The following is a 143,711-nucleotide window of genomic DNA, read 5'->3' as shown; positions in this document are numbered from 1 at the left end:
CATTACCACCGTCTACCGCAGGCGCTCCCTCTATCGGTTTTCACATTTTCAATCGCGATAAAAGACACCTCCACTAAAAGGCACATGTATAAGAAGACACATTAAGAAAACACATTCACAAAGACATTTCTATTGGACACAGTTATAAAAAAAAAACCATAGCCATAAAAAAGACACGACCCAATAAAAAAAACACTTCCATTAGAAATTTGGTGCAGCGGTGACCGTGACCTTCGGGAGCAGCCACAATGGTGGTACTAAGGACATTGGTAGTTAAAAAAATAGGAGGAAGTGGTAAAATATAATTTTGAATTATGATAAATTTGAGTAATTGAGGTGTATTTTTTTATTTGATGGGCTTTAGAGTCTAGCCTAACAAAAATTGACAGGAGTTGGTAGAATCCTTTTTAGTTACGTAGCAGGATTGAAAAGTTTACATAGGCTGCTACGCATAATTATTTTTTGGGTTTTGTTAGGTAAACAATAATTTTTGTGAACAATGTGAAAAATGGGTTTTAGAATTGGCCGAATAAAATAAAAAAAACACTCTACTTTCAAATTATCCCCTAAACTCTAATATTAAGATAACCATCCGCACACCTAATAAATTGAACATCCACACATTATTAACTGTGTATGAATAAACCAAATCAAAAGAAATAACCATCCAATTAAAAATAATAAACATAATCATCTGCATATTTATTAAATTAAATATGTAACATATCCATTATTCACATTGTTTAATATTTTCATTGTCTACCTATACTACTTTTCCTTATTTTTTATTACATAAAAACTCAATTAATTGTGTAAAACTACAGAAGAATTCAGTTCAACTATATACTCTCTTAGAGAACACTAATAAAAAAAATTGATTACGTTAGAAAGAGATTTATATTTTTTTAATTTAATAAGAGAATGATTTTTTTTTGACCAAATATATGTTGAAAGATAAAAATTTATCTGCAGTTGTTTTTATATAAAATTAATAATAAAAAAATATTAAATAATTTAATAGATTTAACTAAATTATTATTTAATAATTATCAACCATTAAATTCACATAAAAACTATTGTATTTGAGTTTTTCACTATGATAAAAACACTTTCCTAGAACGGGGGAAAATAATTTTAAAAAAATGAAGTCAGTTGACTTTGTGAGTAGTGAGTAATTGTCGAGAGGCTAAATTGATTAAGACTGATATTGATCGATAACGATGTGAAGTTTTTCACTCACTTTATGCTTGGATGGTTTTCAGTTTTCACTCAACACAACTTCTTAATTAATTTTGTTATATATATATATATATATATATATATATATATATATATATTCATTTTGCTCCTTTTCATTGAACTATACAAAAGATATTCTCACTATTTGGTCATGCCATATGCCCTGTTAATTTATCATTATTTTCCGAGCTTTCACAACAATTTTTTTTTTAAATATAATATTTTGTACCACAAGTTCTTATTATACTCATAATCAATAAAAAAAATGTCATTAAATAAAAATGTGAGTTATTAGTCATTCTTACTTTGACAGATATTTCTCTTATTAATTGTCTCTATACTTTATATTTTATGAACAACATTAACACCAAATAAAACCTATAATTGATCAAACCATATCATTGTAGAACCTTTTTTTTCCAATATTGGATTATTAGAATTTATTAGGAGTGAATTTTTCAAAAATGACCTAAATTATATGTTATATACTGTTGTAGGTTTTTACAATGACGTTTTATTTTTTCATAATAAAAAAATATTATTATTATAAAATATTAATAATATTTTATATTACTACTATGACAATGTAAAATATTAAAATAATTAAATATTATCGTATTTCACATCAAAATCACCTGTAGGGGTGGCAATGGGTAGAATATGGTAGGATTTGGATCCAACCCTAATCCTACCCACATGTTACAAAAAATATACAACATTATTATATAACTTGATGATAATTTAAAATAGAACTGATTTTTATGTAAAAAAAAATATTAAATTATCAATTAATAATTTTTTTTAGTAGCTAAGGATCTTTTGTATTTAGTAAGAGGTTTTTGATTTAACATCCACTTAAAAGATATTTTTATATAAGTATATAATATAAACATATATAAAGTATGGGTTGGTCGGGTAGAGTTGAAGCTCAACCCACACCCTACCCGACCCGCACGAGAACCCTACCCGCACCCTACCCTACCCGCTGCGGATCGGGTTAGATACTCGTGGGTATGGTACATATTGCCACCCCTAATCACCCGTGTCACAAAAAAATTATCCTATCATTGTGACTTAATATATATGAACAGTTTTTTTTTGTTTAATTAAAAAAATGATTTGAAACCTGCGCATGCAACCCTTTTTCTTGCATGTTGGATCATGATCAGTGGCAGTTTTCGTGGCTAGTTAAAGGGTACAATTTGGCAAATTTGTACATATGCACATTGATTGTTTCCTCCTATAGGAAAATTCCACAAATATAGTATATGCTATGCTATGTATCCTTCAACAAGTTACGATGATGTTGATCTATGTTTTGTACAAGAACACAACTGTAGGAAAATGACTAGTATATATAAGATAATAAGATCCAATTTAATCATGGCTTGAATTGGAAAATAACCTTCTTGGTAAAAACACTTCACCCCACATACGATTTACTATAAAGGAACCATTCTTTTCTTTGTCCAGGCAGATCAACAGACACAAGAAAGCACAATCTATCTTTGCATGCTCACAAGCTTATTTATTGTTATTCGTTGTGTAATTCAGTGTTACGGTTTTGGAATAATATAATTTTTTTATGAGAAATGTTAGGAATTAGTATTATTACTAATAGAAAATAAATACAAAATTGTTTAGTGTTAACTTAAATATAAAATAAATTCAAAAAAAATATTAATTACTTAATATTTATATATTTTTATATATTGATTAATTAAACTTGTACTACGAGTCTTGGACTACGGATAAGGTGATTGGTATGACTTTGTCCTTGAAAAAGGAGTTCCGAAATATTTTTGAGTTGTAACGAATGACTATCCTCTCCATCATTAGTGGCTCTTGGATTCTTCCTCGGTAGGTACTTTTAAGATTAATTGTGATGCTAGCTATCATAGCAATGATGTTCGGGTTAGTTTTTTGCAGAGATTAGAAGGGAATGTATCAATGAGGCTGTCTGGGAACAATTGAGAGTCATAGTATTATGCAAATAGAGTTGTTTGCTATTTGAAGAGACTTTCTTTTATCCTAAACTCGAGGCAAAGAGAGTTGTGTGAAAGCCTTTACTTTTGTTAATAATTTACAGGATTGCTCTAGTTTTATTGATCTTTTGGTATTAAAAATCCAAAATATCATGTCTTAGAAATGACGTGCTGATCTCCGGTTGATCTTGAAAGATACAAACGCAATAACAGACATCATGATAAAGACTGCAATGAGAACTCTTTCGCCTCAGGTGAAACTTCCGTTGCCTTAAAAGGAGTTTGAAAGTAGTATATATTCAACAAAACTGCCTTTCTTAAGTAGTTTTTTATTTGTTTTTTTTTTTTTTGTTATTGTTTGTTTTTTTTTCAATCACAAAAAAAAAAAAAACACTTAAACTTGTGACAAATTATCTTTTTTTTTTTTTACATAAGAAACACTCTTATTTAACGAAATAGTCAAATAATACTTACAAAATGTAGAAAACACATAAAATTTAAAACTAATAAAAAGAAAATAGATAAACTCTAATTCGATTACAAATTGTCTTGTTTAAAGTTAGAACAACAAAACATATTTTTTGAAAAATTAATTCCTAATAATTAGTAGTCACTTGTCAGTACCATATATTTTAGTTTGTTAGATGCTTTAACGTGTTTGTGTCTGCATGTCACTGTCTACATTGCATAGAATTAATTGTTCATTCCTACAGCAAATATATATATATAAAATAAATGAGAGAACAGTCACGGTAGAAGGCTCGTCATTTCAATCAAATTTAAAAGACGTGATGCATGCATATGCATGCTGTATTAGATCTCCAAGTTTTGATCTTTTAATTTTCAGTTTTTCATTCACACACGATGAAAAGAAAACCAGTTTTAAGAATATGAATAGAAATGATTAAATTATTCATGTAAAATAAAAGTATTATGATTTGCAAATTATTTTAAAATATTATTTAAATACATAAATTTGCATGAGTGACAACTGAAATATATTTATGACAAAATATAGTTATATGGTCTAAGAAAACTGACAATTCAACAATTTCTTTCAATATCAAAATTTTAATTTTAACGTTTTGGCCATATTTTTCATATAAGAATTGGGTAATTATTTTTCTTTGATTTAGTCACAACTCATAATAGATAATAAGTCAAAATAATAATAATACAAAGTTACAAACTAAAAAAGAAAAAGAAGAAGAAGAAAGGAGGCAAATACCCATATTTGTTAGAGAATACAGTTTCTGTACATTAGTCATTAACTTGATGACTATCTCACACGTGGTCGTTAAGTGTCTATGTATGCAAACTTGGACAAATCAGTCCTTGAAGAATTTAAAAAAATCTTAAAACATTCTTTGAAAAAATTTTAAAATTTTAAAATAATCTCTTCAAATGTTTTTAATCTTTTTTAAAAACTAACTAACATCTTATCATATATTTATTAATTAAAATAATAAAATATTATTAAAAATATATAATAAATAAAGGATATAAAAAATAATAAAATATATATTAAAAGATAATTTTATTTATTAATACTAAAATGTCGTAAGAAATAATATTATTTAATTATTAACTAACAATACCTACATGGAAGTAATATAGAAATCATAATAATAACAACTAATTTAAGATGTCATTATATTATGAAGACCATTATTATATACCTAAATTTTTAAGATATTGACACTAAATAAATTTAGAAATATATTTTTAATTATAAAAAATCTATTTTTTTGACATAATTGTTAACTATAGTAGTACACACATGTAAGTCTAATTTGTGCAACATTATAATTAGTGAATTTCAAAACTTTCTGAGACGTAAATGGAATACTTGGATTTCCCAAGACATTTATTCTTTAAGTGTTGCAAAGTATTCAGAGTTTTACATTATGATTTTGTAAATCATTCACATTGACTTGGTTTTCGCATTGTATGTAAGTTCTAGACTGATGCATTCATAAGCATTTGCACAAATATTCTCAATTGTTAATGTAAAAAATTTAATATTAATAAGAATTTTTCTATTTCTTGAAACAACACTAAACCCTAAACCCTAAACCCTAAACCCTAATATTAAAACAATGATCATAGAATAGGATATCTGCAAATTAAATTAAATTAATATTTTACTTGATAAAAAATAAATGAGTTTATTTATTTTAAATTATTCTTTTTTTTTAAATTAATGCTTTTCAAAATTAATTTATAATTTATTTTAAAAATACATAAAAAAATTTGTATATAAATAAATAAATTTAAGATAAATAGACTGAAAAGTTTTAGAAATTAAAATTTATTAATTTAAAAATAATTATATATAAATAATTCATGAGGAATATTCTAGAATTTTAAAAATCTTTTATAGACTATTTTGAGATTTTTTTTTAAATTTTTTAAAAACTATTTTATACTTCAATCTAGGAATTAATTTGTCTATATCAAACACGTAGAATTATCATTCTACCTCAATCACTTTTAGTTACTAATAAAGAGAGACTATCTAACGAAAATAAATATAAGAAGTGCATCTAAATAACCGTTTAATTAAATAATTAATATTGTCTAAATTAGGTTCCAAAATTTTAGAATGAGAATTAGAAAATATAAATATGATTTTTGGACTCAATAGATTTTTCTGAGTCAGAAAATATATTTTTCGCGAAAAATCGAGTAAAATCGCGAATTGACAGCCGAATCGATTGACATTGTTCACGAGTTTGGCCTATGCATCATACAAGGCAGTTTATTGGTATGACCCAACAAGCAGTGACATTGAGTCTGGATTGCACATTCTGAGAGGGGATGCAGGAATCAATGAGATGCGAGAGAACAAGTTGAGGAATTCAACCACTGATGAGTTTTACATTTTCTTCGACCACCCCATGGATGAGCCACAGATAGTAGAAGAAGATACTGCTGCAGAAACGGGGGCGGAAGAATTTGATGATCACATTGATGTTGATAGCATCATGAGGGAGTTTCAGTCATCACCATCTACAGAAGATGATGGAATGATAGTGGGGAGGACGAACTGTATAAACCTCCTCTGACTGTCTTTGAAACTATTTCTGATGATGATTATTCTAGCTGTGATGAGAAAAATGATGGTATGAAGAGAAAAAGAACTCTGAAAGGAAAGGAGAAGGTTCTGCCAAAGAGTAAAGTCAATGTCAAAGAAAGGAGAGGGGCAGAGTCAAGTAGAAGTAAAAAATGCGCTAGACCAAGGAATGTAAGTGGAGTGATGCCAAAGGAACCAGAACAACTGCGAAGTCCAAAGGAAGTGGGTCTACAGTAAAGCCCAGAAAGACCAGGCCTGTTGCCAAGCCCAAAGGAACTGGACCAAATGTAAATTTCCAAAGAACTAGGCTTACTGTACATGCTGAAGAAGCTGTGCCTACTGTGCAGCCCAATGATAGGCCTCCAATCAGCCTCTATGTTAATGAGGAGGATTCAGATGATGATGACCCCGTTTATGAGTATGAATCAGAGGATCTTCACACACCAGTGTCTTCAGAGGATGAGGGAGACAAGCATGAATTTTCAGTTTTTAATGATGAGTATGGGTTTGGAGAGGGTAGATTTGAGATTGAAACCAAGTTTGCAACCATTAATGGGTTCAAAGAAGTGTTAAGAGATATGTTCATTTTTGAAGGAAAGGAACTTGTCTGAATAAAAAATGATAAGAAAAGGGTGAGGGTTGGCTGCAGTGATAAAGACTGTCTATGACTGGCACATCTATCCTACAACAAGACACTGTTATACTTCCAGATAAAGACTTATAAGCCAGAGCATACATGTGTTAGAAATTTGGGTAGTAATGCTGCTGATCAACACTGGATCAGTAAGAAAGTGGAGAAGAGAATGGCAAGTCAACCTCATATGACAACTAATGAGACAATCGACTTCCTTAGAGAAGAGTTTCATTTGGTGGTGCATTCGAAGATGGTTTACAAGGCAATGAAAGAGGCTAAAGAGAGGATAATAGAAAACGAAAAAGAACAGTATGGCAAGCTCAGGGACTATGGCATGGAGATAATTAAGAGTAATCCCGAGTCGACAGCAAGAGTTGATGTGAAACCTATCCCTCAATCCCTCCCTGTCTTTGACAAAATATATATCTGCTTCGAGGAGTGTAAGTAGGGGTGGAAATAAGTCAGATCAGGCTTTACTCTTAACAGGTCTAGCCTATCATGTAGTTACTTGGCCTGAGGCTGGCCTGCAGCCTGTTATAGACTCTTTATAAAATATTATGTCTGGCCTGTTATTCAGCCTGATTTGGTCTGAAACCTATTAAAAATTTTGATAAATTTTTCTTTTATAAAAGTAAAAATATTATTTAAAAAAATTATTTATTAATAAAAATATTTATATGTAATATGTCATATTTAATATTTACAAAAATTTTTAATCTTTTAAAGTATTTAAAATATATAAAAATATTTATAATAAAATATAATAAATTTAAAATATCTCATAATTTTATTAATAATAAAAAATTATTTATATATTTAGTTATGTTTTAACAGATTTAGGTAGGCCTGACAGGCCAATAAAACTAATTAGTACCGTTCTTCAATCTGGAGCAAATTTTCGGAGAATCACCAAATTAGACACATTGCAGTTTCATCCAACTATTGACAAAATAGTATCTTACCTTGAAGAATGGACAACCGAAAAACATTCTATTAGGGTTAGTTACTGTTCTAGACTTGTAAAGAATGGCATATACGCCATAGAAGCACTTTGGTGCAATCCCATCTCGATCACATCCTCTTGGCATGGCGCATGAAGATCCTGCTCCAGGTCTTGTGCATGAAGAATCTCCTTCACTCGTCATGGACGATCGCACTATCAACGGTAATGGGTTCGAATAGGGCTCAGTGATGGCAACGACGTCGTTTTGGGGGCATAAGGACCAATTTGTCCATTAACAATTTATTCCCCATCCACATCAACAGCCAAAACGGATAGCTCAGTTTCCACCCTTCCAGATCAGCATTCTCCGTTGCCGTTTTGAGCCCCAACTTGACGGAGGGGTATAATTGTTACGCATTTTATAAAGTAAAAAATTTAAATGTATTTTTCAATCCTGAGGGACGAAAATGTCGGCTTCTAAAAATGTCAAAAACCTATTTGTCTTTTACTCTAAAATATTCTATATAGTATTCCCTGCTTTACTATCACATTACCTTTTGACATCTACTTCATTTAATAAGAGGTTAATATGAAAATGAGATTAAATAAAAGTTAAACACCAAGAATATTGTGATAATTTCACACTTGTTCTCCTTGAATAAAATTCTAATCTGATGATCCATTGATCATTTTTGCATTCCTCTGTTTAGTTATGAGTGTATGACTTGTGCCATTATACATGTACAAACTTTTGTGCAAAACAATTAAAATCAACCACAATATAGTTAGTTAACTATTTAAATTAGCTGTGGAAGCTCAATTTATGCGTAACTCCTATAAAAATAATGATAACTTCCATTACTCTATTCATCACAGCAAGGGGGAAGAGTAGAAGATGAACAAGAGAAAGAAAACCACACATGGAATTCAGTTCAACCATGCTCATAAGTACAGCCACTACAAGCTCTACATGCCACATTCAACTGTCACTAAAACAGAGATCATAACTCAGACAAAGATATACATTGACAGATAAAAAATATTAAATTTTCTACCACAATGGCAGCGACATTCAATCAGCTAAGAGTGCATCTGGTAACTTCAACATAATCCGCCACCATGTCTGAGATTTCTATTAGTATCTTCCCTGATGGTTTGACATTTGATTATCTTGGTGAGATATTAAAATTAAAATTTTTATCATATATAAATTGAGTTTAATTTTAATGTGTTGACAGTTTAAAAGTTTTTATAGAGTCATCTAATTACATCTATTTTTTGAATCACTATTCACGTGATCAATATTAAAAATAATTATTTTTACTAATGCGACATTACATAATTAAATACACGTATAAAATCGTTTTACATTAACAATATATTAAAACTAAATCCATAAAAATTTTAATATTTTGATTTAAAAGTAATTAAATTTTTATATTTTTTAACTTTAGAAAAGTTTAATAATCCCCAGGTGACCTACCTATTTGCTTTTAGTCTTGCTTGATTGGCCCATTTCAAAAGTTAAAGGCGCTATCCATCCACGTGGCATGTGGCATTAACATGAACCAAAAAACTTGTGGTTTGTGAACTTGTGTTGCACCCTTTTTCCCTCTCCCACAATGTTCTTTTAGCGGGTAATGTGGTCTTGCATCACAATGTGCACTATGTTGTTTGGCTTTGATCTAATTTGGTTTATTTGTATCTGACTCTTCTTCAACGAACACTAGGATGTACTATATTTTGCTTCTTTCTTCGAATTCCAAAGGGTTTGATTTGTTTTTTTTAACTGAATTTCATTCTGAGTGAACAATGTCATCCGCTTACATGTGACTCCGTTTGGGAAACTCCGAAAGTTACTTCTTTTAACTTTTGATTTATAAAAAATTATATTAATAGTGTTTGGTACAATTTTTTAGATAAACTTTTAATTTTTTAAAAAGTTATTTAAGAACTTTTGAAGAAATTAAAAAATATGACATGCACAACTTTAAAACAAAGACTTCTATAATAACTTTTTAAATACAAAATAACTTATTTAAAAGTTGTTATTAGTAAAAATCCTTATATTTTAAGCTCCTTTTTCAAAAGAACTTATTTAAAAAATTTAGCCAAACTGACCCTTAAGGGACTTGTTATTTATTAGGGCAAATTGTACAAACAAATAAAGTAAAGTTTAAAATTATCTAATTACAACATTTACATAATAATTATATTTTGATACTGAACTTATTTTATATAATTTATTATAAGATAGGATGTAGAAATTTTAAAATTTATACATAAACTGTTATAGAATATCGCGATTTAAACTTAAATTGAATTATGAATAAACCATTAAAAACTGAAAAAGATTTACATGAAAAAAAAAAGAAAAAACAGAAAACGTTGAAAGGTGTCACAGTTTATTCACATTCATTGTTTCATTCTATGAAGCATTGGAAATTGTTCTTGCCTGGTTATTCCGAGGTATAGCTCGTCCTCTGATAAGGTCGGCGGACTCCTAGAGTGAACCAAGATATATGTCGGCGGCGGATGAACAGCGAGGGTGAGTACCTGCAAAGGCACTCCGACGCTCAAGTTAGTGTCAAGTGGATAATAGATCTTAATTTGGAAAAGTGACGTACCTTTCTCGGCTTTTCCTGTCTGCTTTATATTAGTGTAAATGGTCGGCCGTTTTCCTTAGGTTGTAACGCCCAGGAAGAGGATTAATTGTAAATCCGACGTTATTGATTAATGGTTGTTTATGGCCATTATGAAATCATCGGTTATGATCGGATCTTAGGCGTTACCGAGCTATAACTTGTGACCGATGCTTACTGGTCATATCAGAAACTAAACTATAGACATAGATCATACTTATTTCCAACACCATAACACTACATAGTAATCCTCCTAATAATAACCCCATCTTCCTCCTATATATAGAAAATAATGAAATTGAAAATTCTACAGCAATAACAACAACAACATTCATTAATTCATATTAATTATGCATCTTATCTAAATATGCACATGCAACTGCTACAATGCTAAAAGGCACATCAAAACCTTATGTTTAGATAATGTGAGATAAAGGGGGTAACCTTCGAGTGAATTGAAGTATAAAAGTATAAAACTCACCGGTCAAAAAAGACCAACTCATCAAACAAATATCAAATTTTTCACATTTTAAAGGGTGAACTAATAATTGATTCTACTGTTCTAAAATGACATATATACACTTTTAATTTCAAATCACAACTTCAACCTATATAATGCTGTAATGAACCAAGAATGTCCATGAAAAAAAAAAAAAGCTACTCAGAAGCCAATTTTTGATTTGGGGCAGTCTTAGATGCAAGCAGAAATAAGCAAAAAATCAAACTTAAGTCAAAGAAGAGAACATTAGAATGTAGTCTTTTTACGCACCTTTTTGAAACCTTCACAACTACTTTTCGGATCAACGAAATTGCCTACCCCTCTCTTAGTATAATGCTTCTGAATAGCATTATACCTTGCAGCTGTCGGTCTCACCCCATTCATAATGGCCTTCTGGAAGATGATCTCTGCCTCCTCTATCTCTGCAAACTTGAGAAGGCCTATGAGCCTACACCAGATGTTCGGAGATATAAAGCCCTTACTGGCTAGCATTTCCAAAAAAGCATCTCTGCTTTTTTCCAACCTGTCTTGAGATGTATAGACATGAAACATCAATCCCATATTGTAGAAAGACCTCGTAAATGATTTAGGAAGAAGATCGAAAACTTTCTCTGCTTCATTCAATTTTTTTAACCTAACAAAACTCTTTAATGCAGCTTTGGACAGAGAAGGAGGTGAAGATGGAGAGATAGCTTTACAGGCCTCCCATATTCGCTTCACATAATTTCTGTTCCTCAATTTTGTATGACATCACAATAGTGAAGCGAATATGGAAGGCCTGTAAGGCTATCTCTCCATCTTCACCTCCTTCCCTGTCCAAAGCTGCATTAAAGAGTTTTGTTAGGTTAAAAAAATTGAATGAACCAAAGGAGGTTTGCGATCTTCTTCCTAAATCATTTACGAGGTCTTCCTACAGCATGAGATTGATGTTTCATGTCTATACATCTCAAGATAGGTTAGAAAAAAGCAGAGATGCTTTTTTGAAAATGCTAGCCAGTAAAGGCTTTATACCTCCGAACATCTGGTGTAGGCTCTAGACCTTCTTCTCAAGTTTGCAGAGATAGAGGAGACGGAGATCATCTTTTGTTTCACATCATTTCTGTTCCTCAATTTTGTATAACATCGCAGTAGTTGAAAGGCAATGGACCGAAATTGAATTAATTGGAGTAAGCTAATGCCAACATGAAAAGGAGTTACTTGTAGAAGAAAACCCTCCACCTCCCTCAATAGCTTTGTTGCTTCTACCCTAGTCCAAACATAATATGTTCCTGTATTTCCTCTAGACAAATACGGAAAAAGGTTTGTTGCTGTGAATGATTCTGTGACTCTTGACCATAGTTCTGTTAGGGTGGATAATTCTGTGACGCTTGACCATAGTTCCTTCCATCCCCTTGCATAGGCCCCCTATTATTGTAGGAGGGATTTCCCTGATGGTTTGACATTTGATTATCTTGGTGAGGACGTCTTCCTGTGTTTCTTCCATATTGTATCGGTGGAGGCCTAGGGATAATTGTTCCATTGATGTACTTATCTCCTATTTATCATGAAACCACACAACAAAAGTCACAGAAATCATGTTACAAACAGAAAGGCATCAATATATCGAAATGATTATAAAATGATGCTACTAAGTCAAAATGGTAAAAATCAGCTTATTTTGCCATAAGTAAAACCATCACTAGGTTGGTTCAAGTAGTTTGAAATTTATTTCCTAAAGCTTTGTGGAACTTAAAAAATTTTAATTCATCAGACAAAAAGAGCCTGAGTAAATTGTTGCTAAGAAGAAATGATACCTCCATATTCCTTGTTCACGGGATCAATATAGGCATCTGGGAGCACAGAGATGACTCCAGGAAGTTCTGTTACAACAAATACTTTCAAATTTCTTGGATTCTTCTTCAGACATAACAGCTTGAAAGCCAGTGTAGTAGGTAGTGGTACCGCAGGCGTAGATTTTCTGCTTTGCCTCCTCCACACTAAAGCCAAAAAGCACAAATTTAAGAACCACAGAAACGCAACAATCTCGCAGAGAGAGAGAGAGAGAGAGAGAGAGAGAGAGAGAACCTGATGCCGAGACCATTTCTTCGGGGGAGGGTTTGTTGTCTCCGGGGAAGTCCATGCCGAAGAGCCAGTGGTGGCAGTCGCAGCCCTCGAACAGTATATCGTCGGGGTCATTTCGTCGGGGATGTTGGACGCCGACGATGATATGTTCGACCAAAGCGATATGGACGACGACCTGAATGAACGGGACAGCCAAGGTGCTGGTGCTGGGGCTGGAGGAGCTGAGGGAAGGACGCGGCGAATGGCGAGGGAAATTGGTGGCGCAGAGGTGGCGGCTGAAGAGGAGAAGGAGCGGTGGAGGGAGGAGATAGCCCTGAGGGTGCGACGGAGGCGAATCGAATTGGAGGCGGCCATGGCGGTGATTGAGTGGTAGGGTTTTGGAAAATGGAACGAGAGTGAAATGAGAGAGAAAAGTGCGAGTGAGGATTTAACCAATTTGTGTGTGTACTGTTTAGTGAATTAGTGGTAAATACCTAGCTCGGCCTGGGGATTTTTTAATTTTGATATTAGGTTTATAGTAGTGTTTTTTAATTATATGTAAATTTTGGTGTGTTTCTTTTTTTTTAATAAAAGGATAGATAAGTTTTTTATTTTTTTTCACAAACAATTTGAAAATATATTTAATTTGGATGGATGAGTCCTTCCGTCTAAATATTTCCGTTAGACCCAATAAAAAAATTTGACATGAGTCCTGTTCTAATGACCTGGCATTATAGGTGCATACGTGGACAGATGAGTAAAATGATCGAAGATCGAATAAATAAATTCCTAATTATACATGTTGTATTAGACCTCCAAATTTTGATTTTTTAATTTTCAGTTTTTCACTCGCACGATGAAAAGAAAACCAGTTTCAAGAATAACTAAAGATGTGAATAGAAATGATTAAATTATTCATGTAAAATAAAAGTATTATGATTTGCAAATTATTTTAAAATATTATTTAAATACATAAATTTGCATGAGTGACAACATGAAATATATTTATGACAAAATATAGTTTTATGGTCTAAGAAAGCTGGCAGTTCAACAATTTCTTTCAATATCAAAATTTTAATTTTAACATTTTGGCCATATTTTTCATATAAGAATTGGGTAATTATTTTTTCTTTGATTTAGTCACAACTCATAATAGATAATAAGTCAAAATAATAATAATACAAAGTTACAAACTAAAAAAGAAGAAGAAGAAGAAAGGCCACAAATACCCATCTCTAATTTTGATTGTGTAAATGTACGTTTTCTAAATGAAATGTGTATTGTATTTGTTAGATGTGTTTATGGGGAGGCTCTGTCTCGGGGACTCGGAGTTGGGTTGGGTGGGAGGTTTTTTTTTTTTTTTTCGGTCTAGGCCAATTTGTTGGTTTAGGTCATGACAAAAAAAAAAGAATTTTTATAAAATTTTAAATTCGATTGAATGTTTTTTTTTTTCCAAATATAATCCATCCTGGAGTTTTTAAAATTGGATGTTTTAGTTCTTTAGATCTTAAAATACAAAAATATTGTATTTCTGTTAGAGAATACCGTCTCTATATATTAGTCACTAACGATGACTATCTCACATGTGGCCGTTAAGTGTCCATGTGTGCGAATTGGACAAATCAGTCCTTGAAGAATTTAAAAAAATCTTAAAACATTCTTTGAAAAAATTTTAAAATTTTAAAACAATCACTTCAAATGTTTTTAATCTTTTTCAAAAGCTAACTAACATCCTATCATATATTTATTAATCAAAATAATAAAATATTATTAAAAAAATATAATAAATAAATGATATAAAAAATAATAAAATATATATTAAAAGATAATTTTATTTATTAACACTAAAATGTCATAAAAAATAACATTATTTAATTATTAACTAACGATACCTACATGAAAGTAATATAGAAACCATAATAATAACAACTAATTTAAGAAGTCATTATATTATAAAGACCATTATTATATACCTAACTTTTTAAGATATTGACACTAAATAAATTTAGAAAAATATTTTTAATTAAAAAAAATCTATTTTTTTGGCATAATTGTTAACTATAGTAGTACAAACATTGTAAGTCTAATTTGTGCAACACTATAATTAGTGAATTCCAAAACTTTTTCGAGACGTAAACGGAATACTTGGATTTACCAAGATATTTATTTTTTAAGTGTTGCAAAGTATTCAGAGTTTTACATTAGAATTTTGTAAATCATTCACATTGACTTTGTAGTTGACCAAAACTTATAAATTTGACTTTATAAATGACTTGGTTTTCGCTAGGGGTGTGCATGGGCCGGGTGAAACCGGGTTTGATGTGACCCAGACCCGACCCGAAATATATATCGGGCCTATTTATTAGACCCGAACCCGACCCTAGATCCGATGAAACCTATACACTTTCGGGCCACGATTATACCGGGTAAAAACCGGGTGAAAACCGGGCCGTTAACATTATATTACCTTGATACATTCTTATAAGTTAGCATATGAAAATATCAAAATTTTCAAGACTCCAACCATTATTTGACATGGTAAAATTCACTTAGAAAAATATAACAAGAACCAACTCTTCTCTAAAATTAAAGCATAACCATAATCAATACTAATATTGTCTAATAACACCAAATATTTAAATCAATACAAATAACACAATATTATGCATTAGTCTAAAATCTTATGTATTTTAAACATAAAACATTAACTTATAGTCTTATAATAACTAATAACACAAAATATTAAAGTTTATAATACTTAAATTCCACATAAAAATAGCCATCATCCATCACTAATAATACAAAATATTAATTGTGTATGATGACCGGGCCACCGGGCCGATTTCGGGTGACCCGAGCCATGGCCCGGACCCGACCCGAAATAATGACCGGGTCTATTTTTAAGACCCTTACCCGGCCCTAGACCCGGTGAAATCACACCAAAATAGACCCTAAAGTGTTCGGGGCCGGGCCGGGTCTTCGAGCCGGGCCGGGCCATGCACACCCCTAGTTTTCGCATTGCATGCAAGTTCTAAACTGATGCATTCATAAGCATTTGCACAAATATTCTCAATTGTTAATGTAAAAAATTTAATGTTAATGAGATTTTTTCTATCTCTTGAAATAACACTAACTCATTATCTTCTTTATCATTATTTATTAAACAATGACCATAGAATATGATATTGCAAATTAAATTAAATTAATATTTTACTTGGTAAAAAATAAATGAGTTTATTTATTTTAAATTATTCTTTTTTTTAAATTAATGCTTTTCAAAATTAATTTATAATTTATTTTAAAAATACATAAAAAATTTGTATATAAATAAATAAATTTAAGATAAATAGACTGAAAATTTTAGAAATTAAAATTTATTAATTTAAAAATAATTATATATAAATAATTCATGAGGAATATTCTAGAATTTTTAAAATCTTTTATAGACTATTTTGAGATTTTTTTTAAAATTTTTTAAAAACTATTTTGTACTTCAATCTAGGAATTAATTTGTCTATATCAAATACGTAGAATTATCGTTCTACCTCAATCACTGTTAGTTACTAATAAAGAGAGACTATCTAACGAAAATAAATATAAGAAGCGCATCTAAATAACCGTTTAATTAAATAATTAATATTGCCCAAATTAGGTTCCAAAATTTTAGAATGAAAATTAAAAAATATAAATATAATTTTTGGACTCAATAGATTTTTCTGAGTCAGAAAATATATTTTCCGCAAAAAACGAGTAAAACCGTGAACTGGCAGCTAAACCGGTTGACATTGTTCACGGGTTTGGCCTATGCATCATACAAGGCAGTTTATTGGTATGACCCAACAAGCAGTGACATTGAGCCCGGACCGCACATTCTGAGAGGGGATGCAGGAATCAATGAGATGCGAGAGAACAAGCTGAGGAATTCAACCACTGATGAGTTTTACATTTTCTTCGACCACCTCGTGGATGAGCCACAGATAGTGGAAGAAGATACTGCTTTAGAAACGGGGGCAGAAGAATTTGATGATCACATTGTTGTTGATAGCATCATGAGGGAGTTTCAATCATCACCATCTACAGAAGATGATGGGAATGATAGTGGGGAAGACGGACTGTATAAACCTCCTCCGACTGTCTCTGAAACTATTTCTGATGATGATTATTCTAGCTGTGATGAGAAAAATGATGGTATGAAGAGAAAAAAAAACTCTGAAAGGAAATGAGAAGGTTCTGCCAAAGAGTAAAGTCAATGTCAAAGAAGGAAGAGGGGCAGAGTCAAGTAGAAGTAAAAAATGCGCTAGACCAAATAGTGTAAGTGGAGTGAAGCCAAAGGAACCAGAACAACTGCGAAGTCCAAAGGAAGTGGGCCTATAGTAAAGTCCAGAAAGACCAGGCCCATTGCCAAGTCCAAAGGAACTGGACCAAATGTAAATTTCCAAAGAACTAGACCTACTGTACATGCTGAAGAAGCTGTGTCTACTGTGCAGCCCAATGATAGGCCTCCAATCAGCCTCTATGTTAATGAGGAGGATTCAGATGATGATGACCCCGTTTATGAGTATGAATCAGAGGATCTTCACACACCAGTGTCTTTAGAGGATGAGGGAGAAAAGCATGAATTTTCAGTTTTTAATGATGAGTATGAGTTTGGAGAGGGTAGATTTGAGATTGAAACCAAGTTTGTAACCATTGATGGGTTCAAAGAAGTGTTAAGAGATATCATTTTTTAAGGAAAGGAACTTGTCTGAATAAAAAATTATAAGGAATGGGTGAGGGTTGGCTGCAGTGATAAAGACTGTCCATGACTGACACAAAGCATACATGTGTTAGAAATTTGGGTAGTAATGCTGCTGATCAACACTAGATCAGTAAGAAAGTGGAGAAGAGAATGGCAAGTCAACCTCATATGACAACTAATAAGACAATCGACTTTCTTAGAGAAGAGTTTCATTTGGTGGTGCATTCGAAGATGGTTTACAGGGCAATGAAAGAGACCAAAGAGAGGATAATAGAAAACGAAAAAGAATAGTATGGCAAGCTCAGGGACTATGGCATGGAGATAATTAAGAGTAATCCCGAGTCGACAGCAAGAGTTGATGTGAAACCTATCCCTCAATCCCTCCCTGTCTTTGACAAAATATATATCTGCTTCGAGGGGTGTAAGTAGGGGTGGAAACAGGCCATGTCAGTCTTTGCTCTTAACAGGTCTGGTCTGTCATGTAGTTACTTGGCTTGAGACTGGCCTGCAGCCTGTTATAAGCTCTTTATAAAATACTATGTCTGGCCTGTTATTCAGCCTGGCCTGGTCTGAAACCTATTAAAAGTTCTGATAAAAATTTTTTTATAAAAGTAAAAATATTATTTAAAAAAATTAATTTTTAATAAAAATATTTATATGTAATATGTCATATTTAATATTTACAAGAATTTTTAATCTTTTAAAGTATTTAAAATATATAAAAATATTTATAATAAAATATAATAAATTTAAAATATCTCATAATTTTATTAATAATAAAAAATTATTTATATATTTAATTATATTTTAACAGGTTCAGGCAGGTCTGACAGGCCAATAAAGCTAATTAGTACCGTTCTTCAACCTGGAACAAATTTTCGGAGAATCACCCAATTAGACACATTGCAGTCTCATTCAACTATTGACAAAATAGTATCTTACCTTGAAGAATGGACAACCGAGAAACATTCTATTAGGGTTAGTTGCTGTTCTAGACTTGTAAAGAATGACATATACGCCATAGAAGCACTTTGGTGCAATCCTATGATGCATAGACACTGACACGGACACGGGACACGACACGATACGGGACACGCTGACACGCGAATTTTAAAATCTTACATGACACGGGGACGCGCATACATATAAAATATAAAGTGTTTTTTAGATAAATCGTATGGATATTTTGATATTTTATTAATATTAAAATATAAATTAAAATTTTTAATTATTTTTAATGTCTTATTTTAATTATATCAAGTATTTAAAATATTTTTTATTTTAATAAATAATAATATATACTATATCTAAATTTATTTTAAAAATATATGTTAAGAATAAGACAAGACACGCTGACACGTGATGGTATTTAGGTGTGTCCAGGTGTGTCCGGAAATAAATTTTTTATTTTTTATCAAGACACGGTTGCACACAACAGACACGCGTGTCGGACGAGTGTCGGTGAGTGTCATGTCCGAAATATGTCCGACACGCGGACACGGTAACTCAACGAAGTGTCCGTGCTTCATAGGTGCAATCCCATCTCGATCACATCCTCTTGGCATGGCGCATGAAGATCCTGCTCCAGGTCTTGTGCATGAATAACCCCCTTCACTCGTCATGGACGATCGCACTATCAACGGTCATGGTTCGAATAGGGCTCAGTGATGGCAACGGCGTCGTTTTGGGGGCATAAAGACCAATTTGTCCATTAACAATTTATTCCCCATCCACCCCTCCAGGTTAGCATTCTCTTGAACCCCAACTTGATAGAGGGGTATAATTGTTACGCATTTTATAAAGTGAAAAATTTATATGTATTTTTCAATCCTGAGAGACGAAAATGTCGGCTTCTAAAAAGGTCAAAAACCTATTTGTCTTTTACTCTAAAATATTCTATATAGTATTCCCTGCTTTACTATCACATTACCTTTTGACATCTACTTCATTTAATAAGAGGTTAATATGAAACTGAGATTAAATAAAAGTTAAACACCAAGAATATTGTGATAATTTCACACTTGTTCTCCTTGAATAAAATTCTAATCTGATGATCCATTTTTGCATTCCTCTGTTTAGTTATGAGTGAATGACTTGTGCCATTATACATGTACAAACTTTTGTGCAAAACAATTAAAATCAACCACAATATAGTTAGTTAACTATTTAAATTAGCTGTGAAAGCTCAATTTATGCGTAACTCCTGTAAAAATAATGATAACTTCCATTACTCTATTCATCACAGCAAGGGGGAAGAGTAGAAGATGAACAAAAGAAAGAAAACCACACATGGAATTCAGTTCAACCATGCTCATAAGTACACAGCCACTACAAGCTCTACATGCCACATTCAACTGTCACTAAAACAGAGATCATAACTCAGACAAAGATATACATTGACAGATAAAAAATATTAAATTTTCTACCACAATGGTAATTAGGGATGGTAAAACTTCCCGAGACGCGGGCATCTCTGCGGGAACTGCCCCGAATAGGGATCCGATTGTGAGAAATTTCTTCCGTGGGGATGGGGATAGGGGATAAAATTCCTCCGAAGCAGGTGCGGGGACCCGAGCGGGGATCCCCGACCCGTCCCCGCTATTCCCCGAAATTTATGAATTTCCTGAATTATCCTTAATAGTTTATTTCTCATATATGTTTTTTAGTCATTTCTCATACACACATATATAGAAACCCAAAACTCCTAATCTTTATTTCCATGACCCTTCTTCAATTCAGAGATCCATAACGCTGTCCATACTCCATCCAACCTCTCTGCAGCCACCCCATCGCCATCCTTCTAACCGCTTCGTCACACCTCACCGTGCCATCACCCTTATCGCGTCGTAATTTCTATTTGTGGCGTTCCTTTTCGTAACTCTGTCGTCGTGTCCATTCTCCTCTCTGTTGCCGCGTCTCCCACCTCGTCCACTGCTTTGTCCTTTGGCTTGTTGTTGCATCCTCCCATTGCGTCATTTCGAAAGAAGTCACCATCGTGTCATTTAGACTTTTTGTATAAAATCTTGCAGTTTTTGTATAAGATATATACTTGTAACTCTATTCATATGGAAATTAATAATTAGTTAGAACTATTATATAGATGGAAAATGGGATCCCTGCGGGGAATGGAGCCCCATGGGAAATGAGGATGGGGAACAATATTCCCCCACGGCAAGGAATGGGGACAGGGATGGGGAGCAGGGAGACATCCCCTCTCCCGTCCTACCCCATTGACATCCCTAATGGCAGCGACATTCAATCAGCTAAGAGTGCATATGGTAACTTCAACATAATCCGCCATCATGTCTGAGATTTCTGTTAGTATCTTCGCTGCAAGGAGACAAAAAATAATAATAAATGTAATCTTTTCATGAATTGCTTGGCTCGCCAATCAAATTTTCAAAGACTAAAATATAAAACTAAATGTTCTAAAAAAAGGAAAAGCATTAGCTATTCTAAAACCGTTCTCTATAGTAACTAGTCCTATCCAGAAATAGGAACTTTAGTACTTTACTATATCCTTCTTTATTTTGTTCTACCATACCTCTCCAATAAAATTGCCATGGCCAGGGGTTTGACATTTGATTATCTTGGTGAGATATTAAAATTAAAATTTTTATCATATATAAATTGAGTTTAATTTTAATGTGTTAACAGTTTAAAAGTTTTTATAGAGTCATCTAATTACATCTATTTTTTGAATCACTATTCACGTGATCAATATTAAAAATAATTATTTTTACTAATGCGACATTACATAATTAAATACACGTATAAAATCGTTTTACATTAACAATATATTAAAACTAAATCCATAAAAATTTTAATATTTTGATTTAAAAGTAATTAAATTTTTATATTTTTTAATTTTAGAAAAGTTTAATAATCCCCAGGTGACCTACCTATTTGCTTTTAGTCTTGCTTGATTGGCCCATTTCAAAAGTTAAAGGCGCTATCCATCCACGTGGCATGTGGCATTAACATGAACCAAAAAACTTGTGGTTTGTGAACTTGTGTTGCACCCTTTTTCCCTCTCCCACAATGTTCTTTTAGCGGGTAATGTGGTCTTGCATCACAATGTGCACTATGTTGTTTGGCTTTGATCTAATTTGGTTTATTTGTATCTGACTCTTCTTCAACGAACACTAGGATGTACTATATTTTGCTTCTTTCTTCGAATTCCAAAGGGTTTGATTTGTTTTTTTTTACTGAATTTCATTCTGAGTGAACAATGTCATCCGCTTACATGTGACTCCGAAAGTTACTTCTTTTAACTTTTGACTTATAAAAAATTATATTAATAGTGTTTGGTACAATTTTTTAAATAAACTTTTAATTTTTTAAATAAACTTTTAATTTTTTAAAATATTATTTAAGAGTTTTTGAAGAAATTAAAAAATGTGACTTCTCCTATTTTCAAAAGTTATTTTATCACTCCTATTTAATGCACAACTTTAAAACAAAGACTTCTATAATAACTTTCTAAACACAAAATAACTTATTTAAAAGTTGTTATTAGTAAAAATTCTTATATTTTAAGCTCCTTTTTCAAAAAAACTTATTTAAAAAATTTAGCCAAACTAACCCTTAAAGAACTTGTTATTTATTAGGGCAAATTGTACAAACAAATAAAGTAAAGTTTAAAAGTATCTAATTACAACATTTACATAATAATTATATTTTGATACTGAACTTATTTTATATAACTTATTATAAGATAGGATGTAGAAATTTTAAAATTTATACATAAACTGTTATAGAATATCGCGATTTAAACTTAAATTGAATTATGAATAAACCATTAAAAACTGAAAAAGATTTACATGAAAAAAAAAAACAAAAAACAAAAAACAAAAAACGTTGAAAGGTGTCACAATTTATTCACATTCATTGTTTCATTCTATGAAGCATTGGAAACTAAACTATAGACATAGATCATACTTATTTCCAACACCATAACACTACATAGTAATCCTCCTAATAATAACCCCATCTTCCTCCTATATATAGAAAATAATGAAATTGAAAATTCTACAGCAATAACAACAACAACATTCATTAATTCATATTAATTATGCATCTTATCTAAATATACACATGCAACTGCTACAGTGCTAAAAGGCACATCAAAACCTTATGTTTAGATAATGTGAGATAAAGGGGGTAACCTTCGAGTGAATTGAAGTATAAAAGTATATAACTCACCGGTCAAAAAAGACCAACTCATCAAACAAATATCAAAATTTTCACATTTCAAAGGGTGAACTAATAATTGATTCTACTGTTCTAAAATGACATATATACACTTTTAATTTCAAATCACAACTTCAACCTATATAATGCTGTAATGAACCAAGAATGTCCATGAAAAAAAAGCTACTCAGAAGCCAATTTTTGATTTGGGGCAGTCTTAGATGCAAGCAGAAATAAGCAAAAAAATCAAACTTAAGTCAAAGAAGAAAACATTAGAATGTAGTCTTTTTACACAACTTTTTGGAACCTTCACAGAATGTAGTCTTTTTACACAACTTTTTGGAACCTTCACAACTACTTTTCGGATCAACGAAATTGCCTATCTCCTCTCTTAGTATAATGCTTCTGAATAGCATTATACCTTTCAGCTGTCGGTCTCACCCCATTCATAATGGCCTTCTGGAAGATGATCTCCGCCTCCTCTATCTCTTCAAACTTGAGAAGAAGGTCTATGAGCCTACACCAGATGTTCGGAGGTATAAAGCTCTTACTGGCTACCATTTCCAAAAAAGCATCTCTGCTTTTTTCCAACCTGTCTTGAGATGTATAGACATGAAACATCAATCTCATGCTGTAGGAAGATCTCGTAAATGATTTAGCGAATATGGGAGGCCTGTAAGGCTATCTCTCCATCTTCACCTCCTTCTCTGTCCAAAGCTGCATTAAAGAGTTTTGTTAGGAAGTTTGCGATCTTTTTCCTAAATCATTTACGAGATCTTCCTACAGCATGAGATTGATGTTTCATGTCTATACATCTCAAGACAGGTTGGAAAAAAGCAGAGATGCTTTTTTGGAAATGGTAGTCGGGCTTTATACCTCCGAACATCTGGTGTAGGCTCATAGACCTTCTTCTCAAGTTTGAAGAGATAGAGGAAGCAGAGATCATCTTCCAGAAGGCCATTATGAATGGGGTGAGACCGACAGCTGCAAGGTATAATGCTATTCAGAAGCACTATACTAAGAGAGGAGGTAGGCAATTTCGTTGATCCGAAAAATAGTTGTGAAGATTCCAAAAAGTTGTGTAAAAAGACTACATTCTGTAAAGGTTCCAAAAAGTTGTGTAAAAAGACTACATTCTAATATTCTCTTCTTTGACTTAAGTTTGATTTTTTTTTTCCTGCTTGCATCTAAGACTGCCCCAAATCAAAAATTGGTGAGGACGTCTTCCTGTGTTTCTTCCATATTGTATCGGTGGAGGCCTAGGGATAATTGTTCCATTGATGTACTTATCTCCTATTTATCATGAAACCACACAACAAAAGTCACAGAAATCATGTTACAAACAGAAAGGCATCAATATATCGAAATGATTATAAAATGATGCTACTAAGTCAAAATGGTAAAAATCAGCTTATTTTGCCATAAGTAAAACCATCACTAGGTTGGTTCAAGTAGTTTGAAATTTATTTCCTAAAGCTTTGTGGAACTTAAAAAATTTTAATTCATCAGACAAAAAGAGCCTGAGTAAATTGTTGCTAAGAAGAAATGATACCTCCATATTCCTTGTTCACGGGATCAATATAGGCATCTGGGAGCACAGAGATGACTCCAGGAAGTTCTGTTACAACAAATACTTTCAAATTTCTTGGATTCTTCTTCAGACATAACAGCTTGAAAGCCAGTGTAGTAGGTAGTGGTACCGCAGGCGTAGATTTTCTGCTTTGCCTCCTCCACACTAAAGCCAAAAAGCACAAATTTAAGAACCACAGAAACGCAACAATCTCGCAGAGAGAGAGAGAGAGAGAGAGAGAGAGAGAGAGAACCTGATGCCGAGACCATTTCTTCGGGGGAGGGTTTGTTGTCTCCGGGGAAGTCCATGCCGAAGAGCCAGTGGTGGCAGTCGCAGCCCTCGAACAGTATATCGTCGGGGTCATTTCGTCGGGGATGTTGGACGCCGACGATGATATGTTCGACCAAAGCGATATGGACGACGACCTGAATGAACGGGACAGCCAAGGTGCTGGTGCTGGGGCTGGAGGAGCTGAGGGAAGGACGCGGCGAATGGCGAGGGAAATTGGTGGCGCAGAGGTGGCGGCTGAAGAGGAGAAGGAGCGGTGGAGGGAGGAGATAGCCCTGAGGGTGCGACGGAGGCGAATCGAATTGGAGGCGGCCATGGCGGTGATTGAGTGGTAGGGTTTTGGAAAATGGAACGAGAGTGAAATGAGAGAGAAAAGTGCGAGTGAGGATTTAACCAATTTGTGTGTGTACTGTTTAGTGAATTAGTGGTAAATACCTAGCTCGGCCTGGGGATTTTTTAATTTTGATATTAGGTTTATAGTAGTGTTTTTTAATTATATGTAAATTTTGGTGTGTTTCTTTTTTTTTAATAAAAGGATAGATAAGTTTTTTATTTTTTTTCACAAACAATTTGAAAATATATTTAATTTGGATGGATGAGTCCTTCCGTCTAAATATTTCCGTTAGACCCAATAAAAAAATTTGACATGAGTCCTGTTCTAATGACCTGGCATTATAGGTGCATACGTGGACAGATGAGTAAAATGATCGAAGATCGAATAAATAAATTCCTAATTATACATGTTGTATTAGACCTCCAAATTTTGATTTTTTAATTTTCAGTTTTTCACTCGCACGATGAAAAGAAAACCAGTTTCAAGAATAACTAAAGATGTGAATAGAAATGATTAAATTATTCATGTAAAATAAAAGTATTATGATTTGCAAATTATTTTAAAATATTATTTAAATACATAAATTTGCATGAGTGACAACATGAAATATATTTATGACAAAATATAGTTTTATGGTCTAAGAAAGCTGGCAGTTCAACAATTTCTTTCAATATCAAAATTTTAATTTTAACATTTTGGCCATATTTTTCATATAAGAATTGGGTAATTATTTTTTCTTTGATTTAGTCACAACTCATAATAGATAATAAGTCAAAATAATAATAATACAAAGTTACAAACTAAAAAAGAAGAAGAAGAAGAAAGGCCACAAATACCCATCTCTAATTTTGATTGTGTAAATGTACGTTTTCTAAATGAAATGTGTATTGTATTTGTTAGACGTGTTTATGGGGAGGCTCTGTCTTGGGAAATCGGGGTTGGATTGGGTGAGAGGTTGTGTTTTTTTTTTTTTTCGGTCTAGGCCAATTTGTTGGTTTAGGTCATGACAAAAAAAAAAAAGAATTTTTATAAAATTTTAAATTCGATTGAATGTTTTTTTTTTTTCCAAATATAATCCATCCTGGAGTTTTTAAAATTGGATGTTTTAGTTCTTTAAATCTTAAAATACAAAAATATTGTATTTCTGTTAGAGAATACCGTCTCTATATATTAGTCACTAACGATGACTATCTCACATGTGGCCGTTAAGTGTCCATGTGTGCGAATTGGACAAATCAGTCCTTGAAGAATTTAAAAAAAATCTTAAAACATTCTTTGAAAAAATTTTAAAATTTTAAAACAATAGCTTCAAATGTTTTTAATCTTTTTCAAAAGCTAACCAACATCCTATCTTATATTTATTAATCAGAATAATAAAATATTATTAAAAAATATATAATAAATAAAAGATATAAAAAATAATAAAATATATATTAAAAGATAATTTTATTTATTAACACTAAAATGTCATAAAAATAATATTATTTAATTATTAACTAACGATACCTACATAAAAGTAATATAGAAACTGTTACGATGGGTAACCGGAGATTAATGGGTTGGATTAGTTTGGCTGGCCCAATCGTCAATAAGAGGAAACCTTCAAGTGGGTCTATGATCCCAGGCCTCTCCGTCTGACTTGTGCGTGAGAGAATGGGGGTGGTGAGCCAATAACCACCGTTGAAGTAGTTCCACCTTTTAAGGTGAATAACCGTCCCTTTATCTTAGGGAAGTTGGGACATGGCTCCTGGAAGTGGGTTGAGAGATCTTAGGGGCAGTTACTCACTTGAGTGAGTGTTTATCTGCCAGCTAATCTTCGTTCCCGACTTCCTTAGAGCAAGTCGTGATGAGAGCCGACTTCTTTAGGGGAAGGTCGGTGCGGGGTGAGGCCCAATCTTTTGGACTGGGTCTTTTTGTTTGGACTTGGGCCTCAATCTTTTTTAATTTAAGAAGTCATTATATTATAAAGACCATTATTATATACCTAAATTTTTAAGATATTGACACTAAATAAATTTAAAAAAATATTTTTAATTGAAAAAAATTTATTTTTTTTGGCATAATTACTAACTATAGTAGTACAAACATTGTAGTCTAATTTGTGCAACACTATAATTAGTGAATCCAAACTTTATGAGACATAAACAAAATACTTGAATTTACCAAGATATTTATTCTTTAAGTGTTGCAAAGTATTAAGAGTTTCATATTAGAATTTTGTAAATCATTCACATTGACTTTGTAGTTGGCCAAAACTTATAAATTTAACTTTATAAATGACTTGATTTTCGCATTGCATTGCATGCAAGTTCTAAACTGATGCCTTCATAAGTATTTGCATAAATATTCTCAATTATTAATGTAAAAAATTTAATGTTAAAGAGAGTTTTTCTATTTCTTGAAATAACACTAACTCATTATCTTCTTTATCATTATTTATTAAACAATAATTATAGAATATGATATCTGTGAATTAAATTAAATTAATATTTTACTTGGTAAAAAATAAATGAGTTCATTTATTTTAAATTATTCTTTTTTTTAAATTAATGCTTTTCAAAATTAATTTATAATTTATTTTAAAAATACAAAAAAAATTTGTATATAAACAAATAAATTTAAAATAAATAGACTAAAAATTTGAGAAATTAAAATTTATTAATTTAAAAATAATTATATAAATAATTCATGAGAAATATTCTTGAATTTTTAAATCTTTTATAAACTATTTTGAGATTTCTTTTAAATTTTTTGAAAACTATTTTGTACTTCAATTTAGGAATTAATTTGTTTATATCAAACACGTAGAATTATCGTTCTACGTCAATCACCATTAGTTACTAATAAAGAGAGTCTATCTAATGAAAATAAACACTAAAGACTATTTTATATATTTTAAAACCTAAAAAATTAAAATATCTAATTTAAAAGATTCGAGAACTAATTTGGATAATTATTTTAAAACCTAAAAGGCTATGTTTATTTGTTGAATTTCTATTGAATTTGCTGAATTAATTGCATGCCTCATGAACATGGTTCTGAAAATCGGATTAGACTGACTGATAAAACCGGTTCAACTGAGACCCAACAATAAAAGCAGTCTAATCTACTAAAGAAAAAATTATTTAAAAACCGTCGAACTAGTAAGTTAGACCAAACCGATAACCGACCGATTCGAATAAAACGACTGTCGTTTTGTTTATTTGGAAAAAAAAAAAAAACCAAAACAAGCAGAACCATTCATGAACCAACCTCCCCCCTCCCCCTCTTCTTCAGTTATGAGTAGAAAATTGCTTAGATGGATTAGATTTTATAACTTATTATATGTCTAATTTTTCTGCATTTTTTTTCGGCTATACATGTATTTTTTAGGTAATCCGCCATTTCCCGCGACATCATAAGCTATATTCTATGGCGGATTTTTGGCTCGCCACCATGAGCTGCCACCTGCAATAACCTCCAAGTTGATTCATAGTTATTTGTTTTCATTGTTATTCATTCAATTATCGTCTCACCAATGGTTTCTCTCTTTTGTTTTTGGGTCATATGACCAGCTGCACAGATGGATTTGGAGACTGAAAACAGATTAGCTGCTACTGTACGTGGGGTACAACAAGGTTGTTTCTTAGTCACAAATTTTAGATAGAACTTGGTTATTTTTGTTCTAGATTATCTTATGTTTAAGGTCTGTTCTTTCAAGGAAGTTATATTACTATGCATGAAAGAATGTCTGTATATCTGATCCAGTGGGACTTTTCCTGTTTGTAGTAGAAAGTTTATCTATTTATCTAGGTAAATGCAATTTGGCAAGCATGGATGAGATCTATGCCTACAAAAAGTTACAGCAACTTTTAGTTGGCAAAGTATTGACAAATGAAATTCATGTAGAGGTTTGTGGAAATTTCATCTCATGAAATCCAATCAGATTTAACATCATAATATCCATCCAAACTTCATTCTTTTCGTTGAAACTAGCAAGCTACTTTGCGTGGATCTCATTGAACTAAAAATATTTAACTCATTATAGAAATTTTCTTAGTTAAATTTAAAAAATCGTTAATTCCAAAAGCAAAACTAAAACAACATTAAAACGAAATAAATTGTTTTTGTGAAAGTGGGAAAATCAGATGTATTTTATTTGATTATGGTCAGAATTGTGTGAATTCTACGCATCTGTATCATTTTTTTTTCTTTTTTATTTATTTATTTCAGTTTTTAGTTTTTAATGACAATTTTATAAAGAGTTATTTGTATAGAAAAATAGTGACAATATTTATAGAACTAAAACTATATTTCTCACCCTTCTTTTTCCTGTGTTACTTTCAGAGTTAATCAATACCATTCTCCTAAAGAGCGATAAAAAGAAAAGAAAATAATAAAATAAAACACTACATAGGCAACCATTTTTAACTTCATTGGGAGATAGTTCTCAAAATACTATAATCAGTACATAATTCTCCAACCTACTTGCACCTCATGTTAATTACTAGCCATTTTTCCATTTTACAAAATCATAGTATTTCTAGAAAGAAATTTAAAAAATCCATTATCTTTAACAAAATCTTGAGAAACAGCCACTGTTGGGTTGCTACCTCCTAAAAAAGTATATGATCCAAGCTTCATGACCATGATGGAATCTCACTAATTAACCAAGCCATATGTGGTGTCTCATTTTCCCATTTCACTAACTGTTGACATGAAAATCAGATTGGTTTGCACATTGGCCTCCTCAGCGGACATTCTCTTGCAAGATTTTCTGATCAGATGCTTCTGAGTCCTCTGCAAGATTCACTGATCGACTAACTGAGAGTGTGGTGTATATCCCTTTGATAGTAGCCGGGGTTGTTCTGCAACAACCACCCACAAGGGAAGCCCCTGACTCAATCCAGTTGTTCACATATGAGACAAAATCTTCATCTGTAACCCCTGTATTTTTCTATAACAAAAACAACCTAACATCAGCGTTACATTATTCAAAAGGAATTCAGAATACAAATTTGAGTAGCAACATAGGAATCCTCTTCCTATAACTTGAAAAAACAATAATAAGAAACAAACCCAACGGATGAAATGAACTTACCACCCACTGCTTTTGGATACCATCGTAAGTTTCCCCGCTGTTTGGATATATAACAATTGGTTTTGTAGTCACCTAAAGAAATTATACACAAATCAAGGATAAGTGTTCCACAAAGATAGATGTCCCATAACAGTCATAAGTCAATGGCATCAATCATAGTTTCTTACATAGAAGTAACACATCAAGGGAAGGAAATAAACTGTTATTTTGAGAACAAATTGTTGTACATGAATATGAAAAGTGTGCCAGCATATGGGTTAAGTTCTATAGCTAAAGAAGTCTCCATGCATACAAGTGATCTTCATTTTTGTTTCCCGAAAAAAAAGCAGCAATTGAACATATTATGCAGCTACTGAATCTATACAGATAGTGCTTATTATCCATCCATATGGTTCATAAAATGGAAAAAAAACCAGGCAAGGTAGATGTTTACACTTAAAATAAGAAAAGTTTACGTCCATCAGGCATCGACCGAACCAGCCCACATCATAGTCAGTCGAAAAAGTGAGAACATGAGGTTCTACCTGCTTAACAGATACTATCAGGTCTTGTATAAATCTGGGCGGGGTACAGTTGATCCCAACAGCAACAACCTTGCTGCATGATTCAGCAATAGAAATGCACTCCTCCAAAGAATCACCACTAACAACATTAATTCCATCCTTGGAGTTAAAACAAAACCATGCTGGAATACTTATGTCCTCTTCTTTTAGAAGCTCTGAATAAGCCTGCTTGGTCAATGAATAATAATATAGTTAGGGAGACTCAAGAGTTAAGGGCTAAACTGAATACTCTATGTGTACTAGTGGAGTTTTGCAAATTTTAAAGGTTCAAGTGTATTATTTCCCATTAGCCATCAGTCCTTAGATACTTTCTGCTGTAGAAAATCAGTTGATTCAATATGTCCTAGTGTTTTCCTCATCATATGAAGTTACTTGACTAGCAATTTACTCATTCAAAAAGGGAATAGAAACACTAGGATAGAAATGTAATGCTTCCTTCTTCAAGAATGTAAGTTTTAAGGCCAAATTAAGTTGGGAACGATAGTTAAGGAACAGAAAGATCATATCAACTGAGAAAATAGAAATGGAAGAACAAAAGCCTTGATTATGAGGTAGCTGCACCTATATACTACTGGAAATATCACCAGCAGTTGATTTCTCCTTTCCCTTATCCTGATAAGTGATAACATTGTATGACAGCCTACTAGGTCTACTACTGGTTGCAGTTCAAAGAAAATATTTACTTATTTAGGCAAGTGATTGACAATGAGGCTTTATATCTATATGACTATATCTATATAATAGAGAAAGTATAACTCGAGTTGCAACAAGTCTCTACAGGACTTAGAGTGCTGATCTAAACATCTGAACATATAGCAGAAATTCTATACAAACAATTTCAATTCCTCTGTTCATATATCAATGGTTTTGGTAACTCAAGGTAACACTGAACTGAATAAAAGCAAATCAGCAAAGTTGAGTTAAACTATTGTAACAGAGACACTCTTTCACTTATCAAGAATAATAATAAGATTTTCGTAATAAGAATGACTAAACCATTTAAATACCTTAGCTTCAAGCTTATTTGGCACTGTTTCACATGCGAGGAGATCAGCACCAGAATCTGCTAAAATTTGAACTCTTCTCCGATGAAAATCTTTGAGACATTTCAAGGTTATAGCGTCACCATAATCCCCACTGTTAGGAACAAAATATGAAAATATTGCTGAGATTACCATGAAAATATAACAAACTTCAATATTTGTAATGTTTATATGCAGAAAAAGCTCAAAACTATATATGCATGCAAAATTGACATATAAACTCATTTCGCACAACCTCACAAACTTTCCCCTTTCAAAAACCAAGAGATTAAAATGGGACACCAAGATGAACAAGCAATGTTGGAATATCATCATATCTAGAATATCATTAACTATGTTGATCAATTAACTGGCTACACAAAAGAAAATATAACAAACACCACAAGTAAACAACAATTACAGCTGATTCTTAAATACTTGATATTAGTCCTTTGAAGATCTCACCTGTACTCTGACCCATCAGCCAAATAAGCTCCATAGCTCCCCACTGAACCTGCGATTAGAATAGGGCGTTTCTTGAAGATTCTACCATCAGCATCGATACCTGAAGAGCATGCAGCACATCTTTCATAGTACACATCTCTGGCCTCCCGAGCAATTTCAACACTTTTTCTGATCAAGTCTTCACTTTCTTTGTCAGAAAGGCCTTTTGCTTTAAAGCCTTGAATAGTGGCCTACGCCGCGCATGCACAAAAGAGAAAAAAACACACACACACACACACTCAACTTCAGCCATAGCAAGAAACAAAGAAATAAAAATCCATATCTCATCCTTAGCAAAATGGAATTCTGACCTGATAAGATGCTGTGATTATAATATCTGCACCATTTTCCAGGTAATCAAGGTGCACCTATTCAACCCAGCAAGCCAATCACGATATCAATTTTACAGTAATATAACGAAGCAACTCCAGGTTCATTCAATCCCAATATCACAATTTGTAAAATGCAACGTAAAATAATAAAATAAAATAAATAAAACTATACATAAATTTCACACACATGGATTAGTAATATTTTGATGATACACTTTATCAGAGAGACAATGAAGAAACCCTAAAGGATCCAAATTGAAATGAAGAGTACCTCGCGAATGAGGTGAGGGGAGGAAAGGAGGCATTTGGCGCTCCAAAGAGGATCGTTGAGGTCGGCGCCCTTACGCTCCAGCTCCGTCGCAAGTCCGCCGTCGATGACTGCCGTACCACCGGTGGTGCGGAGAAAATCCTTCATCAACGACGAAGACATTAATTTAGAAATGCAATGATGACACTCGTTGTCAGATACAGGTATCGAGATAGATAGATACTTAAGTCAAAATCAAAGAAAACGAAAGCTGAAGATTTGAAGAGGCTTTAAGCATCTTTTCTATTTGAAGTTGGAAAATGATGATCATTAGTCATTTATCGAGTAAATGTAGCAGTAGCTTCTATATTTTAGGGTGCAAATAACTATTTTCGTAAAAATATAAATTTGCGTAAAATATCGTTTTTGTCCCTAACGTTTGGGGTAAGTTTTATTTGTGTCCCTAATGTTTAAATCGTCCTATTTGTATTCTTAACGTTTATAAAAGTGATTCAATGTTATCCTACTATCAATTATATTAACAAATCAGATTATATTTTTCAATTATTTTCATTTGGATGTATTCATTCTCAATTAGGTTTCACTTGAATGTGTTCGATTTTAATATTATACTCACTATTTTGTGTTTAGATTCAATTATGTCCCTAGAAAAGTAAATTATGTAAATGTCGTAGGAATTAGTTTCAACATTTGATGAGTTATTTTTCGGAGTAGATCATCGATTTTATCACAAACATTTGTATTCTAACTTCAAGAAGAGATTTTTAAAACTCAAACTAAAGCGCTCATGATGTGTAATTGACGGAAGGATAATATTGAATCACTTTTACAAACGTTAGGGATACAAATAGGATTTACCCTAAACGTTGGGGACAAAAACGATACTTTACTCTATAAATTTTTAATATAAAGTGGTAAAACGAATTGAGAAGGTAGGGGTTGGTGTTGGTGTTGGATTAATTATATATATATTATCAATGGATTAGACAATTCCCAATCCTAGGTACTTCAAATAGATTGGATAACTTTAATACTAAGTACAATACACACTCACACACACCTCATATACTTACCAATTTTTTCCCCTTTCGGTTGGTAGGAGTAGAGTCCTAGACCTTTTGAGATGGGGAGGGGTGGAATGCAAACGTTATCCATTAAAAATGGGCCTCTAGTTTTTTGTTCGTATACTGATTTATGGGCCTCTAGTTTTTGTTCGTTTCTGATTTATGCCCATATACCTTGTGCGTGAAGTCTGTGGGCATAGTTTGGCAACGTTGACCAAAAACAGGAAAAAGAATTATGAAAAATAAATCAAGTCCATACATGATTACTACATATAACTCTTGTGTCGTATTCTTATCCGGTGGAATTCTTATATTCTACAAAATTTCATAATGTTATGCTTTAATTTTAGACAAATGTACGAAGAATAACAAATTAAAGCCACCATATATGGATGCATTTCATGGCTAGAATAATGTAAGAAATAATAATAATATATAGTTTGTATAATTTGATTACATGGTTGGTAGTTATTAATTAAACTGAAGGAGCAAAGCACATGGGATGTGGAAAAAAGAGGAGTAGGTGTTAATATGTGGTAAATAATGTTTCTTCTTTAACGTAACATACAGCATCATCATGATAGGGTGGTCCTTTTATCTTTTCGGCTTTTTGCTTCTTCGATGAGACGAGATTAATAATTATGTATGGCTTCATATATTCATATTTCTCATCTAGTACGACGTCGTAAAGTGATGCATTCTTCGCATGGAGTCAAAAGTTACTTTGCTTCAGTTTGTATTTAACTTCAACAATAATTGGTGTAGGAGAGAACAAAAAATAAAATATAGGTGCTACTATGTTAATTGTTACCCCACCATGAAGTTTCCTCCCATTTATTATTTCTCCTCCCTAATGAAGCTAAGATAAGGCTACACCATTCTATAATAAGGTTTTATTTATCTGATGATTATCTCTCTTATTATCACATGATAGCCTATTAATAATGAATGACTACGTGCCAAAATGGAAAAATATGTCACTTCGGTGTTAGGTCTAATTTGATAAACTTTTTGGTTTTTAAAAAATGATTTATTAAAGCTAAGTTTTTAAAAATATGTTTTTAAAATATATAACAACTATATTTAGCATATCAACTATTAAAACGACTGGTGCACCAATATTCTCCGGTGCACTTGAAATATTTTCTATATTTTATTATTTTTGGTCACTAATGGTAAGGTACAAAACTTTCCACAATATAGTTACTTAAATTTAATCTCATGAAGGCTCCATCAATCACGACATACATCACGTAATGAAGGGCCGAAATGAAATAATAAGGATAAGAGTCACGTACCAACGGCTAGTGCAAATAAAATTAGACTAAAAATTAAGATCAAACAATTAAGATTTGTATTTAGTAATTAGGTTTTACGTATTAGACCAACAAGTTGTCATTCAAACGGTATAGTCTTTCTATATTTATCTAGAGATTGCGGATTCAAATTTTTTAATTTTTGATAAAAAATAAAAGTATTAAAACCAAAATTTTAGTTTCAAAATATAAAATTTTAATTATTTTAGTATTTTTAAAGAGTAAGAATATAAGAAACTAAAATTTTTTAAATGAAAACTGAAATTTTGATAATATATATTTTATTATTTTATACTAAATATAATACAAAAATTTAATTTAATTTTTAATTTTAATTTTTTATCTTTTAATTTTTTAAATTTTCAATTTCAATCTATCAGTCTTCTTAATACGTAAAAGCATATGTTATTATATAAAAATGTTATTTGTACACTAAAATTAGTCATTAATATATTTATGTATAAATACATGTATAATTTAATTTATTTTTAATAAGTATTTTATATTAGTAACGGACTTTGGTGATTAATTTTAATATACACATAGCATAACTCGTTATTATTTTTAATGATTAGTGATTTGATTACAAAGCTGTCCTACAACTATACACTACTGCACTATATATAGCAATTGAACTAACTCCTATAACTCCGTCAACTCTATCCGTTGCTACTTCAGATATTATCTGATTCGTTGCAAGTTATGATGAGCCATTTGTTGTAATTATGTTGTCTAATTTTTAATTAAAACTTCTACGTTACCAATTAATTTCAAATGAATATATTTTGACTTAAATATATATTAAGAAAAAAATATTCAAAAATTATTAAAATTTATTATTTTTAGTTATTTTTTTAACCATTAATTTATTTTTTTGTTTAATAATTTAATAATATATTTTAAATTTATATTTTTAAATATTAATAATTAACTGATGCCGAAAATAATAAAAATGCTGGTTAATAAAAAGAGTATTGTCTCTCTAAGAAATAATAATGCAATGAAAGGAAGCTTTTGATGCAAAGCACAGTTTAATTTGCTTCTAAGTAATAACAGTTTCATTCTTCAATAAAAATTGGAAATGAAAAAGTAAGGTGTGTCGGCTTTGTATTTTCTTTTTTTTCTTTTTTATTTTTTTAACAATAAAAATAATCAAATTTTACTTTTATTTTTATTTCTATTTCTTGATTTACATCTTATTTTATAAATTTTTAAAAACTAAAAAAAATACAAAATACAAAATATAAAAACGAGAAGCAAAAGGACTCATTATTTGCCATTCATTTCCTAATGTTTTTTTTTTTAATTGTTATTTTGGTTTTGATTTTTGGTTTTGCTAGTATTTATTGTTTAATTACTATCCTTATATCCTATAATAAACGAAGAATGCGTTGGATCTGCTACTACTTTTGTAAAGTGAAGATATCCATCCTCATCATGCATCTGATGAAATGAAATGGTTCAATTATATTCCCGTCTTTCACTCCTTCAATCACTTTAAAATTTTTTCCACTATGATTAGTTTATTTTCTTAGGAAATGATCAAGCTCATCCTACACTAATATCCATGGCATCATATGAATACGAAAAAAGATACAACATGAAATATTTGAATTTTAAAATTTTTATAAAATATAATATAATATAAAATATCTATTTTTAGATAAATTATAATGATAATTTAATATTTTATTGATATTAAAATATAAATTTATTTTTAATTATTTTAAATATTTTTTAAATTATATAAAATATTTAAAATTTTTTTATTTTAATAAATAATAATATATACTATTTTTAAATTTATTTTAAAAAGCTAAAAATAAAACTAGATATGTTGACAGGTAATGATATTTAAATGTGTCTAAATATATTTAATTTTTTTTTTATTTTTTATTAAGACACAGTTAAACACAAAAAATATGTATATTAGACGAATATTATATCTAAAATGTATCTGATACACAAATACAACAACTCAATAAAATATTCATAATTCACACAACAAATAGTATATATGGCTAGGAAACGGCTTTTTTTAAGAAAATTAAATTAAATCCTATCGTTCATGATAAACAAACTTTAATGAATATGTATTGAGTTTCCCACGCTGTGTAGTATAATGTAGATGATATATTGTTTTAGAGCATGAAATATATTTTTTATTTTTAATATTTACAAAATTTTTAAAATTATTTTTAACGTTTAAATTTACTTAACTTTATCTCTAATATTTTGAAATAAGTTTTAAAATTAAATTAAATTAAATATTAAAAATAAATGTAAAAGATTTAAAACATTATAGACAAAATATATTATTTTTTATTTAGTTTTTGATGGCATGGCGCATGCAGAAATATCAAATTAGTAGACAATGGTGCAAACTTTGAAACGAAGTTAGAAGGCAATAATTATAGCCACAAGGTGGATGTAATACGCGTGCAATTGAGATCCATCACAGCCACACTTTATTATAATTATATTATATACTTAACACACTAAACATTGGATAACACTCTTTTTTTAAATTCGTCCTAAAAATATTAAATTAGTTATATATATATATATTAGTTATTAGCAGATAGAAGTTAAGTTAAATTAGTTTTTTTGTTAATTAAATGATAATATGTTACATTAAATATCACGTGATATAATAATATAATAAATTAATATTACGTATCATAAAATAATTAAATAATATATTAAATCAATATATTGCGTATTATTTGATATGTCATAAATTTATTTAAAATTAAATTAGTATCTAAACTACATATGTAAATTATTTTTGTCACTGAAATACACACGCAGGTCCTTATATTAAATTATTCTTTGTAAGCTGATCAATTTTTTAAGTTTTAAGAACGAAAATGATTTATATATGTACTCTTAAAGATTTATACGACTCTAAATAAATTTATGATATATCAAAATATATGACACATGTGACATGTTACGAATTTTTTATTTTTAATATTGGAGTGGTAGTAGTATTTTTTTAAAATGTGAATTGTTGGGGTGTTATCGGACCGTCCGATTTATTAAAGGTACAGAAATTGGACCGTCCGATTTCCGAGAGGTACACAAATCGGACCGTCCGATTTGTGTTAAAAAAAATAAAAAATTTGAGGTACAGAAATCGGCCCCTCCGATTTGTGTACTTTCGACAGTTTTAAAAAACACAAAAAATTACAATATCAAGATATATCACCACTTATACTTTCATAACAACAAAAATTAGCCACATGTTACATGTGACTAATTTAATATATCAAACCAATTATTTTGTGATATATGACATTAAATTACTATATTATTATGTCACGTAATATGTTATTATCTAACTAATAAAAAAATTAATTTAATTTATGATTTATTTTTTAGAAGCTAATATAACTAATTTAATTTTTTTAAAATTAATTAAAAAAATAAACAATCTTTTATATATATACAAATTTGACTATTGACCCCACTAAATATATAATAAGTAATACCTAAAAATACCTACTTATGTAGAGTGAGGACTTGTTTCATATAATAACCGGCATATTAGGTCAAGAACAATGCACTTGTAGCCATGCATGTGAATTGGTAAATAATAATAAGATACATAGATAAACAGCATTTATTCAATTTTAATTTCATGGGTTGAATTTGATGCACGAAAAGCACGTGTGAATAGGTTAATGGGAATAAAAGGAATTTGTTGGGGGCGGCGGTGGATGAGTGGTGGTGGCATCAATGGAGGATCACCGTCCTAAGCTTGCGCCCACCACTACTTTCATCTCTCTTTTGTCATTTGCCAATTAAATCAAAAATAAGTAGGGTACACATGTAATTTAGCTTGCTTTGTATGGTACACATATATAAGTAGGGTTGTTAAAGCAAGCAATCGATATTATTGCCTGAGAAAAAAAGGTGAAACAAAAAGAAAGAGTCATTACATATTTTTGGTAGATTCAGGTAGGAGCGTGTATGACATTTTCTCTTTTGTGTATACCATTATTTTGGCACAATTATTATTATTATTATTAGCATAGTGTTTTGCTTTTCTTTATCTTTTCAGTTTTCAGTATTCATCCAATGACTCACCATTGCAGCAACGGCAACAAGAACAAATTATTATTTTTTTTTGGTAAATATATTATTATTATTATTATTATTATTATTATTAAATAAATTTTGACGGAGAAGTCGTCACTGGTCAACGTATTAATTTGATAATTTGGTGGTAGATGGAGAATTGGATACTACGATTTGATTTCACATTGCATTAACTCCTTTAACCAAACGTAAAATTTATTTCCTCGTAAAATATACGCAACAACGTTTGGTACATTTAATTTGACTCTTAATTTTATACATATATATTAATATATTAATATATTAATAATAATAATACGATCTTGCCAAGAATATCACAAATAGATAATTTAAATAGATTAATAGAAACAATTTTCTAATATTTTTATTGCATTGATAATAAATTATAAAAATTAAAATTTTCTAATTTAATTTTTTTAACTAACATTCTTAATTCACTTTTTAGGTAAATCCTTAATAATTTATTTGTAATTATATGTTGTACATACATTTCGTGTTATTCAATATTGTATTTCGGATATGGAGTTTTCCTTTAAAAATATAAAAATAAATAAGTACAAAAAATGAAATATTTTGACTAACATAATTTAATTTAATTTATCTCCTAACTCGACAGGTCAAGGACTAATCTGCCACGCTATTAAACTCCATTACAAGGTGAGATTTGAATTCGATACTTACTTAAAGTAGATTAACGAGCTAATCACTAGACCCGACTTAGTTATCATTATTATGATTATTATTATTATTATTATTATTATTATTATTATTCAAGTAAAAATCGAATAAAAATTAAAAAGACTTAGCTTGAGAATCTAAAATCATATCCCAGAAATATTGCTTTCCATTTCCGCTACAATCTCTCATTTCCAAAATTGATGTACCAAATTAAGGCATTGAATGTGAGTATCAGATTCTAAATTACATATCAAAACATGATTATTCTGCATACCAATTGTATGATAAAATGTTTGTGTTAATGGTTTTATTCATACATCTATTTTTCTTTCATTCCTTTTTCTTTTTGGAGTCTCTGCCAACTTTGTTTTGTATTGTTTTTTGTTTGCTTTACACTTTAACAGTTATGAGAGATGCTTAGGACACTGCTACCAACCTATGCTCCATAAAAAGCAAACCAAAGAAGAAGCAAGAGAGAGAAACACAACATTCTAAACTGCAACAACAGAAAACACAGAGATCTAACCAACATGGGCTGAACTCATGCAATGGATTGAATAACAAAGAAATGTTTCTTTTGTGTTGTCTCTGGTAACTGGAAGCTGAAGTTTCCTTTTTCTGTTGGTGAGTTTCTTTGTTCTTTTTATCTGAATTATGGAGTTATATTGTTACAGTTCTTCATGGAGTGATTTCTTCTCTTGAATTATGAGCATTTTAGTTTTTAACTGATCTTAGTCTTTCATTGGTGTTTGATATATTGATCATGGGGTTTGAAGAAAAAAGAATAATCTGATGCATAGTAGTTTCACTAATTTATGTTCTTGTTTACTAGCCAAATTCTATAAACAATTTTTTTTGTTGGATGAATTTTAGTTATTCTTTTTCCTTCCTATTTTGTTGGGATCAGTTCAAGCTCTGACTTGTCAGACTTTTGTTTCATTCACATTTGGAATCAAAGGCTTCAACTACCAGGCTATGGTTTATCTGAAACTGAGGATTTTTCATTTCTTTTATGTCTGTATCGATGATTCTATGCAAATGCAAGTGGCCATGAGAGAATTTTGCTTCCCATAATTTGAGTAACTGTGCTTGCATTTGCTGTCAAATGCACATTTAGTTGCTTATGGTTTTACTTTGATTTTTCTTTCTTGATGTTTTTTCACTGATGTTGTTTCTTTCAACATCAGAACTCAGAAGACACAGTGCTGGGTTCCCTAAGTGATGGCTGCGGCTCTGTCACATTCTGATTCTGACTCTAAGAGGAAATATTCATGGTGGTGGGACAGTCACATAAGCCCCAAGAACTCCAAATGGCTCCAAGAAAATCTCACAGGTAATACTTTATCTCTTTCTGCTAAAGATGTTGACATTGTTATGATTCATCCTCTTGCACCCTTTGTTATTGTTCTTAATTCTTTCCTATCATACATAACTACTGATATTTGTATCGTGCTTTACAAAACATAATTTTGAAGTAATAGGTTGAGATTTTGTTATTAATAACCATATGGTGTTCTCAAACACATTTGAATTAAGCACATCATCTCTTGATGAACAGATATGGATGTCAAGGTGAAGCAAATGATTAAGCTTATTGAAGAGGATGCAGATTCCTTTGCTAGAAGGGCTGAAATGTATTATAAGAAACGGCCGGAGCTTATGAAATTGGTTGAAGAGTTTTACCGTGCATACCGGGCATTGGCAGAGAGATATGATCATGCAACCGGAGTAATTCGCCAGGCTCATCGTACCATGGCTGAAGCATTTCCTAATCAAGTGCCTCCAGTACCAGCAGATGATTTGCCTTTAGTTTCTTCCACAGAGACTGAGCCACACACACCGGTGACGCCTCACCATTCACATGGATTATTTGACCAACATGGAGCTCCTAATTATGAACCTGATACTGCTATAAGCAAAATGGGTCTAAAACAGCTCAATGATCTCTTCATGTTAGGAGAAGATGCAAGTCATGTGAAGCATTTGGAAGGGCGTGCTAAAAGGGGCCTCACTTTTCTTGATTCAGAGGAGACTAATGGGTTAAAGAATGGAAGCCATGACAATGGAAGTCAAGGCTTATCCGAGTCTGAACGAATGACTAAAGCCGAGACAGAAATTTTGGCCTTAAAGAAAGCTCTTGCTAAATTGGAAAGTGAAAAGGAAGCTGGATTGCTTCAGTATCAGCAGAGTTTGGAGAGATTGTCCAATCTGGAATCAGAAGTGTCTAATGCAAGGGAGAATTCTCAAGGACTTGACGAACGCGCGAGCAAAGCTGAAGCCGAAGTCCAGACCTTGAAGGAAGCCCTTGTTGTATTGCAGGCAGAAAGAGAAGCCAATCTTTTTCAGTACCAGCAGTGCTTGGAGAAAATATCTACTCTGGAGCTAAGCATCTCTTCTGCTCATGATGATGTAAGAGAACTTAATGATCGCGCTATTAAAGCTGAAACTGAAACCGAATCCCTTAAGCATGACCTTGCTAGAATAGAAACTGAAAAAGAAGCTGCAGTTGCCCGAAATAACCACTCCTTGGATTCATTGTCAAAACTGGAGGAGAGATTAGAAGAAGCTGAAGAGAATGCAAGGAGATTGAATGAGGAAGCTAATATAGCTAGAAGTGAAGTTGAGGCGTTGAAGTTGGATATTGCTAAACTTACTGAAGAGAAAGAAGATGCAGCCCTTCGATACGAGCAATGCTTGGAGATAATTTCCAGTTTGAAGCATAAACTCTCATGTGCTGAAAAGGAGGTGTATAAGCTAAAATCGAAGATAGCTGATGAGGCTGAGAAGTTAAAAAGTTCTGAACAGAAGTGTCTTCACCTGGAAACATCAAATCTGTCTCTGCAATCCGAATTGCAGTCATTAACACAGAAGATAAGTTCCCAAAGTGAAGAATTTAGTGAAAAGCAGAAGGAATTGAGTAGACTTTGGACTAGCATACAAGAGGAACGGTTGCGATTTATTGACGCTGAGACTGCTTTCCAAACTCTCCAGAATTTACATTCTAAATCACAGGATGATCTTAGATCTCTTGCAGCCGTGGTCCATAATATGGAGTCCCAAAATCAAGCTTTAGAGGATGAAGTTCACAGGGTCAAGGAGGAAAACAAAATTCTAGATGATGTCAAATTGTCTTCATCCTTGACCATAAAGAATTTGGAGAATGAGATATTGAACTTGAGGGCGACAATCAAGAAACTTGAACAGGAGGTTGGACTGCGAGTCGATGAAAGAAATGCTCTTCAACAGGAAATTTATTGTCTCAAAGAGGAGCTTAATGGTGTGAATAAAAGGCATGAATCCATGATGGAGGATGTAAGGTCAACTGGCTTAGACACACAAGACTTTGCCTCATCCGCAAAGAAATTGCAAGATGAGAACTCAAAGCTGAAGGAGGCATGCAAGGTAAATCAAGATGAGAAAGCATCTCTTCTGCAAAGACTGGAAATCATGGAACAGCTGTTGGAGAAAAATTCTGTTATGGAGATTTCTCTTTCAAATTTGAATGCTGAGCTGGAGGCTGTCAGAGAAAAGGTAAAGGTATTAGAAGAAACTTGCCAATCTTTGCTTGCTGAGAATTCCACTCTCGCTGCGGAGAAGGCAACCTTGTTTTCTCAGTTACAAACCACAGCTGAAAATCTGGAGAAACTCTCAGAGAAGAACAAGATTTTAGAAAGTTCACTATGTGATGTGAATGCTGAGCTAGAAGGATTAAGGGTAAAGTCAAAGATCTTAGAAGACTCTTGCCAGTCACTTGATCATGAGAAGTCCAGTCTCTCCTCTGAAAAAGAATACTTGATTTCACAATTGACAGTGGCTCATCAAACACTAGAAGATCTCGAGAAACAACGCACCGAACTTGAACTGAAGCATCTGGATCTAAAGTTGGAAAGGGAGTCCGCACTTCAAAAGGTTGAAGAGCTGCTGGTTTCCTTATATGCCGAAAGAGAAGAGAATTCTCGAGTTGTGCAGTTGAATGAAGATAATTTGGCTGAGAAGGAATTCATGATTCATATTCTCCAAGAAGATGCCAATCACTGGAAAGGGGAATATGACAAGGAAGTAGAAGGGGCTGTCCATGCTCAAATGGAAATTTTCATCTTGCAGAAAAGCATCATGGATCTGGAGCAAAAGAATTTTTCACTGCTAGTAGAGAGTCAGAGACTCTTGGAGGCATCCAAAATGTCTGATAGATTGATATCGAAAGTGGAGAATGACAATGTTCAAAAGCAGGTTGATGAGAACTCCATGTCAGAGAAAATTAAAATACTAAGGATCGGGCTGCTTCAGATATCGAAGACTCTTGACATTAACAGTGAGAACACGTGTGAAGATATTATTGAAAATCAGGAGCTTCTGAACCATATACATAGCAAACTTGAGGAGACACAAGATTGTTTCTTCACAGCTTGCAATGAAAGTGAGAAAATTGCCATTGAGAATTCAGTTCTTGTCACATTCCTCAGGCAATTGAAATCAAAAGCAGAAAATCTTGTGACAGAAAGGGATACCCTTGATGAGGAGTTGAGGACCCAGTCTAAGGAGTTCTTGGCACTGCAAACGGATGTCAAAAATATACTGGAGAAGAATGAGGACCTGAAGTTGACAATAAGAAGGGGAGAACAGAAAATGAAAGTGATGGCGACTGAAATCGAGAATCTATGCAAACAGCTGTCAGAATTGGAAGAGGCTCACAAGAACATACAAGAAGAAAGTTGCAAAACATCTGAGGAGAAAAGTACTCTGTTGAGAAGATTTCTAGATCTGGCGGAAGAGAAAAGTAACTTGGAAGAAGAAATCTGTGCAATGATTCATGAGACAGTAGCTCAATCTAATCTTTCTCTGATTTATCAGAACATCATCTTTGAAAAACTCCTAGCACTTAAGGAGCTGAGTGAAGATCTTGAAAGACTATGTTCGGTAAATACCAACCTTGAGGAGAGATTGAAAACAATGGCATCTGAAATGGAAGATCTGAAGATTGGAAATTCACATCTGAAAGAGTCATTTGTGGTGTCAAACATTGAACTACAACTAGTTGAATCTGTCAATGATCAACTAAATTCTCAGGTTAGAATTGGAAAGCAATTGTTGTCTCAGAAGGAAAAAGAGATTCTGAAAGCCGCAGAGATGTTTAGTGCTTTACGCGATGAGAAAACAGAATTGCAGAGAATGGTGGAACATCTTAAGATCAAGTATGATGAGGCCAGGCGATTACTTGAACACCAAGCTAGCCAAATTTTGGAATTGTCATCGGAGAAGGATCGCCAAGATCAAGAGCTTGGATGCCTTTGTGAAGTGAATCAGAAGTTGGAGGCTGAAATGAGGCATCTGCAGCAAGAACTTAGGAAAACTAAACTTAGGGAGCAGGAGCTCAGTTATGAACTACAAAAAGGAACAAGGGAGATACAGCAATGGGAAACTCATGCTGCCTCCCTTTTTTCCGGACTACAAATTTCTGCTGTCAACGAGGCGTTACTTGAAGGGAAGGTCCATGAGCTAGCTGAAGCATGTCAGAATCTTGAACGCAGAAGCAACTTCAAGGGTATGGAAAGTGAAAGGCTGAAAGAAAGAGTTAATGAGTTAGAAGGCGAAAATGGAAGACTACAGCGTCAGTTGGCTGCTTATGTTCCTGCTGTCAGTGCTTTGAATGATTGCATAACATCCCTGGAGATGCACACTCTCTTACCTGCAAAATCTATTGACTACAAACAATCAAAGGTATTAATCAGCATAAATCTCTCTATTTTATTTATTCTCATTTTTTTCAAGTTCCGAATATATTATTTAGTAAAATAAACCAATTGAGTCTCTAGACCATAATTTAGATATCCATTAAATCTCATTTTATCCTAATGGCTGGTTATTTGATTATTTGTGATAAGCTTGGCACCAGTTAATATTGAAATATTTTATCAATATATTGTTTAAATGATCATTTCCAGGTTCAGAATTTGGTAAATCAGAAGTGCACTAGTGGTCGGCAAACTGGTGTTTATCAGGATACTACTGCACCATCACTTCCAGATTTCCAAGACATGCAGAAAAGGATCAATGCAATTGAAGGGGCTGTTAAACAGATGAATGAAAGCTTCAATCCCAAGACTGAAATGAGAGAGATTCAAGAGTTAAAACCTGGAATCAGCAGGCGCCAAGTGAATATTCAACCAAATTGGCATGCTGTTCAGATGGATGAAGCAAAGGAGCGTCGGGGTGGATCCTTTCGCGAACATAAGACAGGGAAGTCAGTGCCAGATATCCCCATAACAGAGATTGAGTGTCTGCCGAAAGACATCATGCTTGATCAAATGGCTGAATGTTCATCTTTTGGTGTTAGTAGGAGAGGAACTCTTGAATCGGATGAACAGTTGCTGGAGTTGTGGGAAACTGCTAACAGGGATGGCACAATTGGCCTGAAAGTCAGCAACTCTCAGAGGATGGCCGCTGCACCTGCTGGCTACCGTCGCCAGGGATCAATCAAGGAACTGAAAAACAGATATCCTTCAGCACATTTCTTCACTGAGAAGGAATTGAGTGTGGACAAAGTAGAGGTCCCAAGAAGTTCAACACAGTCACGTGAAGAAGGCAACAGGAGAAAGGTTTTAGAAAAACTTGATTCTGATGCTCAGAAGTTGACAAATCTTGAAATTACTGTACAAGATTTGATCAAGAGGATTGAAATTAGTGAGAAGAGCACAAGAGGAAAAGATGTTGAGTATGACAATGTGAAAGAGCAGCTAGAAGCTGCTCAGGAGTCCATCACAAAGCTATTTGATGCCAACCACAAGTTGGTCAAGAGTGTCCAAGGTGGTGCCTTGTCCTCTGCTGGGAGGTCCTCAACAGATTCAGATGAGAGTGGTGGTGTCAGAAGGATGAGAATTTCGGCACGGGCTCGGAGAGGATCTGAAAAGATAGGACGGCTGCAGTTGGAGGTGCAAAGACTGCAATTTTTGCTGCTGAAGTTGAACGAAGAAAAACAAGCCAGGGGGAAGACAGTGGTTGATGATCCAAATTCGAGAGTCCTTTTGCGAGATTATCTCTATGGTCAGACAAGAATCAAGTACCAGTTGAGGAAGAAGAAGAAAGCGCACTTCTGTGCATGCATACAACCTCCTACTAAGGGAGATTGATTCAGCTTAATTTTAAGCACAGTTCAGTACATTAGTTACTTAAAAAGATTAACTTTCCTGTTTCTAAGTTTTTCTTTGTAGCCTAGAGATGACACTGAACCTTTCCCTGATGTACATGTTATGTCAAGTTCACTCTGAAGAAGAGTAGGATGAAACTTTCACCATTTCATTTTCCGAGTGATCTTCATCTTATATATTTTTTTTCTTGGTTAGAAGTGCGGTCCATATCATGGCCATCACTTTTGGGGTTTGCTAGTAGGTGACAATGACATTGACAAAAAAGACTTGCTAAGAATCAGAACAAGAAACTATCAAATGAACAATTGAACATTTATCTATTTAATCTCAAAATGTGCTATCTTTACTATTGAGAGTCACATGATTTTATTGCCCTTCTTTTTCTTCGTTTTGTTTGTGCTTTAAAGAATCTTTCCATCAGCATAAAATGCAACAAGAATGGAGAGGGTGTGCCTCTAAGCCTCTTGAATTATGATCAGAAATATTTCTTGCAATAAGTTATCCACAAAAGTAACAAACCTAAAATTACATTCACAAAATACAAGGAGATTAAGAAACTTATGCTAAACTCAACTCCGAAACAACTCAGTTCTAAGTTCTGCATCAGAATGCTGACACCAAAAGTCATTTTAGATCAGATTCACAAAACATCAGAACTACCATGGACATGTAACTGCTTAGCATGTTGTAAATGCTTGCACAAATTTTCTCTCATGGCCTTCCCTGCTGGATCAACTTGCTTGCAATGCTGTTCACGATATCCCGAATCATGATGACCCGACAAGGCAACATCTGGATGCAAGGTGTCTCCACAATCAATGATAATGTTATGAAGCAAACAACATGTCAAGATAATGCTTGGTAGTTTCCTTTTATCAGGTCTCCACATAACCTTACTGAGGATTCTCCAACCTCCCTTTAACAGTGATAATGCTCTCACTGCAAGAAACCTTACAGGCCCATGTTTATGATTAAAAATGGACTGTGCACTTGATATGCTATTCCCTTCATAAGGAGTCATAAGCCATGGAAGAAGAGGATAACTGTGGCCACCCACTATATACTCTCTTATCACATCCCCTCCACCTAAAGTCCTTACATTTCCATTCAAACGATCCCCATTCTCGGTGAGTTTGAAAATCGTCGAACACTTCAACAATCTGGAATATGTCATGCCCCCAGGCAAACCAGTGACCATATCAATGAACCTCATCTCGTGATCCACAATCCCCTGCAATAACATGCTGTAATTCTTCTCCTGATCGCACCAGTCATCCGAGGTCTGCACCGCCGGAAGGGTCATCATGACGTGTGTCGCGTCAACAGCTCCACAGCAATTAGGCAGCCCGTAGGACACTTCGAAACCACGCTTGATCTCTTGCATCCTGTCGAAATCAGGCCAATTGAGATGGTGCCTGGCACGTTCCTCCAGTGCCTCAATGAACCTCCAAGTGACCTGAGAGACAGTCGATTGGCCAACACCGAAGGCGGCTCCAACTAAAACCTGAGACTCGCCAGATGCCAGCCTTCTAAGGGCAATGGCAACCTGCTTCTCAACACTGAGAAGCCTTCCCTCAATGTTGATTAGGCCAGATGGAGGCCTAGATATGAGATCCTCCCTAACAAGAGAACATATGTACTCAAAAGTACTCTGTGACATCCTAAAGAAATACTTAAACCCTTCTGCCTCATCAGTAGGTACACTGTACCCTGCAAGTTAACAATTGCATTATTCATCAACCATATCCATAAGACAATCAAATCTAACACAAGGAACCAGAGAAGCTAATAATACCAGATACCCAATTTGAAAAATCCTTTCTTTTCCCCTTTTTACTTTACCAACTAGACATAAAATTTGAGAGATGTTAACAATTGACAACAGAAAGTGATAACAATACAGAAACACCTGCATTAAAAGGAAGAATGGATATAAAAGTTTGAAACTTTGAAAGAGGAGAATAATGGGGGTACCTGGAGCAGTGGAATTTTTGTGCCAGAAAGAGTCCCACCAATCGGTTTCGCCGGTTCGGGGCTCAACGGGGACAAGGGTGATCTCTTTACTGCTGCGCTTCTTGAATTTCTTAGTCTTCTTCTTCTTCCTTTTCGTCTTGCTCGATTTCTTCTGCAGCGGTGCCATTGATTCAAGTTTCAACAAAGCAAACACCAGCACCACGAGTAAAGTGAAGTCAAATTCAAGCTACCTCACACTATCTTTGGGGTTAGGCTTTTAATTTTTTTTTTTCTTTTTCAAAAAAGGAAAAGAATGTTTTCAAAATTTTTATTAATTTCAATGCATTTTCAACTTAATTGAGATGCCTTATTTGTACTTTGAAGTGGAATATCTATTGACTCTAATATTCATTTTAAGAGTAAAATAATAAAACAAAATATTAAAATATGAAGTGTGCCAAAATCCAAAGTTGACAAAGTGAAAATTAATATCGATTATACGTTTTAAGAACTATAGTATATATAATTACCAAAATATGTGGTTTTTCTAAATTTATAATAAAAAACTTATTAAAAAAGTTAACCAAATATGGTATTATTGTAGCTTGAAATTTCTAAATTATAACAACTTAAAATTAGAAAATACCTAAACACTAGATTAGAAGAAAGTCTATAATAAATTATTATTATTATTATTATTATTATTATTATTATTATTATTATTATTATTATTATTATTATTATTATTATTATCTTTTTTTTATGGAGTTCTCATTATTATAAGTACTTTGTTATTAAGAATTTAAATAATTGGATTTAGTGCTTGTTTGGGCACCATTATTTTGATAAAAAAAAGATCTTTTTTCAATGAAAAAGATCTTTTTTTATTTTTTAGCGTGTTTGACAAATTTCAAATAGTAAAAGTAAAAGTATTAAAAAAATCAAAAGAATTTTTTTTTGAGAAGCTATAATTTACATCTTTTTTCCTTAAAATAAGATGTTTTTTATGTAATAAATAAACAAAAAAATACTTTTATATTGTTATATCCAAATATAATTGATAAATAAAAAAATCTTTTTGCATGAGATGCTCAAATATAAAAAAAGATTTTTTTTAAAAACTCATCCAAACACGTCCTTAAGATACATATTATTGAACACTAGAGAAGAGGAGCTTGGTTATTTTGAATGGATTATAAACTTCTAACCACATCAATATAAAAATTATGAATATAAGGAGATAAATGTTTGACAACAAAACTCTTCTCATGTATAGTGTGTCAAATTCTTGACTAAATATTCAAGAAGAATAGCTGGGCTTCTTGGTTAAGATTTATTAACTATATACATTATTCATTTCATAGAGAATTTCATGTCAATTCCATTGATTATCAAACTCAGTACATAGACTATATACCCTCTGTTGGAAACTTCTTTAATTAACTTCCAACTGGGGCCTCACAAACTTAGACAAATTATTAGCATCTTCCTCTTTAGTCTTTACTATGATGCCCTCTAAGTATGATTTTCACTATCTCCATCATGTCACACACTGTTATGATAACTTGGCTGTGATTCAAAATTTTTGGCTTATACATGATCAAGATCAGTGTTTAATTACATTTGAATCAGACATTGTTCCATCCTCCTCCTGATTCATCTTTCTTGGGGTTTGGTTGATATGTATGGAGCATGAAGTTGCATGCTGCAACAGCCTCTTCAACTGTTAGGTACACCCACCTCTGCCCTATTTCATCAAGGAACTTTGCTTTATGCAGTTTCTTCATCACCTCACTCCCAGGATTCACCAGAACCAACTATTCACAAAGAAAAGGAGCAAAACAAAATGGTTAAGAATACTAGTTAAGAGGATAATAAATCATTTCTCTGTAAAACAAAATGTTGCAACATAACACAAGAGGAGAATAATTTACTTGTAGTCCTCTTCTCTCAACAATCTTTTTGACCTCTTCAAACATACTTATTCCACTTGTGTCAATGTTTGCAACAGCTGCAAATAAAATTAACACTACAAATTAGACTCAAAATCCTGATTAGTTGCTTCATATATAATAATTAACTTACCAGTCATATCCAATATCACATACTGCAAACTGTTCAGTCCTGAAGCTTTGATTCTGTCCTCCTCTTCATCAATCCACCTGGTGATCCTATGATCACAAATTAAATTCTTCAGTTAATTAGTTTCCAGTACTAAATTTGCATGTAGAATAAAATAGAAACAACTAGGACTGCCTTCTTAGTTCTTACCTCTCTCTTAAATAGCTTGCATTGGTAAAGTAAATTGGTGCATCAATTTCAAGAATTAGCATTCCAGGAATGTGTTTTGCATTGGGATATTGTTCCACATTTCTATATGCTCCAGTATTTGGAATGTTACCTAAAACAAATGTCCTTGGCCTTGCAACAAATAACAGTACACGAAGTACAGATATTGCTACCTGCAAAATCACATATTCATGTTATTAAACTTTATATTATACAAGTGACTATGATTAAACAATCATGAGAGTGATACTTACTGCTATTACTAAACCAATTTCGACACTGCCAAAGACGACACCGATATATGCACTAATGCAGACTAAGAAATCGAATTTGTCGATTTTCCAGAGGTGGATTGCTGCTTCATAATCTATGAGGCCGAGCATTGCAGATACTATGATGGCAGATAGTACCACAAGTGGAGTGTAATGGAACAATGGTGTTAGGAATAACAATGTCAACATCACTGCTATTGCCATTACTATGTTTGATGCTGCAGTCTTGCACCCAGCATTGTAGTTTACAGCCGAACGCGAAAATGGTCCTGAAACAACAAACATGCATTCATTTTTAAAGTCCTGTATCGTGTAAAATTGAAAGTCTGATAACCTTTATAAATGTGCGACAACCCTTATATCTAAAGTTAGCTTTTAGGATAAGTTAGGTCTCCTTAATTTTAATGACAGATATATGTTACTAACTATGATGTACGGTATATATAAAAATAAAGTATATTTTAGATTTTAGATAAATTATAATGATATTTTGATATTTTATTGATATTAAAATTTTTAATTATTTTTAATGTCTTATTTTAATTATATCAAGTATTTAAAATATTTTTTGTTTTAATAAATAATAATATATACTATATCTAAATTTATTTTAAGAATATGACTGGACACGTGGACATATGATGGTATTTAGGTGTGTCCAGGCGTGTCTGGAGAAGAATTTTTTATTTTTTATTAAGATACGGTTGGACACAGTAGACACACATATCGAACGAGTGTCGGTGAGTGTCGTGTCTAAAATGTGTCCGACACGCGAACATGATAACTCAACGAAGTGTCCGTGTTTCATAGATTACTAATGAAAGAAGCTAAGTACTAAGTAGTACCGGTTGCAAGGTAGCAAGAGGTGAAAGAACCAACAATGTTCATGGTGCCAATAGCTATCATCTCTTTGTTGCCATCAATATGGTAATTCTTAAACATTGCAAAGCTTCTTCCAACTGCTATTCCTTCCTGCACAAGTCAGTCCTCAAGAGTTAAGGACCTTGCATTGTTTATGTCATCTACATCACAAGCTAGATTAGTATAAATAAGAATCTCTATTGCACTCATTTTCTTATTTATTAGGTTAATAACTTTTAGCTTAACAAAATATTTAGGTCTGTTTGGAAAGTTTCAAAAGTTATTCTTTTTGAGTTTTTGACTTATAAAAAGTAGTAATATTAATCTCTGGTGCAATTTTTAAAACTAAATTGTAGCTCTCTAAGAAACTATTTAAGTGTTTATGGAAATGTCTCACAATAAATTTTTTTATCACATTTCTTTTAAAATAAACACTTTTAGAATTAAAAAACTAAATATAAAATAACTAACTTATTTATAAACTATTTTTTCAGAAAGAATTTAATTAAGTTGTTTAGTCAAACTGAAGTAATTAGCATTTCTGTTGGACCTCATTTTTTTGGTCATGGGCCTAATGGTGACTGTAATGTTTTTGGTTGAGAATGATTTTTTAACATCTTCATTAGGTACAATTACAAAGAACTCAGTCCAACAACTGCAAAGCCCATATCCAGTTAGTGTCGCCTTTTTCTTTTTCTTTTTTTTTTTTGTGGGTTTAATGGCGCTTAGGTATGATGTTAAATGTTAATTGTTAGATTAATTTACCTACTCATATGATATGTATTTAATTTCTTATTTGACAAAGGTTAGGCATTGATTACAGATGAGAAAATTATTTAGTGCGTTGAAATGTTTAGGTCAAGTGAGATTTAATGGACCAAACAAGTGTAAGATTTAACAAGGTTGCCAGGTTCCAAAGGAAAAATGAGATTGATTTTGATTTTGATTTTGATTTAGAGAGATACTTACCGCAAGGGCTATAATGCCGATGATAATGCCAGTTTTGATGGCAGTGTTCATATAAGGCGACACAAATATCAAATCTGTCACTGATGCTGGATTTAGCCCCTTCTTCAATTCTCCTATCTGATCCAATCACCGTTACAATTAAATTAACTCTTTATTTCATAAATTTATTTTTTTTATTAATAATACTTTGGATAAATATTTAAATAAATAAAACTTCACCTAAAGTTAATAGTCGAGAGTTGTTAAATGATAATTTAGTCAAACCTATCAAATTATTTAACGACTCTCAACTATTAATTTCAGATGAAAGTAGTTGTACCTAAATTTCTACCAATAAAAAAAAAGAAAAGTTTAAGGGGTCAGCAATTTTTGTGTTTTGTGTCTAGCACTTAACCATTAAAAGAAAAGTGAGTAATTTTCTACCATTTGATATAATCTCACACCAATAAAAAGACTATTAATGACGAATTGATGGTTACAAAATACAAAAGTTGCCGACTCCTAACACTTCTCAAAAAAACTTAAGAGGACAGAAAAATGGGAATAATGCTAACCACTTGAACGCCGTGCTTCTCGGCGTGGGTGAAATAGACAAGGAGACTTCCCAAAATTACAGATGTCAATGGCGCCATTGCTGACACCCAAAACAGCTTCGGTTTTTGTTTGCTCTGCATCAGTACTTTTAATATCAGTCATTAATTATGTTTTATATTAGTATGGTTAGATTTGATATGTACATACGAAGAGATTAAATATTATTTATTATTTATTATTTATTAATTTATATTTTTAACTATTAAAATGTTTAATCTAATGTCATATATTTTAAGTTTTGTTTATTTAATTCTAATAACAAATTATAAATATATTTGTTAAATTAACTTTAAGAAAATAAAGCTAACTATGCTAATTAATTAATTAACAATTTCTCGTTCATCAACTCCTTCCAACTACATATTATTTCTCATGTACTAAAGAATTATTTATTTATTAGAATAGAGTGGGTATAACTTATTTTAAAACTATACTAATTTAAAAGAAAATATCTCGCATTTATAATACAATAATCGATCCAATTATTGATTTCACTTCAATTTTTTGTTTTTCATTTTCTATGGAATAATAGTATCCATTATATATAAATATTGCTATACTATGCTTTTTGATGCATGGTTGGTGTTGGAAGAATCACGAAAGAATTGGATATCTAATTGCACAAATAGGGAAAAAGTATTAGTAATTAACTCAGTTAGGAGATTATTATTATTATTGATAAACATACCGATTCTAGAAATTAAATAGCATTATTCCCCAAAATATGGGGCATCGAAATAATAATTTATAAGGGCAGAGAATATATAAGAAGTGTGACAAGCTGCATCTTATCCCTTCATAGTTGGTATGAATAAAATTTCTTATTTTTCTATTGTTTAATTAGTTAGCGTTGTAGCCTTAAAAAAATATGAAACGTGGTACATGAATATGCCATATATATATATAAAAAAAAATCGTTAGAGAGACAATGGTTCATTTGTACAAAATGAACATCCCACATACTATCTAGAATAACCATTCGAATATTAGAGATAATAAACATCTTCTCAAAAGCTTAAATTTATTTTTTGGTCCACTAAAGATCGAATGAGTTTTCGGATCTAGAACTCTAATACCATGTCATGATACCACTCATCCCAAAAGTTTCAGCTAATGAAAGAAAGTAACATTAATAATTATATCTCTAATATTCTCTAAATCTTCATTGTACACATTGGACAAATATTTCATTGGCTTCTCATACTTTCTCATAAAAAAATAGTAAATTATTAGAGGTATGGGTTAGGCATCACTTACGAAGTATCTAGTGATGAGAAGAAAGAATATGAAGCAGCATCCTAACACTGCGCTTTCCCACCTCCACTGCAATATAATATATATAAACAAATATGAATTAATTAAAGCAATTATACTAAAGTGTATAAGTGAATTTATGTCCTACTCTTTTGTGTTTTTGTAGAATGGACAGAAAAATATTTGTTATTTAGATTATTTTTTTATTAATAATAAATTTTTTATTATTAAAAAGAATAAATTTTTTTTTTAAATATTTATTAAATTATTACATCTTATATATTATATATTTTTTATGTTTAAAACATAATTACAATAATAAATCTATTATTGATAAAAAAATAATCTAAATAACAGTATTATATATGTTAAAAAAACAATAATTACTTGGTGAGTTTGGGAGAAAACAGAACGCATGACGGAGACAAGATCAGCGTGGTGTGTGAAACGCTCCAATCCCAGAATTGATTTGAGCTGCTGCAGGCATACCACTGTTGCTGCTCCTCCCATGAACCCTACTATGCTTGCATGTGACAGAAAGTCCACTATGAACCCTAACCTATTATTTTATAATAATTCACTTGTTAATTATTCATTTCTCTCTCCAACACATTAGCATAAGACAAATAATAATCCAGAATTAATTACCTAAAGAGACCCAGTGAAGCTTGGAAGACACCAGCGAAGAAAGTAGCAGTGAAAGCGAGGTGTAGATAGAGCTGCGGGTTATGGATGTAATTAACCTCCTTACCCAACATCGACGCCATCAGAAGTGATCCAACGGCCACCGTTCCCACCGCCAAATCCCTTGAGCTTCCCATCATTGCATATATCAATGGCGGTATAAAGCTCGAATCTGCAGCATCATTATACACTTCAAATCATTAATCAATAATATTTAAATTATTAACTAAAAATATGGTATCCAATTACTAAACTAAAAATATTAAACTATTCATTACAGATATTAACAAAATAAATTAAAATTATTAACCTTTTAATTTTGTTTATTAACTTTTTTGTTTACAAGTCATTCATTTATTAGGCAGATAATTTTATGCCATGAAAATAGATAATTTAATATAATTATACTTAATAAAAAATAAAAAATATTTTCCATACATATTTAAACATTTTTGAATATTATTATAAGTCGGTATATTTAATTTTATTTTTAATATATATTTTAAAATAAATTTAAAAAATAATAAAAATATTTTAAATATTTTATATAAATAAAAAATTATCAAAAATAAATAAAAAATTAATTTATATTTTAATATTAATAAAATATTAAAATATTATTATAATTTATATAAAAAATGTTTTATATTTTATATATGTTGTGATTTTTTGTGCGTTATATAATTTTAAAATTTATGTATTTTGTATGATATGTCCATGTTAATAGTTGTGTATTATAAAGCCAATGAGTATTGAGTTTGTGCAGTCAACTTTTACATAAAGGTAAAAAATCAGTGCAGTTGATTTTACGGGAATTAAATAATCGAAAGTCGTTAAATAATTTGATTGATTTGACTAAATTTTTATTTAACGGCTCTTAACTATCAATTTTATGTAAAGTCGACTGCACTTGAATTTCCACCAAAATTAATAGACTAAATTTCGATGGAATTACTCTCTAAGTTATCAACTTCACCTGTTTTTACTGTTTATAAAAGTATACTCACAAAGTCCAAGAATGGGAGGGAGGTTGGCGAGCTTAGCATAACTGATGCCTTGAGGAATGGCCAAACTGGCGATGGTGATGCCGGCAATAACGTCCGATTTCAAGAACCTGAGGGTGTACCGTGGTCCCCATTCGCATATCGGCAAGAAGTACTGCAGTGCCAGCACCACCTTCCTTGACGCCGCCTGGTTCTTGAACTGCCTCAGCGGGTCATCCGGGAAGAACGTCTCCTTCAACGAGTACTTCAACGACTTCATAAACGGTTGCGGCGGCGGAATCGCCACGCCATTTGGACACTCCTTATTACCCATAATATAACTGTCTGCGATACGATACAAAAGTAATTTTATATTAATGCAATGGCAGTTACTATTGACAAGTGTAGAAATGGCGGTGTGATGACAAGGATGGAGGTGGGAGAGGGGAATTGAGTTTGGTGGTAGAACTGATGAGTGTTTGCTGGAGATGTGTGGCTTTATATAAAGAGACGAGGAGTGTTAAGGGTCAGCAACTTTTGTGATCGATTTGTAGTCATCAAATAGTTATTAATAATAAATTCATGTGAAGTCAACTTCACCTGAGTTTTCACCTAATTTTAATGGTGTGAAATTTTATCCAATAATTAAAAATTACTCACTTTTTTTGCTAGTTACATGTTGACTAAAATTTAATAAAATTGTTCGTCACTAGACTTTTTCTAAAAGGATTCAGTGTGTGTATGTGGTCTTGGATCATTCTTCGTTTTCCTAGTTTTGAGTGCGCTTCAAAATGGACCCTTTATTATTATTTATTCAATCTAAGATTTTATATCACATGAATTTGTGTCACATAATTTAGAGTCGGTACTTCAATCATTTTTTTCCAGATAGATGTGAATGTAAGTTATATTAATTTTTGATAGCATGCACATTATTATTATTGAATAGTTGATAGCACAATGAAGAGATTAGTGGAAATTGGAAATTAAAGGGAAGGTGACATGTTAACCAAAGAAAAACAAGATGGATGGATATTATTGAGTGTTCCCTTAATAATAAGGTGAGTGAAAATTGAAATTATAATGATTATATAGTTTGGAACTCTCCCAGTATGCCCTCCCTCATGTCTTTTGTCTTGTATATACCTGCCAAACACATGGTAGCAATATGCTACAAGCTCACGTATCTTATTCCTTTAAGCTTAATTACACAACACAGTTTGGCAAATGCCACTTCATTCATTCATCAACTCTATAGAGTTTCTTGTTTCTTCTTCTTCTTCTTTTTTTTTTTTGTTGAAACATAATACAGTGTATATATGTGAATGCCTAACCAAAAGAGGTAAACAAGGTTTCAAGCCACATAATTTAAAAATCAACGACAAAAGTTTTGTTCAAACCTATTTTATTAACATATTATATATTCATAATAATATTTTTACAAGGTTTATATATATCTATGTATAATCATTTAAATAAGTTACAAAAATATTATTTACATACTAAAATTAGCTATTAAAATCAACTATCTTGTATTTATATATATATATATATATATATATATATATATATATATATAATTTAATTTATTTTTAATATATATTTTAATGTGTATATTATTCTAGTAAGTAGTAACTGATTTTTGTGTCTAATTTTAATATACACCTAATATAATTATTTTCAATAATACTAAAAGATAATAACCTACAAATATAGTTTAAATTAATATTTAATTTATAATCACACATTTATTATATTTCTATCTAATATTACTCAATTATTTTAACATACAGTAATTAAAAAACACAAAATAAAAATAAAAAATAATTAAAAAATTGTAAAATAAAATAATTACAAATTATTTTATGGAATAACATTATTACCACACGCACATGTGACAAGTACGTTCTTTTAGTACTTGTACTGGTAGTCTCGTGCTCGTCGCATAGAACAGATGAAATAATTATAAATAATATGGAAATTATTATAGAGTAAAAAGAAACAAATTTTCATGTAAATTATTATATTTTGTATGTTTTCATAATCTATATAGTGTTACTAGCTTGCAAGTTTTTCCAATAATTATTTTCCCTTTTTTAATTAGTATTGTACATCAGCATGCACCACAATTTCCTGAGAAACAAAGAAACAAAATCTTAAAATAGAGGAACATTATGTGGTTTTATTGTACGGAAGAAGAATGGTACAAATTAAGAGCATCCCGTGACCAATATAATGTGCAACTTGTATATGGATATAATAATGTTTTGTTAATATAAAGATATAATTTAACGTGTGCATAAATGAAATTTATTATTTTGAATGAAGAACCTGGTCGTTTAACTTTGTGTTCTTATTGTGAAATGGCGAAGACGCGTATGAATTATACATATATTTGAGTAAAGCATGTGAATGCAAATAATATTATTTGTGTGTGTGATTATAATTTTAAAGGTGAATTCTACCCAATCCCCTCTAAAATAACATGTAAGTTACCCTTCATGATGTGTCACATTTTAATTGGTCATTACTTAACTATAGTTGGGTTATTTTGTAATTTATTATTTGAGATGGGTAATTGTATAATTTCTTAAAATATTAAAATTCTACCCCATTAATTGAAGCACGTTCTCACGCAATCTCTTTCTACAGTGCCTCATTCCTTAACGAGTCGTTGAATTTCCATGGCTTGTAACTTCTTCGTTCTTCCCAGTATAGTCAGCACCGACTTCCAGTATAATCAGCACCGACTTCATTGCTATCTCATGTCCTCTCACTCAATCTCTTTTTTTTTTTTACCATGGATCATTCCTTACCAATATAATTAATAGTTAGTTTGGTTATTAAATTTTTTTCATTAAAAATAATATATGGAATATATATTTATATGTAAAATATAATATAATATAATAAAATAAATCTATTAAGAGTACTTAAAAGTATAATTAAAATCAGGAATATACAAATATAATAATAAAATTTGTACTCTAAACAAGTAAACATATCTTTTATCATACATAAATTATTTAAAAAAAATATAAATTGTTAAAATTAATAACACAAATTTAAAATGATAAAATTCAACTTTCTTACAAGTAATTTTTATAGTATTTTTATTCTTTTAATTTTTAATTTATTAATATTTTATTATTTAATTAATGATTAAATAAATTATTTTCATGAGAAATATTTTTTGTATAATCTTAAAGAAGAGACCAATATACCAATTTAAAAATTAACGTAAAAATGATATTTTAAATAAAAAATAGTTAATATTAAAATTTTTAAATACAAAAGCAAATTATATAGATATTCAAGATATAAATATAAAATACATGTTTAAAATAAATAAAGGTGACAAAAATAATTATTTATTTCTCATGAGTACTTCCATTTTATCTGTTTTATTTATTTTATGCATATATTTTATATTTATCTTTTAAATATTTATACAAATTATTTTTATATTTAAAAATTTTAATATTAAATATTTTTTATTTAAAATTTCATTTTTACTTTATTTTTTAAACTAATATATTGGTCTCTTCTATAAGATAATACAAAACATAATTTTTTATAAAAATAATTTGTTTAATCATTAATTAAATAATAAAGTACTAATAAATTATAAATTAAAAGAATAAAAATATTATAACAAATACAGTAAAAAATTGGATTTTATTATTTTAAATTTGTATTATTAATTTTAATAATATATTTATTTTTTAAATAATTTATGTATGATAAAAAATATGTTTACTTGTTTAGAGTACAAATTTTATTATTATATTTATATATTCATGATTTTAATTATACTTTTAAGTATTTTAAATAGATTTATTTTATTATATTATATTTTAAATATGAATATATATTCTATCTTGTAATTAAATAAATATATTTTTTTTAATAAAAAAATTTAATAACCGAACTAACCATTAATGATGTTGATGTTGGTAAAAAGTGATTCATGGCAAAAAAAAAAAAAAAAAGGGGGGGGGGATTGAGTGAGAGGACAAGAGATAGCAATGAAGTCCGCGTTGGCTATACTGGGAAGAACAGGGAAGTTACGAGCCATGGGAATTCAACGACCCGTTAAGAAATGATGCACTGTAGAAAGAGATTGCGTGAGAATGTGCTTCAATTAATGGGGTAGAATTTTAATATTTTAAGAAATTATACAATTACCCATCTCAAATAATAAATTACAAAATAACCCAACTATAGTTAAGTAATGACCAATTAAAATGTGACACATCATGAAGGGTAACTTACATGTTATTTTAGAGGAGGTTGGGTAGAATTCACCAATTTTAAATGGTACATGATGGCATATATATATTCTGGTCAGGGGAGAATCAAATGTCACGGGCATGGTCCTCTTTCCCCAGAAGACAAAAGAGGAACAGCAAAACTATGAAAATGTCTCTTATCTTTGGTGACATTATTGGATATATTTGTGAAGATATCTTTAATACATGAAGATAATAATGTGATAAAATACGAATATATTTTATATTGTTAGAGATATAATTATGGATATTGTTTTTTCTATCAGTTTAAATTTTTAAGATGAGTGGTTTGATAACATGGTATTAGAGTTCTATGTTTGAATATTTTTAAATATTATTTTTATACTAAGAGATTTTAACGTCAGAAATTACCATTAAACCGTTAACATCGCAAGAAAAAGACAGTACTGGGTTGCTGTGTGTATATGAATTATATATACACGGTCCCTGTTGTGTGATGCTATGCCCTATTATGCTGTACCTTTCATAAAGTATTTCGTGATGGTGGAAACTCAAGTGCAGTCGATTTCATGTGAAGTTGATATCTGAAAACAAAATGATTTGACTAATTTGACTAAATTTTCATCTAACGACTCTCAGCTATCAACTTTACGTGAAGTCGACTTCACCCAAGTGCAGTCGACTTCACGTGAAGTTGATATCTGAAAGCAGTTAAATGATTTGACTAATTTGACTAAATTTTCATCTAACGACTCTCAGCTATCAACTTTACGTGAAGTCGACTTCACCCAAGTGCAGTCGACTTCACGTGAAGTTGATATCTGAAAGGAATTAAATGATTTGACTAATTTGACTAAATTTTCATCTAACGACTCTCAGCTATCAATTTTACGTGAAGTCGACTTCACTCAGGTGCAGTCAACTTTAGGTGAAGTTGATATCTGAAAGCAGTTAAATGATTTGACTAATTTGACTAAATTTTCATCTAACGACTTTCAACTATTAACTTTACGTAAAGTCGACTTCAACTGAGTTTTTACCTTTCATAATCCTTTATGAGATGCATTATATATATATCACTTGTGTACATTAAATGTATGATACTTTTTTTTTCTTGTAATAAGAGTTTTTTATACTAAATAATTTATAGGAAAAGTCTAGAGGACCAGCAACTTTTGTGTTTTCTGGCCAACACTTAACCATCAAAACAAAAGTGAGTGATCCCCCCACCATTAGATGTAATCTCACACCATTAAAAACATTATTAATGGTCAATTGATGGTTACAAAACACCAAAATTACTGACCCCTAACATTCCTCTAATTTGTATTATTTGAAGACAAGTTTTATTATTGTTACAAAAAAAAAAACTTTCATGCAGTCATTTCTCTTAAAATCACTTTTCAATTAGGCGGCCTCCTTTGTGCATCTGTCCTTTTTTCTTTCTCGTTTTTCCGCATTTTTCTTATTTTATTCTTTCCATTTCCTTTTTATGGTTATGTTTGATTGATATGAGGCTAACTTTTTTTCGAAAATGTTATTTTAATACTAAAATTAATTATTAAAATCAATCATTTATAATAAATATATATAATTTAGTAAATGCTATGGTGTCTATCATTTTGTACCTAAGTTACTAAAAAAATAAATAAATAATACTTAATAAATTTTACATGATTTATTATTTATTTTAAACATTTTATTTTTTACTTTAAAAAAAAAGTTAGTCAATTTAAGCACTATAACAAAGACACCATAAAATTCATCATATAATTTAACTCATTTAAATATATATTTATATTTTAATGTATATTCTATAATAATTGTTGATTTTAATAAATAATTTTAGTGTAAACTAATATGGTTAAATTTTAATATTGAAAAAAAATTAGTGTAATACATAGTTATTGGAAGAATTGGTTTTTTTCTTTAATATGAAATTATTTTTTTAATTGTTATTAAATAAATTAGATGGTTAGATTTATTAACAGAAGAGAAAGAAACTGAAATTTAGAGGTCCAATTTTAGGTAAGATACACAAACCTAAGAGTTAGATTTGTGCATTAATATTTAAAAATTCAGTTATATATATAAATCTGAGAGTATGATTTGTGCATTATAAAAATTTAAAAAGTTCGGTTGCACAAATGACAAATTTAAAGATTAAATTTATGTTTTAAATGACAAATTTGTTGGTCTGATTTGTACACCATACTCCAATAACATTATAAAATATCATTGTCTTTTTAATATCAAAATTAAAAAAAAAAAAAAGTGTTATATAAATGTTCGAAACGATATTTAAAAAAAAATTCTATATCTACATTTTCTGCATTTTTATCCTGGGTAATACTAGGTAGACAAAAAAAATAGCCAGAACTTACCTTATTTAGCATTAATTAATTATCACAACAATTAATAAATACTAAATAAGACAAGTTATGGCTATTTTTGGCTGATTTTCTTTGGTTACCAAACATTTCCGTTTTATCCTAAAATAGTTTTTTTGTATCCAATTATATGAAAAATCAATGTACTTATAATAATAATTATTGAACCACTTGTCACAAAAATTTATTGAAGATATGTATAACATTTAATACACTCTCTCACATAATAATCTTTTTGAGGTTTGAGGGGTGAATTTTTTTTTTTTTTTGGTAACAATTGAATTTTAGAAAATTTTTGTCACAAAAAAATTATGTTATAAAACAATTTATTTAAAAAATGTGAATGGATAGATAGATATAGATAGATTATGATCCAATGTTTTTATTATGGTTTGGAAAAAGAAAGGGTCAAGAACTGTTCCTAATGGTTTCGTTGTGTTTCCCGAAAGAAAAGAAATGAATAATATGGGCATGGGCGATGAGTCAATTGAGAAATAGAAGCTAGCTGGGTTTAATTTCTGTCCCCACCACTTTGAATGGTGCATTTTCTTGCACAATGTCTCCTCCAGTAGGGCCCACCTACTCTTTTCCCTTCAAATAAATCCTTTAATTTGATTCCAATTCTTTGATGTCTAATCTAATCTAATCTAATGATGCTCTCATTAGTTGCTTCATCATGGATTTAATTTATCCGTATCTTCACTTATTATTTGAATCAATAATGCTAGGCAACAAATGGTTCCAGCAAAAAAGCAGTCAAATGCTTCTGAGTGAATCTAAAATTTCTATGTGAATGATATTTATGTTAGGTATTAGAATGTTTTTTTTTTTAAATTGGATGATTTTAAATATATTTTTTGATTTATTATGTTTTAGACATTTGGAGAGGAAATGAGGATGAAGAAACAGAAGCTAATTGAATCAGTTTTCGTGATTCACGTTGCAACGATACTGAACGTATCTCCTCCTAATTTAAATGTGGAGAAACATTTAATAACCAATATTTTAAATCATGAATAAATAAAACTAATTACTATATTTATAATTAATTAAATTATTTCTTTCTTGACTGATTTAGAGTTGGTTCCGTATACTTTTCCTATTTGAATTTCACTAATGTTTTAGATTCTGTTAGCGTTATAATAACTCATTATTAGTTATTTAGTTATACATATACCACACTCTAAAATGAAAAACTTATTAGACAAATTAAAGTAGTCTTCTTCAAATTAAATTAAAGCATGCAATTAACTAGTGGCTGGTTTAAGTGATGATAGGTATTTATTTCCTTAACCATATAATTAGGGTTTTAAGTTTGGAAAAAAAAAGTTATTAGGAGAATCATATTCTTTGTGAGCTTACACTAAATCAGAGAGATTCAATATAGAATTTTCTCCAAAAAAAAATGAATTAGTGATAAATATTCTTTATTAGAAATATTTTCTAAAGATTTTATATATCTCTGACACAAATTATTTGTTAGCAATTGCACTTAGCAGTTGCACCTCTGTTCATTAAGTCAACGTTATTGTTTTTTGAGTTGGTGTGAAAAGAAGAAGCAATTTTTTTTTTGGGTTTAAAGTCAATAAAAATGATTAGAAATTACAAGTGGAGCAAGTTAAAATAAAAAAAAAATTAAAAAAAGTATAAAATTTTTATTAGAGTCTAAGTATAAATGCTATAATAACTTGATTATTTTGATCAACTTAAAAATAATACACCTATGTGATATGCAGCATATATGGAAGCTTAGAATATCTAATGGTAATCTTTGATCAAGGTCAAAATTAGATAAGCTAGTTTAGTCAACGAATTAATTATTATCTAATTATGTGTTGAAAATAAATTATACATGATGATAAGATTAAGTTAATATTTATTAAATTATTATATAATTTGATAAAATTGTACAAGATAACAATTTGATAATATTAAGTTAATCAACTTGATATCACAAAACAACTTGAACAAATAATGATTTATTTGTTTCTCATATCACTATGTCTAGAAAATTATATATAAGTGGTCAAAGTATTTATTAATGTGTGTCATATTTTACATATAATTAATAAATAAAATTTAAAAAATTAATAAAATCTCTCATATATATAATTAATTTACATAAATTTTTATAATATGTAAAAAATATTATAGACTTTTTTATATATATTTTAAAAAATAATAATTTTACTAATTTATCATATTACTTTTATTATTATTTATATTTTTATTCAATTTTATCCATTTTTTTAATTTTAATTATGTTATTTTATTCTTATTAATAGGTTATCTATCTTACATATAGTTACTTTATTTTGATTCATTGACTATTGGGATAATCTATGCACAAGATTTTAAACTATATCATGATTATTGCCCTAATGCAAGTTGCAAAAAGCATAGAATCCAAGTGAAATTCTTAAAGATCAATGAAGTTTGGAGGATTGGAGCTGAAAATAAAACTAATATAGCTATAATAATGTGACTCATCTTAATGTTCAAATAATTAATTTAAATTCCACTCATCTTAATTAGATTTTTAATATGTTCTCTTAAACCATTTTTTTTAGTTTATTTTAAATTTTTGCATAAGATTTTTTTTAAATTTATATACTAAATTCTTTTTTTTTTAATTTAACAAAAATCAAATTCTAGATATTTTAATCATAAAAATTTTAATACTAGCTATATTATAAAATAATTTTTTAAAAAAATTAAATAATAAAAATATAAATAATTATATCTCTAATAATAAATAAAATAAGTTATTCAGATATGCAAGTTAACAAGTTTCAAGAAATTAGAGTATATATGTCAACAAAATCATTAAAAGAATCTTGTGGGATATAACAACTTTTTGAAAGAATAAAATTTTGATGGTCAAAACAGTTTTCTGATAAACAATCTTTGTGTATCTATATACGATACAGTAGAGAGATATATCTAAATGATTACTTTGATTTTTCCCATCCATGTATGTTGGTGCCAACCGAAAGATATAACAGGAAAATTTCAAAAAGAATATATTTATGAGGAATACTAGGGGTCAGCAATTGTGGTATTTTGTAACCATTAATTGGCCATCAATAATGTTTTTAATGGTGTGAGATTATATTTAATAGTGAAAAATTACTCACTTTTATTTTGATGGTTAAGTGCTGGCCAGAAAACACAAAAGTTGCTGGCTCCTAGACTTTTCCTATATCTATTTGATAGACATTAGAATTGTTTGTTCTTTAAAATTTGAAAGAAGAATGCAAAATTAAATAATGCTATGCCCTATTCTTTAAATACATTAGGTATTGCTTATACACTATGTTTATAATTATTCAATCAAGCAAACATGTCAGACTATAAGTGTGAATTGCAAAAATAAATAAATAAATAAAAATACACATGATTGATTATCTTTAATACAAATAATAATATGTTAATATGTTAGTCCTTTGTTTTTGACCTTTTCCTTCTAAGTAATGTATATAACTAGGTGAATGCTATCCTACTTTCTCTAAAGTAACATATAAATTATTTTCTCTGATGTGTCATATTTTAATTAGGTGTTTATTTTAACCTGAGTTATTTTAATCTTATGAGAATTAATAATATCTTGAAAGACAGTGACAGTCTGACAGAAGAAGAAAATTGAACACCCAATAAGACGGTGATATTTAGGAGACACAACGACCACGACAAAGGAGTGGGGAGGAGTAAACGCAATTAGAGAGAGTTAGAGTACCTTTTCTGAAAGAATGATTTGGGAAGAGAAAACAAGACACCCAATGTGACGATGATGTTTGAGAGGCGTAACGACGACGATGAAGGAGTATAATGGGGATGAGTAAACGCAGTTAGAGAGAGTTGTAGTACCTTTCCTGGAAGAATGATTTGGGAAGATAAAATAAGACATCCAATGAGACGGTGATGAGGCCTAATGACGATGACGAAGGAGTAAGGAGGAGTAATAGCAATTAGAGAGAGTTGGAATACCATTTATAGAAGAATGATTTGAGGAGAAAAACAAAACACCAATGAAATGGTGATGCTATAGGGAGGCGCAAAGACGACGAAAGAGTGGAGAAGATAACTCAGGTTAAAATAAGCATCCAATTAAAAATATGATACATCAGAAAAGATAACTTACATGTTACTTTAGAAAATATAGGATAGCATTCACGTATAACTATATAAACTATGCATTATTCTGTTAGCTACTCATTAAGTTCCAAATTAAATAACTTATTTTGTTAATTATAATTTCCTTGCGTGGTACCCTTGCTTATATATATGTTTGAAAATTATTGTTTCACACTTGGTTATATAAAATATGTACTAAAATATAAAAAAAAATATAACTTTAATTTTAATAATATTTACATCATTACTATAATTACATATCTTAATATATTCGTATTAGAATTCACATCTGAATTAATAAACGACAAATATATATGATGCATGATATATGTAGAAAAGGGTGGCGTATACACTATAGATTAATTAATTAATTAATTAACAGGTTTGAGTTGACTTGTTCCATATTATATGGTGTGTTCCTATCTCTTTTTCTATGCATTATTGATACACTTTTTTGAAGTAACATAAAGAACATTACATTGAACCACAAGCAATAGTGATCAACCTCCAATTTTCTCAAAGAGTGTATACATGATGACACAAAGATATTCAACTTTGAATTATTAATATGACTTTCCATGTTTGTTGCAACTGGGGACACACACACATGCCTTAGCTTGTGGCTCAAATGCACCCACTATTAATGTTATCATCATCATTATTATTCTATAAGATGGACAAAACTGTGTTTACGTCATCAATCCTACCTATGTATTACTAATTTACTATTATTGACCCTAGTTGATAATAACATCAACAACTTTGGTCAGAGATGCCAGGTTTCTTAAGCTTTATCCTAACTGTTTTATCCTCTTATTACATCCAGCGTTCAACCTTGTCTTGTGCATATAAAAAAAGTTATTCGTACATAATATTTCGAAAAAGATGAAAATTCAGGTGCAATTGACTTCATTTGAAGTTGATAGTTGAGAGTCGTTAGATGAAAATTTAGTCAAATCAATCAAATCATCAAACGATATCAAACGTAAAGTCGACTGCACCTGAGTTTTCACTTTCGAAAAATCAAAATATTATTGTGTGATTATAAAGTAAAAACTTAGGTACAGTTAATTTTACGTGAAGTTGAACTGAGTCGTTAGATGAAAATTATTTAGTCAAATCATTTAAATTATTTAACGATTTTCTCCTATTAACTTCAAGTAAAATTGACTGTACCTAAGTATATATATTCTCGTCTATTATAAAATGAAGTATAAATTTTATGTGTTAGAAATATAGTCATTTATATATTTTATCTTCAGTTTTTTTTTGAAAAAGTAAATTTATGATATATTATCAGAATTTCTATGATCAAAAAATTAAAAATTTAATCTTTATTATCCTAAAGAGAAAAAATAATATAAAAAAAGTTTAGGTAAAAATTCAAGTAAATCCAAAATTAAAAGATTCTTGTTTAAGGAGATATGTTTGATATATAATCATTCATATAATCATACACATTTTTTTTATTAATTTAAATTTTTAAAAAAAGTGATTTTATGACAATATAATCTTAAAATCTCTCTTATCCTAAAATATTATTCATTTCTATAATATTCAACCATTCATCTTATATAAATGACAAAATCAAATATTTCAAAAAAAAATTCATAGTTTTAACAAAAAAAAGTAAGAAAAAAAAGGGTCTAACTATAATTATAATAATTAATAGAATAACTAATAAGCCTTTTATTTATTAATAATCAATATAAGTATATTGATTGCCATAATGTCGTCTCACGAAATTATATTCAAATAATATTATTTATAAACAAATAAAGCTGAGGTTTGATGATAGATTTGGGTAATTTAAGGATTGACCAAATTAAAGCAAAAGGAATATTCATGATGATCAATAATGCAATAATGTAATAATATATAGAAGAAAAAAAGGGCGAAATTAAAGCCCAATATATATTGACAAGTATTATTTCATTTATTTCACAATGTGTTAAGTAACATTCTTTTGTGTATAGATGACACTAGGACTTATCAGCAATTTAAGGATTGACCAAATGAAAGGAATGTTTCTCATAATACAGTAAACACTCAAATTGGCCAATAATAATTTTAGATCAGACTTTTTTATTCTTAATAAATTTTTATTCAGTATAATTTTTAAATAATTATTCTTATTAGATAATTATTCTTATTTAAATTTTATTTTATACGTATAATAATTTATTGGCTAAAAATAAATTTTTAAATAGAATTTCGATTCAACTATACTAAATTAATTAATTAATTGAGTGAATATTCCACCCGGCCCTTGATAATTATTCGACAGGATAATGAGGCTTCAAAAAAAAATACTCAATCCGGTCCTTGATATTTTTTTTAGGACTGATTAGTCACTGTTCAAAAAAAAATAACATTAACTGTTTTTGGCACAAGGACTAATTAGTCCTATAAAAATAAATCTCAAAGGCCAAATTGAGATTTTTTTTTGTTAAAGACCTTATTGTCTTTCGAAATAATTGTTAAGGTCATTTAGGATTTTTTTTCCTAATTAATTTAATGGAAAAGGGAAAAGTTTTGACAAGGAAATATATTGGATTAGCTAAAATTTATGTAATATTATTTGTGCACTTTTTTCTTAAGATAAAAGAGGAAAAGAGGACAGTCGACAATAGTGGAAGCATTCTTCGGATTATTTAGTGCAAGAAAAAGTTAAAATTGCTATTGATCTATACCATTAAATAGTGATTATTAAAGTTGTCTTATATTTCAACTCTGATTTTAACAGGAGTATTGACGTGATCATTCATCATTTCATAACTACTCTTTTTTCATTAACTATAAAAACACCTTTTTCTTTTCTTTTTTATGAAGAAATTTCAACGATCGGATTCGCTCTTTGTTTTTTTTTTTAACTTAAAAAAAAAAGTGCAAAGCTTTACTCTTAATATATGATAAATTAAAAATCTAAATTAATGAAGTAAATTATGCAAATACTACACTTTTAATACTAACATAATAACATTCTATATATTAGAGATAGAAAAAGAAATTGAAACCACTCAGATAAAAATATTTAAAGCGTTTTTTTTAAGAATTTTTTAATAATTTAAATTTAACACATATAATTGATTAAACTATGTTATTTTTGTTAAAATTAAGCCAAACAAATTAATTTAACCAAAAAAATGGTAAATCAAATTTTAAATTGGTCTAAATTAATATTATTTTTATAAAAAAATAACTATGATATTCCGATTATAGAAAATAACTAAAATATATATTATATATTAATTTTTTAAAAATCTTAAATTTTAGCCTTTTTTCTCTGTCCACATAGGATTAGAATTTAGAATTTTTAAAATTAATATATATATATATATATATTTTATAATAAGAATATTATAATAATTTTTTATAAAAAATATTAATTTAAATCGATTCAAAATTTAATTTATTAGTTTTTTGGTTAAACTGATTTGTCCGGTCTAATTTTAATAAAAATAACACAGTTTAATCGGTTATATATGTTAATTTTAATTATTAAAAAAAATCTTTTTAACATCTTTATTGAGTAGTTCTCAAAAAAATTAACCAAAATCAAATAATTTCCTGAATTAAAAATAAAATTTTTTAATTAATAATTATATATAGGATTAGGTGCATGCACATGCACATGCACAATAATGTGAAATATGGTATATTACCCACCACTAATCTGGTTCAGAAAATAAGCAAACAGGATCTAATTAAGAAAGAGAGCACTGATATGATTTGCAATTAATTAAGGGAATATAATTCATCACAAAAGGTGAAGGAGAATCAGCCACTACACATGGCTGGTCACCCATTAATGGAGATATATACCTCCTTTCCAATTCATCATTTACTTTAATCTATTCATATATATCTTCATCTATTCCCTTACTTTCTTATTAATGCTTAATTAGTTAAATAATTTCATGTCCCTTTTAGAAGAACTTTTTGTGCTTTAAGGCACTTCATTACTTTATCGTAGGCCCTATTTTTGTTTCATATATATAAATTATTAAACAATAATTATATGCAATAGGATATTCATTTTCGATGCTATTGTATATGTGAGGAAAAGAATAAAAGTGAAGGCCACTCTACAATTAAAAAAAATGATGAACTTCTTTTTTAAATAGAGTCTAATTTAATTATAAAAATAATTTAAAAGGTGAAAATTATATTATTCATACTTATAAATTTTATATAAATCTTATAAATATACAACACAACAAGTCAACAACAGAAGTCAGCCAATTTTATTAAGAAGCTAGGATAGGGGTGTTTATGGATCGGATCCAATCCGCATATCCGCGTCGTTTATTCGAATCCGATCCAATTTTATAAATATTCTTTTTATGTTTTATTTCAACTAATAATTATCATATATGTTGTATTATTTTAATTTATTATTTAAGAAAAGTATGTTTAATATTATTTTAAGAGTAAATATATTTAAAAGAATAGAAAAAATGAATTTTATTGATATGTTTTTAATAAAAATAAGTTTTTAAAAATATTTTTGTGTTTTTCGGATATATCCGATATCCGAACCGCAAATGTGCGGATCGGATCCAACATTAAAAAATGGGGATATTAGATCCGACCCGATCCGATGATTTTAGTGCAGATCGAATCGAAATTTTGGCAATATCCGATCCGATCCGCGTTCACCCCTGCCAGGGTAGTTCGAAAAAAAGCAGAAGTTTTTGGTCAGTATGGGCCTAGATCCCAGTCCTAAAAGACATATGGGCCTAATTTTGTTTGGACCGATATATAGGCCTAATTTAATCCAATGTAGTGTAACAGTGTAGCATCAACGTTACCCAAGCAGCCTCCTTATTGGGCCTCAACATAACCCAACAATTTGGGCCTTTAATGGGCTTCAGGTCTATTCAGCCACCTGCTTGTTTTGACCCCTCAACAGTCAACAGAGAACCCCACCTTCTAATTACTTATTAGTAATGAGTAGTTACTGTCATAATAAAGACGGGTGAATTAGACGAGTGAGATGCAAATTTATTTTCTAAACCGAAGATATGGACAACCTAACTGCGAAAGTACTATACTACCCTAAATTAAAGTGGCAAGTAGGAGTAGCTGTATGATTATTTAATACTCGTCTTTGATATGCTTACTCTCTTAATTATTTCTTTGATGTTTTGTTTATAAACGACAGAGTACAGAAGAAGGAAAGTTCCTAACCTATAATTGTTTATCAAATAAGATTAAGATTAATACCTACGAATTAAAAGAAAAGAAAAAGGTGTAACGTAATTATGTAATACGTTATATCCATGCACCTTTAATTTGAGGTGTCGCTTTTGCCTTCATTCTAATTTTTCCCCTTCCTCTTTGTTTTGCCGCCTTCTCTTTTCTAACAATCATTGTTAAACTTTTAAATACTAATACGTATATCATACGGTACCGTATATCATACTATATTGCTATGATAATAAGTTAGTAACCGCCACCAATAGTCTTCACTCACTCCTCAGAATTCAGAACTGAAAATTGCTATGTTGCTTAGCCAGATCATGTTTTCATGAATTCAGGTACTCTTCTGCATCCATTTGCATTCTTTAATTCCGTCTTAGTTTCCAGATTTCAGTTGTTTAATTTCTTAGAAGGGAAAACAATGAATGCTGATTGCTTCAGCTGAAAATCTTGTCGGCAACCATGCAAATTTCTTTGCTCAGTGATTGCACTTTGATGTATGGTTCAAGTTTGGTGCATTTAAAACCTCAATTAAATGAAACAAGTGGCAAGTCATTTGAACCAACCAACAAGATTTGAATTTTGAAGCTCTTCATTATACACCTTTGATATGTTAGGTCATGGTTTTAAAGCCATACTAGTTGCTGCAATGAATTCTTGAACTTAACTTTTTCTAGTAATAATATTTACAGGTAGTGTTACTCTGACTTGTAAGAGGTAGAGTGAAATGGAGCAGTATGAAATTCTGGAACAGATTGGCAAAGGTGCTTTTGGTTCTGCTCTTCTTGTCAAGCACAAGCATGAAAAGAAAAAGTAAGGATCATTCCAATCCATATCTTCAATGTGATTTGAGAATTAACATGTTATTTCGTTGTTTGCATATATTCATGTCATATCCTTGCGCTTTAGATATGTCCTCAAGAAGATTCGCCTTGCTCGCCAGACTGACAGAGCCCGAAGGTCTGCCCATCAGGAGGTAAATTCACTACATTTGTGAAATGCTTGAGAATTTAGAGTTGATCCTTAAGCCTATTCTTGTTCATTCTTGTCAATTTTATATGTGAATTGTAGTTTTATATACATAGAATCTGGAAATGATGATGTCCTTCAAATTTAATTAAGCTGATTGGATGTGTTTCTTCCTTGGTTTATAGATGGAGCTTATATCTAAAGTTCAAAATCCATTTATAGTGGAGCATAAAGATTCCTGGGTAGAAAGGGTCAGTCTTTTCTTGACAATCAGAACTTGCATTATATATGTTTGGTAGATTTACTAACAGAACTATTCATATTCTTCCCTTGCAGGGTTGTTTTGTATGTATTGTCTTAAGTTATTGTGAAGGAGGAGATATGTAAGCCATGATTCACACTGAACTCAAGTGTTTGAGGAAGTGAAATTACAGCATTTATTAAGACAATCCAATTATGAAGCCTTTGTAATCATCTGTTTCTGTTCTACAGGGCTGAAGCTATAAAAAAGGCTAATGGTGTTCATTTTCCTGAAGAGGTTGGTCGCTCTTAGCCCTGATGGATACTCTTACATTCTTATTCCCACTCTCATCAATTAACTGTATCAACTAACTGATATCTATATAAACTCTTATGCACAGAAACTTTGTAAGTGGCTTGTTCAACTGCTGATGGCACTTGATTACTTGCATGTAAATCACATACTTCATCGAGATGTCAAGGTAAAAGGAACTTTCAAAGTTCAATAATATATCTGAGAAAGTTGAGGACCAGCTTGTGCTGATGTTTTACCCTCTTCTGTTCAGTGTTCAAATATATTCTTGACAAAAGATCGAGACATCCGTCTAGGTAAACCAGTATTGTTGTTTCTTCTTTTACTGGAGAAGAAAAGAAAAGAGTATTTTATTTTATTTTATTTTTATGTAGATTTTTCCAAAAGTTGTGCATTGTTTTGTAGCATATATGCTAATCTTATGTTATGCTTCTCGGATGCAGGTGACTTTGGCCTTGCTAAAATGTTGACATCTGATGATCTTGCTTCCTCAGTAAGTGACACTTCCATAATACTGTTTCCGTGGCTGTTTCAGCTTTTTTATTTTGTCTTGATAATTTACCATGTGTTGTGGATCTAAATTTAGGTTGTTGGGACGCCAACTTATATGTGTCCTGAGCTTCTTGCTGACATACCTTATGGTTCTAAGTCAGACATCTGGTCTTTGGGTAATTTAATTTCTTTTGTTCTTCTGAGATTACATATTCTATATGGTTTTTAAATTTAATTTGACAATGCCTATGCCTTGAATTATAATATTTCCAGGATGCTGTGTTTATGAAATGGCTGCTCACAAGCCAGCTTTTAAAGCTTTTGTAAGCTACTACTACCCTAAGTGATGTTTGCCACTGGTTTATGTCATATTTGTATCATACATGATATTATGGCTTATTGGTTTTCACTATTTAACACTTTTTTTTAATGTTTGGACTCTGGAGCATAGCATAAAATCAATGACTAATATATGTTGGCTGTTTTCATCTGAGCAGGATATACAAGCATTGATTAACAAAATAAACAAGTCTATAGTGGCTCCACTTCCAACTATATACTCTAGTGCTTTGTGAGTCCAATCTTTCCCTCCAGTAGTTGTTTTGACACATCATCCCTTTTCACCTGTTTATCTATCATATATTCTTATATGTCAGCACCTATATGCATTATGAACTGCTGGTTTATGTAAGAACAGCATATATCAGACATTTATCAATTTCACTAGTTCTTTATAAAATCATTATATTTCCAATCTAGTTTGTGGAACTCATTCAGCTGCATGATACTGATTTGTGTGACTTATTGTGATATATTTGTTGTTTCAGCCGAGGGCTTGTGAAAAGCATGCTACGGAAAAATCCAGAGCTTAGGCCAACGGTGTGTTTTATATGTTCTTGTACTTATTTGCATCTATCCAGAATTCCGGATTAAATGCATATTTTAGATTTTATGGTGGCTCTCTTTTTATCTTTGACAGGCTGGTGAGTTATTGAATCATCCACATCTTCAGCCTTACATTCAAAAAATTCAGCTACAACTAAGTAGCCCCAGAAGTAGTAGTACTTTGGCATTTCAATGGCATGAGAAAAACCATGCAAGAAGTAGGTTCATAGAGCCAGAATCTGTTTCTTCTCTTTCTGGCCAAGACAAATGCTTGTCATTAAGCAGTGACAACAACAGGTCCTTGAATCCAAGTGTTTCTGGAACTGATGAACAAGGATCTCAGTGTTCTTCTACCCAAAGAGCAATTGGATCATCATCCACTTATTCAAAAGAGAAGCTCTATGAACTATCTATTGGCTGTGTCCCTGACAAATGCAATACTTATAAATCATCAAAAGCTAGAAAGTCCTCAATTGTTCAGAGACCTTCAACACTGAGAACTGCTAAGGCTTCTGCCACACTCAGAGGCCAGAAAATGACTCCATCTAGGACAGTAAGAATTGAATTAGTTCCATTCATCTGAGTTTGGTATTCATTTTCCAGTATTATCATATATCATATGATACATATAGCAAATATGTTTACTTAATATATGTTTACTTCTCATGTCAAATTGCATTAATTAGTGATTTCATTTTCTTATTTTCAGCACCCAATGCCTAATGCAGCAATCCGCAGAGCATCAATTCCACCACCAAGTAGAGCAAACATTGGCCTTCTCCAATGTGTGGAGTCTCCCAATGTCTCGGTTAACACTCCGAGAATCGACAAGATTGCAGAGTTCCCTCTGGCCTCATATGAGGATCATTTCTTCCCTGGCAAAGTAACATGCCCATCACCATCACCATCACCATCACCAACATCAATAATAACCACGAGCGAGGAAAAGTGCATGATCCAGGTTGTGGACAAAGCCACTGTCCACAACACCAACAGTGAACACTCTGCTGATCATAAGCATCGATTCGACACCTCGTCGTTGCAGCAACGTGCAGAGGCATTGGAGGGGCTGCTAGAGTTCAGTGCAAGGCTGCTACAACAACACAGGTTTGATGAACTTGGAGTCTTGTTGAAGCCATTTGGGCCTGAGAAGGTTTCTCCAAGAGAAACAGCTATTTGGTTGGCCAAGAGCTTCAAACAAACTCTTCTATAAGCTTTTCTTATCTTTGTCAAATGTGATCAATCATCGTTGCCATAGAACAGTGTACATCAATAGAGTGCTTTCTCTTTTTTGCATTGCCAATTTTCCATGACATCCATGCTTGTACATTTATATTTATAAAACAAACAAATCTGGGTGCACTTAATTATAATAGTCAAGATACAATTATTATGAATAAGTACAGGGAGCCAATGGCCTAAGCGTACAATGTGTACAATGGAGGTTTAGGAAGTATTAGAGATATGACCATTAGTGTTATATTGTCCTGTCAGGTTACGCTTTTGGGATGAGTGGTTTCATGATATAGTATTAAAGTTCTAGATCCGAAAGGTGAAGAATTTGATCCTTGGTGAACCCCAAAATCAGCTTAAGCTTTTGGGATAAGTGGTTTTATGACATGAGATGCTTATTATCCCTGGTATCTGGATGATTATTCTGGATAATATAGGTGATGTTCATTTTATTCATAGACCAAAAATTTAGTCCATTGTACACATTGTACGCTTAGGCCATTGGCTACTCAATTATTATTTACCAATTATTACGGACACAATTTATTATTTTTCACCATCAGTTACTCAACATTAAAGAATGTTAAAAATTATAGTATATATTGAGTAGTGTCCTAAAAGGAGGTTCTCTCTTGGTTGTTGATTTGGCATATTATTCAGGGAGAAGCAGAAAGTACAAGCATGATATGAATATGTTATGACTAAGAAGTGATGGAGACATGTCCATCACCAACTCCAATTAAGTAGGCAATGAGCATGCATGCATGCATGCATGCAGACACATACATAGATCGATAAATGTATGATCCCAACATGACCTTTGTCTTTTTGGAAAGCCTCTACTGTCAATTTCTCATCATTCAAATCGGAGAATCTGCAGTCTCAAAACGGAATCTCTTCCCCTAAACCCCCTATATATCTTTGAGAATTTCAGACCCTACTGCCTAGTCTGAATTATTTCAGTAAATAGCATAGAACGGTCACAACTTTAATTTCGTGCCATTATAAATTATTGGTGGTCCGTTTTTGTACAACTTAGTACATAGATTCCGATATTCTAAGTTTAAGTTAATTAATCTTAGAAATTAAGCTATATATGAAGACTATCTTAATTATCTAATTAGCTTTAATTATCTCTAAACAATATGAGACTAACTTCATCATAAAACGTGAACCAGATTATATATTTATATCACACTAAGTTGAAAGAGAATTGATCCATACATAGAAAATTATATGACATGAACATAAAAATTTAGAGTCGTCGAGCATGCATGCATGTATGTCAATATGCATGCATGTAACTGTTATTTGAGTGTAAAAGTAATAATTATTTCTTAAATTAGATTTAAGTAGTGTTAATTTTTGTAGCATAACCTATCATTTAATCACCTTAAAAGGAAAAAAAAAGGGAAGAAAAAAAATATTGTATTATGATTATGAAACATGGAAGTGAATAAATAAAAAGTTATCACTTTCACTACTATGCTACATGTGGTAAATACTATAGTGGATTATATGTCAATCTTTCATTTTAGTGCTAAGTTACCAATGCTAGCTAACCAATGATTTATTTAAACAACATAAATAACGGGTTTTAAAATTTGTCTATTTTAACTAAAAGATATTACGCCTTAATTTAATACTACTAATTAAATTTAGGATTAATTTACTCTTTTAACCTTATTATTTACATTGTTCACACATTGTTTAAAAATATTGTTGATTATCTACTTTTTCTTTAATATATTATAAATAAATTAAGCACAAGTCTCCATGATTGGTTCCTCCATTCACACACAATTTTGGCTTAATTAAACCATGCACACATGGCACATCAATTAAAGTAACATCATACACTACCATGATTATAACTATATATATATATATATATATATATATATATATATATATATATAACCCCATATTATTGCATTATTATAACATCTATAGAATAAGTTTCTTCCCTTGTAGATGATGCATTCCTTTCAAGCTTTTTTGATAGTTTAGCTATAAATAGTGCGTTGGGCAACTGACCTATAAAGTGGGAACAAATCATGAAAATTAATCTGTGTATAGGAAACTTGCAAATTTTGCATGGGTAGGTCTTCTTTCTAGGGTATGTAAATAAAGAAAAAAGTAAGCACTAAGCAAATAAAGAAAAAGGAAGGTTTGGGGTAGAAGAAAAAAAATAAAAGAAAAGAATTAGAAAAGATAAACTATATAACATTTTTGTGAAATGAGAGTTGCCATTAGTTCACTTTTTAATTTAGATGTGGGAAGGGAAATGGTATAGAACGCAAATATGGAGTGTATAAGTGCTTTACGTAACTGTGTTGTCAGGAGTAAAAATCGGACCCTCTGATTTGTATTTAAAAAATTAAAAAAATTTGGAGTACACAAATCAGAGCAAATTTTTTAATTTTTTTAAATACAAATCGGAGGGTCCGATTACCTTCACCAAATTTTGAATTTCCTCTTCCACACTAATCGGATTAGTAAGCTTAATTTTTTTTACAAAGAAATCAGATAGTTCGATTTTTTCATCTTTGTTTTAAAAAAAGTTGTTCCCATATCCATATCTAGCACCCACATTTTCCACAGTAATACACAACACACACATTTCTCATATCCAAAAAAAAATGAGCCCATTAGTTAGTAGTTGGTCTCACTTTGATATATTCCTTAGATAGTGGTCCAAAAGAGTAGCACAAATTTGACTTAAGGAGGAAAAAAAAATAAAAAAAAGAAGGTGACTTGTTTGGGGGAAAATTGAAAAGATGTTTTATTTCTGTTGAGAATTACAAAGCACATTTGAAATCTAAAGGGAGCAATTATCATGGAGAAAATGAGGCAAAAGGAATAAAGCTTGAAACTTTTGTCAGTAGTGATGAAGGACACACTCTAATGCTTCCAAACCGAAAAGCCAAGCCTCTTGTTTCACACACACACTTTATACTTCCTTAGGGTTCAGAAAATTATGAGAAGCTACAGAGATAATATGATGAATATCAAAGTTACACTTGCATCTTGTAAATACATTGATTAACTCCACATAAGATTTAAGTTACTGAAAATTCTTTTATATTTTAAATATTAAAAGTGATGAATAAAAAAAAACATTTATCCTTTTTGACAGAAGAACAACTTGCATTCATACAAAAAAATTAAACGACACTCATAAATTATAGAAAAGGCATTAGACTTACGTCTAAATCAAAAGATAAATAAAAACAAAGATTAAACTGAATGTCTTTCATTTTTAAATCTATACAAATATTTTTTTTTTCCCTCTCATTCTTTGTATCATTAAAAAAGAGTTTTTTTTTTTGTATATTTTGTATCTATTAAAAATAAATAGGAGGGAAATTTGAGTTGACCAATGGTAAGTTCACTTATCCGATTAAGTAAGTGTTTGGAGTTTAAAGTCCGTTTTATGCATACAGTAATATATTAGTCAGTAACATACTTTTAAATGGAGTTCAGATTCGCAATGAATTAATCATTGATCGGTCGAATAGAAAATGGGAGCCACTCACATAAAGACACTTAAAATATTTTTTTAAAAGATATTTTTTAACAATTAAAATTTAACACATGTAATCGATTAAACCGTATTATTTTTGTCAAAATTAGACCAGACAAATTAATTTGACTAAAAAATTGATAAGCCAAACTTTGAATTGAGCTAAATTAATATTTTTTTATAAAAAATTACTACAATACCCTTATTATAGAAAATAACTAATATACAGGGACGGATCCATGAATCTAAAAGTAGAGGGGTCGAATATTAAACTCTTATATAATTAAATATAATATCATATAATTAATAATAAATATAATTATAATTAGTTTTTTAATTAAAAAAATTAATAAATACTTATCAAATAAAAAAAAATTATCTCAGTCTTTATAATGTTTTCATAATTCTTTTATGATTTTACATCTAATAAAATATAAAATTATCTATTTTTAAATATTTTGTTAATTAATTTTGTTTATTAAGTATTTATCTAACAGTGAATTATATTCTTATGTTTTATATCACTAAAAAATATGAGATAAAATAATATAAATTAATTACACTAACAGTTTTGTTATATAAATTTAAAATATATTAAAATATTTTTATATAATAATAGGGATAAAAATTAATATAAAAATAATAAAACACAACTAAATAAAATTAGAAAAAGAATAATATTATTATAAATAATATTAAAGTATTTTTTATATGATTATAGATGTTAAAATTAATTTTAAAAAAATATAAAAAAAAACTCTAAATCAAATAATAAACACAAATAATATAAATGCATGTAAAAAAATTTAAACCTTAATACATAAAAAATATCAACTCTTTTTACTATTGCTACACTATAAAATTTTACTCTATATAATATATTTATTATAATAGTATATGAGTTTAAAATTTGTTGGCGGGCCAAAGCCACTACTTGCTTCCCCTTAAATCCGTACCTGTGTAATATATATATAAAATAAAAATATTTTAATTATTTTTATAATAAAAATATTATAGTTATTTTTTAAAATATATACAAATAGAGAAAAGGACCTATTTTTTAAAATATTTTTATAATTTGTTCCTAACTTTTTGTTCCGCGGATATTTTTGTCCCTGACCATTGAAAAATACTTTTAAGTTCCTGACCTTCACAAAACGTGGACGGATCAGTCCTTGACGGAGGCATTTGGACGGAGGACTGATCCGTCCAAGTTTTGCGAAAGTCAGGGACTTAAAAGTATTTTTCAATAGTCAAGGACAAAAATATCCGTGGGACAAAAGGTTATGAATCTATTTGTCCTTTTCTCAAAAAAATATTAACTTAAATTAGTTTAAAATTTGATTTTGTTACGGATCCAACCCACGGACCCCGCATACCCGGTTACCCGGGGACGACCTGCTTCGACACAAAGGCCCTAACACCGGCCCTCCAAAGCCTCTAACCCAAATATCTCTCTTATCTTAACCAAATAAAGATAAGATAAGATATTCACCATCACCTATAAAAGAGGACCCAGGTCCCCCCAGGTATTCATTCATTCCACACACTTTCTACCTCTCAGATCCATTCTGACTTGAGCGTCGGAGTGTCTTTGCAGGTACCATCCCCCATCGTTCCAGTCAAGCAATCCGGTTCCGGCTTCGCCCGTAGGTTCCCGATCCACTCCTCAAATTGTACCAGAGACATCTCGTACATTGGCGCCGTCTGTGGGGAACCTTGCGCCAGCTGGGCCCAATGGGGGACGTCCTGGAAGAAACCCCCTCAAGCCATGATGACTCTCAACCGATTAACCCAACCCCCGAGCACCGTGAAGTCACGAACCAAGCGAGAATAGCAAGCGCTATCCAAAACGCGAACGATCACGACATCACGGACCGACGACATCCTGAGAAAGCCAGCGACAAAGCAGCGCAGATCATCCAGGATCTCTGCCTCCGAGTTCAGGAACTCGAAGGCAAGATAACCAATAAAGGAAAACACAACGACGAGCACGGAAGCCATGCAACCTCCAGATCAAGATCTCGCCGCGGTAGGTCGCCAACCCGACGACACGACAGAAGAGACGGTCGCAGCTCATCACGCAATCACAGACACGAGAAATCGCCAGAACGGCGATACAACAAGAAACATAACCGCAGCGCCTCTCGAGATCTGAGTTATCAACATTACTCGGACGAAGATCGGAGGGACCGAAACACCAAACGCACGAGAAACGACCACATAATAATAGGAGCTACACCCTTCACAGAAAGAATCCTAAGGCCAAAACTCCCCAAAGGCTTCGACAAACCTACCGATATGAAGTACGATGGAACTAAGGATCCCCAAGAACATCTAACGGCCTTTGAGGCCAGAATGAACCTAGAAGGAGCGGCCGACGCGGTCCGATGCATAGCCTTCCCGGTAACCCTCGCCGGGCCAGCGATCAAATGGTTCAACGCCCTCCCGAACGGATCCATAGCTAGCTTCCACGATATTACACGAAAGTTCATGGCCCAGTTCACTACTAGGATCACCAAAGCCAAACACCCCATCAGCTTACTAGGAGTCACACAAAAACAAGAAGAATCCACAAGAAAATACCTCGACCGCTTCAACGACGAATGCCTAACGATCGACGGACTCACGGATTCCGTCGCAAGCCTTTGCCTAACCAATGGGCTAATGAACGAAGATTTTCGCAAACACCTCACCACCAGACCGATATGGACCATGCATGAGATCCAGAACGTCGCCAAAGATTACATCAACGACGAAGAAGTTAGCCAGGTCGTCGCCGCCAACAAGCGGCAGCACGGCAACGCCCAGCGCGGCAATTCGGCTTCCCACCAAAACACAACACTCAAAGAGAATCAACGGGACCACCCCAGGCCGACTAGCCGACCACCGAGAATAGGCAAATTCTCTAATTACACGCCCCTGACAGCACCAATTACTGAAGTATACCACCAAGTAGCAGATCGAGGCATCATTCCGAAAGCCCGGCAACTCAAAGAAAGGACAGGTGGCAACAAAACCCTTTACTGCGAATATCACCGAGGTTACGGTCACAGGACACAAGATTGTTTCGACCTTAAAGACGCCATTGAACAAGCCATACGAGATGGCAAACTCCCAGAATTTGCCAAAGTCATCAGAGAACCGAGACGCGCGGAGAGAGACAGGTCGTCGGAGAGGGAAGGATGTAATCCGAGAACCCAAAAGCAACCCCCCAGGGAAAGCCCAGAGGAAGATCCAACCATCATAGTAAACGTCATCACAGGCAAGGACGTATCAAACAAGTCAAAACTAACAATGAAGAAAGACCTCAAGGTAATGGCTGTAAGGAACCAAGTCCCAATCTCCGCGGCCGACAATACGATAACGTTCTTACCAGAGGACTGCCAACACGGCACCTCGGCCGAGGATGCCTCTTTCGTCATCTCAGCAAGAATCGGAACAGGACTCGTACGAAGGATACTGGTAGACACCGGGGCAGACTCAAACATCCTTTTTCGAGGAGCCTTCGATAAACTCGGACTCCGCAACGACAACCTCCAAACACACCGCCACGGCGTCACGGGACTCGGAGACAACTTCCTCAAACCAGATGGCTCAATCACACTTCCCATCACCATAGGAACAAGCAGCCAGAAGAAGACAATCCTATCTGAATTCGTAGTCCTAAAAGACTCCACAGCCTATAACGTGATCCTCGGAAGGAAAACAATCAACGACTTCTCAGCAGTTATCTTTACCAAATACCTCCTTATGAAATTCAGAACTGACGACGGCTCCGTCGGCACCATCCACGGGGACCGAGAAGTCGCAGCCGAATGCGATAACACCAGCCTAGCCCTAAGGAAGAAATCCCGAGATGCGGCCGGAGTATTCCTAGCCGATCTGGATGCTCGACAAGACGGCCAACCCAGGCCAGAGCCAGAAGGGGATATGGAAAAAATACAAATAGGGCCAACCAAAGAAGAATACACCTTCATTAATAGGAACCTCCCATATGACCTCAAAGAGGAGCTCTCTCAACTCCTGAAACAAAATAGAGACCTGTTTGCATTCACACCAGCCGACATGCCGGGAATAAACCCCGACCTAATGTCTCACCGTCTCGCCGTGGACCCCAAAGCTAAACCAGTAGCACAAAGGAGAAGAAAAATGTCACCGGACCGAGCCACCGAAGTCAAAAAACAAGTTAAAGCCCTACTCGAGGCCAACTTTATCCGAGAACTCCCCTACACGACCTGGCTAGCCAACGTCGTACTAGTGAAAAAATCTAATGGGAAATGTAGAATGTGCGTCGACTACACGGACCTCAACAAAGCTTGTCCAAAAGACGCCTTCCCCCTACCAAACATCGACGGATTGGTAGACGCTGCATCCGGTCACCGATACCTCAGCTTCATGGACGCATACTCCGGATACAACTAGATTCCGATGCACCGACCAGACGAAGAGAAAACAGCATTCATCACCCCAGACGGGACGTACTGCTACACAGTAATGCCCTTCGGCCTAAAAAACGCTGGAGCAACCTATCAAAGACTGGTTAACAAGATATTCCGAGACTTATCCGGTAACAAATTAGAAGTCTACATAGACGACATGCTCGCCAAGACCGAATCCGGCGAACAACTAACCGACGACCTCAAAGTCATAATGAACACCCTACGAAAGCACCAAATGCGGCTCAACCCGGCAAAATGCGCCTTCGGAATGGAGGCAGGGAAGTTCCTCGGCTTCATGATTACGCAACGCGGAGTTGAAGCAAACCCAGAGAAATGTCGTGCCATCCTCGAGATGACGAGCCCCAAAAACCTTAAAGACATCCAAAGGCTTACCGGCCGACTAACGGCATTGTCACGCTTTCTCGGGGCTTCGGCCCAAAAAGTGACCCCTTTCTTCAAACTAATGAAAAAAGAAGCCCCCTTCAAATGGGAGACGGAATGTGAAGAAGCATTCCAACACTTCAAGAGGGTCCTAGCGGAACCACCAATCCTCGCCAAACCCCAAACAGGGGAAACACTTTACTTATACCTCTCCATAACGGAAGAAGCACTCACAGTAGCACTTGTCCGTGAAAACGAGAAAAAGGAACAAAAACCCATATACTTCATAAGCAAAGTCCTACAAGACGCAGAAGCTCGCTACTCACGCTTAGAAAAGCTAGCTTTCACACTCCTTACAGCCTCCCGACGCCTACGACAATACTTCCAAGCTCATCCCGTGACGGTTCGAACCGACCAAGCGGTCAAACAGGTGTTGCAGAAACCCGACCTAGCTGGAAGAATGCTAGCGTGGTCCATTGAACTATCTCAATTCCAGATCAAATTCGAACCCCGGAATGCGATCAAAGCACAAGCTATGGCCGACTTCATTGCCGAGATGACCCCGGGAAAGCTCACCCCCGAATCATGGAAACTACATGTCGACGGCTCATCAAACTCCACCTACGGAGGCGCCGGAGTCATACTCGAAAATCAAGACGGAATCACGATCGAACAGTCGGTACGATACGAATTTCCAGTATCGAACAACCAAGCAGAATACGAGGCCCTCTTGGCAGGCCTATCCTTAGCCCAGGAAGTCGGAGCAAAGGTCCTAGAAGTAAATACCGATTCACAAGTAGTCAGTTCCCAAATTAACGGAGACTACCAGACACGAGACCCCCTACTCCAACAATACCTCGCTAGGGTAAACAAACTACGAGAAGGGTTCGAACACGTCACCATACGGCACGTCCCTAGGGAATGAAATGCCAGAGCAGATCTACTCTCCAAGCTGGCCAGTACCAAACCCGGACACGGTAACAAATCGTTAATCCAGGAAGTCGTTAAGACACCTTCCGTGTCAACAACAACCAACGCTCACCTGACAATCTCGAACCAGGGATCTTGGACCTACCCGATCCTGCAATACCTCCTCGATGGAACACTACCACCAGATCCCAAGGAGGAAAAGCGAATAAAGAGGGAAGCCGCCAACTATACCATCGTCGCAGGACAGCTATACAAACGCGGATTCTCGCAACCACTGCTCAAATGCATCGAACCCGAGAACACGGAGTACATACTCCGTGAAATCCACGAAGGTTGCTGTGGTCACCACGTCGGAGGCAAGACTTTAGCCCAAAAAATCATCAGAGCAGGCTACTTCTGGCCCACGGTCATCCGAGATTCCATGCAAATAGTTAAAAACTGCGACAAATGCCAAAGACACGCCAATATCCACCAAGCCGCACCGCACCAGCTCAGCACCATATCGGCAGAACGGCCATTCGGCACTTGGGGCATCGACCTCGTCGGACCTTTCCCTACGGCACCTGGCCAACTCAGATACCTCATCGTCGCCATAGACTATTATACTAAATGGATCGAAGCCGAACCCCTGTCCACCATAACGGCAACCCAATGCCGAAAATTCCTCTGGCGTCAGATCATCACCCGATTCGGGATCCCCGAGATCGTCATCTCGGACAACGGAACCCAATTCACTGACAAAAAATTCAGAGAATTTTTAGAGGGGCTGCGTGTATCCCACCGTTTCAGCTCGGTAGAACACCCCCAGACAAACGGACAGGTGGAATCCGCAAACAAAATAATCGTCAAAGGACTTAAAAAGCGGCTCGACGAAGCTAAAGGGCTATGGGCCGACGAACTCGGGTCGGTCCTATGGTCATACCGAACCACACCTCAAACGACAACAGGAGAAACACCTTTCCGACTAACATACGGTGTCGAGGCGGTCATCCCGGTAGAGATCGGAGACCCAAGCCCCAGGAAAACGGTAGGAGGTAACGACGAGGAAGCAGAACGAGACCTCATTGACGAAACAAGAAGTATAACCCATCTCAGAGAGCTAGCCCTAAAGCAAAGAATCAGCCTGAGATACAATCACGGAGTCATCCGGCGAGAATTCGCGGCCAACGACCTCGTCTTACGACGAAACGACATCGGTCCCCCAACCCCAGGAGAAGGGAAGCTCACCCCCAACTGGGAAGGACCATACAGAATCAAGGCCGTAATCGGAAAATGAGCGTACAAACTCGAAAGGCTCAACGGCGACGAAGTCCCGAGAACATGGAACGCCGCCAACTTGCGACGATACTACGCCTAGACCAACCCACAAGGTCGCACCATTGCCCTCATCTCTGTTTTTGTACTTCTCCTACCAGTTTACAAATTCTAAATTTTTATTTCATCTAAGTTTCAAACTCGGGTACTCTTTCCCACCACCAACGGAGGGTTTTAACGAGGCCCAACCATCAATAAAAATTCCATTAAAACAGCTATTTTTATTTTCCTAAACGTCCCAAAAACGGAACGAAAACACGGCCACAATTGGGGGACTGATCACCCCCCAGGCCCAAAATACGCGGATATCCATGAAAAAATCCGACCAAACGACGGTCCGAGGGAGCAAAATAGCCTAAAAACGGAATATAAAGAAGGCCCGGACGGCCCAAAAACAATATAACAACGGAACATACAAAAAGGCCCGAACGGCCCAAAAACACTAATAAAACGAAAGTTCGGTGTTCCAATATCCCAAAATACACGGCCCTTGGCCATCCAAAAGTATCCAAAAACACAGTCTGAAGAAAAACACAAAAAAGATAAAGATAGAAAGCTACTCGAGATCAACGATCTGGCCATCACGAACAATCTTAAAGGCCCCCATCACGGACACATCCGCTCCAGGAGCCAGCACTAAAGCCTGAGCCCTCATCGTCTCTTCGGTAGCCGCAATCGCACCCTTTGCATCAGCCAATAACTCCGCCTTCTCCCTCCTCAAGGCAGCGACCTCGGCCTTCAAACTCTCCGATTCACTGAGAAGCACAGCCGCCCGAGAACCCGCATCAGAAGCCCGTTGCCGCTCCTCTGCCAGTTGAGAAAGAAGCGAAGTTTCAACCTCAGAAAGCCGGAGAATCTCCGCCCCGGCTTCCTCGGATGACTTCACCGCCTTCTCCCTAGCAACCCCGGCAGCCTCAAGCTCCTCCTTCAGCTTAGCCACCTCAGCCTGAGAATGACGGAGCTTCTTATCCAACAAGCCAACTTGCGCCATCACGGGCTCGGCCTTTCGAACAACAACGGCAGATCGGAGAAGAGCACGATACACCGACTTAGCCTGGAACGAGACATCGCAGCCATCAAAAAACGGCTCCGTCCCAGGCATCAAGTGTTGATCAATAAACCCCGGAGCATCGAAACGTCGGTCCATCACACTGGGCACCAAACCTTCATCCTCAAAGGTCTCGCTGCTCGGGTCCTCAGGCCTCCTTCTCTTCCGAGAAGCCTCAGCAGCCGTCACCACAACGACTTCAGGAGAGTTCGTAGGCCCCGGAGAAACTTGAGCCTCGGCCCGTGCACCCGAGGAAATCACCTCCTGAGAAACTGGCTGAGAATCCACGGCAGGGTTAGAAACAGGAGTAGCCGGAGACGACGACCCCTCCTCTAGGGCCATCGCCGCCTTCAAACGAGCCAACGACGTCAAGCCACCAGCCATCTCGACTGCAAACAATACAAAAAATCCCAAGTTACAAAAACGGGAAACAAAACATAAAAACCAAAGAAAAAACAGACACACACCAACATATGATCGGCAAGCAACCGGATCACCCATCACGTCTCGGGGATTAAGAGGACGCTCTCCAAACAACTGCCACAAAACGAGAGCAATATCCCGATCCTCCGAGGACAGGAACTCTTTCGAAACCCGAGTAAAAACCGACGGACCTGCCTTAAAATTCCAGTAAGTGGGGAACCGACGATCACCCTCCAACGTCAACCAAAAGGGATGATGTCCCCCCGCGGGACGAACCTTAAAATAACCACTCTTAAAACCGTGGAAGGAGTCTTCGTATAAACCAAAAATCCGACGATGGGGCTGAGCTCGGAAAGACACATACCCCTTTTTATGCTTCCCCTCCTTAGTCGGAAGAGTACACAAGAAAAGGAAAAGAAAAACATTCACTGAGGCAGGTAACTCTAAGTAATCACAAACGAGCTCAAAGGACCGTATTGCCGCCCAGCTGTTCGGATGTAGCTGGGACGGCGCCACGAAGCACCGATTCAACAACTGCTGAACGAAAGGAGAAAAGGGAAGCCGAACACCAAGTCGGGTGAACATCGCCTCATACACCCACATCCAATCCGGCACTGTCGGGGAATCGAGATTGGTATAGCAAACCCTCTCGTCAACCCCAGGGAGAGCAAGCTCGTAGTGGCGTTCGGCATCGCCACCCCCACAAACAGCCCCTTCATCACGGAGCCGTTGGAGGTCCGCCTCCGTCATCCGCGACGGTGTCCCCCAAACATCACTGGTGACCCAAGAAAAAAGGTCAGGGACACCCCCCGCCGGGGCCACCGGAGCCCTCACACCCTCCGTCCGTCGGCGAGCCATACCTAAAATATCGACGAGCACCACCGTCAGCCAAACCTCACGGCAGAAAACGACGGCGGGAAAAAACCAAAAATACCGCCACCGCACACCACCAATTATACGGTGGCACTCGCCCCAACCCTATTCTAGGAACCCAACAGAACTATCTAAACCACCATACAAACACCACAAAAACTACCCTAAAACAGCTACACTTAGCAAAAACAAAAAACAAAATGCTGCAGAAAATAAAGCAGAAGAAAGCAAAAAGAAACAAGAGAAATGCTAACCTGATAAATCGAAGGAAGACAACCCCAAGGAAAGACGCCGCAGAAGAAGACCAACCGAAACCAAAGAAAGCAAAAATGGAGAATGGGAAATGCTGTAACTAAGAGAAGCAATAGAGAAGTAAAAGCAGAACGAGGGAACTAAAGGAGGAAAACCAAAACGGTTTTTGAAAGAAGTACAACGACGAAAATACCCTTAGAAAGCAAAGCAAACGCAAGGGCAAAAAGGAAAAAGCACAACCTGCAATAAATACCCCCTCGAAAAAAGGTAACGCCTCGAAGAACGCAACAGACGCGACTGATACGGAAGAGTCACGTCAGACCTAAACGGTCAGACGAATCTTCCACAACACGGAGACCGAGGCACCGACCTCATCTCAAAGAAACCAGACGGGCACCCGAGAAAAATCGAGCCCATGACAAACGTCTCCCAGCGACAGACCGACCTCGCTCGCTCTCCCGCTGCGGGGGCAACTGTTACGGATCCAACCCACGGACCCCGCATACCCGGTTACCCGGGGACGACCCGCTTCGACACAAAGGCCCTAACACCGGCCCTCCAAAGCCTCTAACCCAAATATCTCTCTTATCTTAACCAAATAAAGATAAGATAAGATATTCACCATCACCTATAAAAGAGGACCCAGGTCCCCCCAGGTATTCATTCATTCCACACACTTTCTACCTCTCAGATCCATTCTGACTTGAGCGTCGGAGTGTCTTTGCAGGTACCATCCCCCATCGTTCCAGTCAAGCAATCCGGTTCCGGCTTCGCCCGTAGGTTCCCGATCCACTCCTCAAACTGTACCAGAGACATCTCGTACAGATTTATTAATTTTTCGATCAAACTAATTTATTTGGTCTAACTTTAATAAAATAATATAATTTAATCGATTATATATATTAAATTTTAATAATTAAAAAATGCCTTAAAAAAATAAAAAATACTGTTAAAGAGAAAAAAAAGGTAAGAGAGGGTGACGTGTGTAAGCACGCGCATTTTAGCAGAGAAGAGAGGTTTAGTAGTATAGGGAGATAGTGAGATGGTAAGGCCTTGTTTGGACATGAAAACTTGTCGGCCATGGACGTTGCCAACTCCTTCGACAAGAACGAACACCATCACTCTCCACACAGTCTCATACCCTCACCCACCCTACCTTCATGTCAGAACCGCAGCATCTTCTTACCCCAATGCATGGTCCTACCTCTATTAATTAACTACCTATCTTCTCACAAATAATCAAACATAAGACTATACTTGCATCATTATTCTCTAATTAAACCTGCTCCAAATTATTTCATTCTGTCCCCCATTATCTTTTTGTCTTGTTCATGAATATACCATGCCAATATTTCTACAATTTTTTGTGGGGTGCATGCTTTGGGATCTGAGAATGTTCCTTCCACATTCAATAAATATATTGTCATACCAATGATAGTAGTATGTACCTTAAGTTGAACAATGATTGAGAAACAGAAAATTAATTAAATTCGTAATTAACCAAAGTGATGATATCCCAATTAAAAATCCTCAAAAGAGATTCTCAATCCGGTTTCGCTATTCTTATCTAATAAGTAATAACACAATAATTGTAATACTAAGAAGATCTAAACTTTGATTTGTTTATTAATAAGCAAATCTAATTAGTAAATGGAATATGCAGCTCTATGTTTAGGTAGTGTTTGTTTTGAGGTATTGGGATAGAGATAGGAAAACTGAGACACGGTATCATGTTTGTTAGTTCAGAGACTGGTACTAAAATTTTTGTCTCTGTCCCTAAAATTTCAGTATTTCAGTACTTCCAAAAAGACGGGACACAAGGGACTGAAATTTTAATAACATTTTATACCTAAAATACTTTCATTTCAATTAATTAATTTCAATTTTATCCTTTGTGCAAATTAAATTAGAGTTTTATTCTTGTTTCAATTTCTGTCTCTCATTTTGTACCAAATAAAATACTGAAATTTATCGGTTTCTGTCTCTTAGTCTTTATCCTCAGTCTCAATCTCTATCTCTCTACCAAACGCTACCTAACAGCTATGTATAGTAGTGTTAGCACAAATCAGAGACCAAATATTTAACTTTTTATAGGGATCCTTGACGCCAATGTACTTCATATTCACATGCTGTTTGACCATTCCTTTACCCTTTAAGCCACTCTACACCACCATTTGCTGACCAGGGCTACGCCATTAGAAGAAGTGCTTCCATTACCATTTAAGGGGGGAAATAACAAAAAAAAAAAAAAAGGTGCCTATGGAAAATTAGATTCTATTACATAGGTCTGTAATTTCTTACAAATAAATATTATAATTAATGCTTACTCTTCCATCATTGATTGTACTTTAAATAAGTAGTGTTTCTTCTTGTAATTAATTAAAAATGTATCTCACATAACATATGTTTATTTAAAATGTAATCATCATTGTTATCATCAATATCATGCATAACCATCTATTACATTTTAGGCTTAATTAGCGTAAACTAAAAATTATCCTTTATAAGAGATATAATAATTCTAGATCTTACGTAAAAAAAAAAAAACATTATATACATATTTTTTTCATTTTAGTATACTTATGCTACGATGATTACCGTGATTATAATATTTTAAAAAATATTATTAAAATTAAATTAATATTGAAAAAATTTAGGGGCCAACAATTTTATTGGATGAAATCTCACACCATTAAAAATATCATTAATGACTACTTAATGACTAAAAATAAAAAAAGTTACTGACCCTCTAGCACTCTTCATTAATATTTTTATTATTTAACGACGCTTTTTAAAAAACGTTGCTAAAAGAAATATTACTAAAATATAAAAAAATTTGTCACCTTAATTTTAACAACTACAAAATTATTATAATCACGGTAAACATGAGGATACTAAAATCCATCCTATATATATAATTATATAATGATGGATAGTTTTTTTATTTAAACTATAATTTTGTCATTTTCCCACTTTTTTAGGATATGAGAAAATTTGTGTTTAGAAAAAGAAAGTGATTATATATAGGCTCTTACATATGCTTGCTACCACCTCTGAAAACATTGAACATAAGCAGCACACAAAACAGTCTCTCACACTACTGACGACTCTACTTGACATACATGGAAGCAAAGTGCAGCAACATCAACTGCCGGCGGCCGGAGTTTCTTCCTCCACCAGCGGGAGGGACCCACCTCCCGGAGAGTCCAAGGGTGCCAATGGAGTTCCTGTCTCGCTCATGGAGTGCCTCAGCCCTTGAGGTCTGTAAGGCACTGGCTCCTCACCAACCACCACTTCATCATCTTCTTCCTCCTTCTTCCAAGACTACTTCAAATGGTTCCTACACTTCTTCTTCTTCCCTTATTCCCGAAGAAACCGGTTGTGGTGACTCTGAAGAGTTCCCATCCTCATCTCTCATCTCAACTACTTCTTTGTCCAAGAACCAGTTCTCTTTTGTTTCTTCTGCTACCTCTCAGCTTGTCCTTGAACGCATTATGTCACAATCAGCAAGAGAGGTATCCTATACTAACATATTTACATTTTAGTTAGCAAAACATTTAGTTTTGTTAAATGTTTTGAGATTCTAGAAACTAAGTTATGGGGTTATGAAGTTGTTTTGTTATTATGTGACAGCAGGAAGTGTCGCCATTAACTTCTGGAAGACTCTCACACAGTAGTGAGCCTCTGAATGGTGGTGGTTCGTTAACCGGAACAGACAGTCCCCCAATTTCACCTTCTGATGAATTTGATGATGTTGTTAAGGTACCTATCTCTTTTTCCTTTCTTTTTCTGTTTTGAATTTTGATGTTGTTGAGGTAACTATTCTTTGTGTTTCTCATCACTGTTGCAATAGTTTTTTGTTGCTGATGTATGTAATAACAAACTCCCAATCATCTTGTTCTTAGAAGAAAAAAGAAAATATTTTATTTAGTCTAAACATGATTCTTTTATGTATGTGGTTACATGATTCTTTTCTCTTTTATTCTTTTTATTTATTTATTTATTTATTTATTGGGTTCTGTTTATGTTTCTTTAGTAATCTGGAAAATGCAGCGTTAGCTTTTGTCTGCTCTGATAAAGCTTATTAACAAACATTAAAGAGTACCATTTTCTTTCATCAAATAACTCTTTTAATAAAAAGAAAAGAAAACAAGAAAAAACATGCAATAAATGTTGGAACCAAACTTTGAGGGGGCCCCTATGTGACCATTATAGGGGCTAGGATGGTGATTCACTCATTAACCTGCACACTTGAACATAGCTTTAGGACCTCTGTTCAAACCTACATATATTGATGACATGAGAGTTAGTGACTTTATCTCCATCAAAAGAAGTGTGAAACAAAGGAGCTTGGAAGATCAACAAGGCCATGCTTTTTTTTAGTTTAGTTTTCTTCCCACTCTTTAATCTCATTTAAAAAGATTTACACTTTATAAGGTCTTTAACCATTTTGTGCGTATTCTAGTCAACTTGCATTGTTTGCTGATACTGAATCAGTAGTTATGAACGCTTCAGAAGATGACAAAAACAGATTTGACTGTGTCCCCCTTTAACTTTGCATCCACGCAAACCACCCCCAGCTTCTCAATTTCGCCCCTTTCTTCCATTTTTACTAAATTCATGAAAGTATGAAACTAACCAATGAACAGTTGAACACCAGAACATACAGTAAGGGTAGGACATCGCCAACAGTGACAATAATGACAATGTCACAGCTGATCCATACTATGTTGTCTTTCAAACAGTTCTTTTGTTTGCTTTTGGTCTATGAACAGTTTTACATGTTAAATCAACACGAGTATAACTACACTAGCTTATAATATATTTAGAAAAAAATGGAGATTACTTAGATGATAAATTCTGCAGTAAACACTTACAATAGAGTTCCAGGCAGCGTTAGTAACACCCATCATAAATAAGAGATTACTGTATCAGTGTTATTATATCTACGTATAATTACAATCTTAGAATTCAAAGAGAGAAGGGTAGTGTTATATCATTATATGTGCATAGTGTAGAATTGCAGATTGACTCATTTCATCTGCTATTGAATAAGATATGGATTCAATTTAAGCAGGGTTCATATCATAAGGTGTCCTGAACCGTGTTAGTATTGTAACATCTGATAGCCTTATCAATGTGTTTGCAGTTTTTCCGGGCAAACAATTCCATTCACCCCTTATTCAATGGTGGAAGAGCCAGTGCTGCAATTGGCAATGGCGCGGCACCCTCAGGGCCAAAGACAGTTGGAAGATGGTTGAAGGACAGGAGGGAGAAGAAGAAAGAAGAAACAAGAACTCACAATGCTCAGCTGCATGCTACCATCTCAGTGGCTGCAGTGGCTTCTGCCGTGGCAGCCATCGCGGCTGCAACGGCTGCTTCATCTGCACCAAGCAAGGATGAGAGGATGGCCAAGACTGACATGGCTGTGGCCTCTGCAGCCACATTGGTGGCCGCGCAGTGCGTCGAGGCTGCTGAGGCAATGGGGGCTGAGAGAGACCACCTAGCTTCTGTGGTTAGCTCAGCTGTCAATGTTCGCTCTCATGATGATATCACTACTCTTACCGCTGCAGCTGCAACAGGTAGCACTCCTTGATGACACTGTCAAGAATCAACAAGAGTATAGTTGCATTGTCAATTAATTAGTCCCTCATAGGATAAAGTGTGTCTTTTGTTCATGTTGGCATGTGTAGTGTGACACTAAGAGATAGTAATGATGACCCTGATCTTAATTATTAATGTTTACAGCTCTAAGAGGAGCAGCTACCCTGAAGGCAAGAGCATTGAAAGAGGTATGGAACATTGCTGCAGTGACACCATTAGAGAAAGGCAGAGGAGGGATTGGAATTTCTGGCAAAGGTACTACAAATACCAATAACAATAACAGCAACAATACCAGCACAAGTGATAGTGGGGAGATTCTCAATGGAGAGAATTTTCTCGGCGTCTGCAGCCAAGAGCTACTTGCTAAGGGAACTGAATTGCTCAAACGAACCCGCAAAGGTAACAGAACATCAATCACAAATGCTGCTGCTAGTATTAAATCAAATATTATTTTGTTGGCAAAATGACTTGACATAGTAATGATGAAAACTGCAGGTGATCTTCACTGGAAAATAGTTTCTGTTTACATACATCGAACAGGCCAGGTAATTTTTTTTTTCTTTCAAGAATTCACATCAGATGATGAGATTCTTTATCTGTATCAGTTCATCATAGTTTGTAAAAATTTCAGGTGATGCTGAAAATGAAGAGCAAACATGTTGCAGGAACCATTACCAAAAAGAAAAAGAGTAAGCTACCTTTGGCTTTACAAGTCACAACATTGTTTTCCTTATATATATGGGGATAATCCTGATCATAAACACATACTAAATTCTTTGTAATCTTGAATTTGCAGATGTTGTGCAAGATATTTGCACAGACTTACCAGCATGGCCAGGGAGACATCTGCTTGATGATGGCGAAAAGCGGAAATACTTTGGGTTGAAGACAGATGCAAGGGGTATTGTGGAGTTTGAGTGTAGAAATCAAAGGGAATATGATATCTGGACTCAAGGGGTCTCCAGGCTTCTTTCCATTGTTGCACAAAGACAAAACAGATTTGGAAACTGATCCATGCATCTTACACTAATTACTATTAATTGAGTCTCTAGTTACTGCTGACTACTGAACTAAATTCAAATTATATGCATTATAATGCATTTTGCATGTGTAACCGTAGATAGTCGTCTGTGGCAAGGACTCAACTCAAGTGAACTTTGTAACTTAAGCAAAAATCCTCTGCTGTCTGAATTTGTGCAATTGTAGGAGTTTTATTTCTTTATTTATTTGGGTAACTATGCCTTGTCTCAAGTCCCTATAATTCTAAGAATTTTTATGCAACAGCTATTCTGAGTCACTATATGGTCTAATTAATAAGTCATAACATAACTGTTCATTTCCATCTCTGGAATTTGTCTTAATTTCCTCTACAAGAGTTGTTTTGACTGAGGGTTTGTTTGCATCAAAATGGAACATCATATAGAATCCAAAGTGAAACAAAGGGGCCCCACCCCACCCAAAAAAAATATGTAGGAAAACGGAGAGTAAAGCAAGGCCCTTTTCCCTTCTAGAAAAAGCTTAGAATCCATTGGTAATGGAGGAACAGCCCAAAGCCAACTCAACAACGAATAAAATGAGATGCAAAAATAAAGCTAGAAAACAGCTTGGTCTGCTGAGTTGGCAACTCTGAAGAATCAAATCACACCACCAATACCCATCAACCACGAAAATTTTGAGGCTTGACAAAGTTCCTATGCTGGTCAATATTCACCATGCATATATATTACAGTAACGACCATTAGACATGGATTTCACAAATCTATCCCGAGAAATTTTCTTTTACCGAATAGATGAAAAATGGAGCAAAAACATTCACGAGACTACATTGAAATTTCTTTCAAAATACTCCAAGAACGCGTTAAAGCATAAGAAAGAGAAAAACCACAAGCAAGGTTAACAATCCTAAATATTTTTACAACCAGTGCAAAATTCTATTGTCTAAACTAACTATTCATCAGTAGCGTTTAAATTGACCATTAACATGGAAAATAACAGACATGTACCAAGCAGTGAAGCGCATGCTGCTGCAACTATATATACTCATTCAGCAGCTCTAAAAACAGTAAGCAGAGACATGAAGAGGTTGACGATGTCTAGATACAAGGAGACTGAAGCCCATATGTATTCGTCATAGGTGAACCTCTTGATAAGGTTGTCTGTGTCATATACTATGTATCCACAGAATATGATTGAGGCCACGCAACCATAGATCATCATTGAAATCTTACCAAGTGGAAACAGAATCTGTAAGGAAAAATGAACATTTTATGAGATTAGAACACAAATAATGTTGACCAATCCTAATGATGCAATACACAATGAAGAGGCCAAACAGAAAGTAGTACCTGAATGAGGGCAAAGACCATAAGAACTAGCAAAGCTCCGAACAAGAAGGGGCCGAGGAAACTGAAATCATGGCCTCTCCTTGCAGCCCAGAATGTGTAGAGAGTCAAGCCGATCACTACTGTAGTAGTCAATATCACAGATTCTAGAATGACTTTCCCTGTATCAAGTTTCCAACCTCATTACATTAAGGTGCAAAAATTTGAAACTTGGGAGAAACTAGCCAACATAATAAGAGAGACAAGTAGTAACAAGTGACAACTGAAATCCCAAATTGATTTCTAACTTTATCATATTTCTTTTGCCATGCATAATTCAAAAAACATTATACATTAACCAAAAATGTTATGAACACGCTAAAAATCAATAATTTTGTAACAGAGAAACGCACAAAAATACCTTGATGAATTATATAACAAATAAATGAAGAACTAAAGAGCGAAAGACAGAGGAATGTGTTAAGGGAAGGTAAATTACCGCTAGTAAAAGCACAAGTGAGTCCAATGGCGAAAGAAATAGTAACGGTGAAAATGAAGAGGAGGATGTAATTGATAGGGTGTCTCTTGTGGTAATAAAAAAGCGGGCACAACGCTGCAAAAGCAAATTGAAACAATGAATGAAAACAGGGAACGTAAAAAACGAAGGAAGAAAGAAAGAAAGAAAGGTAGTTACTTATGAAAGGAGCGATGAGCAGAACGATGTAGAGAGCGAGGCCGGCGGTGGAACCGACGAAGAAGTGCGCAATTGGACGAACGAAGACCACGACGGAGGCCACGGCGATTGTGATCAGAAGCTGGAAGGCGATTATACAGTACACCTTGCGTATGAAGGACCACCGTAGCTGCGGGCTCTCGAGCATCATCGGATACAAAGGCCTCTCTCCGGCACCGGCACCGGCGGCGGCGGCACTGCCACCACCCTGCTCTACGTCGGTTTTTGGAATCATTAGGGTTCGTTGTTTTGTTTATTGGTTGAAAAGCGAAGAAAGAAAGAAAGAAAGAAGGAGAGATACTTAAACCGCCAAGGGAGGGAAAAGGGTAACCGATTAAACAGAATACAACTTTCTCGTTCACTCTTTTCCCTTCTTTCTTTCTCTTAACTTCAAATCTTTCCTTTTACTGTTAAATCTTCTTAATTCTTATCCGCATTTAATTATAATTATTATTGTTCAATAGTTTTTTTTTTTTTACTAAAAACAGGAAAATTCGAAACCATAACTCTTAGCTAATAAGGTTTTGGTAAAGTTTTTTCTTTAAAAATAATTTATAAAAGTTAATTTTTAAAATATAATTTTTTAAAAATTGTAGAATTTATATTTGGTAAATTAAATCAAAAATAGATTTTAATAAACTCAAACAATATTAATTACGTTTGGTAAAATAGCTTTTAAAATTTAAAAATATTATAATAGACATAAATATAAACATTAAATTTAAAAATTAGTTAACATATGAGGTTATATTAGACTTTTAAATTTTAAAAAACACAAGCCATCCTTAAAAAGCTCTATCTTAAGTAGGGGTGCCCATGGGTTGGGTGAAGTCGGGTTTGATATGACCCATATCCGACCCGAAATATACACTGGGTCTATTTATTAGAGCCGAACCCGGCCATTGACCCGATGAAACCAATATACTTTCAAGCCACAATTATACCGGATGAAAATCGGGCCGTTAACATTACATTACATTGATACCTTCTTGTAAGCTAACATGTAAAAATATCCAAATTTTCAAGACTCCAACTATTATTTAACATGGTAAAATTCACTTAGAAAAATATAATAAGAACCAACCCTTCCTCAAAATTAAAGCATAATCACAATCAATACTAAAGCATAACCACAATCAATACTAATATTGTCTAATAATACCAAATATTTAAATCAATACAAATAACACAATATTATGCATTAGTCTAAAGTATTATGCATTCTAAACATAAAACATTAACTTATAGTCTTATAATGACTAATAACACAAAATATTAAGGTTTACAATACTTAAATTCCACATAAGAATAGTCATGATCCATCACTAATAACACAAAATATTAATTGTGTATGATGACCGGACCACCGGGCCGACTTCGGGTGACCCGAGCTATGGCCCGGACCCGACCCGAAATAATGACCGGGTCTATTTTTGAGACCTTTACTCGGCCCTAAACTTGATGAAATCACACCAAATTAGCCCCTAAAGTGTTCGGGACCGGGTCGGGTCATGTGCACCCCTAATCTTAGGTGCTTTTAAAAATACCCGATCTTCTAACATGATCATTTTGATTTACCAAACATAAAATAAGGAGTTTGAGCTTTTAAAAAGCATAAGTACCTCCTCAAAAAACTTTACCAAACTAACGTTTAGTTTGGTAAAGCTTTTACTTTTCAAGAGTAGCTTATAAAAGTTAACTTTTAAAAGATGACTTTTTAAAAGATGACTTTTTAAAAGTTGTAGCATTAATATTTGGTAAATCAAATCAAAAATAACTTTTAATAAACACAAACAACATCAATTGTGTTTGGTAAAATAGCTTTTAAAATTTAAAAATACTATAATAGACATAAATGTAAGTATTAAATTTGAAAATTAGTTAATATATGAAGTTATATTAGACTTTTAAATTTTGAAAAGTACAAGCCAACTTTGAAAAGTACCCCGATCTTTTAAAAACTGCAAACACAAGTACATAATCTTTTTTATTTACCAAACACAAAATAAGGAGTTTGAGCTTTTAAAAAGCACAAATATCTCTTCAAAAAATTTTACTAAACTAAGTCTAAGTCTAAATATAAAGAAATTATGCCATTTAAGATATAATTTATTGGTATTATTACTCAATAGTTAGTTAAGGAAATATTACTCACTTTGATAGATATTTCGAATTTAAATTAAAATCCATCAATCCTATTTAAAATTTCTCCCATGGAAAAAAATTATTTATGGTGATTAATATGATCATACAATATTTGCAAGTACTGTAAATTTAATATATAGTCAAATTAAATCCAATGTCAAGGAGATTACGCTTGGAAATTTTATTTATATTTAAAATTTGTTGGTTTATTGAGAATATTGTTTGTTTATTGTTGATTATCATAAAAAATAAACATCTTACAGAGCTGTTGAAATGGGTTAAATTTATTGGGTCAATCTGTTTATCTATTTAAATAAGCAGAATTTACTTTTAAAATTAAACCCGTTTAAATTTCGGGCTAAACGGGTTGAGCTCGATTAACCCGAAAAAATGACGGGTTAAACGGGTTAGCCCGCGGGCTAAATGAGTGGCCGTTTATTTTTTTTTATTTTAAAAAAAAAAGCACTTTTAGTCGATATCTCTCCCGATTCAATCCGAAAATTCGACCCATCAACTAAAAAAAATATTTTTAAAAGATTTTTTACCTAAAAATAGTATTTTTTGTCAAAATATTTTTCAAAAAATAAAATAAAAGGATAAATGGATTGGCCCGTTTAACCAATCAGATTGACCATAAACGGTCCAAACTAAAAAATTATGACCCGAAAATAAAACAAATTTAAATGAGCCAGCCTATTTAACTCGCGAGCTTAACGGACCGGGTTAGCCCGTTTGACAACCCTAACATCTCATGCTAAGTTATTTATTGAGCAATATCAAAAAAGTAGCGTAATTTATTATTTTTTATAAATAATTAATTAATAATATTTAAAAATATTGAATAAAAATATAGTATTGGTCTATTGGACTAAATGTGTTGGACTTAATACTAAATGCTTAAAATAATGTATATTTCAGAAGATTGTATAAACTAATATTTGAATTAACTTTAAGGATTAAAATGTTTTAAGTAGTGTTTAAAAATAAAAAATATATTAATCTATATATACCTTGTATTTTATATCTAATAATTAATAATAAAAAATATTTTTTAAACTTCATTCTCAACTTTCAAGCTTTTAATTTATATTTTTAATTATACTTTTAAATACTAATTTGTTACTTCATATCATATTATTTTTCAAATTTATATCGTTATTTTAACGTGATTATTTTTTATCAATTATATTAAATATATATGTATATTTATCAAAATTAATTACTAATATAAAATATATATTTAAAATGAATTAAATTATATAAATATATATTAACTGATTTAATAATTAATTTTTTATTTGAATATAATATATTTTTTTTTTCTCATTATTGCATACTAAAAAAAAAGGTAAAATTTTTATGATTGTCATGGATTATTCTTACCTTCTCCTCTCTCTCTTTCTTTTTTCCTTAAAAGAATAAAAAAGAATGTGGTAGAAGAATTTGTATTTGTATATTTATTTTTTCATCTCACAGTTAATTTTCTAATAACTACTCCAATCAATGCAACATTAAAGAGAATATAAAAATGTGGTCCACTAGAAGTTATTCTTTTTAAAGATATTAAAACCAAAAACTTAATCAATTAACCAATAAAAATATACAACTTGACATCATATTCGACAAGATTCTAAGATTGTGTGTGGGGCTTGAATTGTCTTTTGAGCCACTTCAAAACTTTTTTTTTGTTTTTTGGTCCAGCCAATTCTAACTCATTTTTCAGTGAAAAATAATGATCAAGTTTAGTCCATGCAGAAGGCTACTAAGAATCAATATATAATAATGGTTAGAGAAATTTTTATACATAATGCTGTGTAGAAAAAATTATTATTCTTATATGTTAATTGATTAGAGAAAAATTTAAAACAGGTCTGATAATTATCTCGAAAGACAATGAGATTTTTGACAAAAAAAAAAATTTAACTTAGTCCCTGATAATTATTTCGAAAGAACAACGAGATTTTTATGCAAAAAAAAAAGTCAATATTATTTTTTTTGACACAAGAGCTGATTAGTCCCAAAAATAAAAGATCAAGGATCGAACTGGATGTTTTTTTTTTTGCCTCGTTATCATTTCGAGATAATTATCAAGAATCGAATGAGATATTCACTCAATTAAATAATTAAAGAATAAGAAAAAGATATAATTAAAAAAATAAACAGGTAGTTGTAATTAAATATGATTTAAGAATTTTGTATTATATCGAAGAGAATAAAATCTCTAATAATACGTATTAAACTAACAAAAAGTTTACACGTTCACAAACCGATCGATCATACAAGATAAACTAGTGTATTATTAGGTTAAAATTGACATTTATCTCTATTGAAGAAAAGTTTAGTGTGATATTTCTAAAATTGTTTAATGTTATGTTATAAAATGCAAGAGTGCAAGGTATATTCTTATTTAAATCTTAGAAATAAAAGAGTCAAGTTTTAGCAAATATCAAGAGATATACTTTTAATTTGCCATTATTATATTATTGTTAAAAAAATAATATTCTTACAAATAATAAATTTGTATAAATTTATTATTTGTGGACTCATTTTTTTTATTATCAAAACATAAAATTTAACCTTTTTAGTTAAATCCATATTTACTATAGTAATTACATATGAAATGATTAGTCCTATTATACTGTTACTGATTTTTTACTAAGCAAAACTTCACATTTTAAATCTACCTCCCCCACTTAAAAAAAAAAAAAAAAAAACATTTTTTAGGAAAAAAGAAGAATAGAAAAGGAAAAAGGAAAAAGACAAAAGAAAGACATTACTTCTTCCCTCTTGAGCTATTAAGCGAATATTCTCAAAATAAAAATAAAAATTTTCAGTATAAAAATTCTAGTGCCATTAATTATATCCAAGCTGAGGTGTTTTTATGTCTTTTCAACAATAAAAGACATTAAAGTAAGAGTAATTCTCTACGTCCAAGTAATTTTATATTTAAATTTATTTAAATAATTTGAATTATGTGTTTTTTTTATTCTTTTTTTTTGTGTTTTTTTTTCTTTTTTATTCTAGATGTTACGTCTTTTTTTTCTTCTTCTCCTCTTTTTTTTTATTATTTTTCAATTTCACATCACCAACAACATTTCTTTCTCTTTTTCCTCCTCTTTCTATTAGAATTTCGACTCCTTTCTTTTCATCCTTCTCCTCTATCATTATCATCATTGTCGTCATCATCATCATCATCATCATCATCATCATCATCATCATCATCATCATCATCATCATCATCGTTATTGTCATTCGAGATGCAAGTATTTCTGAATTCAAATTTATATAATGGACAATTTTTGATTCATTTGATATTATACAATAGTTTTGTTTTGATAATATTTTCGGTTCATTCGAGACGCAAGTGTTTCTGAATTTGAATTTATATAATGGATCATTTTCGATTCATTTGGTATTATATAATAGTTTCATTTTGATAATATTTTCGGTTCGTTCGATCTCTACAGAGAATCAAAATCAATAAAGATGTTAGCAAACTGTTGGTGTTGTTAGTGATGATGATAATGATTATGGAGGCGGAAGAAGAAAAGGAAGGAGGAGATAAAAAAAATTCAAATAAAAAAGAAATAGGAGGAGGAAATGAATATGGTGGTATGATGGTGGTGACAATGACGACAATGAAAAAAAGATTAAGAAAAAGGAGAAGGAGGAGAAAGAAGAAGAAAAAGACGAAGTTGGCAGCGTAAACTAAATAATTTGGATGAACTTTGGAGTAAATACCCATAATCGTCCCTGAGATTCGCGTAAATACTCAATGTAATCCTCAAGATCCCAATTTTTCCATTTTAGTCCTCCAGATAGAGCTCCGAGTACTCAAAGTGGTCCTTGGGCATATTTCTGGTGATGAGTCATCACCGGAGCACTGACGTGGCCTCTGTTTGCCACGTTGGAGGGTCCAATTTTCAATTTGTACCCACATTGGTCCCTCCCTTTATATCTAACCCTATATCCCCAAATTCTCGTAAACTTCATCTCTTCTTCTTGTTCATCGCACTCTCCTCACCTCACCTCACCTCCCTCCATCATTTAGCCACTGCTGATTGTCCCAAGTTGAAGAATATGGAAGGAAAAAAGCTGCCTGCCTCTCTAATACAACTCAACATCTGGAAAAACCCTTTTCTGGGCAAACGATGTCAGATGAAGGATCCACAGCTTTGGCCCATAATCTCCCACATCCCCGTCATTCTTTGCTTAACACTTGTACCTTCTCATACAGACTATCCATCGACCCAACAATACAACTTCTTTTATGAACGATTTCAGACACCTTCATTACCTTCACAACCGCACCATTCTGGCAGCCCCGATCTTCTGCTCTTGGTTAGCATTCTCGTCCGGTTCCAACTAGATCACTACAAAATTTCAGATGCTTTGAATTTAATTTAGCTATCAAATTTAATTTTGTTAAGAAAATTGCTTACCCTGTATCAAAATTTCTGATTTGCTTCCTCCATTCGTTGCTGCTGGAATCAGGGGTGTTACTAGCAACCACGCGGTACTTTATGATTTATCTTCATCTTCATCTGTAACAGCAAACTTCTTTTGTGTATTGCATTTTTAATTCTTTTACAATCTTCTTACTTGGCAGAATTTTGAAAGAGCCATAACTTTATCAAATGCTTACAGTGAACAGTTGAGGTAAGTTTTCTTTTGTACTTGATTTTCAATACATAATGTTTTGCATAAAATATAGATTTGAAGTAGGTTGTGATATACTTTTTTATCTACTTTATCTCTTGTGATTAAGCCAAAGGTATAAACTCTAGATAAAAAAATTTGAGTAAATTCTATTGAATCAAATTGTTGAACACATTATTCTGATCTTTCATATTGAGAAAAAAGATTCAGACTTGTGATACAGAAATTCGTTGACTGTTAGAAACGTAATTCAAAGTGTAATAAGTTTAAATGTCACTGCAGTTATGCGCATTATGATGTCACCAAATTTTATCCTTGCGGCTTACAGAAGCAACAATATACTCATTGTTTTTGTGTATTTTTTAACAGCTTATATTCTGTCTCGCTCAATACGAAACAGTAATCGATGCTTACTTGGATGGTCTTAAAACTTCTGAGGTGGCTGATCTCTCAAAGTTTAAAGTTCTGCTGCTTTCTACATTAGTAGAGTGGACGTTACAATTGACAAGAAGCTTGAGCAAATTGGTACTTTTGAGGCTCGTGATCTTAGGGGAACGAACAGAGCTTTCACCTGCAGTGCTACTCCCACCTATCATCGACATGAGTAACAGCCCCCGATAGAAGAATGAGAAGAGTGCGATGAACAAGAAGAAGAGACGAAGTTTACAAAAATTTGGGGATTTAGGGTTAAATATAAAAGGAGGGACCAATGTGGGTACAAATTAGAAATTGGCCAGCTCAGATAGCTGTTGGATCCCTCCAGCGTGGCAAACAGAGGCCATGTCAGCGCTCCGGTGATGACTCATCACCAGAAATATGCCTAGGGACCACTTTGAGTACTCGGAACTCTATCTGGAGGACTAAAATGGGAAAATCGGGATCTTGAGGATTACATTGAGTATTTACGCGAATCTCAAGGACGACTATGGGTATTTACTCATGAACTTTGATGTAAAATTGTTTGGATGTGTATTGGAAGTGGAAGTGAGGGGTGAAAAAAGGCCAGGCGGCCTGCCAGGTGGCCTGTAGTCTGGCCTGTGTTTGGTCTGGCCTGCTCTGACCTGTTATAAAATAGGCATACGCTCAAGCTCTTATAAAAGCCTTATTATGTTACTAGGCCAGGTCCAGGCTCACTAATTAGATTTATTGGCCTGTCAGACTTGCCTGGGTCTGTTAATATAAAATTATATATATAAATAATTTTTTAATTATTAACAAAATTATGAGATATTTTAAATTTATTATATTTATTATAAATATTAAATATGACATATTATATATGAATATGTTTATTAAAAAATAATTTTTTTAAATAATATTTTTATTTTTGTAAAAAAAATTATCAGACTTTTTAATAAGTTTCAGGTCAGGCCAGTCTGTATAACAGGCTAGACTTAGTACTTTAAAAAAAGCCTATAACAGGCAAGCTCAAGTAAGGATGTCAACGGGACAGGGCGGGGGCGGGGGATGATGCCTCCCTGCTCCCCATCCCCGCCCTCAAATTTGCTCCCCATCTCCGTCCCCATTCTCCGCCGTGGGAGAATATTGCTCCCCATCCCCATTCCCCACGGGGCTCCATTCCCCGCGAGGACCCCATTTCCCATCTACATAATAGTTCTAACTAATTGTTAATTTTCATATGAATAGAGCTACAAGTATCTATCTTATACAAAAACTGCAAGATTTTATACAAAAAGTCTAAATAACACGATGGTGACTTATTTCGAAATGACGTAATAGGGGACGCAACGACGAGCCAAAGGACAAAGCAGTGGACGATGTGGGAGACGCGGCAACAGAGAGGAGAATGGATACGACGGCAGGGTTACGAAAAGGAACGCCGCAAATAGAAATTATGACGCGATAAGGGTGATGGCATGGTGAGGTGTGACGATGCGGTGAGAAGGGTGGTGAGAGGGTGGCTGCAGAGAGGTTAGATGGAGTATGGACAGCGTTAGGGATCTCTAAATTGAAGAAGGGTTATGCAAATAAAGATTAGGAGTTTAGGGTTTCTATATATATGTGTGTGAGAAATGACTGAAAAATATATATGAGAAATAAACTATTAAGAATAATTCAGGAAATTCATAAATAGCGGAGACGGGGCGAGAATCCCCGCTCGGTCCCGGTGCCTGCTTCGGGGGAATTTTGTCCCCCATCCTCATCCCCACGGGAAAAATTCCCCACAATCGGATCCCCATTCGAGGCAGTCCCCGCAGGGATCCCCACGTTTCGGGGAGTTTTGTCATCCCTAAGCTCAGGCCAATTGACTACACGTTTCGGGGAGTTTTGCCATCCCTAAGCTCAGACCAATTGACTACATGACACACTAGGCCTGTTAAGAACAAAGCCTGACCTGACTTGCCCTGTTTCTACCCCTAAGTAGAACTCCTAAAGTAATCAAATTAAATTATTTATATTATTAGATAAATATGATTAATTCGTAATTTTTAAAAGACCAATTTAATTAAAAAAAATTTATAAAAACAAATTTAAAAAATACTTTATCTTTCAAAGATTAATTCAACTATTATCCCAATAAAAAAATTATATCCTTCTCCCTAAAATATCTTAGGTAAATCATATTAGACAAGATTATTGCAGCCACATATTTGACGATGAATGCAAGTTGATTACACCATGCGTTGTTCCAAAGTAACAGCAATATATATGAGTTTGTCCCTCCTAATAATCTTATCCTTGTTGTTCTTGGTGTGATGGCCACAAATGTTTTTGAAGAAGGAGAAATCCATTGGAAGAATGTGAATGTTGATTCATCCCCAAAACCTTTGCTAGTTTTATCTCCAACCGTACCAGGAACATACCCTGTGATATTGTTCTGCCATGGCTTCTGCCTTCAAAACACCTGCTACTCTAAGCTCCTTGGTCACATTGCTTCACATGGTTTCATACTTGTTGCTCCTCAGCTGGTTCGTATATAAATCTCTCTCTCTCGCTAAAATGTACGGTTTATGTAGAGTTAATACTGAAAACGGTTCTTGAATTTGTCTTTGAATTTAATGTCATTCTTGAACTTAAAATTGTGTCATAACTTAATAACAGTCGTTCTTAATATATTTTTTGGTGACAAAATAATGACGTAGTTAAAACCCTTTAAAATATCCTAAAGTACGTCGTTTATATTCTATTTGGACACTAAAATTTATCAGTATAGTGTGGCTTTCAGCGTAATTTCCGTCTAATTACGTCATTATTTTGTCACAAAAAAATATTTCAGAGACAACTGTTGTTTAGTTTTTTTCATCAAATACTTAAAGTGTAGATTCGTGTGCATTTATTTTCGGGTGAAGTTAATAGTTAAGAATGATGAGATGATTTAACATGTTTAACTAAATTAGAAGCTAATAATTTTTTATTATCAACTTCATATAAAGACAATTACATGTAAATTTTTATCAATACTTAATTGCATATCATCACAAAAACATTGCTTCTAAAAGAACCTCTTATCAAGCTTAATTTTTCTTTTTTAAAATAAAAATACAATGCTTAAGTAGTTGTATACTTGTATACGAAGCATTTCTGTTGTGCTTTATAAACAAATGATAAAGTGAAAGTTAAGAGAAATTACTAATTTGATGAAAGTTATATTAAGGGGAAAAATATCTTAATTATGAAAATTAATCAGATTCCTTCCGGTGTGAGTTTCCTCTTAATTACTAAACTGCAAAACAAGAAGAAAACAAAATAAAGACTAAAGAGCATGGTAAGTCTTATGTGAAATTTCCTTCTCATCAAAATAATTTTTCTTCCACTGTACTTAACTTGATTGCAACATGGAGTCGGTTCTAATCGGAAAAAAAAAATCATTATAAATTTCACCATTCATTCATTTTTTAGTAGTAATTTCTTAAATTTGAAACTTTAAACATTTATTTTATACACTGACCACAATAAGAAATAAGATTTTGTATATAAGAAAACTTCATGCTCTATTAAGTGCTTGTTTGCGCGTTATTATTTTGATAAAAAAAAAAGATTTTTTTTTCAATGAAAAAAGATATTTTTTTATTTTTTAATGTGTTTGGCAAATTTTTAGTAGTAAAAGTAAAAGCACTAGAAAAATAAAAAAAAATATTTTTTTTGAAAATTTGTAATTTACATTTTTTTTAAAAGATATTTTTTCCTTAAAAAAAGATGTTTTTCATGTAATAAATAAACAAAAATGTACTTTTATATTGTTATACCCAAACATAATTGATAGATAAAAAGATCTTTTTAGATGAAAAACCCAAACATAAAATTACTTTTACTTTTTCATAAGATCTTTTAAAAAAAGATAACTCAAAAAAAGATATTTTTTTTTAAAAGCTCATCCAAAGATGGTCTAATTCATAGAAAATTCTGAAATTTTATTGATTATAAGTAAGCACATTATATTTCGTTGAAAAGTAATATCATGAGTTTTAGTTGGTTCATCTAAATTTCATTTTTTTTTCATTAATTTTATATAAGAATTATTAAAATATTATTTTATTATTTTATATATATTTTTTAAATTTTAGAGAAGCTTGATGTGTATTCTGATATTGAATTACACTTGTGAATTAGTTTTTTTTTTTTTTTGGTGTACACTTGTAATTAGTTTTCAGCCGGCATACCTATGTTTGGGCCCAGCGAAGTAAAATGGGCTGGGAGTATTGTGGATTGGATAGCTGAGGGCCTTCAACCTTTGCTTCCTGAAAACGTGGAAGCCCAATTGGATAGCCTGGTTCTAGCGGGCCATAGCAGAGGTGGAAAAACTGCTTTTGCCGTGGCACTTGGTTATGTCCAAACAAAGCTCAAGTTTTCAGTGCTCATAGGCATAGACCCTGTGGCAGGCCTAAGCAAATGCAAAATGTGTAGAACACTTCCTCATATCCTCACATATGAGCCCAGATCCTTTAATTTGGGAATACCGGTTTTGGTGATTGGAACTGGGCTAGGCCCAGAGCCCAATAGCTTCACGATGATGGCATGTGCACCTGATGGTGTGAACCATGAGGAGTTCTACAGAGAGTGCAAGCCACCTTGTGCACATTTTGTTGCCAAAGAATATGGTCACATGGACATGTTGGATGATGATATTTCTGGGATCATTGATGGAGTGATATCAAAGTGTTTGTGTAAGAATGGTGTGGGCCCCAGGGAGTTGATGAGGAAGACTGTGGCTGGATTGGTTGTTGCATTCTTGAGGGCCTATTTAAAGGCCCAGTTTGAGGATCTGGAAATTATTTTGAAGGATCCGGGTCTTGCTCCTACCAAGTTAGAGCAAGTTGAGTACGTTCCAGAATGAGAAATTAAAAGATATATATATAGGGTAATGCTAGGTAGACAACAAAAAAACAGCTAGAATTTGTTTTATTTAGCATTAATTAATTGTCGCAACAATTAATGAATGTTAAATAAGGCAAATTATGGCTGTTTTTTACTGATTTTCTTTGGTTACTAAACATTTTCGATATATATATATATATTATATATATATATATATATATATATATAAATGGTCGAATGGTCAAGTTAATCACATGCAATAATTTATTGCAGCAATAAACTTTTAAATAAAATTTAAATTTACGATAAATTAGTCATTGATCTGTCAAGTTAGGAATATTATGGAATATATATATATATATATATATAGGATGTATTATATGCGAATGCATTTATAGCCATTGGATTAGTTTCAATGAATGAAATTAAACATACATAATAAATGAGGCTAAAATTTTTATATATGGATAATTTTAATGTGAAATGCAAAAATATTTGATGATTTTGGTTACACACAGTTTAATTCATGATGAAGGATTTCACCTCTAATAATACAATATTAAAAAGAAAAAGTTCTAATAAATGATATACAACTAATACATTTAATATAATAATTAAATTCATGAGAGAGAATATATTTAATAACCATTATATTTTAGCTATTATCTTTGATTTTCTTAAAATATACCTAATAAATAAATTAAAATAATTAAAATTCACATAACTATAAAATAACATAATTTAAAAAACATAAAGGCAATATTTTAAAAAAAAATTGTGTGTCTTAAATAATTCTGATAATTTTTTATAAACATAATCGCCGCCTTCCATTTTTCATTTTTTTTAATAATTAAGTAATATAGACCAGAGGACAAATTAAACATACACTATTATAATTATTATTGTTAGTTGTTTGTTTTGATAAGAAACAAACATACATTAATAACCATATTGAACAAAATATTTAATTTAGAATTGGGATAGTAATTCTCACTGCCGTTTTCTATTTCTTATTTTTTTTAAATATTTGGGTGACATGTTCCACTGCTACTTATTTTTATTTATATAGAATAAATCACTAAAAAATACTATTAAATTATTTAATTATTGAAAAATATATTTAATAATCTATATCCATTTATAACACTAAATAAACAAAAAAATTATATTAATTAAGTCTAATATTTTTGAACATACAATTTTTTATAATATAATTTCTTAGAATATTATTTTAATATGATAGAAAGATAGTGAATTAATTTGATAATATAATTTTTTTAATGTAATATTTTTTTGGAATATTTTTTTTTAAGATGACTATGATAAATTATTTGTATAATAATAATAATATATTTTTTATGTAAACAATATTACGTGAATAATAATAATTATAATAGTGTATGTTTAATTTGTTCTTTGGTCTATATTGTTTAATTATTAGAAAATAAAAAATAGAAGGTGGTGGATACGTTTATAGAAAAATATCAAAATTATTTAACACACACAATTTTTTAAAAGAACATTGCTTGTATACGTTTTTTAAATTATGTTATTTTTATAGCTATGTACTTACGTGAATTTTAATTATTTTAATTTATTTATTAGGTATATTTTAAGAAAATCAAAGATAATAGCTATAAATATAATGGTTATTAAATATATTCTCTCTTATGAATTTAATTATTATATTAAATATATTAATTATATATTATTTATTATGTATATTTAATTTCATCTATTAAAACTAATCCAATAATTATAAATATATTCTCATCTTCTCATATAAAAATACCATTCTCATATGATACATTCTATATATATATATATAAGAGAAGAGAATATTACTATTTCATGTTTATTTGTTATGTTATAGTTTGACACTTTGACCTTCCGTGATACATTTGTTAACGCTGAAAAATGGAATTTATTTTCAAAAAAAAAATTTTCTTATTTTTATGATATTTTTTAAAATAGAAAATTATGTAATAATTAATTTACGTCTAGATACTTTAATTTAAAAGTGATTTTAAGATAATCAATTGTATTGAAAGATGATGAAATTATTTACCATTCAACCAAGTTGATTTTGGATGGTAGTTTAAGAAACTCGATATTGATTAGATACACAACAATGACTACATTTCCAAAGTTGTTTACACATTGGATTTTCTTACAATGAACGTGCTTGAAAATGATTGGTGAGTCGGTAAAACATGTTTATTATTTTCCTATTTATTTATTAAGAAGAATTTGTTACTACTATTGTTGATGGCAGGTAGAAATATTCAAACATCAAGTTTCAACTTCAATCAAGCAAATAAAGGAAAAATAAAGACGGCACTAATTAAGAATTGTGATGCGACGCGAACGCATGATGTGTAGATTATGACAATTTTCTCCTCTCATTATCCATAACATGTAATTATTATGTGGTTCGTATTTATCATTTTTAATTATTTTGTTCATCTTCTAATTCTAAAACCAACATTTTAAAAATTTGCTCATCATCACGTTTTTTTCCCACATTTTGTCATTTTATTTGAGGTGAATTTGTTTGAATTACATCAATTTTTAAATGAACAAATATTTTAAAATCTCTTTTAAAAAATATTTTACTCTTTTTTCTAATTCAATTTTGAATAACGTGAAAACTTAGGTGTAGTCAACTTTACGTGAAGATAATTGAGAGTCGTTAGATGATTTGATTGATTTGACAAAATTTTTATCTAACAACTATTGACTATCAACTTCACGTGAAGTCGACTGCACCTGAGTTTTCACCTTCGAATAATTATTTAAAAAAATGATAATATTATTTTTAGAGTAAAGTATAATTTTTGTCCCCAACGTTTGGGATAAGTCCTATTTGTGTCCCTAACGTTTAAATCGTCCTATTTGTATCCTTAACGTTTATAAAAGTATTCAATGTTATCCTACTCTCAATTATACTAACAAATCAGATTATATTTTTCAATTATTCTCACCTTGGATGTATTCATTCTCACTTAGGTCTCATTTAGATGTGTTTGGTTTTAATATTATATCCACTATTTATATTTAAATTCAATTATGTCCCTATAAAAGTGAATTATGTAAATGTTGTAGGAATTAATTTCAACATTTGATGAGTTATTTTTCGTAGTAGATCATCGATTCTATCCTAGACATTTGTATTCTAACTTCAAGAAGAGATTTTTAAAACTCAAACTAAAGCGCTCATGATGTGTAATTGACGGCAAAGTAACATTGAATCACTTTTACAAACGTTAGGGATACAAATAGAACGATTTAAACGTTAGGGACACAAATAGGATTTACCCCAAACGTTGGGAACAAAAACAATACTTTATTCTTATTTTTATTTTGATAATATCTGTTTTTTTTTTAATAAATTCATACAAATATATAATGTAAAAAAATTAAGTAAAAAGTGAATTTGTGGGTAGTTTATACGGTTATTATTAAAAATCAATTACATCCAAAAAAAATGGAAGCTTTTTGAATTTAGCGGAACAGTTCCATGTTTCAATTTTTTTTTTGCAAGTACAAGAAAGATGAACAAACAGTGTCTGCAATTTGTATGTAAGATTCTTCCAACGGAAGGAGAGCCACTCTGAGACACTTTCCCTTTCACCAAACACAAAAAACAACTACAAAGTTAGTTAAAGTTCCAATTTTTATTTTATCTTTTCAATTATGATTCGCTATTCCCTCTCACTTTCATCTCTAATATATGCTCTGAAACAAACAATCACCCTTTGATACATAGCTTGATTTCCTTCCCTCTGCAGATTCAGCACTTGTTCGGTGAGTTACATCTTTTTCTGCTGTAGATCTTTCTCACCCTATTTCTGGGTACTCATTATTTTCAGCTCAAACTGAATGCATAAGCTTAAGCAGAGAACAATTATCCAATGGATTCTCTAGATTGGATCAATAGCCCATTATTCTTCCTTTATTGGTTTTATTTGCATCTTGCTCATCAAAGTAAAGGCCTTTTGTTTTGAGATTTATTGTTCTTTCTGTCTATTAAAAACAAGTGTTGCTGCAATTTTTGGGGTTTGGAAATTCATGAGCTTGGGGTAGTGGGAATGTGCCCACTATTTGTAAAGTTTTGATTTTTGTGAAGAAGAAAATTCATTGCGGAGATCTGGGACTTGGTTCATGTTTTATGCCCCATGAGGACTTTCTTCACTGCTGATTCATGTAAAGAAGCACACCCAAATGCCTTAAATCCACAGTCTTGGCTTCATATTGAAAGAGGGAAACTTCCCAAGCTGTCATCACATTCCTCTTCTGCCTCAATGTAAGTTTCTCTGTTCCTAAATTTCTATTTGAACCTTAGCTTCTTGCAGATTCAATTAATTGAGTTTCTTTTTTGCGTGTGTGTGTGTGTGTGTGTGTGTGTTTGGTGGTGTGTTGTTTTCTTTTGAAATACCATAGAGAATCCCTAATCAAGGTTCCACAGCCACCTATACTGCCATTCTATAAACCCATTGATTATGTGGAGGTCTTAGCTCAAATCCATGAAGAACTTGAGTCATGTCCTCCTCAGGAGAGGTCAAATCTATTTCTGTTACAATACCAGGTCTTCAGGGGCCTTGGGGAAGTTAAGTTGATGCGAAGAAGTCTCCGGGGAGCTTGGCAGAGAGCCAACACTGTTCATGAGAAGATTATCTTTGGGGCGTGGTTGAAGTATGAAAAGCAAGGGGAAGAACTAATAGCTGACTTGCTAAGCACTTGTGGTAAATGTGCAAAGGAGTTTGGGCCTGTAGATGTTGCATCTCATCTTCAGTTTGATAGAAACGTAAGTTCCCAGGAGGGAATTTTGACCAACAAGAGTGATGTATCGCAATATGTAATATTCACAATCGAAAATGAGAAGATAGTATGTGATAGACAAAAGATTTCTGAACTTTCAGTACCATTCCATGCAATGCTAAAAGGGTATTTCAGTGAATCACTGTCAGATACTATAGATTTGTCCGAAAACAATATATCTATTTCAGGTATGAGGGCAATAAGTTATTTTAGTTTGGCTGGAAGTTTACCTGAGCTTCCTCCAAATCTTTTGTTGGAGATATTAGTTTTTGCAAATAAGTATTGTTGTGAAAGACTCAAAGATGCTTGTGATAGAAGACTTGCATCTTTAGTTTCCTCCAAAGAAGATGCTGTGGAGCTCATGGAATATGCTCTTGATGAAAACTCTGTCATCCTTGCTGCTTCTTGTCTACAAGTCCTCTTACGTGATCTTCCAAACTGTTTGAATGACAATCGTGTGGTGGATATATTTATTCATGCTAATAGGCAGCAGCTCGAAGTCATGGTTGGGCCAGGATTGTTTGCACTATTCTGCTTCTTAAGTGAAGTTTCTATGAACCTTAATTCTAGTTCAGACACAACAGCTCATCTCCTTGAAAGGTTAGTTGATTTCTCTGAAAATGACAAGCAGAGATTGCTCGCTTTTCATCAGTTAGGATGTGTAAGATTCTTGAGGAAAGAATATGATGAAGCGCGTGGTTTGTTTGAGGGGGCTGTAAAAGTAGGCCATATGTATTCCATTGCAGGTTTAGCTAGACTGGACTATTTAAAGGGCGAGAAGCTTTTATCTTATGAGAAGCTCAGCTCAGTGATTGCCTCGGTTACTCCACTCGGATGGATGTACCAGGAGAGATCACTATATTGTGATGGTGATATAAGGTGGGAGGACCTTGAGAAAGCAACTGATCTAGACCCTACTCTTATATATCCTTATATGTATAGGGCTTCCAGTTTAATGAGGACACAGAATGCTCAAGCCGCACTAGAAGAAATCAATCGGATTCTTGGGTTCAAACTTTCATTAGAATGCCTGGAACTTCGTTTCTTTATTTATCTGACTCGTGAGGACTACAAAGCAGCTCTTTGTGATATCCAAGCTATTCTTACTCTGCGTCCGGACTATAGAATGTTCGAGGGACGTGTTGCTGCATCCCAACTCTGTACTCTAGTGCGTGAGCATGTGGAACCTTGGACAACAGCAGACTGTTGGGCACGGTTATACGATTGTTGGTCTGCAGTTGATGATATTGGATCTCTATCTGTTATCTACCAGATGCTCGAATCTGATGCAGCGAAAGGTGTTTTATACTTCAGACAGTCATTGCTTCTCTTGAGGTATGTTTTGAATATATCGAAGCCACTAGGAACTGCTTGAGAAGTATGCTATAGGTCATAAGTTCATCTCCATGCCATCATTGTAACCCAATACTGAATGTTATGCATGTTTCTTAACTGTCATCAATTGTTAGAAGTCTTGAAATAACTTATCATCAAGTGTATTAAGGTAAGGTACCTGATGTGGTAAACGGGGTTTGCAATATATGAAAACAATTAAGATGCATGACATCAACAACAGATCAACAGATCAATGTTTTGTGACTCTGACATATTTCTTTGATTTAGGCTGAACTGTCCTGAAGCAGCCATGCGGAGTTTACAATTAGCCCGGCAACACGCATCAAGTGAGCACGAACGGCTCGTATATGAGGGGTGGATCTTGTATGACACAGGCCATTATGAGGAAGGGCTCCATAAAGCCGAAGAGTCTATTAGTATTAAAAGGTCTTTTGAGGCCTTCTTCTTGAAGGCTTATGCACTGGCCGACTCTAGTCTAGATTCATCCTGTTCTGCAACTGTTATCTCGCTTTTGGAGGATGCCTTGAAGTGTCCTTCAGATAACTTGCGCAAAGGTCAGGTATGGTTCTGTTTTACCACTTCTAGGAAATATTTCACTACTTAATAGCCACTAGCTTTGCATGCACACTTCCAATTTCTAAGTAGAATAAGTTGTTAGATGGAAGCTCTTGTTATATATAACTAAGATGTTCCCCCTTAGGGCCTAGCCTAAGAAACATTCACAGACTTGAAGCATGAGCAATTTACAGTCTCATGGTTTCATCCAGATATTATAACTGTTTGATCATAATCTTTTTACTCCTTACTGTAGTCGATAACTATATGGAATTCTGATCGTTTCAGTTATATGCAATTCATTCAGCCCATGGAATTATGTTCATTTCACCCTGGATTTTTGGTTGGTTTCTCATCTTATCCCCAATATTGGGCTAGTGGACTTGATATTAAAATTTGATCATTAATTCCTTCTAGTTTTCGGTTGCCCGTTTTCCTCCATCATTCACTAGGAAGCTGACTTGTCTAGATGCTGTGTTCATCTCTTTCATCTTCACCCATGTGGATGCAGTCTATGAAGTTCTGTTGTTTGAGTTGTTGGTTATACTAACATTAAAATCTTAAGTGATATACAAGGATAAGTTTGAAGTTACCATCATTGTAGTTTTACAATTGTTCTATTTACTTTTTCAGGCACTGAACAATCTTGGAAGTGTTTTTGTTGACTGTCAGAAGTATGACTCAGCAGCTGATTGCTATATCAATGCCCTTAAAATCCGGCATACCCGAGCCCATCAGGGTCTTGCTCGTGTTCATTATCTCAAACAAGATAAGGCTGCTGCCTATAAAGAGATGACTGAACTGATTCAGAAGGCAAAAAACAATGCATCTGCCTTCGAGAAGAGGTCGGAATACTGCGACCGGGAACTTGCACAGGCAGACCTGGAGATGGTGACTAGATTAGATCCACTTCGGGTGTATCCTTACAGATACCGTGCTGCTGGTAAACATTTTTCCTCACTTTATTGGGAGAAACATAAATTAATTGCAAATATTTTTCATTCTAAAGAGAAATGGTTATTGGTTAATAACCTTCACAGAGCAGTAAATGAATATACTGGACTCCGAGATCTAGTTTTGGGCACCATATTAGTCCCTGGATCTAAGTGCTGAGCTGGCTCTGACTTGTCATACTGGACACAGGGCTAAACAGTGTCGTTTCGTTTTGGGTAAAAATGAGAAGACGAAGAAGAGTTTATATGATGTACAAATCATTATATCTCCCTTCATTCTCCAAAACAACTTCAATTTTGTCAGAGCTAGTTTAGTATTCCGTTCGTTGAGTCAACACCAGAAAGGATCCAGGGACCAATATGGTGCATGGAACTGAATCTCGAGGACCAGTATAGTGAATTTTGAATCTAAAAGACTAAAATGATGAAAGTTGTGAATCTCAAGGACCACTGTGGGAATTTAGTCCTAATTTAGCATAACAAATTAAAATTTTTGTGGAGAAAAGTCGTTGGCTGTTGTGGGGCTGGTTTTCATTTTCTCTATGTTTGTCTCTCTTTCCCCATCATTGTTTGTGCTGTGTATCTTGTAAGTTTCTTAGGACCACTTGACATCACTTTGGACCACATCTCTACGGCCTTATTTGTTGTATCCACATGTTGTTGGTTCTGGCCAAGGAACTGCCTCCACGGACAATAGCCTTTGGAGATTATGTCTTCAAAATTATATAGACCAAAAAATTTTTTGGAACTTGTCACTACCATGCTTAGTGCTGCTCTATTCCAATGTTACATAGATTTCATGAATATAGTTATTTAACTTAGTTATCATCATTCTCTAAGTTGACATACCATCCATCTTCTATTGGATGGGGTGTGGACTCTACTTAACTAGGATCCACGCCCGATCCAATGGTAGATAAGGAGTATGTCAGCCCGAAGTATGCGCAATAAGCATCTTTCGGTAGTGCTGAAAATGAAAGTGTGCGTGTTGTTTCACTTTGTTTGATTTACACATGTGGTATGGTGTTTGTAGTGTTGATGGACAACCGAAAGGAAGACGAGGCGATCGCTGAACTTTCCAGAGCCATTGCATTTAAAGCTGATTTACACCTCTTGCATCTAAGGGCAGCATTCCATGAACACAAAGGAGATGTGTTGGGTGCACTCAGAGATTGTCGTGCCGCACTCTCTGTGGACCCTAACCACCAAGAAATGTTGGAACTGCACAGCAGAGTTAATAGTCATGAGCCATGATGACACACTTAAAAGAGTGTCAACAACACCCTTTTTTGTATGTGTGTGTGTGTCTTTTGGGAAATGGAACCTGTAATGTAACATTGGCTTGCAATGAATAGTGATTGGTTTACACACCACGAAGAAAAAGAGAAGAAAAAAAAAAAATAAATGTGTAAAATTGAAAGTATAGTTAAATTATGTTCCTGTCTATAGCAATGAGCATGTGAATTCTTACCCATTTTCTCCTCCAATTTTGTAATTGTTGACCTTCAATTTCAGGATATGTGTGAGTGTGAAGATGTGTTCTTTATTTGGATATAATGGGGAGAGAATTTTTTAAAATTTTAATGTCTTTACTATTAAAAATTTAAAACTGTATCTTTTAAATGATTTTTTTATAGTAGTGTTATATAAACATAATAATATATTATTGTTCAATCAACTTCCCAAGTGTCCCAAAAGAACTCAATAAAAGAATACACACAAAATTACCTTATGTATAGTTCTAGTTTTTCTATTCTTTATAACCAGAAACAAAAGTAGAAACATAAATAAAAAAATTGTACTTGACTATATTTATAAAAAATAATTTATTTGTTGGTGTAACATAAAATGATTACATAAATCTTTAACAGAAAATACACTAGTTGTGATATAAGAGTTTCATATTTTTAAATGGGATTTATTTGTCTTTCTAAAAATGAGATAAATTTTTCATATTAATCTACTTATTTTTCTTAAATAATATTCTCCTTAATGAGTTATTTACATATCTAATTCTCTAAAAAATAATTTTTATTTTAGAAAATAAAATATAATTTTTTATTTTTAAAATTTTTTTATATTTTTATTAGTTTTACTTATAAAATAAATGATAAGAAATTATACTTTGTTTTTTAAAATTAAAAAAATGAAAGATTTAAATTCCTAAAAGTGGGGTTGTTTTTCTTAAATCCACAAATAAAGAAGGGTAAAGTATACTTTTTGTTCCTGAAGTTTGACAAAAATTTCAAAAATACCCCTAAGTTTTATTTTGTTTCAATTTTGTCCCAAAAGTTTTCGACTTGCATCAAATATACCCTTAGCGGCTAATTTTTCAAAAAATTTAAGACCAATTCAACAACAATTTCATAAGAATAACCCTCAACACAAGCAAATTAAGCATCATTTTCATGCATTATTATTAGATTGGTCTTAAAATTTTTGAAAATTTAGCCGTCGGAGGTATATTTGATGCAAATCAAAAACTTTTGCGATAAAATTGAAACAAAATAAAACTTAAGGGTATTTTTGAAACTTTTACCAAACTTTAGGAGCAAAAAATATATTTTACCCAATAAAAAATTATATCCAAATTCAAACATACATAAGTAAAGGACTATTCTGACCCTGCCTGCATGATTTTTTTTACTAGAAAGGGTGAAGATTCATTCAATTGAAGATAGGATAAGTAGCATAGCCAGATTTACAACATTAATTGAGGTCTCTTCTATCCACATCAAGTGTTGATGGGCCACCCTAATCCCTAATCTCCTAACATGACCCTGCCTGAATCATTGAGTCAACTATATATACTAAGTTCAGCTATAATCAATTTCTATCCATATTACCGTTTTTATCCAACGCTTCACGTGTTTATACGAGTTCCCATTCACCCTTCATACTATCAATTAGTCAACAGAATATTCCATGTTTTCTAAGATCTACTTCACTTTCACTAGGGTGTTATCGGTTCGATTTAGTTCGATTTTGGACAAAAAACTAATTGAATCGATATGTTCGGTTTCTACAGATATACAACCATTCAGTTGCTATTTTTACAACAATCGAACCGAACCGAATCGAACCAATAGCAGTTTGGTTCGGTCGATTTTTTCGGTTTTTAATTCTTAACGAGAAGAACATGAATTACAATAATTAGAGGTTCAAAATAGTTAATAAATTGAAATAATAAGAGTAAAACATTGAAATAGTTAGGAATTGAGGATTTTTGTTGTTAGATTAAAGGTTAAAATGATTAAAACATTGAAATGTATGTATATATTCGGTTCGGTTCGGTTTTTATCAAACTAACTGAAAACTGAACCAAACTGATCAATTTTATCAGAAAAAACAAAAAAAAAAAAAACGATTTTTTCGATTTTTAAGTCGATTATTGTAATTTTCGATTCGATTTTGCAGTAATTTTCGATTCGGATCGGTAATTTACACCCCTAACTTTCACTATTTAATTAGATTTAGAGCTCAAAAATATATTTTCATTTTCATACTTATCTAATTGTAAAATTTTCAGTTTTATAGAATATTCTACAAAGTCGTTCCTCATCAACAGTTAGTAGTCAAGATTTCAAGAAAAGCAAAGTTTGTTCACAAGAAATATCCACTACCAGCTAATTAAAGAGTCAAGCTAGCATTCACGGACAAGCAAATAATTGGTCACATACTATACATTATGCAAAAAAAAAATTAAATTAAATTCTATTTTATAATACTTTTTGGCTGAAAGCAAGTAATTGTCATAACCAAATACTTTCCCTGTCCACATCATATTTGATTTGGTCCACATTCTAAATTAATGGGTCCAAAAGGGCTTTTATGAAAAATATCAACGCCTAATATTCCCGAAAATAGTTCAACCAGAAATAAGTTATCACTATTTTTTATATATTATCCCATAATTTTTAAAAAAATAAAGTATATTTTTTATCTTTGAAGTTTGATAAAAATTTTAAAAATATCTCTAAATTTTATTTTATTTTAATTTTGTCCCAAAAGTTTTCGATTTGTATCAAATATACTCTCGACCTCTAAATTTTTAAAAAATTTAAGACCAATCTAACAATAATGCATGAAAATTATGTTTGATTTGCTTGTGTTGAGGGTTGTTCTTATGAAATTGTTGTTGAATCGGTCTTAAATTTTTTAAAAAATTAGCCGTCAGGAGTATATTTGATACAAATCAAAAACTTATGAGACAAAATTAAAATAAAATAAAATTTAAAGATATTTTTAAAATTTTTGTCAAAGTTAAGAGAAAAAAAAGTGTATTTTACTCAATTTAAAAACTTACAAGCAATAAGTTATTATATATTTTATATTTATATTGTACCGTGACTAATAGTAAAAAAGAATGGAGGAGTGAAAATGTGCTTCAATTAATAGAAGTGGGATTTTAATATTTTAAGAAATTATATTATTATCCATCTCAAATAATAAATTACAAAATAATCTAATTATAGTTAAGATGATAACTAATTAAAATTTAACATATAATAAAAAATAAATTACATATTATTTTAGAAAGATCGAATAAAATTCACCACTTTTATATTGTACCGTGACTAATCAGTAAGTAATCACCGTATTATATTAAGCACGTAATCACATGATGAGACATACACATACACCTCCAAAAGAAAGGGATCGGACGAATTAAAAATGGATAAAAATATAGTTTATCCACCAATAATTATTGTCGTAACATAAATAATATTTAAATGATAACAATTTCTTCTATACAAATTCTAGTAGCTACGAGAACCTTGTAGAACATTCATTGGGCTTATCTCCATAATATATAATTCCCTTGTCAATAGCATCTCAACAATATTATAATACTTTACATGGTAGTGATATCTATGATGATAGTACCTTTTTTCGTGATCAATTATATTATATAATCAACTAGCTACGTGACAATATATATAACACGTTAAGGTTTTTAGATTTAAAAATGCATCTTCGACATGGTGGGAACCAAAGATGCTTCTGGTGGCTTATAACCGTGGCAAATTCTCTCATATATACTCAGATTCCAAGGGTATATATATGGATATGGATTATTATTAGTTATGTATAGTATTAATGGCGTGTCACAAGGGTTAATTGCCAAGTGCCAATACATGCTTCATTTTTTGGATTCTTTGCTTTAATATTTTTCAATATATTATTATTTATTTTAATCAGATTTAAGGATCAGTTGAGTTATAATATATTTTACTTAATACTTAGCTCGCATAATGTGAGCCACGAATTAATGGAGGGAATGTTGGTAACTTTAAATATTTTTGCATCAAGGGCAAACTCTATGGTTGAGAATGATTAAGTAGGGTTGCTTTTTTTGGTTAATAATGGATTAAGGGTTACTTTATTTTTTCCATTATAAATTATAATCATATATTGTACAATTTGACTACGATATAAAACTATAAAAGTTATCAAATATATAATATTGTACAATTTTTTCCTTTATAAATTAAAATACCCTTTATTCTATGCAAAATAATTTTAAAAAAAATAAATGACTTAAAAAATATTAGGAATATTATAAAAATTTATAATATTCTAGTAATTTAAATAAATACTGATTATAACTATATTTATTTTAATTTTTAAATTATTATTGACTATGTAAAATATTTTTTTAATGTCCTAAGTCATTAGGATATTACAAATTTTTATAGTACTTTTTAATATTTTTTAAGTGGTTTTTTTAAATTGTTTTGCATAGAATAAAGGGCATTTTAAGCCATTTTAAGCCATTTTTTATGCAAAACAATTTTAAAAAAAATGGCTTAAAAAATGTTAGGAGTACTATAAAAGTTTGTAATATTCTAGTATTTTAGGTAAATACGGGTTATAACTATATTTATTTTAATTTTTAAATTATTATTGACTATGTAGAGTATTTTTTTAATATCCTAAGTCATTAGGACATTATAAATTTTTATAGTACTCCTAACATTTTTTAAGCCATTTTTTTAAAAATTGTTTTGCATAGAATAAAGGACATTTTAAGCCATTTTCTATGCAAAACAATTTTAAAAAAATGGCTTAAAAAATGTTAGGAGTACTATAAAGTTTGTAATATTCTAGTAATTTAGGTAAATACTGGTTATAACTATATTTATTTTAATTTTTAAATTATTGTTGACTATGTAGAGTATTTCTTTAATATCCTAAGTCATTAGGACATTACAATTTTTTATAGTACTCCTAACATCTTTTAAGCCATTTTTTTAAATTTATTTTGTATAGAATAAAATATTTTTTGTGGTATAATTTAAATAAATTTATTAAAAAAATTTATAAAAAAATATTCCGATGTAGTTCGAATTAATTCACTTCGAATTACGTTGAATGGCATGCATGGAAGTAGTTCGAATCAGCTGAATTCTAATTATGTTACTTTGAGTGTTAGTGAGTAATTCGAATATATGTTATTCGAATTACATGCAATCCAAATTCGAAGCAGGTAGATTTGAACTAGTGGCTGATTTGTGTAAAATTATTCTCCCCTTAGCTTATTTATGTTTTTTGCCCTAAATAATAATCATATATTGGACAATTTGACTACGATATAAAACTATAAAAGTTATCAAATATATAATGAAAAAATCTAGGGGTCAGTAATTTTTGTGTTTTTTGGCCGGCACTTAACCATCAAAATAAAAGGGGATGATCTCTCACCATTAGATGTAATCTCACACCATTAAAAATACTATTGATGGCCAATTGATGGTTATAAAACACCAAAATTGCTGGTCCCCTAGCATTCCTCATATATAATATTTTAAGTTTTCTCAAATTAATGTTATTAGGTATTTTAGTAAAAAAAAAAATTAAAAAATGTATTAAAAGTCAATTATTTTCTTTTCTCTTATCCATTTTAAACAGGTGGATAAATAAAAATTTATGCAGTACAAACTTTTATTTAGTTCTTTCATTTCTTCTTCCTTTTTCTAAGTATTATTTTTTTTAATTATTTTCTTCTCAATTTATGAATACACCTTAATTAAAACTTCATCAAGAGAAATAGTCACTTTTAGCTGTATCAATAGTATTGAAATTGACTTATTGATAAGAAAAATGTTTGGTAACTAAAATAAATTAACTAAAAATACTCAAAATTTATTTTATTTAAAAGTTATTAATTATTATAATAATTAATAAATATTAAATAAAATAAATTTTACCTATTTTTTTTATCTCCTTAATATTATAGTACTGATAATAACAACCTTAGAATATACCTTGGTGAAATAGAATAATTAGAGGTGGAATAATATTATCATTCTTGTTCCAATGAATTAGCTTTTTTAATCAAGATTCAAGAGTAATAATTTACTTAATTATCACTTATAATTGTCTGGTATAAAGAGGTCATTTAACCTTTTTTTTTCATAATCTAGATTTTTGTACAGAATTTGTTGTAAGTGAATGCTACGGTGTCTATCATTTTGTACCTAAGTTATTAAAAAAGGTAAATAAATAATATTTAATAAATTTTATCTGATTTATTTTTTATTTAAATATTTTATTTTTTACTTTAAAAAAAAAGTTAGGCAATTTAAATATCATAATAAAAGCACCGTAGAACTCACTTTGTTGTATCGCTTGAAGTCAACAAGCTTATTTTATACAAGTACAACCCTACGTTGACTTAGTATATATAGGTTAATTTTCCTGAATATGCAATGCCATTGTTGAATGTGGTTAATTAGCAAAGATAATAGATTTCTTTAGAAACAATCAATTATCAAATCATATTTGAACAGGAACATCTATAAAAAGATATCAGATTAACTAATTTTCTAAAATAGCGACATCTTGTCAATGTACAGTTTATTACTTTTTGCTTAGATGATAAAAGAAACGGAGACGAAAACCTCAATAATTTCCCCCTAACTTCTCATCATATAAACAGTTTAAAAATATATTAGACTTATAAGTTATAAAGCTAGAAAACTTGACAAGTGAGGTGATATTAGATTTTGTCTATGTAGTACGGAAACATAAAAAAGGTAATTATTTCGGTTCAGAAAATGGGAATAGAATCTGAAATAGAGTGGGATAAGATTTACTTAAACGAAATGATCAATCAAATAAGTAACACATCTATGTTGTTATAAAGGAGGGTGGATTCTTTCCAGTAAAAAAAAAATTTAGATAATGTGTAATATTTAATTTAATTATTTATTTTTTTTTTTTTACTAAAAATAGAAGATTCGAACTCGCAATTTTTTAATTAAATATGGGAAGACTATGCTATTTGAGCTATTACTCATTGATCATTTATTATTCTCTCTTATTTATTTTTAATCCCACTTATAAAATTAAATGTGAGAGATTACACTAGATTGTGTCAAATATTCCATTTCGGTTATAAATTGCTGAGTTGAAGATAATTACTCACATAAATAGGTGAATAGTAGAGAATTATTAAATTATTGAATATAATACATATTATATTTTAACTATTATCTATACTTCTATATTATATATAATAGTAATATTATACTTTTCATTATATATATTTACAAAAACTTGTTATTTATTTTCAAAATTTGAATTTAAAATTTTTTAGTTAAATTATAAATCATTTATTAATTTAATCAATTCAATTTTTATTTTTTATACATATTTTTTTATACATATTTAATTATAAACATTAGTAATTTTAAATATTTATAATTAATTATTAGTCAAGACAATAAATTTTGCTGATAGTATGACATTAACGAAGATGTTTTGTTGAAAGTAGTGATCCAATTTTAATTTTGTGAGAAATGAGAGGAAATATTGGAGAAAAATCTGTGTGCGAAACCATAAAGAAAAACCAAAACCACTTTTGTTTGATAATAATCTAATAACATGTGAACCCCACGCCATAAAATAATAGCCCTTCCCCCACAGTCATCACCGTGTGCTAACCTTTCTATAACTTCCAGAACTTTCCAAGCCAAGAAACCCCTCTCTCTCACTCATCCACTTGCTTGCTATTTGTGGAAACCGGGTTCAATAGTTTAATAGTATTCCTCCCAATATGTCTAGAAACTTCTTTAACACTATTCTTCTAATTATTTATCCCAATTCTTTTGCTTATCACTCACTAATACTATTTTAACTTCCTCCTTATATATAATCACTTCAAACAAGCCAGCAGTGGCTCTCTTCATAGATAAGGGGTGACACACATGACATGAGTGAGTGTGTGTTATGTGTTATAACAAACTGTCCGTTCTTCTTTCTTTCTATAACCGTCTCAACGACTTTCTTGTTTCTACAAGAGAGTTTTGAGTTTTAAATTATGTTAATAAATTAACAGAATTTTAAATTTTAAACTTTTTCATAGACTTCTGAAGGTGGTTGATTCAATATAGAAAACAGAAACAGAGCTCCCCTGCATTTTTTCTTTTTTTTTTTTTTTTTTCGTTATTGATTATAATTCAGCACTAGGCTTATTCAGTTTAGGAAAATGAACTATCTGTATCCGGTGAAGGAAGAGTATCTGGAGGAAGCATCGTCGTCGTCGTACTTTGTGGCTGGAAATGACGAGACGAGGATGGTTCCTCCGCCGCAGCCAATGGAGGGGCTCCACGAAGCGGGGCCACCACCATTCCTGACGAAGACGTTCGACGCGGTGGACGATCCGGCCACAGACCACGTAGTGTCGTGGAGCCGAAGCGGAGCAAGCTTCGTGGTTTGGGATCCGCACGCCTTCTCCAGAGGCCTTCTTCCAAGATACTTCAAGCATAACAACTTCTCCAGCTTCGTAAGGCAGCTCAACACTTACGTAAGACTTCTCTTTAATTTCTTTAATTACGTGTCTTAACTCTTAACTTACTAATTTCAGTGTAAAGAAACCGGTTATAATTGTTAATTACTGTAAAAAGGTTTTACTGATTAGTGATTATTTACCTGGCACTATATGATTGAATATTTAATTAATTCAATTGGTCTCGTGGTTTCTGGAATTCTCTTACCTGCTACCGCGGTATGTGAACAATTATTGAGAATTCAAATTTGTCTTATTTTGTAGGGTTTTAGAAAGATTGATCCAGATAAATGGGAATTTGCGAATGAAGGGTTTGTGAGAGGGCACAGGCACCTGTTGACAAGTATAAGGAGAAGGAAGGCGCCTCCGCCACCAATTCAAACGCAGACTTCGCAGTCGCAGCAGGGTCACTGCCTTGAAGTAGGGCGGTTCGGATTGGATGAAGAGATCGACCGGTTGAGGCGTGACAAGCAGGTTTTGATGTTGGAGCTTGTGAGGCTAAGACAGCAGCAACAAACCACAAGATCGTATCTTCAGGCAATGGAGCAGAGGCTGCAAGGTACTGAGATCAAGCAGCAGCAGATGATGGCTTTCTTGGCCAAAGCAATGAAGAACCCCGTGTTTATACAGCAACTCATACAGCACAAGGAGAAGAGGAAGGAGCTTGAGGATGCCATGACCAAGAAGAGGAGGAGGCCCATTGAGCAAGGGCCTAGTTGCAGCGCCACTACTGTTAAGGTTGAGAATCCACCAGAGTTTGCTGGTTATGCTGGTGGCTTTGGAGCTTCTGAGCTTCAAATTCTGGCTATGGAGATGCAAGGATATGGTAGAGGGAGGCGAGAGAGTACTGAACATGAGCATGAGCAAGAGCAAGAGCAAGAGAGGCTTGACAAGGAGCTTGATGATGAAGGCTTCTGGGAAGAGCTGTTCAGTGAGAATTTTGAGGGTGATTTGGACATTTCACAAGATGAAGAAGAGGATGTTAATGTGTTGGCCAATCGGCTGGGTTACTTGGGTTCAAGTCCTAAGTGAAAGAAATCAGTATTGAATCAAAGTAACATTTATTCACTATTCTTCATTTTAGGAGGGTTCATCTGGTGGATGGAGTTTCAACTTTCAACTGTTCAAGCTCATCATCACCTCAATTGGGGGCAAGACAGTAAAATCACCCCAGCCACGACATTATCTACTATGGCCTATGGGGAATCAAAAAAATATTATTTACATCTTGGTGTTTCTAAGTTCTAACCTCTCATTTAATGCCCCCTTTTGTAGCACTAGCTACCTGGTAGAACCTCAATTTTTCTCATCACTTTGCTTAATGTTTGGTCATTATTAGGTAGGTTGCAGGCGTTGATTGGAACAAGGATTCTGTGGTAGTGATAGCGGTACTATTACTCAAGGTTCACTTCTAAAGTTTTTAACCTACTCAAGACCCCCCCCTCTTGTGTAGTGCATCTCATTTATTTTCATCATGTATCAATCATCCTACTTGTCATTTTCCTATTTAATTTTAATTGCAAAATATTTGAATAACTCAATTTCTTTCGTATATGTATATACTCACATTTTTAAATTATTGAATGAGATATAAATGTAATTAAAAAAATACACCCAATTCAATGATATGTGAATTAGTCTAAGTGACCAGATATATATAACTGTTCATTTTAATTACTATATTCCCTTAACAAATGTAGATGATTGAGAAGATGTAGAATGGGTACCAAGTTGCTGATCCTGATCTCCCAAGAATCACAACTGAATGTTGTTTTAGAGTGAAGAGCCATCATTTGACGGTTAACCTTGTCGGTTTGATATTTTTTCATCTCATCATCATCCCTATGCATGTGTGATACTACTTTTTCCTTTTCTTCCATTGATTCTACTTTTGCCATTAGGTGGTCTTAAGAAGAAGAACAATAACACGATGCCACCAATTAGAAAACGAATTTCATGATGTTACATTTTGTAGCATGTAGTTAGGTATCTCCATGTGTTGAAGATTCCCATTTGAGGGGTCTCAAGACGAAACGTGTCGCATTATGGAGCATGATATAGTTATATAATAATGAAAGTGATCATTTTTTCTGTTTGTAGAATTGTGGTGTCTTCCTCACATTGGAGATTAGGTATGCACATTCACACGGTTGCAAAAGTAGATTGAAAACCTTCAGGACTTTTTTGTTGTTTTTGTTTGGGTGGGTTTTTGGGGGGGGGGGGGGGGGGGAGGGTGGTTCCTCATCTTTGATTATTGCTACCAGTTTGTGGCTTGTGGGGGACTAATTTACAATGTGATTGTGGGTTGCATGATTTGTTGAATGAAGATTTGTGATATTTCGAAGAGCAGACAGATTCATGCTGAGATATTTATGTGCACACCAAATAATTTTCCCTTGCTCTTGTCCATTAGTAATGGAGAAATACGTGTGATTTTTTGGCAAACAAAGCACATAAAAGTTTATCATGGACTTGTCGGGAGCAACCACAATTAATTTTCATACATTATTAGGTTTTTTTTTTTAAATGGATATTATCATTCTTATTATAATAATATTTTTTTTATAACTCTATATAAATATACAATGCAAAAAGGTTATACATAAAATAGCATTATAACAAACAAGAGAAAATATAGGGAGTCAATGGCTTAAGCGTACAATGTGTACAATGAAGGTTTAGGAAGTATTAGAGATATGATTATTAGTGTTACATTGTCCTGTCAGGTTACGCTTTTGGGATGAGTAGTTTCATGACATGGTATTAGAGTTCTAGATCCAAAAGATCAAGAGTTCGATCCTTAGTGAACCCCAAGAGTTCTGTATCCGGACATTGTACGATTAGGCCATTGGCTCCCTACCATTACTCTTATAACAAATAAGAGTGATAGTATTATTATCTTTTAATTTATAGAATATTTCTAATTTTTTGGAAATTAAATTTTATTCTTCATAGTAACATTCTTCAAATAATAAAAAATATTAAATATTAAATAAACTACACAAATTTCATATTTAGAAAATTGTTTGAAAGTCCTATAAATATATTAGTGAGTACATGAATTTATTTAAAAGTAGAGATAGACATGCAAAAAGTTTTATGGCAAATAATATTTTCTATTTAGTTAAAAAATAGAGACAATAAAAACAAACTATTGAAAAATAGTTATTAACTTTATTTTTAAGATTAACACACCATGGATGCCTTCTAAAATTTTGTCACTGGTAAAAAATTGTTTGGACAAATAAAAATGATAAAAGGATCCATAAAATATTTAAAAACATAATAAAGTATCATCAATACAAAAATAAGTCTATTTTTGTACCATTATATTAAGTATATACTAAAATTAGTTATCAAAATCAGTCATTAAAATAGAATATATATTAAAATATAATATACATTAAAAATAAATTCAATTATAAATGTATTTGTACACAAATATATAGTAATTAATTTTAGTAGTTAATTTTAATGTGCAAATAATATTTATGATTTATGTAATTGTTATTAATTTATAAATTTAATTTTAATATACTGTTAGAATAAAATAATTTTATACATAGATTCAATTACGTAACATCATATCAACAAAAATAAGTGATCCAAAAGAATAAATGTGATTATACTAATTGTATAAAATATTTTACATTTTTGGTGTATCAAAATTAGACTCTTAATTTATTAGGTTCAATTGTTTCGAAGGTTTTTATAGTCCGAGTCAATTTTAGTTAAGACCCTAAATTTTGAAAGGTTATAATTAACTATATATTGTGTAAAAAACTAAAAGCTCTCATAAGGTTCCTAGCTAGCTAATTTTGTGATCAAACATTCAAACTCTTATACTAAATAGAAAATTTCTTCCTTTTTTTTTCCATAAATTTTGTGTGTAGCGTAGGTAAGTTGTTGATTACATTTAAAAAAATCATCAGAAAACATTAGTTAAAAATAAATTTGTAAAATAAAGAATTTATTTTCAATGAAAAATCCTTAAATAAAGTTTTGATTCGCGACAAATTAGTCATTGGTCTACAGAGCGGAGTAATCCTGCAAGGCTGCAAGAAACAAAAAAAAAGGGTTCCCATAAGGAAACATATTGATATTATAAATGTTAAATAAAAAATACTAACACTAAAAACTATTTTTTTTTGCTTTATTAATTAAATTTTTTTAAAAATATATGATTTATTAATAACAACTATAATCTTATGCGCATGTAAAGTACTTTAGTGTATAAATATAAATTAAATATATAAATTATTATGATGAGTTATTATGATGTAAATGTAATGATACTAGAGAAAATGAAAAACTTTTCCTAATTATATATAAATATATGTAATTGGAGAAATTAACTAAATGAGTAGAGCGGCTTTATAGATGGAAGTAATGACCCATTAAACTACAGAAGCACAAATTAAGCCGTCAAAAATTGCCACTTCTTTGATGAATCAACATTGTTGGTTGTAAATTGTAATCCTGTTGTAATGAAAAGTTAATGTTTGTAGCAGATAGAGAGAGACATTGTTCATAAAAATTAAGCATGGGTTGGTTCTCATCATCAAAGATGTGCACCATTAATATTGTGATGGCTTTCCTGGTGTCCATGATCTCAAAGGGATTGGCTCTGTCCATCAGTTTAAGCGATATGGAATGCGTATCAGAGCATGTTTTTCATGATGGTGACATCGTTTCTGGCAGTTTTGTTGTCATGGACCATGATATTTTCTGGAATTCTGATCATCCTGGCATTGATTTCACTGTAACTCCCTCTTTTTTTTTTTATTTTGTGACTGAAAATCATAACAGAGTTTAACTGATCTTGGTGTATAGGTGACAGGTCCAGGTGGAAGCGTGGTGCACTCTTTGAAGGGAACGTCCGGGGACAAGTTTGAGTTCAAAGCGGTGCAAAATGGGATCTACAAATTCTGCTTTATTAACCCTGTTTCAACTCCTGAGACTGTTTCTTTCTACATTCACATTGGCCACATTCCTAACGAAAATGATTTAGCCAAAGATGGTCAGTTAATTACATATGTACACATTGTACGCTTAGGTCATTGGCTCCCTATACTTATTCATATGTTATTACTTCCAATTAATTGATATTTTTGTGTTTTATATTATTTATTTGGTTCTTGCTGTGTGAAGAGCATTTGGACCCTATCAATGTGAAGATTGCAGAGTTAAGAGAGGCATTGGAATCTATTGTATCAGAGCAGAAGTATTTGAGAGCGCGGGATGCCAGACATAGATACAGTTAGTTACATTGTTCTTCATTCTATTTAATTAAAAGCAACTATTACGATAAAGATGTGAAAAATATCTTCTCATATGATCTTGGTTTAAAAAGTGTGACTTATTTGTTTTGTCACACTTTAAACAAAGATAACATTTTTATAGCATTTGAAAATCAAGTCCTAAAATCTATCATTTAATGGACAAAATGAGGTATCTTTACATGAAGACAATTATAAAATCTTCATTGGAGTATCTACTTCAATTAAATATATAAAAATGATAATGAAAAATTATTAAATAAATATATTTTTAATATTCAAAAGTGACTGTTTTAGAACTTTTAAAATTTTCAAAGACTGTTTTAAAGTTTTTTAAATTTTTCATGGAGTGTTTTGTACTTAATTACGGAAATTGATTTGTTTAATTTGCATATATGAATACTTAATGATAATGTATGCTAAGTTAATATTTTATGTCAGTAGTCATTGTTAGTGACTAACCGATGAAGATTGTATTGACTAATAAAAATAGAGGAATATTAGGGGACCAGCAATTTTGGTATTTTGTAACCATCAATTGGTCATCAATAGTGTTTTTAATGATGTGAGATTACATCTAATGGTGGGAGATCACTCACTCTTGTTTTGATGGTTAAGTGCTAGCCAAAAAATACAAAAATTGCTAGCCCCTAGACTTTTCCATAAAAATAATCGTCGAAACAGTTTAGTATATTTTAAAAATTTCAAGAACCAATTTGGATAATTACTCTTAAATTGGTTATTACTTTGGTGTGTTAATAAGGTTTGATTTTTGGTTGATACAGCAAATGAGAGCACTCGAAGAAGGGTAGTGTTCTACACAGTGTTGGAATATGTGTTGTTCGCTGCAACGAGTATATTGCAAGTCGTATACATTCGTCGCCTCTTCAGCAAATCTTTTGCTTACAACCGAGTCTAGTCCTACTTCTACCCTTATATTACATTATCAAATTTAAACACCATAAAATTGTTAAGGACTAGAGTTTTTTTCTTGGTTTCATTTGCTTGGTTTAGTTAGATAGAAATTTGAGCCTTTCTTTTTATGATAATAAGTAATGTACTGTGAATGATATGTAATATGCAGAAGCTTGGTTGTATTAGAATTTAGAGTTAAACGAATTGTTGATTATATTATATAAGATGAGATTACTAATATAGCAATGTTGGAGTTCATATTAGCGATATGATATGTAGGATAGGATAAGGAGACAGGTGAAAAGGAGGCAGAAAAAGATTAATTTATCTTTGTTTTTGTTGTTCTTTTGTGTTTTTTTACCTCTGTTGCTTTCTTTCACACTGTGAATGTGTGTTCTTCAAATAAAAAAAAAAAAAAATTGAATGTTCTTACAGGTTCTATTATATTCTATGTTCTGTATCTGTCTAATATTATTTAATAAATCTCTTATATATAATCTAAAAGCTTATTATAATAACATAAAAATTTCACAGAGAAAATATATTCTACTAATAATTACTACTTAGAGGAAAGTATCGTTTTTGTTCCCAATGTTTGGGGTAAATTCTATTTGTATCCCTGACGTTTAAATCGATTTATTTGTATTTCTAACGTTTGTAAAAATGATTCAATGTTATCCTGCCGTCAATTACACATCATGAGCTTTAGTTTGAGTTTTGAAAATCTCGTCTTGAAGTTAGAATATAAATGTTTGAGACAGAACTGATGATCCACTCCGAAAAATAACTCATCAAAACTTGAAACTAATCCTTACAACATTTACATAATTCACTTTTCTAGGGATATAATTGAACCTAAATACAAATAGTGGATACAATATTAAAATCGAACACATCCAAATGAGACCTAATTGAGAATATGAATACATCAGAGAATATTGAAAAATACAATTTGATTTGTTAGTATAATTGACCGTAAAATAACATTGAATCACTTTTATAAATATTAGCGATACAAATAGGACTTACCCCAAATATTAGAAATAAAAACGATACTTTACTTTTACTACTTAATATAGAATGATTGACAAATCAAATAAGAGAGTTATATCACTTATATGTGGTTACTTTCAACTAGAAAGTTAAAAACTTGTTGATTAAGTTAAAAGTAATATAATGTTAAGAACTAACATTGTAGTAATTAATTTCAGCCAACAATAATATAGTAGATTGTTAAATAAGTCAGTATAAAACTCATTAAAAATGATTTTTTATTAAATTTAAATTTCAGATGTTTCTTTTAATCGAATTTCAGATGATGTCAATTTTAAAAATTTCAGATTTTTTCGTGTCAAAAATTCTCTCTTAAATTAACATCGCAGAATCTATACATGCGCATTTAAATTTGTGATAGATGCTCCTAATTTAAGTATTAATATTAAAAATGTTAGTTGTCCTTTAAGTTTTAGTTTTTAGTTAATCTTTTTAAGAATTTATTATTATTTAATTAATTTAAATATTTATTTTTACGTATTAGTTGATAAAAAAATTTAAAAAATTACTTACTTTTTTTTATTTTTTTCTAAAAATTAAATAAATAACAATATTTAAATAATACTTAGTTGGACTGTTTAAGTATTGAGTATTCATTGGAATTGCATACCCCTCTATAGCTCCCACAAGATTTTTCGTGTATATTGATCTTCAAAAAGATGGACCCATTCTTTATCAACCATTTCATTTGTCCATTTCACGCTTTAAATTGACTAGACAAATGAGAGATGGGAAATAATGAACCCCCACAAACATTTTTTTGGTCTATTTAGATCGATGATACATGTAAGGCTGGTAATTCATATCTTACTCGTGGGTATTTAATTCGGTCTAATACATTCGAGTAGGGTAGGCTACTCAATCCGCTGGAGATAGGATAGGATACGGTCCGAATATTCCTACGGATAGAGTAGGGTACAGATTTAGGGTGTACCCACAACCTCCCTTACGTAATAACTTACAATAAGTGAACAACCACTAAACTAATTAGTTAATTTAGTAATTTAAAACATTAGTTTTTTTTATTTTTTATGTTATTAATATGTATAAAATTCGAAATGATTGAATTTTATATTTACTTTGAAAAAATTTGATATTTCTGCGAGTAGGGTAAGGTAGGGTAAGTTTAGAATTTTAGTGTGCGGGTATAGTTAGGGTTGAGAGATTCTTAACCCTCGGATAGGATAAGGTAAAATTTTAATAAAATTTTCAACTCGCGAGTAGGATTAGGGGTTAGGGTAAAGTCTAAACCCTACCCTACCCTACCCTACCCTACCTATTGCCAGCCCTAGATGCATGAAAAAGACTATATTATATATATATGCTGGCAATAATTATCACAGAAAAAATTTATACAATATTCTCTGTTATATTTATGTGTTGTTGAGCTCTTGATTGTGTTGTATTGTTTGTATGTAGCAGATTTACACGTTTTCTTGGAATTAATCAACTGATTCATCATTCGAACATAAACATGGCGCTCGAATACGTTAATCTTCGGCTTCTGTTCATGCGTGTTTTATTAGCACAGAAAAAAGTAATGCTTTCTGCTTTTTAAATTATTGCTGGTTTTGCATTACTATCTAATCCGAGTTTTCAATACTCAATAATTCTTCTCTTTTGAAAAGAAAAGAAAAAATTTATCCGCTAATTACTTGTCAAGTTACAAAGCAAATACTGTTTAAATTTTCATTTATAATTCTTTAAAAATTATATGGTATAATCAAATACTTTTATTACATGATAATATATAAATCATATAGTTCTTTTTAAGATATAGTTAATGAATTTATTTTCACTCAATTATTTTTATTTGTTGTTTCATAATATCTATATATTGATTACAAATGTTAGAAACAAGAGACTGAAAGAGTAATCTGAATAGTGTATTATTGAGTGTGAGGAAAAGTACAATGTACAAGGAATATATATATATATATATATAGCTGTTAGTAGAATCAAAGTAATATAAAACATAAAATCCTACAATTAATATACAAATACTCTATATAAATACAAATGATACTAATTGATCTAATTTAATTCTAATTATTCTCTTAACATCCCCCCTCAAACTCAAGTGAGAGCTAAGGATACCAACTTGAGTTTGAATAACAGAGTCCATAAACGAGTCGGATGATGAGTCTTCGTGAAGATATCAGCAGTCTGATTCAGTGTTCCAATAGCAATAAGACAAACAGCATCAATAAGGATATGTTGCCGAACAAAGTGACAATTAATCTCAATGTGTTTGGTGCGTTCATGGTAATCTGAATAGCACTGCAGTTGTCACAAAAAATATCAGTTGGGGATGACTGAGGAGCACCCAAGTCTTCCAGAAGCCAACGAATCGAGATAACTTCAATAGTGGTGTCAGCAAGAGCACGATATTCAACTTCTGTGCTTGATCGAGTAGTGTATGTTTGCTTTTTCGCTCGCCAGAAAATGAGAGAGTCGCCAAGAAACAAACAATAACCAGTAGTGGAACAACGATCAGTGGAATCATCAGCCCAATCAGCATCTAAGTACGCCTGAAGGGATAAAGATGAATGGGCAGAAAAATAAAGGCCATGGAATAGGGTGCATTTGATGTAGCGAAGAATGCGAAGAACTGCCGCATAATGAGTAGTATGAGGAGTTGACAAGAACTGGCTAAGAACATGAACCAGATAGGCGATGTCTGGTCGGGTGACAGATAAGTAGACGAGTCCTCCAACTAGTTATCGATAAAGAGTAGGATTATCCAAAACAGTGCCATCCATAGGAGTAAATCGAACATTAGGCTCAAGAGGAGTAGACTCAGTGTAATTATCTGTAATTCCGGCTCGAGGAAGAAGATCTGAAGCATATTTAGTTTGAGAGAGATAGATGCCATCATCAGTGGATATGACTTCTAGACCAAGAAAATAGTTGAGAGAACCAAGATCTTTTATCTCAAAAGTACGCTAAAGGGACGCCTTGAGATCAGAGATACCATACACATCATCTCCAGTGATGATCATGTTATCAACATACAGAAGTAGAAGAACAACTCCACGTTCGCTTTTACGAATGAAGAGAGCATTCTCATGAAGGCTGCAAGTGAAACCAAAATTTCATATGGTAGTGCTGAACTTGTCAAACCATTCACGAGGAGCTTGCTTAAGTCCATAGAGTGCCTTGCGAAGGAGACAAACTTTGCCAGAAGGACAAGGATAACCCGGAGGGGGTTTCATATAGACCTTCTTTTTCAAATCTTCATTGAGAAATGCATTCTTTACGTCCATCTGACTGAGAGACCATTTTTTGACCGTAGCAATGGCAAGAAGAGCTCGAACAGATGTAAGACGAGCAACAGGAGCAAAAGTCTCTTCATAGTCAATACCATACTCTTACGTATAACCCTGAGTAACCAATCGTGCCTTATAACAGTCAATAGAACTATCAGAGCGAGTCTTGATCTTGTATACCCATTTGCTTCCCACAACTTCCTGATTAGAAGGAGGATCAACTAAATTGCAAGTGTGTGCTTTTTCAAGTGCCTATATTTCTTCCTGTATTGCTTGTTGCCAATTTGAATTTGTGGAGGTTTCTCTGAATAACTTAGGTTTATGTTGATGAAGAATAGTAGAAAAACAATGATAATCAAGAAGATGAGGAGGTAGATTTCTTACCCGAGTGGAATGAGGAGGCATGACGGTAGGAGCAAGATCGTCGTTCGGTCTGGAATCATCGGGAGATGGAGAAGGCGAAAGAGCAGGAGACTGTAGAGGGTGACTCGAGATAGAACCTGTAGAATCATCACTAGAAAAATATCAACATTGGGGTTAGTGAAAAAATATGACTGAGTAGGAGGAATGGACTCAAAGGAGGAGAACCGAGAAAATATGTGATGCTCCCAGAAGATAACATGACGAGATATACAAATGCGTTTAGAAAGAGGATCCCAACAACGATAACCCTTGTGTTCAGTGCCATAACCAAGGAAACAACACATACGAGCCCGAGGTTCAAGTTTACTATGTTCATGAGACTGAAGAAGAACAAAACAGATACAACCGAAAACTCGAAGAGAACTATAATCTGAGGAGGTATGATAAAGATGCTCAAAGAACAGAAGAAGAGAGTCTATTGATAACATGGACAAAAGTAAAAACAGCTTCACCGCAAGTACGCTCAGGACACGAAGAAGAAAGAATCATTGCACGAACAGAGTCAAGAATGTGACGGTGTTTGCATTCAGCCCAGCCATTTTGTTGAGACATACCAGGACAAGAAAACTCAGACAAAGTACCCTGTTATGCAATAAAGGTTAGAAGTTTGGAATCACGGTATTCCATAGCATTATCGCGTTGAAAAACCTTAACGACCTTGGAAAACTGAGTTTTAATCATAGTGGCAAAGTTAATATAAATCTGAGGTAACTCATGGCGATTAGTCATCAAATAAACCCAAGTAAAATGTGAATAATCATCAATAAAGACGACAAAGTATCGAGCTTCGCCAATAGAAGCAGTGGGAGCGGCGCCCAAAATACCAGAGTGTATAAGATCAAAAGGAGAGCAAGCAAGAGGGGACTTATTGTGAAAAGATAAAGCATGTTATTTTGGCAATTTGACAAGAAATGCAATCAAAAGATTCATTAGGAACCTGACCAAAAACACCCTGAGACACAAGAGGACGCAATTTTCCTAAGGAACTGTGGGCAAGATGTTGATGCCATAAGTGAAGGGTAGATAGAGAAGAAGCAGCATAGATATTTGGCACAGGAGGAATATGAAGATTCTCGAGTTCAAACAACCTTCCGACCTTACGTCCAGTCCCGATGATTTGTCCCATCCGACGATCCTATACACGACAACCAGAAATGGGAAAAGTGACATCAAAACCCAGATCAACAAGTTGAACAACAGAAATAAGATTAAAGTTTAATTTGGGAATATAATAAGTATCAGGAAGATTAAGAGTCGACTGGGAGATAGAACCCTTGTGTGTTGCGTGCAAGAAGGAACCATTAGCAGTATTGACAGAAAAGTGCATTTGTAGTGGTAGACAGAGACGAGAAAAGATTACGCAACAAAGACATGTGATTAAAGTAACCCGAGTCAAAATACCATTTAGAATTTCCTGGAGGGGTCGAAAAAACAGCAGGGGTATTACCAGAAAGGGAGAGAAGATGATGAAGAAGAGACGCAATATTAGATAGAGACAGGAGACGGGTTAAAAGGAGCAGAGGTTGTAGATTCAGTAGTAGTAGCAATAGCAGAAGGAATCACAATCTTAGAGAAGGTGGGACGAGAATGATACTTGAGTTGATCAGAAGGTGGTGGGCGAGTAGGACAGGTAGTAATCAAATGTCCTGAGAGCTTGCAATAATGGCAGAACAGCTGTGAACAATGGTAGCTAATATGACCTTTTTGGTGGCATGTGCGACATTTAACAGATGGACAGTTCGAGAAGAAGTGTCCGAAACGGTTATAGTTTCGACAGAATTTACCCTTTTTGTCTGTGGCAGCAAAAACATATAACTTTTCCATAATAGTAGACACATGGATCAAAGAGAGGAGAGAAAACAGCAATTTCGGAGTAGAAAATGAGAAATCGGAGTGCAGAATTGAAAAGAACTCACCAAAAAATCTTAGGGAAGGTCCCATAGCTTGCCACGTCAGTTGCAACGTCGGATGGCATGTCAACTGCCGCGTCAGTAGGAGAGGACACGTGGCGCTGCGTGGTTGGTTGCGGAGAACACGTCAGTGCTGACAGGGCGGGCGGTGCCACACGGACACGGGTAGCGAAGCAGATCGAGTCGGGCACGCGGGTCGAGCACGAGTCGGGGAGATTCTGCCTGACACGTGGTAGACGCAGAGCCGTTGATCTGGACGTTGATCCAATGGCGTTGGAGGCGTCTGGAAGGAGAACTTCTGCACGCGGATAGGCAACTTCGAGCGGCGCGTGGCGGCACGTTTGGTGGAGTCCGGCTATGTTTCCGGTGGCATTAGAAAGCTTGCAACGAGGAGAAGGCGGGGATGGCGTTGGGAAGAAGTCTAAAACTGAGGACAAAGTACTGCCGATGAAGCAAAATAAAAGAGTTAGAAACCAATTGTTTCTGGACAAAAAAAAAAAACCTAAACTCTTGATACCATGTTAGAAACAAGAGACTGAGAGAGTAATCTAAAGAGTGTATTATTGAGTATGAGAAAAAATACAATATACAAGGGATATATATAGTTACTAGTAAAATCAAAGTAATAAAAGCATAAAATCTTAAAATTAATATATAAATATGTTATATAAATACAAATAATACTAATTGATCTAATTTTATTCTAATTATTCTCTTAACAACAAAATTATTAATTATGTAGCCTCACTAGTTAAATATATATTATATATTTATTTGTGTAAAGCCTTCTAATAGCAACAATACATATATTATATGTCAATTTTATTCGAAATATTAAAAAAATAATAACTTAAAATAAAATTATATATTATTTTTATATAAAATTAATAATTTTTAATTATAAATTTCACATAAAAGTTACTACACGCGAATCTCTATTATATTCTCTAACTTTTTGTTATTAACATTAACAAAATCTTAAGAAAGTAGAATCTAGATTCGATGCTGACGTGTGTGAAAAGTGATCATAAATTAATTAATGTTAATTAAGTTATAACTAACATAGTCATAAAGTATAATAATGTTATTTTCCGCGGCAGATTACGGAGGAAGAAACAAGTTCCAAAATAATCAATCACGTAAGACGCAGAGTCGCAGGCAGAAGAAAACACAAACAAACCCTTTCTCTCATTCTCTCATTTCTCAATTCATTTTCTTTCTTTCTTCTTTTCCAGAGAAACACACGAACATCAAATACGAATCTTGAAAACCTGAAAAGAAAAAAAAAAGAAACTAATTTAAGAATTAGATCTTTCTTCTATGATTAATTGATGCCACCATTGTCATCGATGCATTTTCATGCATAATCTGAAAAAATTGGGGGAAGACGAGGATGAAATGGGTGACATTGCTTAAGGACATCAAAGACAGGGTTGGTCTCACTCAACAACCGCCACTTCATTCTTCTTCCTCCGCTTCTTCCCCTACTTTTCGCGATGCCAATGCCTCTTCTTCTTCCTCTTCATCTCCTGCTTCCAGGTTCATTCACCTTTTCTTCTCTCTTCTCATTCACTCATTCCATTTCCTTTCAATTCTCGTCGTTCCTATTTTTCAATGTCAGCGACTGTTTAGCTACTTTTCAGGTTTTCCCTTTCAAATGCTAGTAATATCAAAGTTTTTGCACTGCTTTATTTTTGCAAGTAGGGTTTTTACTCTTTCAGTTATCGAAGCTTAGCTACATCTGCTTTGTGGATCCGCCTGTAAATTTTGATATTCGAGCATAAGACTTCACCAAATGCTTTAAGTTTAATTTAAATGCGCCAATTATTAACTTAACAAATCCGTGCATTGCTTGATGCTTACAAAGATGTAAAATTTTATGATCATGTAGTAGTCTAGACAGAGTTTAGATCAGGTCCTGCTTTTTCTTTTCTTTTTTTTTGGGCTATATTTTCAATGAGTTCCAATCATTGATTGTGGTGTACTTGTGATCATGATCTTTCAACCTTCAAATCAGGGAAAGGCATGAACTGGAATTGGAATTCAAGAGATCTTGGGATGCATTTCGGTCATCCAGCTCTGAGAAGGTTCTTACTTGTCCTTGTCTAGTTTCTCCGATGGTTTAGTGGATATTTCATCTAGTATTATATGTTACGGTAAATGATGAGTTGCTAATCCTTCCTCGTTTACTTGCAGAAAAAGGAAGCCGCCTTGAATTCTTGTGTA

At 32.5% G+C, this 143,711-nt stretch overlaps 14 protein-coding genes across 31 annotated transcripts in view; 8 read left to right on the top strand and 6 right to left on the bottom strand.

Annotated features, from left to right (window-relative positions):
• Positions 1–8,781: 8,781 nt before the first annotated feature.
• Positions 8,782–13,282, bottom strand: LOC110263085 (multiple organellar RNA editing factor 1, mitochondrial-like). Of its 2 annotated transcripts, XR_015885811.1 has the most exons (4): positions 13,083–13,282; positions 12,812–12,994; positions 10,333–12,552; positions 8,782–9,024 (listed from the first exon to the last, which is right to left on the bottom strand). XR_015885811.1 is itself a non-coding variant. In XM_088489796.1 (3 exons), exons 1-3 carry the CDS (start codon positions 13,135–13,137, stop codon positions 12,362–12,364), a joined length of 429 nt encoding a protein of 142 aa, XP_088345922.1. In that variant the 5' UTR covers positions 13,138–13,282; the 3' UTR covers positions 8,782–12,361. The 2 variants fall into 2 exon arrangements, 1 of the variants encoding a protein (XP_088345922.1); XM_088489796.1 differs by having other exon boundaries at positions 8,782–12,552.
• A 10,861-nt stretch (positions 13,283–24,143) lies between these two features.
• Positions 24,144–25,262, bottom strand: LOC107645200 (uncharacterized). Its single transcript, XM_021103690.2, has 3 exons — positions 24,813–25,262; positions 24,542–24,724; positions 24,144–24,282 (listed from the first exon to the last, which is right to left on the bottom strand). Exons 1-2 carry the CDS (start codon positions 25,161–25,163, stop codon positions 24,647–24,649), a joined length of 429 nt encoding a protein of 142 aa, XP_020959349.1. The 5' UTR covers positions 25,164–25,262; the 3' UTR covers positions 24,144–24,282; positions 24,542–24,646.
• A 4,312-nt stretch (positions 25,263–29,574) lies between these two features.
• On the bottom strand, positions 29,575–33,282 carry LOC107645201 (selenocysteine methyltransferase). Of its 2 annotated transcripts, none has more exons than XM_016349172.3 (7): positions 32,954–33,282; positions 32,662–32,718; positions 32,312–32,541; positions 31,832–31,961; positions 30,786–30,989; positions 30,262–30,333; positions 29,575–30,117 (listed from the first exon to the last, which is right to left on the bottom strand). In XM_016349172.3, the coding sequence occupies exons 1-7, from the start codon at positions 33,110–33,112 to the stop codon at positions 29,911–29,913; spliced, it is 1,059 nt and encodes a 352-aa protein (XP_016204658.2). In that variant the 5' UTR covers positions 33,113–33,282; the 3' UTR covers positions 29,575–29,910. The 2 variants fall into 2 exon arrangements, with proteins under 2 accessions (XP_016204658.2, XP_020959347.2); XM_021103688.2 differs by having other exon boundaries at positions 29,950–30,117; positions 30,695–30,989; positions 32,954–33,262.
• Positions 33,283–39,238: 5,956 nt separating this feature from the next.
• Positions 39,239–47,433, top strand: NET1C (Kinase interacting (KIP1-like) family protein). 2 transcript variants are annotated; one of them, XM_088490209.1, is made up of 6 exons: positions 39,239–39,293; positions 40,051–40,091; positions 40,517–40,736; positions 41,300–41,445; positions 41,671–45,830; positions 46,055–47,433. In XM_088490209.1, exons 4-6 carry the CDS (start codon positions 41,334–41,336, stop codon positions 47,237–47,239), a joined length of 5,457 nt encoding a protein of 1,818 aa, XP_088346335.1. In that variant the 5' UTR covers positions 39,239–39,293; positions 40,051–40,091; positions 40,517–40,736; positions 41,300–41,333; the 3' UTR covers positions 47,240–47,433. The 2 variants fall into 2 exon arrangements, with proteins under 2 accessions (XP_088346335.1, XP_016204659.1); XM_016349173.3 differs by lacking the exons at positions 39,239–39,293; positions 40,051–40,091 and adding an exon at positions 40,264–40,336.
• Positions 47,434–47,685: 252 nt separating this feature from the next.
• Positions 47,686–49,595, bottom strand: LOC107645203 (nuclease). The gene is made up of 2 exons (XM_016349174.3): positions 49,232–49,595; positions 47,686–48,967 (listed from the first exon to the last, which is right to left on the bottom strand). The coding sequence occupies exons 1-2, from the start codon at positions 49,395–49,397 to the stop codon at positions 47,898–47,900; spliced, it is 1,236 nt and encodes a 411-aa protein (XP_016204660.1). The 5' UTR covers positions 49,398–49,595; the 3' UTR covers positions 47,686–47,897.
• An 862-nt stretch (positions 49,596–50,457) lies between these two features.
• On the bottom strand, positions 50,458–57,603 carry LOC107645205 (sulfate transporter 3.1). The gene is made up of 12 exons (XM_016349175.3): positions 57,141–57,603; positions 56,098–56,305; positions 55,837–56,008; positions 55,453–55,518; positions 54,156–54,269; positions 53,602–53,718; positions 52,617–52,743; positions 51,754–52,040; positions 51,482–51,672; positions 51,296–51,381; positions 51,145–51,221; positions 50,458–51,027 (listed from the first exon to the last, which is right to left on the bottom strand). The coding sequence occupies exons 1-12, from the start codon at positions 57,448–57,450 to the stop codon at positions 50,839–50,841; spliced, it is 1,944 nt and encodes a 647-aa protein (XP_016204661.1). The 5' UTR covers positions 57,451–57,603; the 3' UTR covers positions 50,458–50,838.
• A 15,420-nt stretch (positions 57,604–73,023) lies between these two features.
• On the top strand, positions 73,024–77,349 carry LOC107645206 (serine/threonine-protein kinase Nek4). Of its 2 annotated transcripts, XM_088491595.1 has the most exons (16): positions 73,024–73,436; positions 73,540–73,645; positions 73,791–73,911; positions 74,008–74,074; positions 74,253–74,318; positions 74,404–74,450; positions 74,560–74,605; positions 74,709–74,789; positions 74,874–74,916; positions 75,064–75,113; positions 75,207–75,288; positions 75,386–75,435; positions 75,610–75,683; positions 75,940–75,991; positions 76,092–76,550; positions 76,707–77,349. In XM_088491595.1, exons 3-16 carry the CDS (start codon positions 73,826–73,828, stop codon positions 77,208–77,210), a joined length of 1,707 nt encoding a protein of 568 aa, XP_088347721.1. In that variant the 5' UTR covers positions 73,024–73,436; positions 73,540–73,645; positions 73,791–73,825; the 3' UTR covers positions 77,211–77,349. The 2 variants fall into 2 exon arrangements, with proteins under 2 accessions (XP_088347721.1, XP_016204662.1); XM_016349176.3 differs by lacking the exon at positions 73,540–73,645.
• A 16,119-nt stretch (positions 77,350–93,468) lies between these two features.
• Positions 93,469–97,258, top strand: FKD1 (FORKED 1). Of its 2 annotated transcripts, none has more exons than XM_016349179.3 (7): positions 93,469–93,934; positions 94,056–94,181; positions 95,569–96,001; positions 96,168–96,422; positions 96,519–96,568; positions 96,655–96,712; positions 96,820–97,258. In XM_016349179.3, the coding sequence occupies exons 1-7, from the start codon at positions 93,542–93,544 to the stop codon at positions 97,032–97,034; spliced, it is 1,530 nt and encodes a 509-aa protein (XP_016204665.1). In that variant the 5' UTR covers positions 93,469–93,541; the 3' UTR covers positions 97,035–97,258. The 2 variants fall into 2 exon arrangements, with proteins under 2 accessions (XP_016204665.1, XP_016204663.1); XM_016349177.3 differs by having other exon boundaries at positions 94,053–94,181.
• Positions 97,259–97,772: 514 nt separating this feature from the next.
• On the bottom strand, positions 97,773–99,495 carry LOC107647874 (protein LIFEGUARD 4). The gene is made up of 4 exons (XM_016351921.3): positions 99,039–99,495; positions 98,844–98,957; positions 98,369–98,526; positions 97,773–98,267 (listed from the first exon to the last, which is right to left on the bottom strand). The coding sequence occupies exons 1-4, from the start codon at positions 99,310–99,312 to the stop codon at positions 98,064–98,066; spliced, it is 750 nt and encodes a 249-aa protein (XP_016207407.1). The 5' UTR covers positions 99,313–99,495; the 3' UTR covers positions 97,773–98,063.
• A 9,005-nt stretch (positions 99,496–108,500) lies between these two features.
• Positions 108,501–111,411, top strand: CLH1 (chlorophyllase 1). The gene is made up of 2 exons (XM_088489405.1): positions 108,501–108,811; positions 110,488–111,411. The coding sequence occupies exons 1-2, from the start codon at positions 108,599–108,601 to the stop codon at positions 111,175–111,177; spliced, it is 903 nt and encodes a 300-aa protein (XP_088345531.1). The 5' UTR covers positions 108,501–108,598; the 3' UTR covers positions 111,178–111,411.
• Positions 111,412–114,630: 3,219 nt separating this feature from the next.
• On the top strand, positions 114,631–120,317 carry EOL1 (ETO1-like 1). Of its 6 annotated transcripts, none has more exons than XM_088490217.1 (6): positions 114,631–114,815; positions 114,950–115,464; positions 115,602–117,314; positions 117,603–117,894; positions 118,524–118,833; positions 119,877–120,317. In XM_088490217.1, the coding sequence occupies exons 2-6, from the start codon at positions 115,337–115,339 to the stop codon at positions 120,095–120,097; spliced, it is 2,664 nt and encodes an 887-aa protein (XP_088346343.1). In that variant the 5' UTR covers positions 114,631–114,815; positions 114,950–115,336; the 3' UTR covers positions 120,098–120,317. The 6 variants fall into 6 exon arrangements, 3 of the variants coding, with proteins under 3 accessions (XP_088346343.1, XP_016204667.1, XP_016204669.1); XR_015885890.1 differs by having other exon boundaries at positions 114,634–114,815; positions 117,603–117,889; XM_016349183.3 differs by having other exon boundaries at positions 114,719–114,965; positions 115,199–115,464.
• A 7,469-nt stretch (positions 120,318–127,786) lies between these two features.
• Positions 127,787–129,860, top strand: LOC107645210 (heat stress transcription factor A-7a). Of its 2 annotated transcripts, none has more exons than XM_088490189.1 (3): positions 127,787–128,064; positions 128,361–128,654; positions 128,901–129,860. In XM_088490189.1, the coding sequence occupies exons 2-3, from the start codon at positions 128,424–128,426 to the stop codon at positions 129,666–129,668; spliced, it is 999 nt and encodes a 332-aa protein (XP_088346315.1). In that variant the 5' UTR covers positions 127,787–128,064; positions 128,361–128,423; the 3' UTR covers positions 129,669–129,860. The 2 variants fall into 2 exon arrangements, with proteins under 2 accessions (XP_088346315.1, XP_088346314.1); XM_088490188.1 differs by having other exon boundaries at positions 128,328–128,654.
• A 146-nt stretch (positions 129,861–130,006) lies between these two features.
• LOC107645211 (transmembrane emp24 domain-containing protein p24beta3) lies at positions 130,007–135,068 on the top strand. Of its 5 annotated transcripts, none has more exons than XM_088490192.1 (6): positions 130,007–130,039; positions 130,337–130,444; positions 133,145–133,398; positions 133,470–133,656; positions 133,788–133,895; positions 134,701–135,068. In XM_088490192.1, exons 3-6 carry the CDS (start codon positions 133,180–133,182, stop codon positions 134,832–134,834), a joined length of 648 nt encoding a protein of 215 aa, XP_088346318.1. In that variant the 5' UTR covers positions 130,007–130,039; positions 130,337–130,444; positions 133,145–133,179; the 3' UTR covers positions 134,835–135,068. The 5 variants fall into 5 exon arrangements, with proteins under 5 accessions (XP_088346318.1, XP_088346317.1, XP_088346316.1 ...); XM_088490191.1 differs by having other exon boundaries at positions 130,008–130,039; positions 133,148–133,398; XM_088490190.1 differs by lacking the exon at positions 130,007–130,039 and having other exon boundaries at positions 130,335–130,448; positions 133,148–133,398.
• A 7,510-nt stretch (positions 135,069–142,578) lies between these two features.
• LOC107645212 (protein SPIRRIG-like) overlaps positions 142,579–143,711 on the top strand; it is a 17,424-nt gene continuing 16,291 nt past the window's right edge. For 2 of the 3 annotated variants that reach the window (XR_015885928.1, XM_016349186.3), the window contains exons 1-3: positions 142,591–143,024; positions 143,503–143,572; positions 143,682–143,711. The exon at positions 143,682–143,711 is cut by the window's right edge and continues 56 nt beyond it. Coding sequence is in view for 2 of the 3 variants with exons in the window: in XM_016349186.3 (XP_016204672.1) it covers positions 142,879–143,024; positions 143,503–143,572; positions 143,682–143,711 (246 nt within the window). In the remaining variant the exon portion in view is untranslated. Of the gene's footprint in view, positions 143,025–143,502; positions 143,573–143,681 lie in introns of all 3 variants that reach the window. The other variant, XM_016349187.3, reaches the window with a different exon arrangement.

Source organism: Arachis ipaensis, chromosome B6 (genome assembly GCF_059453495.1).
Source record: "Arachis ipaensis isolate K30076 ecotype BB chromosome B6, ASM5945349v1, whole genome shotgun sequence".
NCBI classification, from domain to species: Eukaryota; Viridiplantae; Streptophyta; class Magnoliopsida; order Fabales; family Fabaceae; genus Arachis; species Arachis ipaensis.
Note: the sequence above shows the minus strand (reverse complement) of the source record. Positions and strands in the feature narration are given on the sequence as shown.

Coding starts and splice junctions, on each gene's coding strand:
- LOC110263085 (XM_088489796.1), bottom strand. CDS start 13,137: ATGGACTTCCCCGGAGACAACAAACCCTCCCCCGAAGAAATGGTCTCG. Junction 12,995..13,082: donor AGAAATGGTCTCGGCATCAG/GTTCTCTCTCTC, acceptor TTTTGGCTTTAG/TGTGGAGGAGGCAAAGCAGA. Junction 12,553..12,811: donor CGTGAACAAGGAATATGGAG/GTATCATTTCTT, acceptor CATGATAAATAG/GAGATAAGTACATCAATGGA.
- LOC107645200 (XM_021103690.2), bottom strand. CDS start 25,163: ATGGCCGCCTCCAATTCGATTCGCCTCCGTCGCACCCTCAGGGCTATC. Junction 24,725..24,812: donor AGAAATGGTCTCGGCATCAG/GTTCTCTCTCTC, acceptor TTTTGGCTTTAG/TGTGGAGGAGGCAAAGCAGA.
- LOC107645201 (XM_016349172.3), bottom strand. CDS start 33,112: ATGTCTTCGTCGTTGATGAAGGATTTTCTCCGCACCACCGGTGGTACG. Junction 32,719..32,953: donor CCCCTCACCTCATTCGCGAG/GTACTCTTCATT, acceptor TGGGTTGAATAG/GTGCACCTTGATTACCTGGA. Junction 30,334..30,785: donor TGATAGTATCTGTTAAGCAG/GTAGAACCTCAT, acceptor TAATTTCTTTAG/GTGACTACAAAACCAATTGT.
- NET1C (XM_088490209.1), top strand. CDS start 41,334: ATGGCTGCGGCTCTGTCACATTCTGATTCTGACTCTAAGAGGAAATAT. Junction 41,446..41,670: donor GCTCCAAGAAAATCTCACAG/GTAATACTTTAT, acceptor CTTGATGAACAG/ATATGGATGTCAAGGTGAAG. Junction 45,831..46,054: donor TTGACTACAAACAATCAAAG/GTATTAATCAGC, acceptor GATCATTTCCAG/GTTCAGAATTTGGTAAATCA.
- LOC107645203 (XM_016349174.3), bottom strand. CDS start 49,397: ATGGCACCGCTGCAGAAGAAATCGAGCAAGACGAAAAGGAAGAAGAAG. Junction 48,968..49,231: donor CAAAAATTCCACTGCTCCAG/GTACCCCCATTA, acceptor GTTAACTTGCAG/GGTACAGTGTACCTACTGAT.
- LOC107645205 (XM_016349175.3), bottom strand. CDS start 57,450: ATGGGTAATAAGGAGTGTCCAAATGGCGTGGCGATTCCGCCGCCGCAA. Junction 52,041..52,616: donor CTCTTGCTACCTTGCAACCG/GTACTACTTAGT, acceptor TTGTTGTTTCAG/GACCATTTTCGCGTTCGGCT. Junction 51,382..51,481: donor GCAAGCTATTTAAGAGAGAG/GTAAGAACTAAG, acceptor TTGTGATCATAG/GATCACCAGGTGGATTGATG.
- LOC107645206 (XM_016349176.3), top strand. CDS start 73,826: ATGGAGCAGTATGAAATTCTGGAACAGATTGGCAAAGGTGCTTTTGGT. Junction 74,451..74,559: donor TATTGTGAAGGAGGAGATAT/GTAAGCCATGAT, acceptor TCTGTTCTACAG/GGCTGAAGCTATAAAAAAGG. Junction 75,684..75,939: donor ACTATATACTCTAGTGCTTT/GTGAGTCCAATC, acceptor TTGTTGTTTCAG/CCGAGGGCTTGTGAAAAGCA.
- FKD1 (XM_016349177.3), top strand. CDS start 93,542: ATGGAAGCAAAGTGCAGCAACATCAACTGCCGGCGGCCGGAGTTTCTT. Junction 96,423..96,518: donor GCTCAAACGAACCCGCAAAG/GTAACAGAACAT, acceptor TGAAAACTGCAG/GTGATCTTCACTGGAAAATA. Junction 96,713..96,819: donor CATTACCAAAAAGAAAAAGA/GTAAGCTACCTT, acceptor TTGAATTTGCAG/ATGTTGTGCAAGATATTTGC.
- LOC107647874 (XM_016351921.3), bottom strand. CDS start 99,312: ATGATTCCAAAAACCGACGTAGAGCAGGGTGGTGGCAGTGCCGCCGCC. Junction 98,958..99,038: donor GCTCATCGCTCCTTTCATAA/GTAACTACCTTT, acceptor TTGCTTTTGCAG/CGTTGTGCCCGCTTTTTTAT. Junction 98,268..98,368: donor TGGTCTTTGCCCTCATTCAG/GTACTACTTTCT, acceptor TTTTCCTTACAG/ATTCTGTTTCCACTTGGTAA.
- CLH1 (XM_088489405.1), top strand. CDS start 108,599: ATGGCCACAAATGTTTTTGAAGAAGGAGAAATCCATTGGAAGAATGTG. Junction 108,812..110,487: donor TACTTGTTGCTCCTCAGCTG/GTTCGTATATAA, acceptor ACTTGTAATTAG/TTTTCAGCCGGCATACCTAT.
- EOL1 (XM_088490217.1), top strand. CDS start 115,337: ATGAGGACTTTCTTCACTGCTGATTCATGTAAAGAAGCACACCCAAAT. Junction 117,315..117,602: donor CAGTCATTGCTTCTCTTGAG/GTATGTTTTGAA, acceptor TCTTTGATTTAG/GCTGAACTGTCCTGAAGCAG. Junction 118,834..119,876: donor TTACAGATACCGTGCTGCTG/GTAAACATTTTT, acceptor TGGTGTTTGTAG/TGTTGATGGACAACCGAAAG.
- LOC107645210 (XM_088490188.1), top strand. CDS start 128,337: ATGAACTATCTGTATCCGGTGAAGGAAGAGTATCTGGAGGAAGCATCG. Junction 128,655..128,900: donor TAAGGCAGCTCAACACTTAC/GTAAGACTTCTC, acceptor CTTATTTTGTAG/GGTTTTAGAAAGATTGATCC.
- LOC107645211 (XM_088490192.1), top strand. CDS start 133,180: ATGGGTTGGTTCTCATCATCAAAGATGTGCACCATTAATATTGTGATG. Junction 133,657..133,787: donor AAATGATTTAGCCAAAGATG/GTCAGTTAATTA, acceptor TGCTGTGTGAAG/AGCATTTGGACCCTATCAAT. Junction 133,896..134,700: donor GGATGCCAGACATAGATACA/GTTAGTTACATT, acceptor TGGTTGATACAG/CAAATGAGAGCACTCGAAGA.